Consider the following 144,179-nt stretch of genomic DNA (forward strand, 5'->3'; position numbering starts at 1 on the left):
CAGCTCAAGTGCTTGGGCATAAGTGTGGTTACGTTTATGCGTGCGTGTGTGTGTCTCGGTCATACTCGTATTTCCGGCACATGATCAGGGATGTTTGGCATTCTTGATTCGTCTAGCTAAGGGGATGTGTAGTTGTCTCTTCCTGGAGAACTCAGACATAACTACCTGTTTTATATGTTTCCTATAGCTATATGGTTACATACCGTAGTTACATATAGTATTGTGTTATATTATGCCTACATATAGGCCATATATTACATATATAATGTATATATAAACTTTATCTATAGCCAGACACCCTAATCCTGTAAGGGTTGGCCACAAACAAATCGCCTCCATGTCGCCCCGTCCCCTGCCATTTCACTGTCCTCCCTGCCTCCCCGCAGCCCACACCACCCTTTCTCATATACCTCTCCAAGCCATCCCTGTATCTCATCCTCTGTCACCCTTTCCGTCTCCTCCCCCCTCCACCTCATTCACATATACATTACTCCTTAGTCTCGCTCTTTGTCCTCTCCACATGGCCAAACCACGTCAATATACGTCTCCTAACGCTTTCTGTCACATCTACACTCCTTCACTTCCTCATTTGTCAGTCTGTCTCTCCATGTATCTTCACATATTCCTCTCAAAAAACTTATTTCCACTGGTCTCACTCTTGATTTGTGTCTTTCCAATCAGGTCCAGACTTCGTTTCGATACGTTAGAGTTGGTATCACAATACTATCATACAACGAATTTTTTACTTCCATGTTTACTTCCGTATTTAGTATCACTGCTTTCAAAGAACCAGTAACTTTTTTTCCCTATTGTTCCCTCTCAAGCACTTCATTCTCCAAACTTCCATCCTTGCTTATCACACTAGCCAAGTACTTAAATTCACTCACATTTGCCATTTCTTCATCATTCAACCTCACTGTGCAATCAGTGATTTAATTTTTCTCAAAGACCACAACTTTACTCTTCCCAACATTCTCCTTTAGATTCCGTTTCTTACACATTCTCCCAGACTCATTCACCAGGCCCTGCAGCTTCCCTTCGTCTTCACTTAACAATACAGTATCATCTACAATTAAGAGAACCGGAATTTCGAAACGCCGCCCTCTCTCATTAGGGTCGCTCCAACATCCACTGTCCTACCTTGTACCTCACTTATAACTCCATTGACATACAATCTGGACAACCACGGTGACTTGATACATTCTTTTTTCAATCCGACATTCAGACACAAATATCAACTTAGTTCACCATCTACACGTACTGCAACCTTAGCGCCCTTATAAATACTCTTCACGGAATTCAATAGTTACCCATTTACTCCAAACATTGGCCAGCTCATGCTGCCCTTATTGTTATTCGCGTTTTCTTGCTTAGTTTTATCCAGCTCATGCTGCCGTTATTGTTATGCCCGTTCTTGTTCAGTTTTTGCCAGTTCATGCTGCCCTTATTGTAATTCGCGTTTTCATGCTTGTTTTTTGGCAGCTCATGTTGACCTTATTGTTAGTCTCATTTTCTTGCTTGGTTTCTTGTTTTATTGTGGCAGGCACTTCTACGTCTACCATTCAGAATTAACCGATTCTGACTAAACTTAGACTGTGACCAGCCTATGACCCAGTTTTATCTGCAAGGTTTTGGTTGTTAGGCAACTATTCGTTGCCTAGGAACGGTCGAAAAACCCCTTTTTTCATATTTTTCACATTTTGAACTGTAGGATCATTACTAATGGGCGTAGAAAGCTCTGACTAATTTAGCCTTAATGTTGAGGTCATTTCTTATCAGAAGTGCGCCATGCATTTTCTTCTCTCTCATTTAGTTTTTGAGTGGCAAACCTGCAGAGATTTGCGTCAGTGTTCCTAATAACCAGTACCAGTTTTCAAAAATGTCCCCCCAAGCTCCCCAGTGGCTGAATGGAATGGAACGAAAGTTTGATTGCTTACAGACATTGACTAGTACTACAACTTTCTATTGTCCATCTATGTGCTACATTGGCCAGGTCGAGGGTCAAAGGTCATCAATGTGAAAGCAGTGAAAATAGCTAAAAGCACAACTATGCTCGTGCAAAATTTGAAGGCTCTGAAGTTTATTAACCCGCCGCGTCCCGACCGATTTTTCACCACTTAGCCCCCCCAATCCAGGCAGATTTTCGAATTTTTTGGGGGGCTAAAACCTCCGTTTTTTATGAGAAACGTTGGAAAATGCCCAGAAAGTGCTCACCTGAGCTTAGAAGTGGTCTAAATAGGTGACTCTTTAAACACCTGGTACACTGTTCTCTGGAGCTGCACTGGTGGTGTCGCATTTTCTATGTAATGGTAATTATTGCAAACCACTCAGACTAGGTGGATATTTGCTCATTTGGTACGAGTTTATATGTAGTACAAGAATATATTGGCTTTCACACAATAATATAGGCGATATAAGCATTGTTTCACTCACTGAACTCATCAACATATCGCACCTTCCTGGGCGATGTTACCTTATCATCACTTATGCTCATTTCTTCCTCAGGCCCCATGTAATCTTTGTCCTCCATATTGTCATTGATCGGGGAATCACTCTTGCCTTGAATTTTGTACCATGGTGCAACATGTCTTTACTGGGCAGGTCACTGGTAAAAGGTGAGTTGTCGACACAATGGTGTGCAGGGGGGGTGGGAGGTCATGTGGGGTATAGTGGCGGGTAGAGGAAGGTGTCCCGCGTATATGTACCAAAAATCACGCACGAAAAATGAGAAATGTGCAAATGACGGACCTCAGAATTGCAAAACTTATGAATTCGTCAGCGGGTGTCACTTCAACAAAATGTGGTGACCTATCCACACGTCAGTGGGATGTGACGGGTTAAGCCAGGGCCATGATTCTTGGGATATTGTATTGGAGGACGTCCATACAAGAATGGCAATTAATGTCAAAACTCACTTCCAGTCGCTGACAGTACCACCTAGAAATTGTGCCTCTGGTGGACCATTCTGTGAATTTTAAGCTCCCTTGCTCCACAGTCGGTGGATGGAATCAAATGAAACATTGGATATTTATAGATGTTAATAGATACTACAAGTGTGCTTCGTACATGCATGATCTATATCCTCTAGATCAGCGGTGAGAGGTCATCAAGTGCAGAAAATATGAAAAGCATTAAATTACAACCATGCTCGCAAGAAATGCGAATGCTCCGAAGATTATTAAGCCAGAGCTATGATTCTTGGCCGGATACTATTATAATATATTAAATTCTATTACCACCAGGACAGGCACAGAGTATATAAAATATATACAGATAGATAGATAGATAGACATAGGTAGACAGATAGATAGATAGAGATAGAGAGAGAGAGAGAGATACTGTATATTTATCTATTTACATATATATAGTGTAGATCAGATAATCATTCTACGATCTTTAGTGAAAAAGATTCTAGAGAAAGGAAAGAAGTTTTATGCAGCCTTCATGGATTTGAAAAAGGCATATAACAGAGTGGATAGACAATGAATGTGGAAAATATGAAGACCAAGCAGGAAGGCAACGATGGCCAGCTCTAAGCAGCCCAAGCTTCGTCAGTGACCGTGAGTTTCGACACTAGAAATCATTCCAATTTGGAGAGGCTTGAGTTCAACATTCCGGCCAAGAATCATAGCTCTGGCTTAATAATCTTCGGAGCATTCGCATATCTTGCGAGCATGGTTGTAATTTAATGCTTTTCATATTTTCTGCACTTGATGACCTCTCACCCATGACCTAGCGGATGTCGATCATGCATGTACGATGCACACTTGTGGTACCCATTAATGTCTATAAATATCCAAAGTTTCATTTGATTCCATCCACCGACTGTGGAGCAAGGGAGCTTAAAATTCGCAGAATGGTCCACCAGAGGCACAATTTCTAGGTGGTACTGTCAGCGACTGGAAGTGATATTTGACATTAATTGTCATTCTTGTGTGGATGTTCTCCAATGCAATATCCCAAGAATCATGGCCCTGGCTTAACCCGTCACATCCCACTGATGTGTGGATACATCGCCACATTTTGTTGCGGTGACACCTGATGACGTATTCATAAGTTTTGCAATTCTGAGGTCCGTCATTTGCACATTTTTCATTTTTCGTGCATGATTTTTAGTACATATAAGCGGGACACCTTCCTCTACCCGCCACTATACCCCACATGACCTCCCCCCCGGCACACCATTGTGTCGGCAACTCACCTTTTACCAGTGACCTGGCCAGTAAAGACATGTTGCACCATGGTACAAAATTCAAGGCAAGAGTGATTCCCCGATCAATGACAATATGGAGGACAAAGATTACATGGGGCCTGAGGAAGAAATGAGCATAAGTGATGATAAGGTAACGTCGCCAAGGAAGGTGCGATATGTTGATGAGTTCAGTGAGTGAAACAATGCTTATATCGCCTATATTATTGTGTGAAAGCCAATATATTCTTGTACTACATATAAACTCGTACCAAATGAGCAAATATCCTCCTAGTCTGAGTGGTTTGCAATAATTACCATTACATAGAAAATGCGACACCACCAGTGCAGCTCCAGAGAACAGTGTACCAGGTGTTTAAAGAGTCACCTATTTAGACCACTTCTAAGCTCAGGTGAGCACTTTCTGGGCATTTTCCAACTTTTCTCATAAAAAACGGAGGTTTTAGCCCCCCCAAAAATTCGAGAATCTGCCTGGATTGGGGGGGGGGGCTAAGTGGTGAAAAATTGGTCGGGACGCGGCGGGTTAATAAACTTCAGAGCCTTCAAATTTTGCACGAGCATAGTCGTGCTTTTAGCTATTTTCACTGCTTTCACATTGATGACCTTTGACCCTTGACCTGGCCAATGTAGCACATAGATGGACAATAGAAAGTTGTAGTACTAGTCAATGTCTGTAAGCATTCAAACTTTCGTTCCATTCCATTCAGCCACTGGGGAACTTGAGGGGACATTTTTGAAAACTGGTACTGGTTATTAGGAACACTGACGCAAATCTCTGCAGGTTTGCCACTCAAAAACTAAATGAGAGAGAAGAAAATGCATGGCGCACTTCTGATAAGAAATGACCTCAAGATTAAGGCTAAATTAGTCAGAGCTTTCTACGCCCATTAGTAATGATCCTACAGTTCAAAATGTGAAAAATATGAAAAAAGGGGTTTTTCGACCGTTCCTAGGCAACGAATAGTTGCCTAACAACCAAAACCTTGCAGATAAAACTGGGTCATAGGCTGGTCACAGTCTAAGTTTAGTCAGAATCGGTTAATTCTGAATGGTAGACGTAGAAGTGCCTGCCACAATAAAACAAGAAACCAAGCAAGAAAATGAGACTAACAATAAGGTCAACATGAGCTGCCAAAAACCAAGCATGAAAACGCGAATTACAATAAGGGCAGCATGAACTGGCAAAAACTGAACAAGAACGGGCATAACAATAACGGCAGCATGAGCTGGATAAAACTAAGCAAGAAAACGCGAATAACAATAAGGGCAGCATGAGCTGGCCAATGTTTGGAGTAAATGGGTAACTATTGAATTCCGTGAAGAGTATTTGTAAGGGCGCTAAGGTTGCAGTACGTGTAGATGGTGAACTAAGTTGATATTTGTGTCTGAATGTCGGATTGAAAAAAGAATGTATCAAGTCACCGTGGTTGTCCAGATTGTATGTCAATGGAGTTATAAGTGAGGTACAAGGTAGGACAGTGGATGTTGGAGCGACCCTAATGAGAGAGGGCGGCGTTTCGAAATTCCGGTTCTCTTATTTGTAGATGATACTGTATTGTTAAGTGAAGACGAAGGGAAGCTGCAGGGCCTGGTGAATGAGTCTGGGAGAATGTGTAAGAAACGGAATCTAAAGGAGAATGTTGGGAAGAGTAAAGTTGTGGTCTTTGAGAAAAATTAAATCACTGATTGCACAGTGAGGTTGAATGATGAAGAAATGGCAAATGTGAGTGAATTTAAGTACTTGGCTAGTGTGATAAGCAAGGATGGAAGTTTGGAGAATGAAGTGCTTGAGAGGGAACAATAGGGAAAAAAAGTTACTGGTTCTTTGAAAGCAGTGATACTAAATACGGAAGTAAACATGGAAGTAAAAAATTCGTTGTATGATAGTATTGTGATACCAACTCTAACGTATCGAAGCGAAGTCTGGACCTGATTGGAAAGACACAAATCAAGAGTGAGACCAGTGGAAATAAGTTTTTTGAGAGGAATATGTGAAGATACATGGAGAGACAGACTGACAAATGAGGAAGTGAAGGAGTGTAGATGTGACAGAAAGCGTTAGGAGAAGTATATTGACGTGGTTTGGCCATGTGGAGAGGACAAAGAGCGAGACTAAGGAGTAATGTATATGTGAATGAGGTGGAGGGGGGAGGAGACGGAAAGGGTGACAGAGGATGAGATACAGGGATGGCTTGGAGAGGTATATGAGAAAGGGAGGTGTGGGCTGCGGGAAGGCAGGGAGGACAGTGAAATGGCAGGGGACGGGGCGACATGAAGGCGATTTGTTTGTGGCCAACCCTTACAGGATTAGGGTGTCTGGCTATAGATATAGTTTATATATACATTATATATGTAATATATGGCCTATATTATATAATTTATCTATCTATCTATCTATAGCCCGACGCCCTAATTCCGCAAAGGGTGGTCACAGACAAAACGCCTCCAAGTCGCTCTGTCACCCACCATTTGACTACCCTCCCCCAACTCACCCCCCCTTCCTCATATACCTCTCAACTCCGTCCCTCCACCTCATCCTCGGTCTACCCCTCGCTCTCCCTCCCTCCACCTCACCTACATACACCCTCTTAGTCAGTCTTTCATTCTCCATTCTCTTCACATGTCCAAACCACCTCAGTGTATTTCTCCTAATCTCAACCACATCCACATCCACCCCACAACGTTCCTTCACTTCTTCATTCGTCAACCTGTCCCTCTACGTCACTCCACATGCTCCTTTCAAGTAACTGATTTCCACTGCTCTCACTCTTGACTTGTTCCCCTCTTGCAAAGTCCATGCCTCTCTTCCATACGTCAGGGTAGGGATCACAATACTATCATGCAGTGACTTCTTAACTTCCATACTCACCTCCTTATTTCTCATCACTGCTTTCAGTGTACTAACAACCTTCCTTCCCTGCTGTACCCTTTCACGCACTTCATCCCCCAAAGTTCCATCTTTTCTCATCACACTACCCAAGTACTTGAATGCACTCACATTCTCCATATCCTCACCATCCAAACTCACTGCACATTCTGTGACTTCATTCCTCTCAAACACCATAACTTTACTTTTGTTTACATTAACTTTCAGGGTCTTGTGGTACCGACTGCGTTATATGGGGCTGAAACATGGAATATGGGCGTAGCAGAGAGGAAAAGTTTGAATGTAATGGAGATGAGGTGTCTGAGGAGTATGTGTGGAGTGACGGGTATGGATCAAGTGCGAAATGATGAAGTGCAAAGGAGAACTGGAGTTGTTCGGGAGATGGCTGGTAGAGTTGAGCAGAGGGTGTTGCGATGGTTTGGGCATATGGAGAGAATGGATAATGAGCGATTGGTGAAAAAGATAACTAGATCTGATGTGAGAGGTGTAAGGCTGAGAGGGAGACCACGAATAGGATGGATGGACAGTGTGAAGAGAGTGCTGGATGCGAGAGGGATGTCTGTTGAGCAAGGAAGAGTGGCTGTGTGTGACAGAAAAAAATGGAGAGAAATTGTGAATGAATAAATGATGACGCAGCCCTGAGGGGATATACTCCCGCATTTGGTCTGATTAGCTAGTCAGGTCAGGTGCGAGTAAGGGGATGGGTCTATTATGATGTGGCAGGGGCAAACCAGCTCTGCTGTCAGGCCCTGCTGCGGATGTCACTGATTGCACGGCGTAGTTGACCCATGCGTGGTGTGGTGCGGTGAGGATCTGTCCCTTCTCCCCTTTGGGGCTAAGATGCGAATGAATGTGTTTGAATGGATGAGTAAATGGGGAGTGTCGTCCTGTCTCGGCTACCTCCCTTGCCATGGGGGAAGCAGCCTAGGTATATAGATATATAAAACTTTCAGATTCCTCCTCCTACACACTGTCCCAAATTCATTCACCAAACCTTGCAACTCCCATTCATCTTCACTCAACAATACTGTATCATCAGCAAACAGCAACACCAGAATCTTCCAAATCTCACCCTCATTCATTAGAGCCACCCCCACATCCACTGCCCTACCTTGCACCTCCTTTACAACCCCATCCATGTATATATTAAACAGCCATGGAGACATCAAACAACCCTGTTTCAGTCCCACAATGAGATCAAAGAACTCACTCAGCTCATCATCCACTCGCACCGTAGCCCTAGCTCCCTCGTACATACTCTTCACAGCACTCAACAATTTCCCCTCCACTCCATATATTCTTAATACCTTCCACATACCTTGCCTATCTATTCTGTCATAAGTTTTCTCCAAGTCGATGAAGGCAGCATACACTTTCCTTCCCTTCTCTAGATACTTCTCCACTAAACATCTTAGAACAAATATCTGATCTACACATCCTTTTCCCTTCCTAAATCCCCCTTGTTCTTCTCAAACTAGCTCCTCTGTCATATGTCTAACCCTAACAATGAGTATTCTACCATATATTTTACCAGTCACACTAAGAAGGCAAATACCCCTATGGTTGCCACATACTTCTCTCTCCCCTTTTCCTTTGTATAAAGGAACAATTATACATGATTTCCAGTCCTCTGGAACCCTTCCCTCTTCCCAAGCCAATCTACACAACTTCCATATCCACTCCACAACAATCTCACCCCCATACCTAAGCATTTCACCACACACTCCATCAATTCCCGGGGCCTTTCCCGACTTAATCTTCTTCATTGCTTCCACTACTTCCGTCCTACTGATCTCTTCCTCCCTCCTCTCATCTCTTCTTCTCCCAGCCATTCCCCAACCACTTATACTCGCACCGCTCTCACTCTCTACATTCAACAAATCTTCAAAGTGCTCCTTCCATCTCCTCAATTTCTCTCTCTTCTCCACCAACAATCTATTATTCCTATCTTTCACTCCCCTACTATTTCCCCTTTCACACTGCCTTACTTTCTTTACCTCCTTCCAAAACAATTTCTTACTCTCCCTCCATATCACACTCAGATTCCTCCCAAACTCTTCATCCACTTTCATCTTACTCTCCTTCACCAATCTCTTAACTTCCCTTCTCATGCTCACATATACCTCTCTCTTCTCTCTCTCATCTTCTCTCCTAGCTCTACTCGCTAACCATTCACTATATGCCTTCGTCTTTTCTTTCACAGCTCGTTTCACCTCATCATTCCACCATGGTGTCCCTTGCACACTCTTGCATCTCCTCCTCACTCCACAAACCGCCTCACAAACTGCGCCTATCTCTTCCACGAATATCTTACATACGTCTTCCACCCCTTCCATCTGCTCTAGCTCATACCTTCCCAATCTTTCTTCCACTATGCTCTTATACTCTGTCATTTTCTCACTATCTTGCAATTTCTCCACTCTTCTCACAGGAGCTGCTTCCTCCTGTCATCCCCTTCGTCTCCTCAACCACTTTCTTTGCAGCTCTACCTTGGCCATCACTAAGTGATGGTCCGAGACTCCATTCCCCCACCCTCTCCACACTCTTGCATCCAACACTTGTCTTCTCATTCGCTCATCCACACACACGTAGTCTATCATTGTCTTTCGTTCAACAAGTTCACTATCCATCCTCCTCATTACTCTCCATTTATACCGGTGGATCATCTTATGACGAAAGTAGGTGTTGGCTATTGCCAACCCCTTACCAGCACAGATGTCCACCAAAGCAATACCATTCCCATCTACGGTACTTCAGCTGGCACACCCCACTGACCAACCACTCCATCCACTCGTACATTCCCACCTTTGCCATTCATGTCTCCAATCAACAGCACTCTCTCGCTCCTTTCAAACTTGTCCATACATGCTTCTACTCTCTCCCAAAACTCATCTTTCACTCTTGCTACTCGGTCCTCTGTCGAGGCATACACATGTAGAATCGCCCACGCTTGTATACCTACTTTCATCCTCACCCATACAATCTTTGCACCCACTGTTCTATACTGCCTTATATTCTCCTTCCACTTCTTGCTTATCATCAGACATGCTCCCTCTCTTGCCCACTTATTCTCATTGACTCCCGCATATATATAGATATATATATATATATATATATATATATATATGACACTCACTATCCACTCACTCAATGTTGTGCTGCTCTCGGGTGCCTGCCCTGTCCTCTTCTCTATCCTTCTTTCCTTCCATCTTCTTCTGTCTTTCTTTCCTTCATTCTTTCCTCGTCTTTCTGCCTACTGGTGACCTTGCACTCCCTCTTCTGTCTTTCATTCCTTCATTCTTTCCTCTTCCTTCTGCCTGTGGATGATTCTACACTCAGTGACAAACCAAATGGTTTCCTGTACACCAGGAAACCATTTACTACGCTGCGTGGTAACCATATAACCAAATTTTGGCGCGTGGAGCTTTAGTGGGTAATTATTGTGCTCCAATCGGATTTAGGCAGTGAAGGTTTATATCCAAGAGGTGTTTGGAGTTTATTGCTCACGTAATGCCACTCAGGGATCAGTGAGGCTGGTCACTCTCATCTTAAATGTCAGGACTAACTGCCTAGCCCCGGGGTCATACGCTCCTCATGGGGCAACGTAGGATTGGATGACGGATATATATATATATATATATATATATATATATATATAGTCATTGGTACGACAGTGGGCGTGACCGAGCGATATGTAGGCATAATATAACACAATACTATATGTAACTACGGTATGTAACCATATAGCTATAGGAAACATATAAGCAGGTAGTTATGTCTGAGTTCTCCAGGGAGAGACAACTACACATCCCCTTAGCTAGACGAATCAAGAATGCCAAACATCCCTGATCATGTGCCGGAAATATGACCGACACACACACACGCACGCATAAACGTAACCACACTTATGCCCAAGCACTTGAGCTGGAAGCTAGAGGGGGATATAAGTCTGATATCACATGTAGGAAATTAGTAGGACAGGAGAGAACAAGACTTAGACATGGAGAGAGCGACAGGGAGTAGGATAGCGAGAGTAAAGTAGGAGGACTGCAACTAGCATAACCTGCTACTAACCATCGGCTGCACGGGTCACGCCAAGTTCTTAACTTTTATTCATATAACTGTCTCACAATAAACCCAATCGACCTAAATCTACCTATTTCATCATCCCACTTAAAATATGAAGAGGATAACGGAACAGAGGTCTACACTTACATCTACAACGCCTCACCATTACTCTCTCTCCTAGTGCCTCTTCCATCGATGCTTCAACCAGATAACCTTCCCTATAGAATTACACCTCTCGGCTACGTCTACTTACAGATATATATATATATATATATATATATATATATATATATATATATATATATATATATATATATATATATATATATATATATATTTTATATATATATATGTATATATATATATATATATATATATATATATATATATATATATATATATAGCTAGCCTCTGTGGTACAGTGGTAGAGTGTGCGTTTCGTACACGGGTGGACCAGGGTTTGTGCCCCGCCAGGGTTATAAACTTTGGGAGAGTTCACCCGGCCACGTACTGCATTGGCGGACACAAGGGTTGCTGTGGTTGAACCAGTGTCACTTACTGTAAAGTATGCTTGCACCAAGTCGGCTTGCGCGAGCCGATTACACTTGGTTCACGGACTACACACACATCCTAAGCCACTCCAACACTACAATTACACTTACAAGCACTTCTCACCCTACATACAATCTCTACTAGGCAGCCTAAGCCACTTGGTAGAGATACATTGGCTGTATCGTCTCGACTTCGGTCGGGATAGGCCGGTCCTGCAGCGGATACTCAAACGGCTGATGATTACATATATATATATATATATATATATATATATATATATATATATATATATATATATATATATATATATATATATATTTATATTACATATAGGAGGTGCGACCTAAAAGTTCCAGTAGTCTGAATATTGTAGGAAAATAAGTTACCTTCCCTCATACTTCCTACTTCTTACTGTCGCCTTCGAAGTAGTCCTCATGGGCATTTTTTTACAAGTCCATGCATCCGTGGAAGGCTTCAGGCGTGATGATCTTGAATACCTCCTGCTATTCTGTCAGTATCTCCTCAGTCGAGTCAAATCGACGTCCTTTCAGTCCTAATTTCATCTTGGGAAACAGGAAAAAGTCACAGGAGGCAAGGTCAGGTGAATAGGGTTGGTGGGGAATGACTACCGTGTTAGTGGAAGCCAGGAACTGCCGGACAACAATTGATGTGTGGGCGAGGACATTGTCATGATGCAGGACCCAGTCCTTGTTCTTCCACTATTCTGGACATTTGTGGCGGATGTTCTTCCTCAGATGCTGCAAACTTCACAGTAAAACTTTCAGCTAACAGATTGACTGGGTGGGACGAACTTGTGAACAATCCCTTGGCTATCGAAGAAAACGATCAACATCGACTTAACATTGCTGTGCCATTGGTCCACAATTGCAAAACCCTCAAATCACCTACACACCACATTACAATAGTAAGCGTAGCTCAACAACACGTCTGCTCACAGACACGACCGGGGCCACACTGACGCACAAGGGGTGCTGCTGGCTCCTCCTAGTGGCAAAAGGCAAAACTGCAAATGGTTGCCTCCCTCTGTTCAGAGTACTGGAACTTTTGGGTAGCACCTCTCATATATATATATATATATATATATATATATATATATATATATATATATATATATATATATATATATTTATATATATATATATATATATATATTTATATATATATATATATATATATATATATATATATATATATATATATATATATATATATATATATATATATATATATATATATATATATATATATATATATATATATATATATATATATATTTACCAGATGCCATATATATATATATATATATATATATATATATATATATATATATATATATATATATATTACCAGATGCCTTCATCCCGTAAGGGGTGACCGTAAACCAATCGCCTCCATGTCACTCTGTCATCCGCCATTTCACTGTCCTGCTCCCAGCTCACCCCTATCTATCATATACCTCTCCACTCCATCCCTCCATCTCATCCTTGGCCTCCCCTTCCATCTCTTCCCCTCCACCTCACTCACATACACTCTCCTTGTCAGTCTCTCACTCGTCATCCTCTCCACATGGCCAAACTACCTTTATGTGTTTCTCCTAACATCCACATCCACAATACAACACTCCTTCACTTCCTCATTTGTCAGTCTGATTCTCCAGGTGACTCCACATGCTCCTCTCAAATAACTCATTTCCACTGCTGTCACTCTTAACTTCTGTCCCTCCAACACGGTCCAAGCTTCACTTCCATACGTTAGAGTTGTTATCACAATATTGTCATGTAGTAGCTTTTTCACTTCCATGCTCACTTTCCTGTTTCTTATCACTACTTTCAAGGAACCAGCACCCTTTCTTCCCTGCTGCACCCTTTCAAGACTTCACCCTTTAAACTTCCATCCTTACTCATCACACTACCCAAGTACTTAAATGCACTCACATGCTCTATTTCCTCCCCATCCAATCTCAATGTACATTCACTGACTTCACTTCTCTCGAAGACCATCACTTTACTCTTCCCCACATTCTCCTTTAGATTTCGTTTCTCACACACACTCCCAGACTCATTTATCTAGCCTTGCAGCTTCCCTTCGTCTTCACTTAACAACACGTATCATCTGCAAACAACAGTACAGGGAGTTTCCAAACACTTCCCTCTCTAACTAGGGCCACTCCAACATCCACTGCCCTACCTTGTATTTCTTTTATAACCCCATCCATAAAAAGATTGAACAACCATGCATACATGACACACCCTTCTTTCAATCCAATCTTCAGATAGAAAAATTCACTCAGTTCACTATCCACATTCACTGCAGCCTTAAGGGGGTATCACACGGTACCTGAAATCACGGTTTGCCGAAGAAATCGTGGTAATGCCCACGAAACCGTGGTAGCTGCCAAGGATTTCGTCAGCAAAACTGGATTCGGTTCATATCCATTCCTGCTCACGAAATCAGGTTCAAAACTTTTTCTCTGACAGAAGAGCGAGGTGAATGGAAAGCTTGGAGGCTATACTGCAGTATTTTGTTTATTTTTTAAAAGTTATCATTCCCTCCTAGAGTGCCTATTACTTTCCATTATATATATTATTAATTATGAAAGCTTAAATAACGTTTTATATCGTGCACGGGTGATATAACGATGTTAAAATTCTGTTGTTTATATTGGGAAGCAGATACAGTACACCACGCTGGGTGAAGGAGTATTGTTTGCTGATTGTATGTATCTCGCCATTCATTCAACACTGCAGATATGATGGCATCTGGGCAGATAGTATGGAAAAGGGCTGCTGAAATTACCCTCATTGAAAAAATAAAATAATTCCCTTGTCATGAGAAGGCGGCGCCTCAGCCGCCTTCTCATGGTTTTGGCTGCGCCGCTTTTTTCTTCTCAAGTGCCACCACTGCAAGAGCCAATACTGCAATCATTTTCCCCTCAGCAATTCAAGAAAAGTCATATTGCGTCTGATACGTGTGACTCGTGCGAGACGGTGGGACAGACTCCAGTGTGCTTTGTTTACGTTTTTGCCGACCGTCAACTGCATTCAAGGAACGTGTGTGATAGGGTTTGTGCCTGATTCCAGCAAACCAGGAACGCGTTCCGTCGGCAAACCATGATTTCAGGTAACGTGTGATACCCCCTTTAGCACCCCCATACATACTCTTCACGGCCTTCAACAACTTCCCATCTACTCCATATATTCTTAATACTTTCCAAAATCCTTGTACATCCAAGTTGTCACATGCTTTCTCCAAATCTATGAAGGCTGCATACAACTTCTTTCCTTTCTCTGGAAACTTTTCCACTAAAGATCTAAGAATGAATATCTGATCTACACAACCTCTTCCCTTCCTAAAACCTCCCTGTTCCTCTCCAACTAATTCCTCTGTTATTTCCCTAACTCTGTCAATAAGTATCCTACCGTATACGTTTCCTATTACTCTAAGAAGACAAATGCGCCTATGATTACCACACATTTCTTTTTCCCCTTTTCCTTTGTATAGGGGAATAATTATACCTTTACTTCCAATCCTCCAGGACTCTACCTTCCTCCCAGGTCAATCAGCACATCTTCCACATCCATACTATTACTATCTCTCCCGCATGCTTCATCAATTCACCACACACTCCATCAATTCCTGGGGCTTTCCCCATTTTGACTTTCTTCGTTGCTCCCACAACTTCCATCCCACTGACTTGTTCCTATTGTGTGTGTGTGTGTGTGTGTTCTTACCTAATTGTTCTTACCTAATTGTATCTTTACAGGATTGAGTCAAGCTCGTACTGTTCCGTGTCTTAAACCATATTTATCGTACATATCCTTAAATTTGTGAATTGTTTTGGAATACACTATTTCATTCGGTAGTGCATTCCATTGATCAATTGCTCTGTTTGGGAAACTGAATTTCCTTACGTCTTCATCACCTCTCTTCTTATTCAGTTTTTTTGCAGTGTCCTCTTGCTGATGCTTCTCCATATGTTAAGTAATCATTTATGTCTATTTTCTTCTTCCCTGATATGCACTTATATAGCATTATCATGTCACCTCTTTTCCTTCTCTCCTTTAGTGTTGGTAGATTCAGTTTATTTAGTTTTTCTTCGTAGCTTAGGTCCCTTAAGCTTGGTATCCATCTTGTAGCGGCCCTTTGAACTTTTTCAATTTTGTCTATGTGTTTTTTGAGATGAGGACTCCACACTACTGATGCATATTCCAGGGTTGGTCTAATGAATGATGTTATTATCCTTCTTAGCATGTCTCCATTTATGTATGTGAATGCTATTCTCATATTTGCAAGCAGTGTATACATGTTCCCTACCTTCTCGCTGATGTGGTCAGACTGAGATAGTCTGTTATTGATAATCACACCCAGGTCTTTCTCTCTTTCTGATGTGTATAAGGTTTTATTTCCTAACTTACTTTCCCAATCAGGTCTTTTTCCACTTTTACCAAACTTGATTACATGACACTTGTCCACATTGAATTCCATTTGCCATGTACTACTCCATTCATGAAGTGTATTTAATTCTTTTTGTTGCTCTTTACAAGAGTCTGTGTTAGTAATTCTACTTTGTATTTTTGCATCATCTGCAAACATATTCAGATAGCTCTCATTTCCAGTGTTACTGTTTATATCATTTATATACACTAAAAACATGATTGGTGCCAGCATTGAACCCTGTGGTACTCCACTAGTCACTTCTTTCCATGATGAGTAGTTTCCTCTTAGTACTGTTCTCATTTCTCTTTTTATGAGGAAGTCTTGCATCCAACAAAACAGTTTGCCTCGAATTCCTTCTTGATGGTACAGTTTCCATAAAAGTCTTTGGTGTGGTACTGTGTCAAAAGCTTTCTTGAAATCTAAATAGATACTGTCCACCCATCCTTCCCTTTCCTGTATTGTGTTTGTTACTCTGTCATAGTAGCTCAACAGATTAGTAACATGATTTTCCTTTTCTGAAACCAAACTGTCTTTCTGTTATCATACTGTGTTCTTCTAGATGATTTACCCAAGCCTTTCTTATAAGCTTTTCTAATACCTTGCTTACAACACTGGTCAGTGATACTGGTCGGTAGTTGAGTGGATTTTGTCTATTTCCTTTCTTGAATAAGGGGACAATATTTGCTTTTTTCCAAATATCTGGTAGTTTACCTTGGCTCAAGGATTTCTTGAAAATCAAAAATAATGGTTTACTTAACTCCTTTGCACATTCTCGTAGTACCCAACATGAAATTTCATCAGGACCACTTGCTTTTCCTCTGTCTAATCTACTTAACTCCTCCTGTATTACTTTTTCTGATATTTGTATATCTGGTAGTATGTGTGGACATGCATGTTCCACATAGTCCCCGTCAAATTTTTTTTCTTCTGTAAAAACTAATTGGAAATTCTTATTTAGTGCTTCACAAATATCTTTCTCTTGTGTATAAGTGATTCCCTCGTCCGTAATGAATTGTATTATATCTTTTACTTTGGTTTTGCTTCTGATGTAGCTGTAAAACAGCTTTGGTTGATCACTACTTTTATTTACTATATCCTCCTCAAACTGTTTTTGGGCTTCCCTCCTTATTCTTGTATAATCGTTTCTTGCCTGTTTGTAATTATTATACGCCCTTTCACTATTGTGTCTTCTGTATCTATTCCACAACAAATCTCTTCTTTCTTTTGATTTTTTACATTCTGTATTGAACCATTTCTGTATTTTCTTATCTGCTTCTTTGTGCTGTGGGATGTACTTCTGGACTCCTATTTCATAAAATTCACAGAATTTTTTATATACAGCATTTAAATCTTGTCCTCTAAGCTCATTTTCCCAATCAACTTCTAAGAAATACTTCTTTAGGTCTTGATAATTTCCCTTTTTATAGTTTAGGCTCTTTTTGTAACTGTCATCGCTGTTAACTATGTCATATGCTATCCTGAAGTTATAATTTAGTACTGCATGATCGCTTTTGCCGAGTAGAGGGTGATATATTAAACTGTTAATATCATTTTCTTGCCTAGTAAATATTAGATCTAGCACTGAAGGTACATCAAGTCCTCTTTTTCTGGTGGTTTCCCTCACATGTTGCGTTAGGAAGAACTCTTGTACGAGATCCAGGAGCTTTTTGTCCCAACAGCTTTCTTGGCTAATTATAGCTAGAGTATTCCAATTTATATTTGTATTAAAATCCCCAGTTAGTATAATTCTTTCCGATTTCTCTTCCATTTTATGTAGTAATGATCTTAAACTCTGAATTGTACTCTCTGCCAGGTCCTCATATTCATCTCTTTCCCATGTGTTTGATCTGGGTGGCATGTACAAATTGGCTACAATTACTTTACCTTCAGATGTGTTGATCTCTACTGCAATCAGTTCTACTTGTGATGGTGTGTGTGTGTGTGTGTGTGTGTGTGTGTGTGTGTGTGTGTGTGTGTGTGTGTGTGTGTGTGTGTGTATGTGTGTGTGTGTGAGAGAGAGATGGAGGGATGGAATGGAGAGGTATATGAGAGAGGGGTGTGATGTGGGAAGAGGACAATGAGATGTCGGGGGACAGGGCGACATGGGGGCTATTTACTTGTGGCCATCTCATAACGGATTGAAGCGACTTATATATATATATATATATATATATTTTTAGTAGACTGTAGCACCAGTCGAGCAGGGCAGTACCCCCGAGGTGGATGGAAAGCTGATGACAGGGAGTGCTGGAGCTCCTGTTTCATCAGCCCTCAGGACTAGTTCCTGACCATCCCCCTTTGTTGAACTTTTTCAGTGTCTCAGTTACACAGAAAGTAGGCCAGCATGCTCTCCAGTACAAATTTCTCTATCTACACCAAACTACATGCACAGTACACACTACACTTCCTTTTCCAAAATTCAAAAATTATGGCGTCTCATCACCAAGCCTTGGAGTCCTCGGGGGGGGGGACCATAAATGCCCCCACCATCCGCCCCTCTCCCAGTGACGACTAGAGGTGCCTGGAACCACTGTCTGACTCTCTTCTTCTTCATTTCTGCAACATTCGCGGCCTTTCCTCTAACTTTGGCTCTGTTGACCACCACCTCTCCTCCTCTAAACCTCACCTTCTTTTCCTAACTGAGACTCAGCTGTCTGAGGCAACTGACAGCAAACCCTTTTCTGTATCCTCCTACTTTCTCTATACTCATTTCAAAGCCAAAGGTGGCTGTTGTGTATACATACGCAACGACTTATCTTGCTCTCGTGTTCCTGAACTCGATTCTTCTGAATTCTCTACACTCTGGCTTCGGCTTTCCTGTCATTCTCTGACTAGATATATCTGTGCTGTTTACTTATCCCCTAATTCTACTGACAATCAAAAATTCTTCGACTATCTTACTTCTACGATGGAACACATTCTATCCATTTCTCCTTTCTCTGAAATCTCCATTCTAGGAGATTTCAATGTTCACCACCACCTTTGGCTTTCCTCTCCTTTCACTGATCCACCACGTGAACAAGCCTACATCTTTTCTATCCTTAATGACCTAGAGCAGCTTGTACAGCACCCTACCTGTATCCCTGACCGCCTTGGAGAGAGCTCCAACATACTTGACCTCTTCCTCACAACTAATCCTTCTGCTTACTCTGTTAATCTTTTCTCTCCGTTGGGCTCCTCCGATCACAACCTTATCACCTTAACCTGTCCTATCACTCTGGTACGGCCTGTGGACCCTCCATGGAATCGTCGTCTGTGGCATTTTGGAGCCGCGGACTGGGAGGCCCTCAGGCAGTATTTCTTTGATTTTCCCTGGAATGATTATTGCTTCCATGGCCGGGAGCCATCTGAGTGTGCCTTGCGCATTACGGAGGTTATTTTCTCAGGCATGGAAGCATACATTCCTTTCTCATATCCTTTGACTAATGCAAGAAAGCCTTGGTTTAATCACGCTTGTTCTACTGATGTCCGCAACAAGGAGAGGGCCTACAAAAGGTACCGGAGCCAACCCACCCCTGAATCACATCATCTTTACGTTTCTGCCCGGAATCGTGCTAAGTCTGTTCTTCGCTCTGCTAAAAATAATTTCATCCATACTAAATGCTCCCAACTCTCCAACTCAAATTCTTCCCGCTCCTTCTGGCACCTTGCCAAAAACCTTTCTAACAACTTTACCTCATCATCCTTCCCTCCTCTTTTCTACTCTGATGGTTCTGTAGCTATTTCTTCTACTGAAAATGCAGATCTCTTCGCAGACTTTCTCCTCCAATTCCACCTTAGACGATTCTGGTACTGTTCCTCCATCACTTCCCCCCTCTGACTTCCTCATGGCTGACATTAAAATTTCTTCAGCTGATGCATTTTCTGCCATCACTGGCCTCAGTACTAACAAGGCATATGGGCCTGATGGGGTCCCTCCTGTTGTTCTCAAGAACTGTGCTTCTGTGCTTACACCCTGCCTAGGCAAACGCCTTTGTCTGTCAACTTGTACCTTTCCTTCTTGCTGGAAGTTTGCTCTCATTCAGCCAGTCCCAAAGAAGGGTGACCACTCCCAACCCTCCAACTATCGTCTACTTACTTTACGTCCTGTATTTCAAAAGTTTTCTAGTCAATTCTCAATAGAAAAATTTTAAGGCATCTTTCCTATCACAACCTTCTTTCCGATCGTCAGTACGGGTTCCGTCAGGGACGCTCCACTGGCGATCTTCTCATCTACCTTTCAGACTCCTGGTCATCCTCCTTTCGGGACTTTGGCGAAAGCTTTGCCATTGCACTTGACATCTCAAAGGCTTTCGATCGAGTCTGGCATAAATCTTTAATTTCCAAACTGCCCTCCTACGGTTTCTATCCTTCTATCTGTGCCTTCATCGCTAGCTTCCTTTCTGGTTGTTCTATAGCTGCTGTTGTAGACGGCCATCGTTCTTCTCCTAGATCTATCAACAGTGGTGTTCCTCAGGGCTCTGTCCTATCACCAACTCTCTTCCTTTTATTCATCAATGATCTAAGCTGTGCATCTAACCCTATCCACTCGCACGCTGATGACTCCACCCTTCACCTTTCCATTCGGTTCCCACAACTCCCATCTCAACAGTTACTTCAACAAACAAGGGATGAGGCTATGGCACACCTAATGTCTGACTTGGCTCGTATCTCTGACTGGGGTAAAAATAATATGGTTGTTTTTAATGCATCTAAGACTCAGTTCTTACACCTATCAACCCGACAAAATCTTCCACAGGTATACCCACTAATGTTTAATAATATTCAGCTTAATCCTGCATCATCCTTGAACATGCTTGGGGTTTCATTTACTCGGGACTTATCTTGGAAGGATCATATTACATATCTTGTAAAATCTGCTTCCCGACTCCACTCTTTCTTTACCCCTGCACAATTGTTGACTCTATATAGGGGTTTTATCCGCCCCTGTGTGGAGTACAACTCTCATGTGTGGGGAGGCTCCCCACATACAGCTCTTCTCAATAGGGTGGAGTCAAAGGCTTTTCGTCACATTAACTCTCCTCCTCTTATTGACTCCCTTCAACCTCTGTCTCTTCACCGCACTGTTGCATCTTTTTCTCTTTTCTATCGCTACTTTAATGGTCACTGCTCCTCTGAACTGTCTGTTTGCATTCCTCCACCTCTACGACGGGTGCGTAGCACCCGTCTGGCAGCAAACTCTCATCCCTTTTCTGTCCAAATCTCTAATGCAAGAGTTAACCGTTACTCCCAGTCTTTCATTTATGCAACAGGTCAACTCTGGAACTGTCTCCCTCTGTCTGTATTTCCTGCTGCCTATGATCTCCAGTCTTTCAAACGCAGTGTGTCCAGGCATCTCAAAATGATCGGATCTTGAATTTGGCTCTCTATTGTATTTTGTTTTTCTCTTGGAGAGAACTGTTACTGCGGGCTTATGGCCTTTGGTTCCTTCTTCCTCGGATAAATATATATATATATATATATATATATATATATATATATATATATATATATATATATATATATATAATATTCATTTATTTATTTATATATCTGTGCAGCACGTGAGATTGTGTGAGGTAAAGAAAAGATGGAAGGGGGTATAAGGAACAACATGGTGAAATAAAGAAGCGATACAAGCTGTAGCACAAATGAAGAAAGCATATAGTGAGTGGATAGGGAGCAAAGGCATGGAGAAAGTTGAGAGACGGAAGAGAGTTATATGTAGAGGAAGAGAGAGTTATATTAAAACGAAGAGAGAGGTGAAAAGATTAGTAAGAGAACGTAAGAAGAAACTAGATAAGGAATTTGGAAGGAATTTGAATGTAAAGTGGAGGGAATGTGGGAAAATATCCTGGAAGGAGATAAGGAGAGTTAGTCAGGGTGATCAAGAAGTTAGTCGGGGAGTGAAAGACCAACATGGTAGATTGATAGTGGAGAAGGATGAAAAAGTGAACAGATGGAGAGAACATTTTAAAGAACTGTTAAACATAGACAATGAAAGCATTGTTAGGATAAGTGGCTGGGGAATGGCTGGGAGGAGGGTGGTAAGAAGGGAGAACGAGATCAGTAGGATGGATGTAGTGGAAGCAATAAAGAAAATCAAAATGAGGAACTCCCCAGTAACTGATGGAGTACGTGGTGAAATGATTATGAATCGAGGAGAGATAGTAGTAATGTGGATGTGGATGATGTGCAAATTGGCCTGTAGTAATATGGATGTGGATGATGTGCAAGTTGGCCTGGGAGGAAGGTAGAGTCCCGGAGGATTGGAAGTCAGGTGAAATTATTCCCCTGTATAAAGGAAAAGGGGAAAAAGAAGTGTGTGGTAATCATAGAGGCAATTGTCTTCTAAGTGTAATAGTAAAAGCATGTGGTAGGATACTTATTAAGTAGAGTTGGAGAAATAACAGAGGAATTAGTTAGAGAAGAACAGGGAGGATTTAGGAAAAGGCTGTGTAAATCAAACATTTACCCTTAGGTCTTTAGTAGAAAAGTTCCTAGCGAAGGGAAAGAAGTTGTATATGGCCTTCATGGATTTGAAGAATACATATGACAGATTGGTTAGACAAGGAATCCGGAAAATATTAAAAACATATGAAGTAAATGGGAAGTTGTTAAATGCTATGAGGAGTATGTATGAGTGCTAAGGCTGCATTGATTTTTTTATTTAAATGTTGAGTCGCAACAGGGATGAGTCATGTCTCCATGGTTCTTGAATCTGTGTATGCACTGGGGTTATAAGAGAGATACTGTGTAAAGTGGAGCAGTGGATGCTGAAGCGGCCCTAATGAGACAGGGCAGCGTTTGGAAACTTTCAGTACTGTTGTCAGCGGATGATATTGTAATGTTAAGTGAACACGAAGGGGAGCTGCAAGGCTTGGTGAATGAGTTTGGGAAAGTGTGTAAGAAGTGGAAACTAAAGGCTAATGCAGGGAAAAGTAAAACTATGGTCTTCGAGAGAAAGTCACTGAACGTAAAGTGAGATTGTATGATGAAGATGTGGAAAATGTGAGGCATCTAAGTACTTGGGCAGTGTGATGAGTAAGGATAGAAGTTCGGAGGATAAACTACTAAAAGAGATACAACGAGGAAGAAAGGCTGCTGGTTCCTTGAAAGCAGTGATAAGAAATATAGCTGTGAGCTTGGAAGAAAAGAAGCCGCTGAATGGCAGTATTGTGATACCAACTGTAACGTGTGGCAGTGCAGCTTGAACCTTTTGGATGGACACAAGTCAAGAGTGAGAGCATTAGAAATTAGTTATTGAGAGGAGAATGTGGAGTTACACGGAGTGGCAGACTGACAAATGAGGAAATGAAGGAGTTTTGGGATTGGGATGTGGATGTAACAGGATGTGTTAGGAGAAATACAGTGAGGTGGTGTGGCCATATGGAGAGGGAGTGTGACAGACTAACGAGGAGAGTGTGTGCGAGTGAGGCGGAGGGGAGGAGAGGGAGGGGGAGGCTGAGGATGAAATGAAGAGATGGAGTGGAGAGGTATATGAGAAAGGGGTGTGTGAGCTGAAAGCAAGGCAGTAAAATGGCGTTGGACAGGGCGACATGAAGGCAATTTGTTTTGGCCACCCTTTATGGGATTGAGGCGTCTGCCAATAGATTTAAGTGACCAGATTTACTGGAGCTAAAAGCGGAACATTGTCACGCGTGTATATATATATATATATATATATATATATATATATATATATATATATATATATATATATATATATATATATATATATATATATATATATATATATATATATATATATATATATATATATATATATATATATATATATATATATATATATATATATATATATATATATATATATATATATATATATATATATATATATATATATATATATATATATATATATATATATATATATATATATATATATATATATATATATATATATATATATATATATATATATATATATATATATATATATATATATATATATATAATGAATTTCAATGAAGCCAGCATACATACCGCAGTATTAGGTATGGTAATTCCATGAATTATCTAATGCACAGGAAGAACACGCACATTTATATTAATTTTACGGAGGGTGTCCCATCCCCACTGATTCTTGGGGGATCAGCCCTCTACTAAAAAAAAAGAAAAAAAAAAGATAGAAACAGGAAAAAGATTTGAAAAAAACTTCCAAGGACAGTTCGTCTAGTTTCTCCGAAGGTCTTTCGTTATATGCAATTTTCCAACCATTATTTTCAGTGGAGGCAAACCCACTCACCAAATAAAAAATTCTCAGAAACAGTAAATGGAGGACAGATATGGCTTTGATATGTTAGTACATGTTGTACAATGGACTCTCATCCGTTATGTGACATGAAATAAATATAAAATGATCAGAAACAGAAGTATTAGAATGACTTCCCCAGGTGAGTTCGTTTGGTTACTGGGAATGTCTTCCATTGTACACAGTTATCCAGCAATGGTTTTTAGGGGGGGCTCAGCCCTCCTCATGAATAATAAAATACAAGAATTTGGGACAGGATTGCAGATGTGGCTTTGATATCTTAGTATATGCTGTACAGTGGACTCTCCTTTGTAGTACATTCGGGTAGCATGACCCTCACATTGGTTCTTCGGGGGTCAACCCTCCTCCCAAAAATTAAAAATGATATAACTGGGGAAAGTGAGTACATGGATTTCTACGAAATCGGCGTACATATCGCAGCACTGGGTATGCAGGTCCAGGTTTTCTCTCAATGCAGTGGAAGAAACTGCACATCTACTTTGTTATTATTAATATTATTATTATTATTATTATTATTATTATTATTATTAGTTACTGTTATTATTATTACTATTATTGTATTATTATTATTATTATTAGTTACTGTTATTATTATTACTATTATTGTATTATTATTATTATTATTATTACTATTATTATTATCATTATTTAATCATCATCATCATCACCACCACCATCTAATCCTGTGTTGCCCCATGGGGAGCTTAGGAGCCCGGGGCTAGGCAAGATGGTCCTGACATTTAAGATGAGAGTGACCAGCCTCACTCATCCCTGAGTGGCATTGCATGACCAATAAACCCCAACCACCCCTTGGATATAAACATACACAGGCTCAATCCGATTGGAGAGCCTTAATTACCCACTAAACCACCAGGTGCCATAATTTGGTTATATGGTTACCATCCGGCGAAGTAAATGGTTTCCTGGTCGTACAGGAAACCATTTGGCTTGTCACTCTGTGTAGAGTCGCCCACAGGCAGATGGAAGAGGAAAGAATGAAGGAACGAAAGAGGATGGAAGAAAGAGAGGAAAGGGCAGACACCCAAAGCAGCACTGCATCGAGTGAGTGGATTGTGGGCGTCCCCATCTACCACCTGTTTTAATTATTATTATTATTATTATTATTATTAGTTAAGGCTTTTGGTGGTTTAGTGGGTAATTAAGACGCTCCAATTGGATTGAGCTGTTTAGGTTTACAGTATATCCAAGGGATGGTTGGGGTTTATTGCCCGGGTAATGCCACTCAGAGATGAGTGAGGCTGGCCACTCTGATCTTAAATGTCAGGACCAACTTGCCTAGCCCCGGGCTCCTACGCTTCTCATGGGGCAACATAGGATTGGATGATGGATGGATGGATGGATTATTTATTTTTATTATTGCTACTGCGCTCGCAAATCAAGAGCGACTGTTGTGTGTGTGTGTGTGTGTGTGTGTGTGTGTGTGTGTGTGTGTGTGTGTGAACAAAGTAACTCAAAGCTTTAACTGAATTTTTCCAAGCTAAATGAAGGGGTTGACGGTGAGCCAAAGGGTTGACCCATTGATCTGGGAATACCTTCAAGCGTCAAGGTGACAGGGCTCGGCCAAAGTTAACCCAAATAAGGTTCACTTAAGCAAGGGTAACTTCAGCAATTTTTAACTAATTTAGACTACACTTAGTGGAAAGGTTGAGAAAATGGGACTTCAGTTTTGAGAATAGTTAGTCAAATATCTAGGTCACAGTTTAAGGTCAGCGTTGTACATGCTGTCAGTCTATGAAGAACAAAAATAGTTTGCTCTGATTTGAATAAAACTTGATGATAGGGTTGAGGATCAGCCAGCTAGTTAAACTATTGTTATTGAGTATGCAGCAAAGGGTAATGTCACTTGGTAAGGTCGACGTGAACAGTTTTATCCTATTTCGACCAAACTTTGTTGAAGTCTTCAAGGTCAGGTAAGGGTACAGGATTTGCTTTTGAAACCAACGGTCAAGGCCATAGGGCAAGGGTCGGCAGTTACGTTTGACAAATATCCCATGGCAAGATACCGGAGCACCGCCGCTACCCCTCCGGATCTGGAGTAGGCCGGCATCACCAGTAGTTCCAGTGGGTGACAGAATTCTGCTTTTACTTATAGGGTATACGATAGTTATATAGATAATACGATTTTTTGTGTGTTTGTGATACGATAATCCAAATAACAAAAGTTAACATCCCCATTTGTCTGGAAGGGAACAGGTGAAAGGCGTCCATCAGCCTGCCAAAATTGCCTGCTGTCATTTTCTAAACATACTAATGTAATCCGTATGGGTCTCTTTACCCCAGGAAAACTGAAAGTTATCCCCGAAGGGATAATTTACCCTTAACTGCCGACCCATGCCATAGGGAAAGTTCAAGGTCATAAGTCAATGTCATCTCAGTTTTCATCTTATTTTGATCAAACTTAAAGGGAGAGTTAAAGGTCGAGCAAGGATTAAATAATTTGATAATGAGAGATCGAAGGTCAGAGTCACAAGGTAACATCAAATATTCGGCCCAGAGACCAATTGATGGGCGTGGGGGTTGCATTCCCTGAATATTCCTTGTTGTTATTGTTGTTATTATTATTGTTATCATTATTATTATTATTATTATTATTATTATTATTATTTTTATTGTGGCGGATGGGGGCGCCCATCATCCACTCGCTCAGTGTAGCGATGCATATGATTCTCTACTCTGAGTGACGAGTCAAATGGTTCCCTGTACCCAGGAAACCATTTACTATGCTGGGTGGTAACCATATAACCGGGGTTTCTGGCAGGGTTGTCTCCCAGATTCTCCTATCCAAAATCACTTAATCATGGCAGTTGTTTCAGAGAGCCTCGGAGGGCCCAATACCTGCCCAGGGCCCCAACCAAATGGGCAGACTCGCGTGGGCATGTGGAATGTGAGAGGTGTGAATGAGGAGAGCAGGAGGGTGGAAGTGGTGAATGTGTTCGAGTGCGAGATATGCCGTGATGGCATTGTGTGAAACGAAGATGAAAGGGTGCGAAGTGGAGGAGTGGGAGGGTGTGAAATGTGTAAGGTTGGGAATGAATGGGCGAGGAAGATGCAAGGAAGGAGTTGCTTTGTTGATGAATGAGGTGTGGCAGGGTGGAATGAGAGACTACAAATGTGTAACCTCGAGGTGTATGTATGTCAAATTCAAGGCTGAGAAAGTGAAAGTGGCAGTGATTGTAGCATATGCTCCGTGTGAGGACAGGAGTGAGAGAGAGAAAGACAGGTATTGGGATGAGCTGGGTGAAGTAGTGGGAGAAATGCCCAGGAGCTATAAAGTGATCTTGATGGGGGATATGAATGGAAGAGTAGGCACTGGTCCTGAGGATGACATAATGGGTTGTTATGGAGTACCAGGAGAAAATGATAATGGGAAGCGATATGTGTCAGGAGAGGAAGTTGTGCATTTGTAACTCGAATTTCAAACACAAAGATGCACATAAATATACATGGTATAGAGGGAATGGGGATCGCGTTGAAAGAAGATTGATTACACACTCGTAGAGAGGTCGTTGATGGCAATGGTTGCCGATACAAGGGCCGTGAGAGGACGATGTGGAGGTCTGTCAGATCATATGATTGTGGTATGCAAGATCAAGCTGAGAGGAGTGAGGTGGATCAGGAGAGAGAGGAGCAGCTAGGGAGAAAGACTGAAAGTTGAGAAGCTGAGGATCAAAGAAATAGCAGACGATTACAGGACCACAGTAGAGGAGGAGTTCGAATCAGTGAATTGCAATGAAATGGATCTGGACAGCCTTTGGAATGCATATAGGGATTGCTTGGTTAGGAATGCTAAAGCGGTGTGTGGTGTGGCAAGAGTAACAACAAAAAAGAAAGGTACGGCATGTTGATATGAGGAGGTTAAGAGAGCAGTGGGGGAAAAGAGGAAGAAGTGGCTAAAGTGGTTACAGGACATGGGATCAATTGAAATAAGAAATGAATATACCGAGAGCAAGAAGCACGTAAGGAGACTAGTGAAGAGGAAAAAGAAGGAGGTAAATGATGATCTAGGAAGAAAAATGAATGCAAACTACTCTGAAAATGGGAAGTTATTCTGGAAAGAGGTGCGGAAGTGTAGAAGTGAATGCGGAAAGAAATGGGATGGTGTGAAGGATGTAGGTGGTAGATTATCAACCCATGGGGATGAAGTAAGGACCAGATGGAAAGAGTATTTTGAAAGCCTGATGAATGGGAATAGGGAGAGCAGAGCAGCTGTAAACATGATTGGTTTGAGGGATGTGCAGAGAAGGAATGCAGTGCCAGGAGACGTGACACTCGCACAGGTGAAGAGTGCTGTGAAGTGGCTGAAAAATAGGAAAGCAGCTGAAGTTTGATGAGGTGTATGCAGAGATGCTTAAGTGTAGTGGAGAGAGTGGAATGAAGTGCTTGTTGGAGATATGTAAGAAGGCATGGATGAGTAAAACTGTGCCTGCAGTGTGGAAAAAGGCTGTAATTGTACCCTTGTACAAAAATAAAGGTGAGCGAAGTGAGTGCAAGATTTATCGTCGCATAAGTTTATTGAGTGTGGTAGGGAGGGTATATGGAAGACTTATTATAGAGTAAGTAAGAGGGATATCAGAAGTCCTAGTGAGTGATGAACAGGGTGACTTTAGGAGTGGCAGAGGATGTGTGAATCAAATATTTGCAGTGAGACAGGTAGCAGAGAAGGCCTGAAAGAAGGACCATAAGGTGTTTATGGCATTCATGGATCTGGAAAAAGCATACGTCAAAGTGGACAGAGAAGGATTGTGGAAAGTTTTGCGCACGTACGGTGTAGATGGTCAGCTGCTAGGTGCCGTCAAGAGTTTGTATGGTGGTAGTGATGCATGTGTAAGGGTTAATGGTCATCTTAGTGAATGGTTCAGGATCGGTGTGGGTAAGCAGTAAGGCTGTGTGATGTCCCCATGGTTGTTCAATATATATATGGATGGGGTGATGAGAGAAGTAAAAACATGAGTAATTGAGAGAGGGATGGCGTTGGTAATGAATGGTGATGGATGGAATATCTCAAATTTGTTATATGCTGATGATGCAGTACTGCTTGCAAGTACCGGACAAGAACTTGGTATGTTAGTGTAGAGTTTTGCTGATGTCTGTGTGCGTCGTGCCTTGGCAGTAAATGTAGAAAAGAGTAAAGTGATGGTTATTGAAAGAAAAGGTGACTCCCAGTGCGATGTTACAGAGAAGAGAGAGAGACTGGAATTGGTGAGATAGTTCAAATACCTGGGTACAGTGATAGAAAAGAGAGGAAAATGTGGAAAAGAAGTTGAAAGTAGAGTGACACAAGGAAGAAAAGTAGCTGGTGTAATGAAGGCTTTGATAAGAAACAGAGGCTTGAGTGTTGCAGCTGCACGAGGTTTACATGAAGGAGTGTTAGTGCCAACTTTAACATATGGATATAAGACTATGATGTGGCATGAAAATGAAAAGTCAAGAGTAAAAGCAGTGGAGATGGGACTGCTGAGGAAGGTATGCGGAGTACAGAGGGTGAACAGGATACGAAAAAATGTGATTCGTGAAAGATGTGGAGTGAGGAAGTCGTTGGACACCAGAATCGAAGAGAGTTTTCTGAGATGGTATGGTCATGTGGAGAGAATGGATAATAGAGTGGTGAAAAATGTATGTCTGAGCGAATTTGAAGGGGGAAGGAGGCGAGGTAGGCCAAGGAGAAGGTGGAGAGATATGGTGGATGAGTGTGTGAGGAAGAGAGGTTTGGAAGTCGGTGAGGCTAGGCAGACAAGAGATCGAGCTGGCTGGATGAATGTTGTGAGATGTGCATGATCAGGGATATGGCACCCCTTTTTAATGTGGAAGCGTCCGGATGGACTCAGTCGGACACGTTTATGTGAAGCTACAGAACGTGGTGAATGTTTTTGGCGTATCCGATAGAGCCAGGATTCCGGGGGCTTGCATGATGAGTGAATGGAAGCGTGCCCCATTGGATTGGGCAAATTTTGGCTGTCTGGACATTGCTATTCCTCACCCTGCCCTAGGGTGGGAAAGGAGGTCCGGATGATGATGATGATGATGGTGATTATTATTATAATCATTATTATTATAGCAGCGTACATTGGTAATGTGTTTCATATTACACCTGACATCAATGACTGAAACACAAGCTGACAAAAGACTATCAAAAACAGTGAATGTTATTATTTTTCGTGAAATTATTTGTGTTTTTAATAGTAAATAATAGTAGTTTGAAATATTTATTAATGGAAATTACCTATAACTTCAACTTTACGAGCTAATGAAAACTGCGGAAAATTTTTGAACTGTGCAAAAAAAAAAAAAAAAAAAAATACCATGAACAGTACACTCTTGTACTTATATTTGTAATTGATGATTTCATTAATACCACCATGCTTACTCATTGGAACTAAGCACGCAGGTTCTAAAATAATCTGCCATTAGCCGAAACAGAATACTACAGTTATTTCGATCATGACAAAAAGTTAATAACAAAAACAAATAAAAGAAAAGCACTCGGGAGCCGAATGCTAGTCGTCCACCAGAATACCATGTCGGCCAAGTCCAAGATTTAGGCCATACCTTGACCACCTGAAGGTTTCATGTTGACAGCTCAAGCAGTTCATGAGATTATAATGGCGCTAAAGGCAGACGATAAAAACTAGTTGGCCTTTGGTAGCCATTTTGGTGACCTTGACCTTGACTCCGAGTACCCATTTTCTAACTCGGCCAAGATTTTGGCCATATCTTGATACCCTGAAGGTTTCACGTTGATAGCTCAAGCCTTTCATGAGATATAATGGGAACACACACACACACACACACACACACACACACACACACACAGGCAGGCAAAACATCATCGCTCCGCTTTCAAAAAGGGGGCGATAACAAGTCCCAGAGAGACAATATTTCACTTCGTTCATGGATTTGGAGAAAGCATATGACAGGGTGGATAGACAAGGATTGTGGAAAGTATTAAGAATATATGGAGTAGATGGAAAGTTGTTGAATGCTGTGAAGAGTATGTATGATGGTGCGAAGGTTGCAGTGCGTGTGGTAGGTGAACTAAGTGAATTTTTCTCTTTGGAGGTTGGGTTGAAACAGGGATGTGCCATGTCTCCATGGTTGTTGAATCTGTTCATGGATGGGGTAATAAAAGAGGCACAAGGTAGGGTAGTGGATGTTGGAGTGGCCCTTGTGAGAGAGGATAGTGTCTGGAAACTCCCTGTACTGTTGTTTGCAGATGATACTGTGTTGTTGAGTGAAGACGAAGGGGAGCTGCAAGGCTTGGTGGATGAGTTTGGGAGAGTGTGCAAGAAACGGAATCTAAAGGTGAATGTAGGGAAGAGTAAAGTGATGGTCTTTGAAAGAGGTGAAGTTAGTGAATGTACAGCGAGGTTGGATGGTGAGGAATTGGAAAATGTGAGTACGTTTAAGTACTTGGGTAGTGTGATGAGTAAGGATGGAGGTTTGGAGGGTGAAGTGCTTGAAAGGGTACAGCAGGGAAGAAAGGTTGCTGGTTCTTTGAAAGCAGTGATAAGAAACAGGGAAGTGAGCATGGAAGTGAAAAAGTTACTACATGACAGTATTGTGATACCAACTCTAACGTATGGAAGTGAAGCTTGGACATTGTTGGAAGGACACACGTCAAGAGTGAGAGCAGTGGAAATGAGTTATTTACTGTACTCAGACATCCTCTCATCATAATTTCCTCTTATCTCACCCATTCCTTTGTCTTCTACAACCATTTCGTTACAGATTAATATTTTAAATCCTGGTGAATGTCAGGGAATAAACTATCACTCTACTCAAACCACCAATTATTCAACAGCCATTTTAGGTGGGTAGCCTATGCTTTCCTGTTCAAGATCCGGAACCCAACAGATTATCAGTATTCCATCTCATCCTCTACTTTGTTCATAATTCCCATTCTCTTACTCCCCTCCCCCAACCTTCACTTGACAGTTTCATGGTGCGATGCAGATGACGCAGCCGGAGAACGTCCCTGTTTTTTGTATTGACTCCATCATCCCTGGGATGTTTCTATTACATAAAATGATCTGGCAGTAGCAAAGTAAAGAAAGCGTCCGAGGGCTAAATATATTACTGTAGAGTTTTAAACCTTTGCAGTAGTAAGCATCTCGTGTGGTCAATACCATCTTGCGTTAGAAAAAAAAAAAAAAAAAATAAAGTGTAACCCCCGTGGCCCCTAACTGCCACTCCCCTGTAACCTTCACCTCTACAGATTACTCTCCAAGTCAACTTAATTCATATTTGCCAAACTCTTAATCCATCCACTAACTTTGGTTCAATTTACATAAAATTTGTTTCAGTTGACTTTGCCCAGTGACACTGACCTTTAATTTTCACAGTGACCTTGTCTTCTGGCTGAGTGTTATCAAAATCGAGTCACTTCCTCCTTGTTTTAGTCTGAACCCCACCACAAAGTTTAGTCTACAGAGGATTAAAACAGTTAAAGGCGATCTAGCGATGTCACCATCACCTTTTACCTGTTGTTCTAAAAAAAATAAAAATATCAAACTCGTCGGTGACCCTCAACACGTTCACCTAATCTGATCCAAATCAGGTTAAAGCTGCTTTAGTTATTTTGTTCGCACACAGACACAAAAGTAAAAAACTTAGACTTTGTTCCTTGACCTTTGACCGATTGTTCTCTAAATTTAACAAGAAACGGTGGCACAGCAAACCCATCCCTGTCGATCATTTTAGTGCTGACGTATAAACACAACAGGATATCTAGTCAAAGATGTCACACATCAAATTTGGAGTAAATCGGGTGAAAATTTACGATTTTGTGCCCGTTAAAAATTTTAGGCCCGACCCAGCCGATATTGATCCCCCTACCGCTAACTGGGGGGTGACCCCCCCCCAGTGTAATGAAGCATGTTATAGGATGCTGATTTGAAAGATGCATCTTTGGGTTTTGGTTTCATGTTTATATGACGAATGTGAAAGGAATTATGACGGAAAAACAACTTTTACCTTTTTTTTTTTTTTTTTTGGGGGGGGGGGCTATAGCCTGGGTCTTGGCCCAATTTGACCCAAAATGTATTCAGGTGATCAGAAGGCCATAGCCCATCATCCCTGTAATTTTAATCAAAATCGCACTAGCAGTTTTCGCATAAAGTTGTTATCAGACAGACAGACAGAAAAACAAACAGAAAACCCGAGTGAAAACAGTAGCCGTCCCCGAGCCCCTCCGAGATGGGAACGGGTAATAACCTCATTCTTGCTGTACCCTGCATCATCAGTCTACGTTGGGTCTAAATTAGATAACTGTTCAGGTTATACTGGGTCAACATTTGACCTAGCCCTGTGACCTTTGACCTGTTTTTTTAAGCTTACTCAACCATCATCCCTCAACTCTTCCACTAAAGTAGGTTAAAATTGGATATAAACTGTTTAACTCATATTGTTACACACACACACACACACACACACACACACACACACACACACACACACACACACACACACGAACGTTGCTCGTAACATAAAGCCCATTCTTTGTCCGTAAGCACGGATGTAATGAAAAGCTGGGTACAAGATTCTCATGCATATGGATGCCTCTCTGAACTCGACATTTAAAACATATTACTAATTACATTGTTACTCTCCATAGTACCTAACAGTTTACACTTCTACGATATGAGATGTAGTTAATAAAATAAATTTAGGATAAAAGATAGAGGTGTGGACAGACAACATAATATGTTTTACCGTGGTGATCATCTTCAGTACCTGGGTCATCGAACCTTAGGCAAGCTTTTCACCCAATACCGTAAGATGCAAAGATACTGCATCAATTTAGTTACCTTTCGAATGTGTCACCGTAGTTGTTCATTGTATCTGCCAACCTACAAACGGTGCATAGTCACCCGAGTTGAATAGCACCAGCTGTCTACACCTGGATTCAAAGCCTGGCGTGAAATTTATACCGGCAGCTTCGTAACTAGCAACATTAGCCGCTGGATCACCGATGCCAGAACAAAGTTTATATATTGATCTGATGTAGCAGAAATTTGACGCATATAGCCTTACTTCTGTTCAGAGCTAGACTGGCACTGAAATATCCCTTCGTTTAATCGTACCTTCCCCATCCACCCTTCCACAAAGGGTGTGTCGATGCGTCACTTTGCGTCCGTCACAGACAGCCACAACCCCTCAGTCCATCCAGCACTGTCAGAACTCAGGAAAAGTTGATACTCACATGGGGCGAAAAAATAGTTTTCTTTGTTCTGAGGAGGAGAATGATGGGGCTGGCATGGATAAGAGGGTGTAATAAGATCAAAGGTACTATTTTCCAGGAACTTCTCACTTTCTAGAACCCTCCCCTCCCCTCTCCCCGTGGATTTCACCAACTCCATCCAACGTCAGTCCACCTGGAAAGTTTGGCACGTCCCCCAACCATTATAGTTACACACGCTGATTACTGTAAATGTCAATTTGAAGTTCACCTCAGTGCCATGCACTAACTTCGAATATGTTGGTTGAAGTGTGTGTGTTTTTAGCCACTTGGATGGAAAATAGGGCATCGTGTGACAGCATCAGGTATGTGTAATCTTAAAGTTTGCGTGGATGTATATATATATATATATATATATATATATATATATATATATAGAGAGAGAGAGAGAGAGAGAGAGAGAGAGAGAGAGAGAGAGAGAGACAGACAGACAGACAGACAGACAGACAGACAGACAGTCAGATAAACAGATGGATAGATAGACTGATATAGACAGATAGATAAATCGATGTAGGTATGCAAACGACGACAGGAATAATCCACGGCAAAAACTAGCATTAGTTGTTCCTTCGAAATATCACTGGTATAATTATAAATATTGACAAGTTTTGTGCTTCTTACCTAAAACGTGCTTAGATTTTTGGATTTTGTTATACTGGAAAATAAGATGACCAGGAAAAATTTCACATACGCATATATGTTTATGTGCATTAAATGAATAACTTGTATCATTTAACGTTCAACCCGGTGCCAATTTGCGTTTCTCTTATATTCAACTTACGGAACATCTCTTGTTGCTCTCCGATTGCTGTCTCCTAACACTGATGGGGTCCATTTTCCCTGGTAACGCAAAATGATTAATAAGATGTCTTGGTAAAAGCGTTCAATATGTTCACTGACTGCTTCATGGTCGCACGTGGTGGCGACCAACACTTGTAGTACCGGTACTGTTTACTTCTTCCTTCCCCCTTATCATTTTTTTCTGCGCCTGCTCTCCTCTTCTTCGTATTTCCCCCAACTTTCTTCTCACATTTTATTACTCTCCTTTGCACTTCAGGTGGCTGCATGCTGAGTGACGTGCCTAATGGTTTCTTGTAACGCAGGAAGCAATTTACAATGCTGATTGGTAACCATACACACAAATAACGAGGTGATGTGTAGCCTGGTATGGTCCTCCTGTTAACTGGGTGGAGAGACGTAAATGAGGCGTTCATCCAGGAACCAAACCTCCTATTCTTCCCCGCACCTCACTGTGGTGAGGAGTTGTTCACCGCTTGGCAACCTCGGCTCACATCACAAGTGGCCCTTGCCTGCGACTGATGGGTTTGCTTGGCCAGACATACCGAGGTTACTCAGCAACAACTGACAGCTTCGCAGTTGGTAAGGAAAAAAATTCTAGTGTGAGTAGGAAATAGCATTATGTCTTCAAAGACATACTGCAGATTATCTTTTGACATGACAGCGGTAGATTTTCCACCAAACCTCTGTAATTTTCAACTTTGATGTTTCCAAGAAAATTAGTTGCAGTTCCCCATAAAGCATTCCATGTCGTCTTTCCATACCACGCAGGATACAGTGAATTCTCTCACTTTTTGGAGGGTTGTGGTACGTGGATCAAGAAATCCACCCACTCTGATATTCGCTTCATTAACCTTTGGGAATCTGCCACCGAGGTACGTACAACACTTAACTGCTTCTCCTGTTTAATTCACAGCTTTAACGAAGTTCTTCATGAGTTCAACATTTGGTGCGTGGGGTTGGTATCAAAATATTCCTCGTTTCGACTTAACATTTTGTGCCTCAGCATGCAGTGTGTGTCTGTGTGGCCAGTCCCTTTTTAAGTAGTGGGAATTCGTATCCCAACTATTCCGTTTACGGAGGTAACAGCGGTACTTGGTACAGCCTGAATACTGGCCAATCGAGACAGAAATAACTTTAAATTGGTCACAAAGCTGCTACTGATGTTTCTCATTTTTATTTAACTATTTAACTATTTGTCTTATGCAGCTAAATTTCTTTTATGTTGTTTCCTTCATGCGGACTGACTAACCAAGTGGCATGGATGGAAAATCGCCAACATGGAACAAAACATTATAGGCTCGTCTTTGGTAAATCAGTGAACAGTGTCACATCGTCAGGCATGTGAGTAATGTCAAGGGGGTGGAATGAAAGTAAAATTTAGAAAAGCAATAATCACATTAATTGCTATAGAAGAGTGAGACAGATACTACACTAAAGCGAAGAGAAAGACACTGAGTGAGTTACGGAAGCTAATGAGATGAAAATCCTTTGATTCCACTAGCTTAGAAGTGCTGTATGTGACAGAAACCCCTCAACATTAGAGGTATACTCTGTGCATAGGTACGTAAGGACCTTGTACAAACTTAGCAACTGAGTGGTGTTGAAGAATGCAAGGACAACTCAGTCCAAACGACATCTGCAAAAGTGTTTTTCCCAGAGGATTAATGTGATTTCTCCAAGACACATCACTAGAAAGGATGCCCAAATTATATATTAACAGATGATGGAGGAATTATTTTTTGCTCTTAATGGTAACGATATAGGCCTGCGATTAATTATGCCAAATTGAGAGATGTACGAAGTAAATTTTAGAGGCATCAAATATCAGAAGTTTCTTTTTGATCAGTGAGAAATAAAAGAAAATCATAAGATAGATGTGCCAAAGCCGCATTCCGAGATGGTGGTAGTAACTGCTGTGATGGATCCTGTGATGCAGGAAGAAAACTGAAGGGCGGCGTAAATAGCATATGAGTGGATAGGAATATATGTACACTCTACAAGGTCTCTGATGAACAGGAGAAAGAGTGCATGTGAAAGGACAGAACCTTGATGAAAACCACTACTAAATTTTAAAAGAACAGTGGCCATCTACAACTGCAACTATGAAACGATTGAGGAAGGACTTTGAGTTAAGGACAGAAAGAAGGAAAGAAACCGTTGGAGGGCAGTTTGAAAATTATATACTTGTGGCAGGCTCCGCCAAAGCCTCGGTATGTCTGGGGATATATCAGAAGTATCATCGAGATCTCCAAGAATGTAATATCAACTGTGAGGCTGCCTAGTGAGAACCCATACTGGAGAACAGAAAGGTTAAGGAAAGGATACCCTAAGATACCTTGGGTGACATGGAATGAGAGGAGTCACCTTTCTTCAGGGCAGGTTCAGTGAGAGCAAGATTTCAGCGAAGAGGAAATGAGCAAAATGACAGAAAATGACTAAAGAATCTGCCAATACATAGTACCAGCATGGAAACAACTTTTATTGTCATCGACCACAGCATGCCCGTACACCGAAGCTAATATTGATAGTAAAATGTATAATGAAAAAGCTAAAAGTTAATAAAATTTCTCTCTGTTCAAGCCTCTTTAATCACGTCATATATGATGACTTTCTTTCACTGTTACTTACGTATGTAAATACATGATAAGGAAAATTATGTATTCAAAGATTCTTTAATATTTTCTAGGAATGACCGAATGTCCGATGTATTCAGTATGTGGTAAGGACAATAGTATAACTTTAAAGAACACTCAGACAATGCAGCACCGTGCCCAACAACTGGTCGAAGGGCCGAATGTTTGACTTTGCTCTGTGACCTTGATCTTCAGCAGATTTCTCTCTGAATCGGATTACAGTATCCTTAACCTGTTCACCAACTGTGGTTCAAATTAAATCCAAGCTGTCTGAGTTGACATTGCTAAGTGACCTAGACCTTTGACTGATTGTTCTCAAAATCGAATATCTTTATACTTGTTTTAGCCTGAAACCTTCCACAAACTTAACTCCTCGTCATATGGAAACTGCAAATTGATCTTGCCTTTTGACCATGACCCTAGACTATAGTATTGTTCTAAAAAACGACAGGTCAACGGGTAATCCTTGACTCATCCAACAAGCGTGAGGCAAATAAGATCAAAACTATTCTAGTTGATTTGTTCACACATTGCTTCATGGGTCGAAATTTTATCTTGTCCTGCGACCTTGGCATTTGAATAATTGCTTTCAGTATTGAAACTCTTCGTTCGTACCTGGCTTTTAACACTTCCACCAAGTTTGATTCAAATCAGATAAATATTGTTTGAGTTGACCTTGTCTTGTGATCTTGGCCTTTGGGTTTTCCTATGACCTTGACCTGGGACTGACTGTTCTCAACATGGATTTTTATTTTTATTTTTTTTTTATTCTGGCTTTATCCCCAATTGTTCCACGAAATTTTGTCGATATAGGAGATAATCACTATAAGCTGACTTTGTCTTGTGACCTTGACCTTGACTTAATATTCTTGCAAACCTTAGGTTTACTCCATGGCTGATAATCAACCCTTCAACCAAGTTTGGAAAAAGAGTGATAAGGTTTGAATGATTTTGTCATGAAGCACACACACACACACACACACACACACACACACACACACACACACACACAGGTCCACCGTTGACCGTGGCCTGTAATTTTGACCGTTTGCTTATTGTTCTCTCCGTGGGCTCCTCCGATCACTACCTTATGACATTAACCTGTCCTATCGTTCCAGTAAGGCCTGTAGACCCTCCTAAGAAGCGGCGACTGTGGCACTTTGGAGCAGCTGATTGGGAGGCCCCATGCAGTACTTCTTTGACATTCCCTGAAATGGTTATTGCTTCCATGTCCAAGAGCCATCTCAGTGTACCTCGCGCAGTACAGAGATTATTCTCTCGGGCGTGGAAGCATACCGTACATTCCTTTCTCTTATCCAGCGACTAAAGCAAAAAAAGAAAAAAAAATCTTGGTTTAATCACGCTCGTTTAAATGCTGCCCACAACAAGGAGATGGCCTACAAAAGATACCAGAGCCAACCTGTTCCCTGAATCTCATCTCTCTTCTGTTTCTGCTCGGAAATGTGCTAAGTCTCTTCTTTGCTCTGCTAAAAATAATTTCATTCCTACTAAATGCTCTGAACTCTTCGACTCAGATTCTTCCCGCTCCTTCTGGTAACTTGCCAGACACCTTTCTAGCAACTTTATTTTATCATCCTTTCCTTGCCTTTTCCACTCTGATGGCTCTATAGCTGTTTCTTTTACTGATAAAGCAGAACTCTTCGCTCAGACTTTCTCCTCCAATTGCACCTTAGACAACTTCGGTGTCATTTCTCCATCACTTCCCTCTCTCTGACTTCTTCATGGCTGACGTTATAATTTCTTCAACATGTGTTTTTTGTCATCATTGGTCTCAGTACTAATAAGGCATTTGGGTCTGATAGGATCCCTCCTGTTGAGCTCAAGAACTGTGTTTCTGTGCTTAAACCCTACCTAGGTAAACTTTTGCTTTCGCTTCTGTCATATTTTACCTTTCCTTCTTGCTTGAAGTTTGCTTTCATTCAGCCTGTCCCAAAGAAGGGTGACCATTCCCATTCCTCTAACTATCGCCAAATTGCTTTAACATTCTGTATTTAAAGAGTTTTTAAATCTGTTCTTAACAAAAAAAAAAAAAAAATGAAAGCACCTTTCCTATTACAGCTTTCTTTCCGATCGTCAGTATGGGTTCCGCCATGAACGCTCCTCTGAAAGTCTGTTCACCTTCATCTCAGACTGCTGGTCTTTCTCTTTTAGGGACTTTGGCGAAAACTTTGCCATTGCACTTGACATCTCAAATCGAGTGTGGCATAAATCTTCCAACTCCGAACTTCCCTCTTACAGAGCCTTTCATTCTAACTGTGCCTTCATCTCTCGCTTCTTTCTGGTCGTTCTATAGCTGCTGTTGTAGACTGCCACCGTTCTTCTCCTAGAGCTGTCATTTGTGATGTTCCTCTTGGCTTTTTCCTCTCACCAACTCTCTTCCTTCTATTCATCAATGACCTTTTAAGCTGTACATCTAACCCTGTCCATTCACAAGATGATGAATTCACCCTTCACTGTTTTATCCTCTTCTCGCAGCATCCATCTCAGCAGTTATTTCAACAAACAAGGGATTAGGTTATGGCACACCTAATGTCTGACTTGGCTCATATCTCTGATTGGAGTAAAAGTAATCTTGTTGATTTAAATGCGACTAAAGCTCAGTTCTTACTTCTTTCATCCCATTGTAATCTTCCACGGGAATCATGTGCGCTGTCCGCTGGAATATCGTTCATTCTTGTGGAGTGGATGTGGGGAGGTTGTGCTGCAGCAACTAGATAAAATTCAGAACAAAGCTGTTAAAATGATTACTAACCCTGATAATACAAATAAACTACCTCCTCTACAGGTGAGAAGCAATGTTGCCTCCCTTGCATTATTTTACAGATACTTTCATGGCAAATGCTCAGACGAAGTTGCATTCATTGTGCAACCTATCTACTCCTTCCCCTGCGCTCATGACTGGAATGTCACCCTGCCATATTGCAGAACTTCCGCCTATCAGAAATGTTTTATTCCTCGAACTGCATCTCTTTGGAACATGCTTCCCCTGAGTTGTTTCCCCATAAACGTCAACCCACATTTGTTCAAGTCCAACTGTTACAGATTTTTTACGAATTAAGGACAGTAGTAATCTGGTGTATAGATTACTTTTTTATTCATTTGTTTGTCCTTCCTCTGTTCTGTTATTTAAAAAAAAAAAAAAATCCTCTAATTTTTTACAATATCCAACTCAGGTGTCATTCTCTTGGGATTTATCTTGGAAAGATCGTATGATCTATCTTGTAAAATCTGCTTGCAAGAGATTAGGTACGCTAAGCCTTCTCCATGCCTTCTTTAACCCTGCACAGTTGTTGACTTTGTACACGGGTTTTATTCTCCCCTGTGTAGAGTACAACTCTCATGTGAGGGGAGGCTCCCCACACACAGCTCTTCTCAACAAGGTGGAATCAAAGGCATTCCGTCTCATTAACTCTCCTTCTCTGCTGGCTCCCTTCAACCAGTCTCTTCTTCTCACTGTTGCATCTTTACCTCATTTCTATTGCTACTTCAGTGCTCACTGCTCCTTTGAACTGTCTGCTTACATCCCTCCACCACTACGGCGGGCACTTGCACCCTTCTGGCAACAAACTCTCATTCCTCTTCTGTCCACCTCTCCAATGCAAGAGTTAACCATTACTCCCAGTCCTTCATGTATGCAACAGGTCAACTCTGGAACTGTCTTCCTTTGTATTTCCTACTGTCTGTGATCGTCAATGATCTCCCGTCTTTCAAACGAAGTGTGTACAGGCATCTCGAAATGTACAGATCTTGAATTTGGCTCTCTGTTATCTTATTTTTATTTTATTTATTTATTTTTTTTTGTGGAGGGAACAATTTGCTGGCTCGGGGCCTTTGGTTCCTTCTTCCTTGAATAAAAAAAAAAAAAAGTCATTTTCAGCCCCAGCAATGGGCTTCTCTCTGTGGTACTGGTCGATGATTTTTTAATGTCCGCTGACGCTGCTGTGAAAACTGGTTATGATCATCATCACTGTTTGATGAAAGGATTACATTAAACGCTGGTGTAAAATCTTTGCTTGTAGATGGTTGAGAAACTTGAGATGCATCTGAATGTTTTTATTATATATATATATATATATATATATATATATATATATATATATATATATATATATATATATATATATATATATATATAGGTGTGCAGTACGTAGGAGGACTACTGGGCCTTGAAAGCAGGCTGTGCAGCCTATGCCCGGAGTCGGTTACATAAAAAAAGAAAAAAAAAAAAAAAAAATATATATATATATATAAATATATATATATATATATATATATATATATATATATATATATATATATATATATATATACTTGGTTTCATTTCCTCCTGAAAACTCGACCGAAGTTCTTCAAGCCAACGGGCGACGTTATTCTTCACTCTGTAACAAATGGGGATAAAAAAAATATAATCGTCATATCTTGGGTCCAACAATGTGGCTGCAGCATACCTGTCATTACTTTCTGGCTCTACTGAATCAAATCTCTTCGATAATTCTTCCATTATTTTTTTCTCTCTTGTTCTTTATGCCAGGGCTTTCATCGGTGAGTGACTTGATCACCATTTTGAGTGTGATTACAAGAGGTATTACTTCAGATATTGATGATGAGGCGCAGCTGATTTTCTTGGTAGTATCCTCAAACGGCTGGAGAACAATGATGCAGTTTGTCACAAGGGACTCATCTTCAGCAGTAAATGACCTGGTTTTAGAGTTTTCTCTCGTATACATGGAAAATGGCTCCAGAAATTCTTTCATTCCAACCATCATCTGTAGTGTGCTGTTAAATCGAGTGGAAACGTCATGTATCTCTGATAAGTGAGACGCATTTATTCTGAGTTGAATATTCTTTAATTCTTCTTGTGCCATGGTTGAGTGACTGAAGTGAGTGACTATAGACCTGCGTTTAGGGAGGTCTGTAAATGATTTTTGTGAAGATAAGCCGCGCTTGACTGTGAGATGCAGTTGATAGGAAGTACAGTTTGTGCTGTTGATGGCAGAAAGAAACAGGACTTTTTTAATATTAGCACCGGCATCTCTCATGACACAGTGTTTGAGGAAATGCTCCATTTTTCAAGACTCGAGTTGAATACTTCAATATTCTCCGGTGTGGCGTTCATGGAGTGGCTGTACATCTAAAATGTATTTTTGACGCTTAAACTCCTTATTAATGCAATGACGTCAGTGTGAAATGAGAAACACCAGATTCAGTACCTGACTACTCATCAGTTGTAAATGTTAATTTGGTAGACTCTTTCAATGTCTTGATGGAATCAGAAACTTTAATTTCAACAAGATTATATATATCATCACAAATTAGGGTAATCATTTGGCTTGTTAGCCAAATGATTACCTGTAAACTAGAAAATCATTTCATACGCTAAGTGGTAACCTTATAACCAACCAACAAATGTTCCCTGCATGCAAACATGTGGGTTGGCGGAGAGTTATTGTGCTCCTCCCTGGAAAACAACTAACTAAAAATACTAACAAGAATCTACGGATATGGACTGATAACAGGTGACGACCAAGGACAGGACAAAGGACATGGTATGGATTCTAGCATGGAATGTTAGGGGTGCAAATGATGAGGTGAATGAGAGAGAGATCGTCAAGGGGCTTCAGGGTGCAAATGTGGACACTTGTGGAATAACTGAGACTAAATGGAGAGGTGAAGGTGAGAGTATGAGAGAGTGAGAGAATGGGTGGGGTATATGTGCGGGAGTAGGTGACAACGAGAGGGCAAAAGAAAGTGTTTGTATTGTTGTGTAAGAGATGGAAGGAGAACGTAAAAAAAATATGGATCAGTTGGTTCCAGGTTTGTGAGGGTAAGATTGGAAGTGGGAATAAAAACGTGGGCGATTATGTGTGTCTGTCCGCCAACGCAAGATCGTCTAAGCAAAGTGAAAGAAGAGTTCTGGGCCAATGTGGAAGCGTGCATGGAAAAGTCTGACATGAATGAGAGAATGTTTTTGATTGGAGACAATGTGAAGGTGGATGGAGTAGTTGGTGGGTGGGGTGTGCTTGCAGAAGTGAAGAAGAATGGCAGTGCTCTTGTGGACATTTGTGCAGGGAGAGGGTTGGTGATAGCAATGTCTCTTTAGACACAAAATGATCCACAGGTATAAGTGGCAAGTGATGAGAAATGTGGGTGATGAACTCAATGAATGAAAGGCATTGATTGATTATGTGTGTGTGGATGACAATGAATGGTATGTAATGGATGCAAGGGCATACAAATTTTGGGGGAGTGGACTTTCTGACCACCACGTGGTGAGATTCAAGGTTCAAATGCAAAGGAGGATCAGGAGAGAAAGACCGGATGAAGCAGTCCATACAAGGAGGGTAGAAAAGTTGCAAAAGGATGGAAAAAAGGCAGAATATAAGAGGGAAGTAGTGGAGCAATTGAGCAAATATGGATTGGAGCAGATGGGGGACGTGGAAGATGTGTGCCAGATTTTCACAGAAGAAATCTGTGGAGCATGTGTGATGGTGTGTGGGGTGAAGAGAAGACGAGAAGGGGCGCAAGGAACAGCATGGTGGAATGAAGAGGTGAGGGAAGCTGTGGTACAAAAGAAGAATGCTTATAGTAAGTGGATGGGAAGATGAGGCATGGAGGAAGTTGAGAGACGGAAGAGTGAGATATACAAAGAAAGGAAGGGAGAGGTGAAAATATTAGTCTATCTATCTATTTACTTAGGCTGCTTCCCCCAAAGAAAAGGAGGTAGCCGAAACAGGAAGACACAATCCCAATTTACTCATCCACATACACACATTCATTCGCATGAAGTTGGAAGGAATTTGTTGAATTTGGAAGGAATTTGAGTGTAAATTGGAGGGAATGTAAGAAAATGTTCTGCAAGGAGGTAAAGAGAGTTAGACAGAGTGACAGAAAAGTACGTAGATGAGCGAAAATAAAAATGGTAGATTGTGGAGAAGGGGAAAAAAGTGCGCAGATGGAAAGAACACTTTAAGGAATTGCTAAACATAAAGAATGAAAGTAATGAAAGAATACATGACTGGGGAATGGTTGGGAGAAGGAGGGAGGTGAGATGGGAGGAAGAGATACGTAGGATGGAAGTACTGGAAGCAATGAAGAAAGTCAAAATGGGGAAAGTCCCAGGAATTAATGGAGTGTGTGGTGAAATGCTGAAGCATGAAGGAGAGATAGTAGTAAAATGGATATGGAAAATGGGCAGATTGACGTGGGAGGAAGGTAGGGTCCCGGAGGATTGGATGGCAGGTATAATTATTACCCTGCACGAAAGGAAAAGGGAAACAGAAGTGCGTGGTAATCATAAGGGGATTTGCCTTAGTGCAATAGGCAAAGTATATGTTATGATACTTATTGACAGATTTAGGGAAATAACAGGTTTTAGCTGCAGAAGAGCAGGGAGGTTTTTAGGAAGGGAAGAAGTTGTGCAGATTAGATATTCATCCTTAGGTCTGTAGTGAAAGAGTTTCTAGACAAGGGAAAGAAGTTGTATGCGGCCTTCATAGACTTGAAGAAAGCATATGACAATGTGGACAGACAAGGAAAGTGGAAAATATATAGAATATATAAAGCCTTGCATTACTCTTGAAGCTTCTAGTTTACTCTAGCACCTAGAGTTACCAAATTAAAGACATCCAAAACATCCAGAGTTTTCTTACACTGCATAACTCTAATTATTTAGCATACAGACTGAGATAAAAGTACATAATTTAACAAACGATCCCATAAATAAAACATTGTAGAGAAAAATAGCACAAAAATTAATGTACAACTTACAAAATACCTCCGATCACAAATAGCTGGCTAACATGTAGCGAAAAGGAAAAATAGAGAAACGTCGGGAATACTCCAGCACTATCTAACTAGCAAATCCAGCTTCCCAGCAATCTTATTTCCTGATGCTTACCTGCATTCCAAGACAAGGTAACTGAAAGAACTGTGCGCGTCTCTTGATGCTGAAATAAACTCTAAAATCATTTGTCACACTCAAACCGTTAATCCTACAGCATACATTGCCAAAGATTCAGCCCATTTTGTCGTCTCCCCATGCCGTCTTCTCTGCCCTCTGATGTTATCACACTTGGTGGGCAATTTGAAATAAGATTTCACTATTCACACCGGTAAATTCTCAACACCCATTCAAGAGGGTATGCTTTGCTGCTAAAACGTCACCACATGCCAAGTTTCCATTTCATCTCATCCATTGCTTTGTTCATAACGTCAATTTCTTTACTCCCCATCACCCCACTTTTTTTTTTTATGCTGAGAAGAAAGAACCAAAGGCCACGAGCCCCCAATAACTGTTCCGTCCAAGAGAAAAACAAAATACAAGAGAGAGCCAAATTCAAGATCCAATCATTTCGAGATGCCTGGACACACTACATTTGAAAGACTGGAGATCATAGCTAGCAGGAAATACAGACAGAGGGAAACAGTTCCAAAGTTGACCTGTTGCATAAATGAACGACTGGGAGTAAAGGTTAACGCTTTCATTAGTGAGCTGGACAGAAAAGGGATGAGAGTTTGCTGCACGACGGGTGCTACGCGCCCCTCGTAGAGGTGGAGGAATGCAAGCAGACAGTTCAGAGGAGCAGTGACCAGTGACGTAGCGATAGAAAAGAGATAAAGATGCAACAGTGCGGCGAAGAGACAGAGGTTGAAGGGAGCCAGCAAGAGGAGGGGAGTTAATGAGACAAAAAGCCTTTGACTCCACCCTATTGAGATGAGCTGTATGTGGGGAGCCTCCCCACACATGAAAGTTGTACTCCACACAGGGGCGAATAAAAACCGTGTATAGAGTCAACAATTGTGCAGGGGTAAAGAAAGAGCGGAGTTTATGGCGCAACGCAGGTTACACAGTCGACAAACACCCTTGTTTAGTGTATTCTGGTGATGCCTCGCTATAGCAAAGAAAATAATCTGGCAGTAGCAAGAAAATAAGTAAATACTATCATGGCTTTCCTACATTGAATAACATCTTGTGCTAGTGAGGAAAAGAACGACTTTCTTGAATTAAAGAATTTCTCAACTGAATATATGCCTTCCTGGACATTAATATTTGGACATATTATAAGTTATATTAATCCTTTCCTCAGTACTGAATAGTCAGAGGCTGCTTATAATCCTGCCATTTGAGATATCAATTATACAGTGAAGAGAACCATCTTCTGGGGTAAAGTGAAATATTCAGGCAGACGACATGAAGTGCTCAGTCGCTATTTTCATCCGTCTAACTTGGACCTTTGAGCCTGCAAAGGGTCATTTACCCATTAGCCTGGAATACAAGGCCACTGTATCATCCAGGTTACCACAATTATCTCACCTAGCTGTTACCTTCGTTACTCATTACTCTATCAAACCAGAAAGGGTTGACATACACTTGATTGACATCAGGTGCCCGCAATAGGATTCAAATCCTGTAACTAAGAGGCCAGCAGTTTCGTAGCTTGGAACACTGCCCTTTCGACTACGGCGGCCATAACAAAAATAAGATATCGATGTGAAGCGGCAGATATTTTATTCACGAGTATATAACCAAACAATATGGAAGATCATATCTTCCTACTGTATGTTAAATTCCTACTAAACTGTATGGATTATTAGTTTCTATTAGATGCTGAGGACTACTACAAAGACACTTCTTTTATCCTCCCCATCTCCCAGATCCACGAAAAGTGTGTAGATGCATCACTCCAAGTCCGCCAATCCCAATTACAACCCTCATTCGTCCCGGCGCTTGTCAGAATTCGAGAAAAGTTGATATACACAGAGGGGTTAAGAAATTATCACCACTCTTTGTTCAGAGGAAGAGAATGTTGGGACGGAAAGGGTAAGTGAGAATAATAAGAGGAAGGGTACAATACTCAGGCACATTTCGCTTTCCAGAACCCACCCCCATCTGGCGGATCACAAAATATAGCCACGGTCAGTCAATCTGGACAGTTTGGCTTGTTCCCCCAACTGTAATGGCTAGACACATCGACTGTTCGAAATATCACTACTCTGGACTTCACCTTTCCACCTTGCATTGAATTTCCGAAAAGTCGGTAAAAATGTAATATTTGTTTTCAGTGACAAGGAAGGAAAAGAAAGAGTTTGTGTGACAGCGTGATCTCTGCCTAAGTCTGTTGCGTCTTTGTAAAGGCCGGATTTTTTTTTTTCCCCCCTTCAGAAAAGAAAGGACTTGCGGCTCAGAGCCTGCAGTCTTGTTTCTTCCAAATACAAATGAACAAAAATGAAAGCCAAGATCAAGAGTTCCTCCTTCCATCATTCTTACACATCGCATTTAAGAGACTGGAGATTATAGTAAGCGTGATAGGCATGGGCACCCACCAGTCAGTTACCTGATGTATGGCTGTCTTCAGGTGACTCTGTACTGAATGACTAGTCTGATGCATTAGTGTAACTACGCTTTACTACGTTTACTACGCTGTTTGGTAGCCTTATAACCAAATGATGCCTTGGGGTCTAGTGTTTAAGGCACTTCAACTGAATGGGGCTTGTGAGGTTTCCGTCTGATAGGTGCCTGGTGCATCTTGCTCACATAATATGTTAGGGATGAATAAGCCTGGTCACCCTCGCCTTAAATATCGGGAGTGAGTAGCTTAGCCCCAGACTATTATGCTACTGAAAAGGCAAAAATGATTGTACAATAGACAGGAAGATGAAATGGAAGACAAATGGAGACATGTAGAGATGGCCAGTTAGACAGAGAGTGCGGGTTAACTCGTGCATTTTTAAACCTTGGGCAGAAAAGGAGTGAGAGTGTAATTAGAAGCATACTTGTGACCGCTTTAACGAGGAGGGAATGTAAGCAGACTTTAGAAGAACAAGGAACCAAAATAGTAGCAACACAAGAGAAACTGGTGGGATATTGCAGCGAAGATACGATATATATATATATATATATATATATATATATATATATATATATATATATATATATATATATATATATATATATATACACACACACACACACACACACACACACACACACACACACACACACACCCTGGGGGTAGTTTTTTTATTTTATTAAGAATACTCCCCCAGTATCCCTGCTTGTCATACAAGGCGACTAAAAAGGTTGGCGGAGGGTTAGTGCCCCTCCCCGGAAAACAACTAACTAAAAAGACGAACAAGAAGCCTCGGACAAGGATTGACCAAAAGATGACGACCAAGGACCGGACAAAGGACATGGTAACTGCAGTTGCAACATGGAATGTAAGAGGTGCTAATGATGAGGTGAAAGAGAGAGAGATTGTCCAGGTGCTTGAGGGTGCGAAAGTGGATGTATGTGGAGTAACTGAAACTAAATAGGTAGGTGAGAGTGTGAGAGATTGGGAGTATGGATGGGGTATATATGCAGGAGTAGGTGTGAATGAGAGGGCAAAAGAAGGAGTATGTATAGTTGTGAGTAAAAGATGGAAGAAGAACATAAGAGAGTATGGATCATTTGGGTCAAGGATTGTGTGGGTAAGATTGAAAACTGGAATACAAATGTGGGCGATTGTGTGCGTGAATGTGCCAAACCAAGATCGTGCAAGCAGAGTGAGAGAAGAGTTCTGGACAAATGTGGAAGTGTGCATGGAAAAGTTTGGAAGGAATGAGAGAGTGTTTTTGATCGGTGATATGAATGGTAAAGTTGGGAATGTGAAGGCGGATGGAATAGTTGGTGAGTGGGGTGTGCCTGCTGAGATAGATGAGAATGGCAGTGCGTTAGTGGACATTTGTGCTGGGAGGGGGTTGGTGACAGCCAATACCCTCTTCAGGCATAAAATGATCCACAGGTATACATGGCGAGTGATGAGAAGGGTGGGTGGTGAACTGAATGAAAGGAAGGCAATGATTGATTATGTGTGTGTGGATGAAAGGATGTGAAGATGTGTAATGGATGCAAGAGCTTATAGAGGCTGGGGGAGTGGACTTTCTGATCATTGCTTGGTGGTGGCCAGAATCAAGATCCAAATAAGATGGAGAAACGGAAGAAAGGAAGGACGGGAAGAAGGAGTATTTGCAGGGAGAGTGGAAAGGTTACAAGAGGATGAGAAAAAGGCAGAATATAAGAGAGAAGTGGAGGAACGATTGGGCAAATATGAATTGGAGCAGATGGGGGACGAGGAAGGTGTGCGCAGGATATTCACATAAGAAATATGTGCAGCATGTGATGTGGTGTGTGGAAGGAAGAGAAGACGGAGGGGGGTGCAAGGAACAGCGTGCTAGAATGAAGAGGTGAGACAGGCTGTGGCACAAAAGAAGAAAGCATACAATGAATGGATGAGAAATAGGGGTGTGGAAGAAGTTGACAGGTGTAAGAGAGAGTTATATGTAGAGAGAAAGAAAGAGGTGACACGATTAGTAAGAGAGAGTAAGAAGAGAGTGGATGAGGAATTTGGAAGGAATTTGAGTGTAAAGTGGAGGGACTGTAAGAAAATGTTCTGGAAAGAGGTGAAGAGAGTAAGACAGGGCGGAAGCGATGTTAGCAGGGGAGTGAAAGATAAAAATGGTAGATTACTAGTAGAAGGAAGAAAATGTGAGCAGATGGAGAGAACACTTTAAGGAATTACTGAACATAGAGGATGGATGTAATCCGATTATAAGTGACTGGGGAATGGCTGGGAGAAGGAGGGAGGTGAGAAGCCAGGAAGAAATCAGTAGGATAGAAGCTGTGGAAACAATAAATAAAGTTAAATTGGGGAAAGCCCCAAGAATTGATGGAGTGTGTGGTGAAATGCTGAAGCATGGGGGAGAGACAGTAGTAGAATGGATGTGGAAGACGTGCAGATTGGCCTGGGAGGAAGGTAGAGTCCCGGAGGATTAGAAGTCAGATATAATTATTCCCTTGAACAAGGGAAAAGGGGAAAAAGAAGTGTGTGGTAATCATAGGGGCATTTGTCTTCTTAGTATAATAGGAAAAGTGTATGGTAGAATACTTATGGACAGAGTTAGAGAAAGAATAGAGGAATTAGTTGGAGAAGAACAGGGAGGCTTTAGGAAGGGAAGAGGTTGTGTAGATCAGATATTCGTTCTTAGATCTTCAGTGGAAAAGTTTCTAGAGAGTGAAAGACGTTGTATGCGGCTTTCATGGATTTGGAGAAAGCATATGACAAAGTGGATAGACAAGGAATGTGGAAAATATTAAGAATATATGGAGTAGATGGGAAGTTGTTGAATGCAGTGAAGTGCGTGGATGGGGAACTGGTGAATTTTTCTCTTTGAATGTTGGGTTGAAACATGGATGTGTCATGTCTCCATGGTTATTCAATCTGTACATGAATGGGGTAATAAAAGAGGTACAAGGTAGGGTAGTGGATGTTGGAGTGGCCTTGGTGAGAGAGGGTAGTGTTTGGAAACTCCCTGCACTGTTGTTTGCAGATGATACAGTGTTACTGAGTGAAGACGAAGGGGAGCTGCAGGGCTTGGTGGATGAGTTTGGGAGAGTGTGTAAGAAACGGAATCTAAATGTGAATGTAAGGAAGAGTAAAGTGATGGTCTTTGAGAGAGGTGAAGTCAGTGAATGTATAGCGAGGTTGGATGGTGAGGAATTAGAAAATGTGAGTATATTTAAGTACTTCGGTGGTGTGATGAGTAAGGATGGAGGTTTGGAGGGTGAAGTGCTTGAAAGGGTACAGCAGGGAAGAAAGGTTGCTGGTTCTTTGAAAGCAGTGATAAGAAACAGGGAAGTGAGCATGGAAGTGAAAAAGTACCTACATGACAATATTGTGATATCAACTCTAACGTATGGAAGTGAAGCTTGGACGTTGTTGGAAGGACACAAGTCAAGAGTGATAGCAGTGGAAATGAGTTATTTAAGAGGAGCCTATGGAGTCACATGGAGAGACAGACTGACAAATGAGAGAGAGAGGGGTGTGAGTTGGGAGCAGGGCAGTGAAATGGCAAGGGACAGGGCGACGTGGAAGCGATTTGTTTGTGCCCACCTCGAACGGGATTGAGGCGTCTGGTAATATATATATATATATATATATATATATATATATATATATATATTGGCAGTTGTTTAAGAGTGCTGTGGTGGGGCATGCAGAAGAGGTGTGTGGTGTGAGACGTGTGGGTGGTGGTGTAAGAAAAGGAAGTGAATGGTGGTCCGAGGAAATAAGTATGGCTGTGGCTGAGAAAAGACGTGCATGTGAAGTGTGGCTGCAGAGGAAGGATGAGATGTCATATGAAAGGTATAAGGAAAAGAGGAATAGAGCGAGAAGGGCTGTGCGTGATGCTAAAGTGGCAGCAGATGAGAGGTGGGGTAGGCGGCTGACAGAGAATTTTCAAGAGAATAAGAAAATAATTTGCATGGAGGTGAAAAGGGTGCGAAAGGGAGAGTCTGGGAAGGAAGAACGAGTAAAAGCAGAGGATGGAAGGATGTTAACTGAGATGGATGCAGTAAGGAAGAGATAGGCAGAGTATTTTGAAAGATTGTTAAATGTACAGTAGAGGAGGAAAGAGTGGCTGAGATTGTGGCAGATGGAAGGGTGCAAGGAATAAATGTGTTGGGAGAGTTGAATGATTCTTTGATCACGAAGGAGGAAGTGGAGAAGGCAGTTAAGGAGATGAAAACAGGGAAAGCTGCAGGTATGGATGGGTGTGCTTTGGAATGCCTGAAGGGTGGTGGAGTGACTATTGTTGACTGGTTAGTAAGATTGTTGAATGTGTGCTTTGAGAAAGGTATGGTGCCAATTGACTGGGCAAGTGCTTGTGTGGTCCCGTTGTATAAAGGCAAGGGTGATAAGTATGAATGTACTAGCTTTAGGGGTATAAGTCTGTTGAGTGTTGTAGGTAAGGTGTATGGTAGAGTGTTAATTATGAGAGTTAGAGAGGGTACAGAGGGAGTGATTGGTGATGAGCAGTGTGGCTTTAGGAGAGGGAGGGGATGCGTTGATCAGGTGTTTGCTGTGAGACAAGTGTGTGAAAAGTATTTAGCGAAAGGCAAGGATGTGTTTTGGGCATTTATGGATTTAGAGAAAGCGTATGATAGAATTGATAGGGAGGCTTTGTGGACTGTTTTAAGATTGTATGGACTTGATGGTAGGTTACTAAAAGGGGTTAAAAGTTTTTATGTAAATAGTAGAGCGTGTGTAAGAGTGGGAAATGCTGTGAGTGATTGGTTTCCCTTGAGAGTGGGACTGCGACAGGGATGTGTGATGTCGCCTTGGTTGTTTAATATTTACATGGATGGTGTTGTAAGGGAGGTGAATGCAGGAGTTTTAGGTGGAGGTCTGACTCTGGTGAATGTTGATGGTGGAGAGTGGAATCTAAAGCAGCTGCTGTTTGCAGATGATACTGCACTGGTGACTGATTCAGAGGAGAGATTGAGACAGTTGGTAGAGGAGTTTGGAAGGGTGTGTGAAAGGAGGAAATTGAAAGTAAATGAGAATAAAAGTAAAGTGATGAAGTGTACGAGGTATGAATATAGTTTTGAATGGTGAGTTGCTTGAGGAGGTAGATTGTTTTAAATATCTAGGGTCACATGTTGCTGTGGATGGAAGAATAGATGCAGAAGTGAAGTTTAGAATAAATGAAGTAGGAAAGGTGCTGGGAGGAATGAAAAAAGTGTTTAAATGTCGTTCGCTTAGAATGGATGTAAAGAGAAGGCTGTATGAGGGTGTTGTGGTACCGACTACGTTATATGGGGCTGAAACATGGAATATGGGTGTAGCAGAGAGGAAAAGTTTGAATGTAATGGAGATGAGGTGCCTGAGGAGTATGTGTGGAGTGACGCGTATGGATTGGGTGAGTAATGATGAAGTGCGAAGGAGAACTAGAGTTTTCGGGAGATGGCTGGTAGAGTTGAGCAGAGGGTGTTGCGATGGTTTGGGCATATGGAGAGAATGGATAATGAGGGATTGGTGAAAAAGATAACTAGATCTGATGTGAGAGGTGTAAGGCTGAGAGGAAGACCACGAATAGGATGGATGGACAGTGTGAAGAGAGCGCTGGATGCGAGAGAGATATCTGTTGAGCAAGGAAGAGTGACTGTGCGTGACAGAAATAAATGGAGAGAAATTGTGAATGCATAAGTGATGACGCAGCCCTGAGGGAATATTCTCCCGCATTTGGTTTGATCAGCTAGTCAGGTCAGGTGCGGGTAAGGGGATGGGTCTGTTATGATGTGGCAGGGGTAAACCAGTTCTGCTGTTGGGCCCTGCTGCGGATGTCACTGATTGCATTGCGCAGTTGACCCTTGTGCGGTGTGGTGCAGTGAGGATCTGTCCGTTCTCCCCTTTGGGACTAAGATGCGAATGAATGTGTTTGAATGAATGAGTAAATGGGGAGTGTGTCGTCCTTTCTCGGCTACCTCCCTTTCTTTGGGGAAGCAGCCTAAGTATATATATATATATATATATATATATATATATATATAGTATACACAAGTACTTGTGGGTCCTTCGGGCCCCTCGCACTTGCTCCTGCGGAGGGCTCTCATGTTTATGTGATGTTCTAGTGTAACTTTGTCACTTGGATTTTTTGTAGCTAACCAATTGATCGTGCTATTTGCAGCTTCGGGACTGGAATTCAAGTTGTCCAAACGCAAGTCCAAAATACTTTCGTTATAGCTGTGGGCAAAAAATTCTACAGAGATCCTATGCCGGGCTTCAGGAGCAGAGTTCTTTTGGTCAAATTGTGGTCGCGCATTAAATATAGTAAAAGTTTTTGAATCGTGATGGGACCAAGTTTTTTCACATCAGCGAATTTTTTGCAGTTTTTGTGCCAATTTTGGTGCGATTTGAATGTGCAGTTTTAGCTGCCCAAAATACACACACACACACACACACAGAGGCAGTCCGACATCGGCGCTCCGTACCGAACCAAAACGGCCAGTGGCATTACCTAAATTAGTATCTTAGTATGAGTCAAGCTCTGTACCAGGTTAGACTAAATGATTTTTCATTATTAAAAGGAAAAAAATAATAAGTTTAAACAAGACTTGTTCAAACAGAAAAAAGAATCACGAGGAAAAAAATGCGCTGAGTCAGCTGGGTTTGTTTAGACTACAGCAACACGGGGAAAGTGTACATACTCTGTAAGTACATACTCTGTTCTTTTAGTATTGCAAAATGGATACATACTTCAGTAAAACAACCTTGGAAAAGAAAAGGGATAAAAGTAAAAAGCAAAATGATGATTTCTACCAAGAACTGGTTGAAGTGGAGACTCACAATAGACTGGATGAACGTGCACACAAACTAGAAATGGCTTTCAAAAATGAAATTGATGAAATAAAGAAGCAAATGCACTTGCAAAAGGAAGAGATAGAAAAACTAGGAAGGGAGGCCAATAAGAAAGACACAACCATCAGTGAACTAACAGTGGAACTGAGTACACTTAGGAAGAAAGTGAGTGAAATGGCAAGCACAGTAGTCAATCACGAGAGTGTTATGGAAGAGTTCAAAAATGACACAGAGACAATTAGGCAAGCAAGCAGTCTTATGGACCAGAGCAGTGATATCGAGGAGAAGATAACACAGGTGAATGAAGCTGTGCAAAGCTACAAAAATGATGTAGAAACCACGTATGCTGAAATGGTGAAAGTAAAGAAAGACTTAGAAACAAGGGTGGAGGAAAAAAGCATTAAAAAGGAAGTGAAAAGAATAATCCAAAACAATCCAAAGTTAGTCAGAGATTCAGTAGAGATAAATAAATCAATAGTAATCACTGGTATAGAAGAGGAAGAAGTAAAAAACAAGATCACAAGAGACAAAAAGGAGATGGCAAATGTAATGAGCTTACTGAAAGAAGTATCAGAGGAAATCTGTAGTAAAGACATAGAGGAACACAAAAGGTTAGGGAAATACGAGAAAAGCAAGACAAGACCTCTAAAGGTGACTTTCCAGAGTGTAAACACTGTGGAAGAGATACTAAAAAATGCAAAGAATCTTATGGAAAAAGAGGAGTTCAAAAATGTATGGATAAAAAGATGCCTAACACAAGAGGAACTGGAATTACTGAAAGAGAAAAGGGAGGAAGCAAAAACAAAAAGTGAGGGAAGATCAGAAGAGGAGAAGAAGAAATTTTTTTTAACACAAGAGGAACTGGAATTACTGAAAGAGAAAAGGGAGGAAGCAAAAACAAAAAGTGAGGGAAGATCAGAAGAGGAGAAGAAGAATTTTTTTTACAAAGTAATAGGATTGCAGGTACGAAAATGGTACACAAACAGGATGGAAGAAAAAGGAGGAAGTTAGTAGAACCATGTCATGACAAGTATATAAACAAAATGATAAAGTTGATGTACTCAAATGTGGATGGAATGGTATCTAAATTACTAGAGATGAATGATTATGTCAGAGAAAATGAACCACAAATAATATGCCTAACTGAAACAAAATTAACACCAAGGATATCCAATGACATACTAAACTTAGAGGAATACAATATATGGAGAAGAGACCGAAATTTAAAAAAAGGAGGAGGAATTATAATATTAACTAAGAAAAATCTAAAAGTCAAGGAAATAAACCTAGATATACCATCACAAGTAGAACTGATTGCAGTAGAGATCAACACATCTGAAGGTAAAGTAATTGTAGCCAATTTGTACATGCCACCCAGATCAAACACATGGGAAAGAGACGAATATGAGGACCTGGCAGAGAGTACAATTCAAAGTATAAGATCATTAGTACGTAAAATGGAAGAGAAATCGGAAAGAATTATACTAACTGGGGATTTCAATACAAATATAAATTGGAATACTCTAGATATAATTAGCCAAGAAAGCTGTTGGGACCAAAAGCTCCTGGATCTAGTACAAGAGTTTTTCGTAACGCAACATGTGAGGGAAACCACCAGAAAAAGAGGACTTGATGTACCTTCAGTGCTAGATCTAATATTTACTAGGCAAGAAAATGATATTGACAGTTTAAGATATCACCCTCCACTCGGCAAAAGCGATCATGCAGTACTAAATTATAATTTCAGGATAGCATATGACATAGTAAACAGCAATGACAGTTACAAAAAGAGCCTAAACTATAAAAAGGGAAATTATCAAGACCTAAAGAAGTATTTCTTAAAAGTTGATTGGGAAAATGAGCTTAGAGGACAAGATTTAAATGCTGTATATAAAAAATTCTGTGAATTTTATGAAATAGGAGTCCAGAAGTACATCCCACAGCACAAAGAAGCAGATAAGAAAATACAGAAATGGTTCAATACAGAATGTAAAAAATCAAAAGAAAGAAGAGATTTGTTGTGGAATAGATACAGAAGACACAATAGTGAAAGGGCGTATAATAATTACAAACAGGCAAGAAACGACTATACAAGAATAAGGAGGGAAGCCCAAAAACAGTTTGAGGAGGATATGATAAATAAAAGTAGTGATCAACCAAAGCTGTTTTACAGCTATATCAGAAGCAAAACCAAAGTAAAAGATATAATACAATCCATTACGGACGAAGGAATCACTTATACACAAGAGAAAGATATTTGTGAAGCACTAAACAAGAATTTCCAATTAGTTTTTACAGAAGAAAAAAATTTTGAGAGGGACTATGTGGAACACGCATGTCCACACATACTACCAGATATACAAATAGCAGAAAAAGTAATACAGGAGGAGTTAAGTAGATTAGACAGAGGAAAAGCAAGTGGTCCTGATGAAATCTCATGTTGGGTATTACGAGAATGTGCAAAAGAGTTAAGTAAACCATTATTTTTAATTTTCAAGAAATCCTTGAGTCAAGGTAAACTACCTGATATTTGGAAAAAAGCAAATATTGTCCCCTTATTCAAGAAAGGAAATAGACAAAATCCACTCAACTACCGACCAGTATCACTGACCAGTGTTGTAAGCAAGGTATTAGAAAAACTTATAAGAAAAGCTTGGGTAAATCATCGGGAAGAACACAGTATGATAACAGAAAGATAGTTTGGTTTCAGAAAAGGAAAATCATGTGTTACTAATCTGTTGAGCTACTATGACAGAGTAACAAACACAATACAGGAAAGGGAAGGATGGGTGGACAGTATCTATTTAGATTTCAAGAAAGCTTTTGACACAGTACCACACCAAAGACTTTTATGGAAACTGTACCATCAAGAAGGAATTCGAGGCAAACTGTTTTGTTGGATGCAACACTTTCTCATAAAAAGATAAATGAGGACAGTACTAAGAGGGAACTACTCATGGAAAGAAGTGACTAGTGGAGTACCACAGGGTTCAGTGCTGGCACTAATCATGTTTTTAGTGTATATAAATGATATAAACAGTAACACTGGAAATGAGAGCTATCTGAATATGTTTGCAGATGATGCAAAAAATACAAAGGAGAATTACTAGCACAGACTCTTGTAGGGAGCTACAAGAAGAATTAAATAAACTTCATGAATGGAGTGGTACATGGCAAATGGAATTCAATGTGGACAAGTGTAATGTAATCAAGTTTGGTAAAAGTGGAAAAAGACCTGATTGGGATTATAAGTTAGGAAATAAAACCCTATACACATCAGAAAGAGAGAAAGACCTAGGTGTGATTATCAATAACAGACTATCTCCGGCTGACCACATCAGCGAGAAGGTACGGAACATGTATACACTGCTTGCAAATATGAGAATAGCATTCACATACATAAATGGAAACATGCTAAGAAGGATAATAACATCATTCATTAGACCAACCCTGGAATATGCATCAGTAGTCTGGAGTCGTCATCTCAAAAAGCATATAGACAAGATTGAAAAAGTTCAAAGGGCCGCTACAAGATGGATACCAAGCTTAAGGGACCTAAGCTACGAAGAAAGACTAAATAAACTGAATCTACCAACACTACAGGAGAGAAGGAAAAGAGGTGACATGATAATGCTATATAAGTGCATATCAGGGAAGGAGAAAATAGACATAAATGATTACTTAACATATGGAGAAGCATCAGCAAGAGGACACTGCAAAAAACTGCATAAGAAGAGAGGTGATAAAGACGTAAGAAAATTCAGTTTCCCAAACAGAGCAATTGATCAGTGGAATGCACTACCGAATGAAATAGTGTGTGCCAAAACAATTCACAAATTTAAGGATATGTACGATAAATATGGTTTAAGACACGGGACAGTACGAGCTTGACTCATTCCTGTAAAGATACAGTTAGGTAAGAACAATTAGGTAAGGTAAGAACACACACACGGCTAGTGCTATAGTATATGAGATGTGTGTGTGTGTGTGTGTGTGTGTGTGTGTGTGTGTGTGTGTGTGTGTGTAATAAACCTGTTTATATATGTATTTTTAAGAAGCGAATTTTCCAGCTGGGTAGTCTCGAAGCTTCTTGCCGATTCCTAATGTTTCCGGTAGCTAATTCCGGTATGAGTGAGTTGCCACTTTGCCTGCTGTTTGTGAGTGTAGTTATTTCATAGGTTATGCTTTAATTTTTTTGCTCTTTTTCTTTATAATGTTTTATTCATGTGACTGCTTGTTAAATTATGTAATTTAATTTAAGTTTGGATGCTAAATAATTTACAGTGTTATGTAATGTAAGAATACTTTTGCATGTTTTGAGTTCTCTCCGAGTAGGTAACTGTGCTTTCTCTGGAATACTCCAGAACTGTGAAGCAGATCATTTTCGAGCATTCCAAGCTTATATAAAGATGGGGAAGAGACTAGAGTAGGTTTAGTCGGTTTTCAGTTCAGTCTGAGTGTAGTTCAGTGTCAGTGCAGTAAAGTTTGATTTTCGGTACTTGTGAGAGCAGTGGTGTTGGCAAACAGTGAAGTGTTACTGAAGTTTGTGTATCATTGGTACCCATGAAAATAGTGAAGTGTTGTCTAGCATTGAGTGCAATTGCAGTTAGTAAAGTTTGTATAGCTCCAGTGCTTGTAAGAATAGTGAAGTGAAGTAGGAAATCTTCAAGTGAAATTATTTGGAAAATACAGTGACCTTAATTAGCCAGTGTTTATTTTCGTCTCAGCTGACCTTTGGTACTGTACACCTAAAGGCTGACCATAGGAAGAACAACTCACCAGACAACGTCCTTCCAATACTGTATTACTGCTGTTGGAGCCTGTGGCAGTGTGGGATGGGGATGTAACACTGGTATCAGGAGTGTGGATAATTTAAGTGCTGCAGTGAGTTTAAGCTTTGATATAGAGGCAAAAGGTGTCCAGACAAGAGGCCAAGCTAGGCAGGAAGAGGCATCACTGGGTGCAATTATGAAGCTATTACAAGCACAACTACAGGCACAAAACGAAGGACAGAAAGAAATCAAAGAACAATTACAAATACAAAGTGTTCAACTACAAGCGCAGAATGAAGGACAGAAAGAACTCAAGGAGCATTTACAGGCACAGAATGAAGGACAGAAAGAAGTCAAGGAACAATTACACGCACAGAATGAAAGACATAAAGAACTCAAGGAGCAATTACAGGCACAAATGAAGGACAGAAGGAACTCAAGGAACAACTACAGGCATAAAATGAAGAAATCAAAGAACAATTGCATGCACAGAAGGAACAGCTTCAAGAGGCATTACAGGCAATACAGTACAGGGAATTGCAAATGAGGAAGCAAGGACAGCTAGATGCTTTCATGAGGGAAATGAAGGAAGAACAGGAACAATTAAAGAAGGAGGTATACGCTGAGCTGTGGTAGCAAAAGTATGAGGTAAGCAATTATGTAACCGAGTGCAAACAGCATGTAGACGACCAGTTGAAGTCAATTAGTGAGGAAATAATGACGGAGTGCAAAAAGCATGTGGACAACCAACTGAAGATTAGTGAGGGAATAGTGATGGAGTGCAGACATCATGTAAACAACCAGTTGAAGCATGTAGTTAACCATCTGAAGATAATTAATGAGAAAATTGGGGCTGTAGAGAAATATTACATTGCTGAGCCTCAGGTTGGTGTACAGGGAGCATATGAAAGGAATGGACAGTGTATGGTGAATCTTGATGGATCCCAGGCATCTAAAGGTAGCATTACAGGACTGATTAATCAGAATGCATAAGTTTTAAGTCCTGGCCTTGATTATGATGCCCCAATTTTTAGGCCCCAAACCAGTGAAGTGCATGCCTATAATGGAGGTCCAATTAAAATGAAACCTTAGGAATTTGATGGTAATCTTGGGAAGCTTACCGTGCACAGTTTGAGTTACTTGCGGATCGGAATGGTTGGGATGACAGGCAGAGGGCAATGGAGCTTGCTACTAGCCTTAAGGATGCCACTGTGGAAATTCTGGGCCAGATGTCAGTAATGGAGAGGAACAGTTATCAGTCCCTTGTAGAACTGCTAGAGTGCTGATATGGAACCATGTACCAGACTGAGGTTTACAGAGCATGATTCCGGAGCTGTGTACAGGCTCGAGGAGAATCCCTACAGCAGCTTGCTCATGACCTGGAAAGTATGGCACACAAGACATACCCTAGAGCAGCACCTAACCCATTTGCTATTCTACTGAGGGACCGGTTCATCGCTGCTCTTGATAGTGCAGAGTTAAAAGTGCAAGTGAAGCAGGCACAACCAAGAAGCATGCAAGAAGACTAGCCAGGGCTCTAGAATTCGAGTCCTACATCAGGTCCAGCATACCCACTTTTCAGGCAGGTCGTAGTGCAGGATTCAGGGCAAGAAAACGGCAGGTTTGTGAAATGGAAACATTTGAAGGAAGTTGCTGGTACTCTGAAAAGCCAGGACACAGAAAAGAGGACTGCTACAAATGGAAGAGGGAACAGAAGAAGACCGGTGGAGGTTGCTGGTTCTGCAGGAAACCAGGACACAAAAAGGAGGATTGTCACATATGGAAGAAAGAGCAAGAACAGAGCAGTGCAAGGAAATCTTCAGCTGTAACAAAAGCCTATTGGTCATGTAGTGAGGTGGGACACTCTAGTTCTGAGAGTCCGAAGAAGAAAAAGGATGATAAGAAGAAGGCTGCAGAAGACCAGAAAGAAGCAGAAAACTAGTGGAGGCTGGTGATAAGGGGCAGCCACTAGCCAGCTTTTCCCAAGTAGCCCCGCCACCAGCGGGGTATCGAGGGAGGGGGCCATGCGGCCATGGCCCCCCCTCCTTTTGCACACACACACACACACATTAATATATATATATATATATATATATATATATATATATATATATATATATATAATCCACTTATTGCTCTGAGAACTGCTTATCAGCTTCATCTGTTCTAAATGAATTATCAGCAAGAAAATTATGTTGCATATGTTTTGTCTTTAACTGCTTGTAATTGAGACTAATACAGTGATGAAACTATCATAATTATTTAATGTTATTATTATTAGTTTATTACAGTTGTAAAGTTGTTTGATCAAAATGTGAGCATTTGAATTTTAGTAGTATAAGGTTATTGGGGAGACTGAATCATAATTCAGTGGCACAGACTTAAAAATTACTTTAGAATATGCTATATTTATGTCGTATACCCATTCCATATGGCCTCAAAATGATCATAAAATTCACCAAAATGGAAAATTTTCTCGGGAGGGGGGGAGCTTACAGCGCCCCTCCGAACCCCCCAGCTGTACGGGCTCGCTGTGCTAGGCAAAGTCATGGGCTGCACAGTTAAAAAGATAAAAAAAAAAAAAAAAGGCCCCCCCTTTTCAACTTTCTGGGTATGCCACAGCCCACCACCGAGAAAATGCAAGAGGATGGCAATCGACGGCGTGCAGACTGAAGAATAGACGGAAAGAAGTGTTCACTGGTGATTAATTTGGCTTCAGAGCAGACTTCTGTGAGGCCTGATGTGTTACATCATCAGTATCTGCCCGAGTCATCAGAATAACTGTGTGGCGTAACTGGGCACTGCGCAGAACTGAGGGGATCCCTGGATGTCTGGACTGAAGTGGCAGGGCAAGAGGCTACTCTCCCAATCAGTCTACACGGCCGGCATGGAAGATCCTTGTCTTCTGGGTCTGGACTGTCTGATTTCCATGGGATGTGAGCTGGACTTCTGCTCCATGAAGCTGAAGGTTCGAGGAAGGTCAGTTCCCATCACGGCAGTGAAACGTACCAGTTTTGGTGGCGAGGTGAGGGTGCTACGCACTACAGTGATACCCCCAAAATCAGAACTGCTGCTTCAGCATAAGGTTAGTGGCTCTTTTGACAGCTGTCTAGGGGTGGTGGAGCCTGATGTACAGTGCAAGACATAGGCCAGAGTGATGGTGAGGAGAACTCTGGTGGAAACAGGTGCAGATGAAGTGCCAGTTGTGGTGGCCAATTTCTTCTGTGAGCCACAGAAGATCAACAAGGGAGAAATTCTGGGCCTGTGCCATGCGGTGGTTCCTGAGTGGCATCAGAGGAAGGCCTGTAAAAGAAGCGTAGTCAAAGAAGATGGGTCCCTGCCAGACCACGTATGAGACCTATTTTAAAAGAGTTGCCAGTGCCTGGACGGCTCACAAGTGCTGAAGCTGAGGCAGCTGCTGACGAAGTTTCCTGATGTCTTCTCCATCGGAGACCTAGACCTGAGGTGCACTGACCTGGTGGAGCATAGTATAGACACTAGGGATCACCGCTCGATTAAACAGCCAGCACAGAGGATGGCGCCAACCCAGCGGCAAGAAATGGAGAAGGAAATGGAGAATCTCCAAAGTCAAGGGGTAATAGAAAAGTCCAGTAGTCCTTGGGCATCAGCAGTGGTTCTAGTAAGGAAGAAAGATGGCTCAGTAAGGTGCTGCATAGATTATCGAGCCCTGAATGATGTGACAATGAAGGACGCATATCCCTTGGCAAGAATTGATGACACCCTGTATGCTCTGTCAGGTGCTAAGTGGTTCTCCACCACAGACATAAAAGCAAGATATCAAGAGGCCAAGAATGCAGAGAAGGACAAAGAGAAGACAGCCTTTTCATACGGGCGGGGTTTATGGCAGTTTAAGGTGATGTCTTTTGGCCAATGAAATGCCCCAGCTACTTTTAAGCATCTAATGGATCGCATACTGGAAGGCCTGCACTGGCGGGCGGCTTTCATCTATCTAGACAATGTAATTGTGTTTGGATGGACTTTCAACCAGGAACTGGAGAGGCTGTCAGAGGTGTTGGACAGGATCCATGCAGTGCACCTCAAGCTGAACCTCAAGAAGTGCTACTTGTTTCAGAAGGAAGTATCTTGGACACATTGTAGGTGACAGCGGCGTCCATACTGACCCAGAGAAGGTAGCAGCTGTGGAAAACTGGCCAGTTCCAACTTGTGTGAGAGAGCTACGGAGTTTCCTGGGCATGTGCACCTACTATCACCGTTTTGTCAAAGACTTTGCAACGATGGCTGCACCTCTTTACAAGCTGTTGGGGAAAAGGCAGAAGTTTGCATGGACAACAGAGACTCAGAAAGCCTTTGACGAATTCAAGCAAGCATTGGCAAGCTCTCCAGTATTGCCATACCCAGACTAGAATTAGCCATTTATCTTGGACTGTGATGCTAGTGACCATGGTATTGGTGGAGTCCTGTCGCAGAAGAAGGATGACAAGAGTATGTGGTGGCGTATTACAGCAAGAAGCTCAGCCCACCAGCGTGGAACTACTGTGTGACCTGTAAGGAGCTCTTGGCAGTGATGAAGAGCCTTGATTTCTTCCATCCCTACTTGTACGGGTCAAACTTCATCATCAGGACGGAACATGCAGCACTCAAGTGGCTGAAAATGCTAAAGAATCTTGAAGGATGAGTGGCACACTGGCTCAGGAAGCTAAACCAGCACAATTATGAGGTGCAGCACCGTCCTGGACGGGTACATGGCAATGCTGACAGCCTGAGTCATCAGCCTTGTGATCCGGAGTGCTGGCAGTGTAGTAAAAAGAAACATCATAGTAAGAAATGCAGCTGTACTGCAATGACAGGGCCAGCGTCAGATGAAGACCTGGAGAGGATGCACATGGAGCATGCAGATTTACAACCAGTGCTAGAGTGGCTGCAGCAGAGTACAGTGACCATCTTGGGAAGAAGTTTCCAGGTTAAGCCCTGCAACCAAGCGTTACTGGAGTCAGTGGGACCTTCTTCATTTGACCAATGGACTACTGGAGCATCAGTGGGAGACACCCAATGGCCTCAGCATGTATTGGCAACTAATAGTTCTGAGGAAAATGAGGTCTAAGATCTTGGATGAGTCCCATAACAAGATCACAATTGGGCACATGGGAGTGAAGAAAACCCTAAGCCGGCTGTAACAGAGGTTCTACTGGATTGGCATGCATCAGGATGTTTTTTTTTTTTTTTATGCGAGGAAGAAGGAACCAAATGCCATGGCCCGCAGTAACAGTTCCCTCCAAGAGAAAAACAAAATACAATAGAGAGCCAAATTCAAGATCCGATCATTTTGAGATGCCTGGACACACTGCGTTTGAAAGACTGGAGATCATAGGCAGCAGGAAATACAGACAGAGGGAGACAGTTCCAGAGCTGACCTGTTGCATAAATGAAAGACTGGGAGTAACGGTTAACTCTTGCATTAGAGAGTTGGACAGAAAAGGGATGAGAGTTTGCTGCCAGACGGGTGCTACGCGCCCATCGTAGAGGTGGAGGAATGCAAGCAGACAGTTCAGAGGAGCAGTGACCATTAAAGTAGCGATAGAAAAGAGATAAAGATGCAACAGTGCGGCGAAGAGACAGAGGTTGAAGGGAGTCAGTAAGAGGAGGAGAGTTAATGAGACGAAAAGCCTTTGACTCCACCCTATTGAGAAGAGCTGTATGTGGGGAGCCTCCCCACACATGAGAGTTGTACTCCATACAGGGGCGGATAAAACCTCTGTATAGAGTCAACAATTGTGCAGGGGTAAAGAAAGAGCGGAGTCGGCTTAGCACACCCAATCTCTTAGAAGCAGATTTTACAAGAGATGTAATATGATCTTTCCAAGATAAGTCTTGAGTAAATGAAACCCCAAGCATGTTCAAGGATGATGCAGGAGTGGTGTCGGGCCTGTGATGGATGCTGTGCCAAGAAGTGACCCAAGATACGTGGTTGCGCCCCTCTTCAGTTGTACAAGTCAGTGCACCAATGGAAAGAGCCACAGTGGACATTGCTGGACCTCTGCCACTGACTGAAAGAGGAAACCGGTATATATGTGTCACCAAGGACTTCTTCACAAGGTGGCCACAAGCTTATGCCATCCCAGATCAAGAGGCTATGACTGTTGCACAGGTGTTGGTTGACCAGTTTTTATGTCGTTTTGGGATGTCATAAGAGATATATTCAGACTAGGGTAGAAACTTCAAGTCTGGTGTGTTCCGTGAGTGCTGCAAGTCATTGGGGATCAAGAAGACTAGGATGACCCCCCTAAAGCCACAGTCAGATGGGATGGTGGAGAATATCAACTGAACCCTAGGACAAGAACTAGCCAAGTACTGTGTAGAGGGACAAAAGGAATGAGACCAGAAATTACCTGCATTGCTGGTGGCATATCAGTCTGCATCCCATGAGTCTACCGCCTACACCACCGCAAAACTGACGTTGGGCCACGAGTTATGATTACCCATTGACTTGTTAATAGGAAGACCACCTGGTGAAGACCTAAATACAGACACCACCGGCTATGCGAAATACCTTCAGGAAAGGATGGCTGAGTACTATACATCATCAGGTGTGAGGAGCCCTCAGGTTTTCAGAAGGGATGAAGTGCAAGTATGATGCCAAGGCAAGTGAGGTGAGCTTCAAGGACGGTGATCAAGTCTGGTTATACAATCCTCAGCAAAAGAAAGGACAGTCACCGAAGCTGCAGAGCCCATGGGACGGGCCTTACACTGTGTTGGACTGCCATATCGGATTCGGGGAGGCAGGAAGTCTCGCCAAAGGTGGTACACGTGAAACGTCTGTGGCAGTACCATGGGCCGGGACAGTACAGCTGGGATGTCTCCGAGGAATCGTGCTCTCCCGTAGCCAAGGATGTTCAGGAGGACCAAGGAGCTGAAGTGCAAGAGGATGGTGACAGTTGCCCAAGAGAAGATGTGAATCATGAAGAGGACCAAGACCTTCCTGGAGGGGTGGACTGTTTGGAGGAGCAAGGACATCGTCGGAAGCAGCATAGAAGAACACCTGATAAGTTGAAGGATTATTTTGTGTATAGTTAGATGTTCCATTAAAATTAAGGTTTATGTTTGTATATATTGTGTAGTTTTGTCGGGATGACAAAGGACTAGGGAAAGGGAAGTGTTAAGAAGCGGGATTTGCCAGTTAGGTAGTCTCGAAGCTTCTCGCTGATTCCCGATGTTTACGGTAGCTAGTTCTGGTATGAGTGAGTTGCCACTTTGCCTTCTGTTTGTGAGCTTAGTTATTTCATGCATTAATTTTTGTGTTCTTTTTCTCTATACTGTTTCATTTATGTGATTGCTTGTTAAATTATGTAATTCAATTTAAGTTTGGATGCTAAATAATTTACAGTGTTAGGTAAGTAAACTCTTGCACGTTTTGGGTTGTCTCCGAGTTGGTAACTGTGCTCTCTCTCTGGAATACACCAGAACTGTGGGGAAGTAGAACATTCTTGAACAATGCAAGCTTGTATAAAGGTGGGGAAGAGACTAGAGTAGGTTTAGTCGGTTTTCAGTTCGGTTTGAGTGTAGTGCAGTGTCAGTGCAATGAAGTTTGTATATTTTCGGTACTTGTGAGAACAGTGGTGTTGGCAAACGGTGAAGTGTTACTGAAGTTAGTATATCATTGGTATCCGTGAAAATAGTGAAGTGCCGTCAAGCATTAGGTGTAACTGCAGTTAGTAAAGTTTGTATAGCTCCAGTGCTTGTGAGAATAGTGAAGTGAAGTTGGAAAGCATTAAGTGGAATTATCTGAAAAATACAGTGAACTTTAAGAAGCCAGTGCTTATTTTCGCCTCAACTGACCTTTGATACTGTACACCTAGAGGCTGACCATAGGAAGAACAGCTCACTGGGCAACATCCTTCCAATCCTGTACTACTGCTGTTGGAGCCTGTGGCATTGTGGAACGGGGACTATATATATATATATATATATATATATATATATATATATATATATATATATATATATATATATATATATATATATATATATATATATATATATGTAACTTGCAATACTTTGGTGATAGAAACTCCGTGTACAAACAGCTAGATAAGGAGTTTATTACGAGCTCACAGTATAATAGTCTGCCCGTCTTGGCTGCCTGCTATGAACTGATGCAATAACGCCTTCGTTCAGGCGTGGGGCCCTGGGAAAGCGTGCTAGGTCAGCAAGTTTAGTGGGGGCATGTATGCATTGAGGGGGGACATATATACATCGGGGGATAGACATATTGTGGAGGGGGTACACTACTCCCCCGGGTAGCCGAGATGGTGTCTCCTGACACCAGGAGTTAAATGGTGTTTGATTATAGTATTAAGGGTAGGTCAGGGAGGTTTGTACAAGGGATAAGTATGATACAGGGGCAGTAGGGGAGACATGGCCATGGTGAGGGGAGGGAATTAGAAGGATATATACATATAAGATATACAAGGGTTAATAGGTACGAGTCCAGTAAGGGTCGAAGGTATACATAAACATAATGGGAATTACACAATAATAGTTTGATACATGATAAACAAGGAGTAGATATGAGAGTTCTATTGTTGTTCTTCGTTCATTTTTTTTTTTTTTGTATTTTCTGTAGGATACACTGTCACTCAGTAATGCATTAAAGAAATACCATCATTTTCTAGTAGGCAGAGTTCTGTTCACAGTTTGGTTAAGTGTCAGATGGCATTGGTAGTCACTGAATGTGAGGGCACTAAGTACGGGGAGTTTCTACGTCGTGTGTAGGGCATACTATGCCTGTAGCAACTCTGCTTTCCTGAAGTCGATGTTCCATTTTTCTGACACAATAATGCACTGCACATATGATGAGTAGAAAACCTATGAAAGCGATAACCACAGGGGGAAACACAACTGTTGGATGAACCCATGAACGGCTGAAGGCCAGAGAAAATTGATCCATAATGAAATCACTGTCATTAAGGAAGGTTAGCATGCGCAAGTTAGGGGAGGTGATGGTAATGTTGGCAGATGGTAGGGTTGAAGGCATGTCAATTGGTTGAAAGATGTCATAGGAGTGTATATGGACAGCTTGGTGATAGCGAGTGGCGTAAGTGATGACGGACTCTGATTTGACGGTACAATAGTCTGGTGCTTTGTAGAGACCACTAGCGGGGACGGATCGAACCGAAGAACCAGGACATAGGATTGTGACAGAGATGGGAACAGCAAAGAAGAAGTACTGGACATGGTTGATGTGAGCATGGTGGACCGGGAGGTCAGGAGCTGGGACAAAAGAACAGGCCGAGTAGATGGAATGGTTGCGAACTAAAGCAGACTCACAGGGTGTAGCACTATTAGGGAAGATAGCAAAAAGGTGGGCAGCACAGAGACGAGAGGTCGGAGTAAGGGAGGAACATTTCTGGAGGTCTGTGGAAGAAAGGAAGGCAACTGAAAGATGATCATGGGAGAGAAGGAAATATTCTGAAGGGACAGATACTTGTAACAAGGAGTTGTTGAGGCGGAAAGGGAAGGGAATGATGTGGAAAAGGTTAAAGGTTATGGCAGAACGGAGAGGAATATGGACAACGACGTATGTGGTGAGAAGAGTGGCTTCGAGAACAGGATAATAATATTCAAGGGAGGAGTAGGAGAGGACTGGGGAGAGACCGAAGGTGGAGTGAGCCCATTCCAGGACAGAACGGAGAGCTGAGACAGGTACTAAGTCGGCAGTGACACGTCCATTGATAGCATCGACCAGGATACGACCCAAGGTAGAGACTTGAGACAGGAGAGAGTCAATGGCCAGTTGGAGATTATCCATGTTGAGTTTGAGGTAGAAGAACTGAGAGATAACATTGAGATCTGAAAGGTGGCGTTGTAAGATATCGGTGAAATTGTTTAGAGTGGACGTGACTTCACTTAGGTGGGTTGTGAGCTTCTGGAACATAGTGTGTCGGATTTTAATGACTCGGCGTTGGGATTCTAGAGCTGAAGCTAAATGAGTGAGATCAGATTTGAAGCCAGAAATGTCACGGGCCGTAGCAACGCCAAACAAGCCACTCAGAATCTCACCGCCGAAGTCGAAGAGACCTCGTTTCACACGAGAACGACCAACGGGTGTCTGAATGGAAAATGTGTCATTGAGTTCAGTGAATCTGTTACTTATGTATTGCAATTGCCAGGAGAGTGGTAGGAAAAGGGTATAGAGATACTCATTTGGGTTGTGTGTCCCCATGATGGCCGTGAGATGGTTCCTGATTCCGTGGAGCTGGTCCGCGTAGGCAGGTAGGGCAATGGCTATGTCAGCCAGGGGCGCAAGATCGTAGCGCAGGGAGACCTCACCTCCTGAGCCGACCAAGGCCCCGGGACGTACTCCACCATCGTCCTGACCTGACCCAGACCCCAGGAGGGTCCGCACTGCCAGCAGGGACATCGCTAACATCATACCTAGAAAATCAGGGTAGAGTTAATGGGAGAGGTCTTGAAGAGGTTGATGGGCAGAGCGCAGTTTGGACCGATATTGATTGGGTGATGAATGAGCAGGTGGAGGTGGAGAGGAAGGAGACTGAGGGATAGGTGGAGACAAAGTAGACTGAGGGATGTGTGGAGGGGAAGAGGGGGCAGGAGGTTGTGTAAGTGACTCTTCCAACACGAGGCCACGGGGTGCTCGCTTTAAGTCATCGACGTGGACCCATCTGGTGTCCTTAGTGGACAGGTCCTGGAGGTGAAATTTGTTGCCTTGTTGAGTGAGGATGCGGTGGGGCCCTGTAAATTTGTCATCCAACTTAGAGGAACGCGTATGGGAATAAGCAAAGACAAGATCGCCTACATTGATGGTGATAGGAGAGGCGGATTTATGTTGGCGCTGCAGCATGTCCTCCTGAGAGGAAGCCAGAGTAGATTGGACATACTGGTGGATTGTCTGGAAGTTGGCCACTTTGAGTTTAACATCATCCATGTTGTAGATGAGTTCTGGCTTTGAGGATAAGAGAGAGTATGGGAGGTCCTTGTCAAAACCAAAGAGGACGAAGAAGGGAGATTCAGCAATGGATGCATTGATGGAGCTATTAATTGAGGACGCCACTTGGGGAATCCAGTCATCCCAGGATGAACTATGGGAGCCTAGATGTCTGAGGCACTCTAAGATTTTTCGGTTGTGGCGTTCTACAAGGCCATTGGAAGCCGGATGGTTAGGCACGACATTGCACTTACTGATATGAAAGTGGCGACAGATCTCATCGAGAAGGCTATTGTTGAACTCTGTACCGTTGTCAGTAAGAATGGTATGAGGGGTACTGAACAGGCAAATTACGTGATCTACAAAGGCACGTGCAACGCTCTTCGCGGTCTTGTCGGAGAGGGGTACGAGGACACAGTAGCGGGAGAAGTGGTCGACCACTACGAACAAGTACTCAGCGCCAGATTCTGTGAGAGGTAGTTTTAAGAGATCGATTGAGACAGTTTCCCATGGTCGTGACGGGATTGGGTATTGTAAGAGAGGTGCTGGTAAGCCGGTTGATCCTTTGTGGCGGTGGCAGGAGAGGCAAGAGTCACAGTGGGCATTGATATCGCGGCGCATGGTTGGCCAATAGTATTTGAGACGTGCTTGGCGCAAGCATTGGTCTTTACCTGGATGGGAAACTTGAGGAGTATTATGAACAATATGAAGAACCTTTGGTATCAGGGCAGTGGGGACAACAAGTTGGCGTACTTCGCGATTGGGCATATCTTTGCCTGTTAGCAGTGTTTTCCTGTACAAGAGATCATCATCTAGCATGAACTCATCTAGTGATACTGGCAGAGTAGGTAAGGTCGAGACATCGCCAGAGTCTAAGAAATAAATGACTTTGGACCACATGGGGTCTCGGCGCTGAAAGTTTCGAACAACTTCTGACGTTAGTGCAGTGTTTTCAGTTACTTCGGGCTGCAGTGATGTTATAGCTGCTGCTACGTGACGTGAGAGTGCGTCTGCGACTACATTCAACTTGCCTGGTACATATTGAAAAGTGGGATTAAAGTCCAGGATGATGAGAGACCATCTAGCTAGCCTACCTGTTAGGTTGCGATTCTTGAACAAATCACATAGTGGAAGGTGGTCTGTTTGGATATGCACTGGATAACCATAGACTATATCTCTGAAATGTTTCAAGGACCAGACTACCGCTAGCGCTTCGAGATCTGTGACACTGTAGTTACGTTCAGCGGTTGTAAGGGTGCGACTAGCATACGCTATTACGCGCTTCCTTGATGCTTCATCGAGTTGCATCAAAACAGCACCAAGTCCAGTGCCTGAGGCGTCTGTGCAGAGAAGGAAGGGTGTGGTATAATCAGGGAATGCTAGAACAGGGGCATTTACAAGAGCTGTCTTTAGCTTTTGAAAGGCCTGTGACTGGTCGTTAGTCCAAACAAAGGGCACATTCTGCTTGAGTAAGTGGGTCAGAGGAGCGGCGATCTTTGCATAATCCTGTATGAATCGACGATAATAGCCACTGAGGCCCAGGAAACTTCGTACAGCTTCGGTAGTGGTAGGTTCTGGGAAGTTAATAATCGCCTTAGTTTTATCCTCATTAGTATGAATGCCTTGTGCATCTACGACATGGCCTAGGAATTTGATTTTCTTTCACAGGAAGTCACATTTACTGAGATTGATTTTCAGGCCTGCGAGCTGGAGACGTTCAAAGACTTGCTGGAGTTTGGTAAAATGATCAGGGATGGATTAACTCACAACAATGTCAAGATGTAAGCAAAAAGAGAGTGTCCCATCATACTGCTGAAGACTGAATGGATAAGTCGCATGAACAGGGAAGGAGCATTTCTCAGACCAAAAGGGAGTCTCTTAAACTGAAAATATCCGGAAGGGGTGCTAAAGGCTGTAACTGGGCGAGAGGACTCTTCCATTTGGACCTGCCAGTACCCGCTGAGGAGGTCTAAAGATGAAAAGACTACGTTATTTTCATCAAGGGATTCTAGCAAATCAGTGAGGACGGGTAACAGGAAACGGTCTGGAACGGTGACAGAATTGACCTTACGATAGTCGACTACTGGTCTAAAGTTGCCGTCCTTCTTTGGTACTAAGAAAAGTGGGCTATTCCATGGACTGATGGAGGGTTCAATAATGTCCTGGTCTAACATGTTCTGTACCATTTGATCTGTCTGCTTTCTCTGGCTGTGAGGAAATCGATGCGCTGGTATGTAAATCGGCTGAGTTCCTGGTAGTAGTTCAATCGTATGTTTGACAAGGTCTGTTCTACCCATTGGTTCACCAGGTAAGGCAACCACGTTTCTGTACGAGGTCAGAAGGTCGAGGAGTTGAGGCGTATTTTCTGGGAAATCTGTGCAAGTGAGATGTGAAAGCATATCGGGTGAATATGTCGGTGCAGATCCCGTAGAGTTAATAGTACATACACCGATTGGCGTACTATCATCAATCTGAATAGTAGGAATTGAGGAATCCTGGCACACCTTTACGGCCGCTGGGTATACTAGGAAGTCTCCAATCTTTACACCACTTTTAAGTTTTAGTGGAGCATTTGTGACATTGAGCAAGTACAGGTAGCATAAACTGCCCTCTAAGACTGTACACCACGCTGACTCATAAGTCAAGCCATTCACACAACACGTCTCAGGTAGTGTTGGTACATCCACTCCTCCTTTCGCACCGGCAACACAAACAGAGACTTTGTTGAACTCATGCGGTAACAAAATTGTGCACGTATTCGTTACTGCACGTTTCATCTCTGTGTGTTGGAGATCATGCACACTGTGTGAGGTAGGTAACTGAGACATGTCTGAGTCAGCGATAGTGTTGTCGGAAGAGGAGGTAAGAGCCATGTCTGAAGGCTGAGATGATGTATCAGTAGACATTGAGGAATTTATTCCTTGCTCGCAGTCAGTAAAGTAATGATCTCTGTATTCGCAGAGGATGATAGTGGTGATCTGGGCTGGATTGGACGTTTTGGTAGTGATAGGGACAAAGGTAATTGAAGGACTGATTTGATCGTAAGAACAGGACGGGGACATTCCATAGTATAAACCGAGAATCCAGAAATGTCTATACTACCACAAGCAGGTAATAATGCAATGGAGTGTTGTGCCATGGTGGAGAAACCAATAAGAGCATCTGCGGGATACTGCAAGTCATTAGTGAAATGAAATTCAATAGGGATAGGGGGCAAATCTCTGTGGAGTTTGACTTCAAGGGTGGCTCTTCCCTTAACCTTAAACTCTGAGACTTCGACACCACATAGGCGAATGTCTGGTGGTTCTAGGAAACTGACGTGGTTGTGATGTCGATGAATAATTTGTAAGGAATTGTCGGAGATGAGATTTACTATAGATCCTGTGTCCAAGAAGAATGACGTTGGTATGTCATGACTGCATCCGAGCATGACTAAACCCGAGGATGTTATGGGACCTACATGGCGGATGGGGAGTTGGGTGTCTGGTTCTATGTGATACTGGGCCGATACGGGCGCGGTGCTTCCCCTGACTGTTGGCGGTTGAGGTAATGACATTCCTCAGTGGTGTGAGTCGTGCTTGATTTGTGGTATTTGCAGTGTGGACGACGTGAGCGGGAAGGTGTACGCTGTCTGGTTTGGGAATGAGGACGTCTGTATGTACGGTCGCAACTGGATGCTCGATGTCCAGGATGACCACAGTGCCAGCAAAGAATCGAAGATTGTCTGTTCCGTCGGGCGCTAGATTGATCACGACCTGCGGTAGGAGAACGATGTGTGGCAGGTCTGCCGCGTGTGGTGGGACGGGAGCGAGATTGGTCTCGGGTAGTGGAGGTGTGACTGACTGAGGAGGCCAAGGGTTGGGTGGTGCCCTGACGCGTGTAGTTCGAACCTGTTCTTTCATGAATGGCTTTAGTGACCTGAATAATTTTATCTCCTGGATTGAAACCGATTTCCAAGGCTAGCTCTCGCTGTTTAGGAGTAAGCCAGTGAAGGAATCTCAGGTAACCAATTAAGTCAGCAAAGTTGGTGAGTGAAAGCATTGGAACGCCATTCTTGTCTTCTAACCATTTCGTGCCTACCAGTAATTGGAGCATCTTGCTACTAGTTGCTTTCATGGCGGCGGCAGCTTCGCGGAGCTTGGCATATTGCGCTGGGACTCGCAAGTCCTCATCTAGTTGGTTTAGGAGATTAATGAATCCCATGAGAGATGCGGTATTTGAATGCTGGCAACAAAGGCTGATGAGTTCCATACGAAAATCAGCAAAGGTACGAATGCTATCGAATTGTCCTGCACGGATCGCGGATCTGATGTCCGATTTGCCGTGGTGCAAGCGACCCATGAGGTAGGCTACTTTAAGCGATTCATCGGTGATCTGTGTATTGTGGATTTCTGTTTTGACCTCTCTGAGGAAATCATAGACAGACCAAGTTGGGTCCTGGCTGGTAAATTTGGGACGATTGGCATCGTCGAGATAGATAGACTGTGGAGGGTTGGCCATGGCTGGAAGTGCAGAAGTGGCGGCAGGAGAGGTGTGGGAGAGAGAGAAGGTAGTGGCAGTTAACAGCGAGCAAGACAGGGTATGAAGGGAGGCAGGAGAAGGAACGACAGGGGAAGGAGTAGAGGAAGAAGAACGGAGTGTAGAGGCAGGAGTAGAGGAGGAGGTATCTGGATTTACGAGTGTAGGATGGGTAGTAAGTGATTCTGCGGGAAGTGAAACGGGAGTCTCAGGTACAGGGCGGTGGTACTCTTTGCCACTTTGTAAATGAGTGATTGTGTTAGAGTCGGCAGACGGTGTATGATCAGGTGATGTTTTCGGGTCGAGAGGGCTGGTGTTAAGTGGTTGACGTGGAAAGTATGGCATTTAATGCGGCAATGGAAGATGAAAGGATGAAGATGGATACGTAGGTGGAAATGTATAATATAACAATGAGAGAATGGAATACACGAGTAGGTGTGAAAATGAATGAAGGTGCGGGGATGGATGGTTTAAATAAAAGGTGAAGGATGAGATGGATTATAAATAACGTAGGTGAAGATGAAAACGGATAATGGAAATGAGATGGAATATTTACAATATCCAATCTGTTGAGAACATTGAGGATAATCTCTATAGAAAGGTAAGGGATACTATATTTACACAGTAGAGACGGGATTGTCTAGATGTATGACATGCAGGGGTGGCTGGGCGTAGCTGAGCTGGGGCGTGGCGGGGCGTGGCGGGGCGGGGCGGGGCGGCGGTGGAGAGACAGCTGGGCGAAGAGGAGAAGAGATGCCGCGATGAGTCACCGGCAGGGAGGGGCGGTCTTAGGAGGCTCAGGTAATGCAGACCAGATGTGGCGGTGGCGGGGCTGGTGGTGGGTTGTGAGGGCAGATGTTGGTTCAAGGCAGGTGTAGAGCTGTTGAGTTGCAAATGCAGAGAATGGTGGTGGGCAGGCAGTGGGCAGACAGTGATAAGTGGCACCGTGGGGGCAGGAGTAATGATGAGTTCGGAACAGGTGTTGGGAACAGGTGCAACAGGTGCGTAGGTCGGCGACGGTGACACTTGCGGTCAGGAACAAGGTGTGTGGGTGGGGTTGTTTGAGAGGTGAGCACTGGTGAGAGAAATTGTACACTCGGAAAGCACAGCCAGGTATTACACCACAAGAGGCACTGAGGAGGGGCGAGGCTGGGAGATGCGAGACGTCGTGTATCTTGTGGTGTCACTAAAAATCGGAGGAGGCGGTCAGAATCTGATGGTTCAAAACACCGCTGCTACCAAATGTAACTTGCAATACTTTGGTGATAGAAACTCCGTGTACAAACAGCTAGATAAGGAGTTTATTACGAGCTCACAGTATAATAGTCTGCCCGTCTTGGCTGCCTGCTATGAACTGATGCAATAACGCCTTCGTTCAGGCGTGGGGCCCTGGGAAAGCGTGCTAGGTCAGCAAGTTTAGTGGGGGCATGTATGCATTGGGGGGGGACATATATACATAGGGGGTAGACATATTGTGGAGGGGGTGCATATATATATATATATATATATATATATATATATATATATATATATATATATTGATATATATATATATATATATATATATATATATATAGATATATATATATATATATATATATATATATATATATATATATATTGTTACATAGCCTATGATTTCATCATCCTTTGTGTAATTCTAACGTACAGTATGCTGCATGTTTGATCACGAGCGTGTTCTACCTCACTCCCCCCCACCCCCCTTATAGTAAAGTAAGTCGTTCTTTCTGTTGTTCAGAGCAGGATTGTCAACTCTTTGTCCCCATGGCTTCATTTGCGCGTCCTTCTTACAAGTTGTATCAAGCTCTGCCGGCCCCTATATAATGAGCTCAGTCTCTGCATTAATGGCCACTTAGATCTACTCCTCATTTTGTTCACATCTCTGTCCTCCCCTGTACAGTTATTATTGTGAGTGCTCAGGAAGTCTTCAACCATCTAGCAGCTGTGTAATTTGAGTATAAGTGTTATTGCATTTTGTTTTTGTACTGTATAGCATAAGGTGTTAATTCGTAGGCCTAGTGAGGTTTTTGTAATTCATGTAAGGTTCTTGTTGTCAACCATCATTAATAATATTTTGTATCTGTAATAATATATCTTGTGTTAACTGAGCATTATCCAGTGTATTCTCATTTTATCAGGGCTGACTTAGATAAATTTACTCTTGCTAATTTCGTGTTAATAGAGGCTATTGCAGTTAACCATATATTTAACCTGTTTTTGCCATTACATTATCCTTATGAGTTCTGACTGTTTTGTTGTTAGTTTGAGCATTAAACTTTAACTTGTAATTTTACCTAACTCTTTTGTTTTGAACCTGGAACTTTACGGGACAGTAGTGATTTTTAGTATTCTCACTCAAAGTGTACATTATCTTTCTCTGTTCCGTAACATAAATTTGGCGACCTCTTATCAGGATATTCAGGATATTATCATAAGGATATTGCTTGATATTTTGTGACTGTGATTTATTCATGATGTCTACTATTACTACGCTTGATGAAACCAAAGATTTTTTGTCAAATGTGCAAACAGTGTGTGATGTAGAAAACAGAACAAAGAATGAACTTAAGCTTGTTGCTCAACAATTGGGAATTGTTGTTCGCTCTCATCATTCTAAAGATCAAATTGTCGACATGATTAATGAAAGCTTGTTTAATGTAACTCCTCCAAATGAGCAAACGCAGATTGAATTAGCTAAGTTACAGCTAGCCCTGCAGGAGGCTCGTGTTAAGGAGGCTGAGTTTCACGCACAAGTTGAACTTGCTAGGATTCAGGCAGACCATGAGTATCGCATGAAACAAGGTGGAACTGGATCATCTAGCTCTGATGATTTTGATGTGGCTAAAAATGTTAAACTTGTCCCTCCTTTTAATGAATCTGATTTAACAAAGTATTTTCATTTGTTTGAGAGGGTAGCTACAGGTTTTAATTGGCCCAAAAAGTATTGGCCAGTACTCCTTCAAACTGTTCTCACCGGTAAAGCTCAAGTAACTTATGCATCTTTGCCTCAGGATCAATGTGATAATTATGATGTAGTTAAGAGCTTGATTTTTAAGGCCTATGAGCTTGTTCCTGAAGCCTATAGAGTAAAATTTAGGACAACTTATAAGCAAGATAAGCAATCCCATGTTGAGTATGCAAAAATCAAAGAAGATCTGTTAGAGCAGTGGTTAAATTCTAAGAATGTGGATTCTGATTTTGACAAATTTAAGCAGATGATTTTGCTGGAGGACTTCAAAAGGTGTATTAGTAAAGATATAAGCCTATATCTTGATGAGAAAAGAATAGATAATTTGTCTGATGCTGCAGTTTTAGCTGATGAATATGTTCTCACTCACAAGAGATATTCTAGAGAAAAAAAGAAAGCTGAGAGTAAGTACGTTGCCTCTACTCAGAGTACAGGTAACAGGAAAGAGAATAAAGATGATGTTTCTCAGGAAGTAAATACCAGCTTCACCTCTAGATTTCAGAAAAGTAAATGTACTTATTGTAGTAAGTTTGGTCATACTAAGGAGAAATGTTTCAGGAGACAGCGTGATGTGAACAAAAAGGAGTCTTTAAATATTCAGTCAATTGGTCTAGTGTCCACCCTTGAGAGTTCCCAGAATTCTTTAACTGAGTTAACTGAACCTGCTTTGAGGGGTAACTTAAATTTTCATGATGGAGCTCCTCTTTTGAGCAGTAACGTGGGTGACACTCTCAAGAGTTCATGTGCTAATTTCCTGTCTGATGGTTTTGTCAGTCCTCTGGACAGTAATGACAGGAAATCAGTTAAAATATATCGTGATACAGGTGCTTGCCAATCCCTTATGCTGACCAGTGTTCTAGGCTCTAATGTTAATTCCTCTGATGAAACTGTAATCCTACAAGGTGTAGGGAATAATTACTTCTCTGTCCCTCTGTGCAGAGTGAATTTAGAGTCTGGTTTTGTTAATGGTTCCGTTATGGTTGGGTTGGTTGAGACACTCCCAATGTCAGGTGTAACTTTCTTACTTGGAAATGATATTGGTGGAAGTCAAGTGTGTCCAGCTCCTCAGTTGTCTAGTGAGCCAGTGGCTGCGACCCAGGATTGTGATGTCCCTGATGTGTTCCCTGCATGTGCTGTCACTAGGGCTAAGTCTAAAGTTACTGGTGATTTAGAGGATAATGATGATGATGATGTTATCCTAGCTGACACTTTTCTTGCTAATTTGGACCACTCACCAGATGAGGCAGTACCGCGTAGTGTTGATAATTTGTCTCGTCAAGAGTTGGTTGAGTTGCAGGTTGCTGACCCTGAGTTGAAAGGTCTAGCTAACTCTGCTTGCAGTGAGGAAGAGTCAGCCGGTGCTTCTACTTGTTATTATATAAAGTCAGGAGTACTTATGAGGAAGTGGAGACCCCCAACAGCATCAGCCGACTGTGAATGGGAGGTTGTACATCAAGTTGTCATCCCTCGTGTTTGTAGGCAGGATATCATTAGAGTGGCTCATGATTCCAGTTTGGCAGGACACCTTGGAGTGAGGAAGACTGTGGCACGCATTTTGAAACACTTCTACTGGCCAGGTATCTTCAGCGATGTTTCCTGGTATTGTAAGTCTTGTCACACCTGTCAAGTTGTGGTTAAGTGTAATCAGACCGAAAAGGTTGCACCTCTAGTTCCCATTCCTCCTTTTGAGGCGCCATTCACCCGTGTGTTGGTGAATATTGTGGGCCCTCTTCCTAAGACTTCTTCAGGATTTTCTTATGTGTTGACCCTGATTGATATAGCTACTCGTTATCCTGAAGCCATTCCACTTAGAAATATCTCAGCAAAGAACGTGGTTAAGGAAATGCTAGGGTTCTTCACAAAGTTTCGTCTGCCCAAGGAGGTACAGTCAGACCGGGGAAGTAATTTCATGTCAAATGTTTTCAAGCAGTCTCTGAAAGAGTTGGGCATCACCCAGATCACGTCTTTAGCTTACCATCCCCAGACCCAAGGAGCGTTGGAGAGATATCATCAAACACTCAAATCGATGCTCAGGAAATACTGTTTGGAACATCAGAAAGACTGGGATAAAGGTCTTCCATTCGTTGTATTTGCCGCAAGAGAATCTCCAATTGAATCACTGGGCTTCTCACGATTTGAACTACTGTTTGGCCATGAAGTAAGAGGACCCCTTAAGTTACTCAAGGAATGCTGGCTGTCGGAGGAAGATGACGTCAACCTGGTGGAGTATGTGATGAAGTTCAAAGAACAGCTGTCCACTGCTTTACAGCTGGCAAGAGAGAATTTAGGAGCTGCTCAGGAGAAGATGAAGACTTGGTATGATAAGAAGTCCAGGTTACGCCACTTTCAGCCAGGAGATCAGGTTTTGATTCTGCTACCGGTGCATGGGCAACCTCTTCAAGCCAAGTTTAGTGGTCCTTATTTCGTGGAGAAGAAACTCAGTGATGTCAACTATGTCATCGCCACACCAGATCGTAGAAAGAACAAGCAACTTTGTCACATCAACATGCTAAAGTTATATCACAGGCGGGACGAAAATGATCCAGTCTGCACTATAGCTGTTCCACCCGAGTCTGCAAGTGAAGCTCTCCCATGCAGCATGAGCCTGAGTGATAGTTTGGGGAAGAATCCTGATATCATGAATGATCTCCAGACTAAGCTTTCTCATCTACCTCCCGAGGAAAGGCAGGAGTTTTCGGCATTACTGCAGGAGTACCCTGCAAGTGTTCCGTGCTACTCCAGGAAGAACCACTATGTTGATGCATGATGTCAGTTTTTTTTTTTTTTTTTTATGCGAGGCAGAAGGAACCAAAGGCCATGAGCCCGCAGTAACAGTTCCCTCCAAGAGAAAAACAAAATACAATAGAGAGCCAAATTCAAGATCCGATCATTTTGAGATGCCTGGACACACTGCGTTTGAAAGACTGGAGATCATAGGCAGCAGGAAATACAGATAGAGGGAGACAGTTCCAGAGCTGACCTGTTGCATAAATGAAAGACTGGGAGTAACGGTTAACTCTTGCATTAGAGAGTTGGACAGAAAAGGGATGAGAGTTTGCTGCCAGACGGGTGCTACGCGCTTGTCGTAGAGGTGGAGGAATGCAAGCAGATAGTTCAGAGGAGCAGTGACTATTAAAGTAACGATAGAAAAGAGATAAAGATGCAACAGTGCGGCGGAGAGACAGAGGTTGAAGGGAGTTAGTAAGAGGAGGAGAGTTAATGAGATGAAAAGCCTTTGACTCCACCCTATTGAGAAGAGCTGTATGTGGGGAGCCTCCCCACACATGAGAGTTGTACTCCACACAGGGGCGGATAAAGCCCCTGTATAGAGTCAACAATTGTGCAGGGGTAAAGAAAGAGTGGAGTCGGCTTAGCACACCCAATCTCTTGGAAGCAGACTTTACAAGAGATGTAATATGATCTTTCCAAGATAAGTCCCGAGTAAATGAAACCCCAAGCATGTTCAAGGATGATGCAGGATTAAGCTGAATATTATTAAACATTAATGGGTATACATGTGGAAGATTTTGTCGGGTTGATAGGTGTAAGAACTGAGTCTTAGATGCATTAAAGACAACCATATTATTTTTACCCCAGTCAGAGATACGAGCCAAGTCAGACATTAGGTGTGCCATAGCCTAATCTCTTGTTTCTTGAAGTAACTGTTGAGATGGGCGTTGCGGGAACCGAATGGAAAGGTGAAGGGTGGAGTCATCAGCGTATGAGTGGATAGGGTTAGATGTACAGCTTAGAAGATCATTGATGAATAAAAGGAAGAGAGTTGGTGATAGGACAGAGCCCTGAGGAACACCACTGTTGATAGATCTAGGAGAAGAACGATGGCCGTCTACAACAGCGGCTATAGAACGACCAGAAAGGAAGCTAAGATGAAGGCACAGATAGAAGGATAGAAACCGTAAGAGGGCAGTTTGGAAATCAAAGATTTATGCCAGACTCGATCGAAAGCCTTTGAGATGTCAAGTGCAATGGCAAAGCTTTCACCAAAGTCCCAAAAGGAGGATGACCAGGAGTCTGAAAGGTAGATGAGAAGATCGCCAGTGGAGCGTCCCTGACGGAACCCATACTGACGATCGGAAAGAAGGTTGTGATAGGAAACATGCCTTAAAATTTTTCTATTAAGAATTGACTCGAAAACTTTTGAAATACAGGACGTTAAAGCAATTGGACGATAGTTGGAGGGTTGGGAGTGGTCACCCTTCTTTGGGACTGGCTGAATGAGAGCAAACTTCCAGCAAGAAGGAAAGGTACAAGTTGACAGACAAAGGCGAAAGAGTTTGCCTAGGCAGGGTGTAAGCACAGAAGCACAGTTCTTGAGAACAACAGGAGGGACTCCATCAGGCCCATATGCCTTGTTAGTACTGAGGCCAGTGATGGCAGAAAATACACCAACTGAAGAAATTTTAATGTCAGCCATGAGGAAGTCAGAGGGGAGAAGTGATGGAGGAACAGCACCGGAATCATCTAAGGTGGAATTGGAGGAGAAAGCCTGTGCGAAGAGATCTGCTTTATCAGTAGAAGAAATAGCTACAGAACCATCAGAGTAGAAAAGAGGAGGGAAGGATGATGAGGTAAAGTTGTTAGAAAGATTTTTGGCAAGGTGCCAGAAGGAGGGGGAAGAATTCGAGTTGGAGAGTTGAGAGCATTTAGTATGGATGAAATTATTTTTAGTAGAGCGAAGAACAGACTTAGCACGATTCCGGGCAGAAACTTAAAGATGATGTGATTCAGGGATGGGTTGGCTCCAGTACCTTTTGTAGGCCTTCTCCTTGTTGCGGACAGCATTAGAACAAGCGTGATTAAACCAAGGCTTTCTTGCGTTAGTCAAAGGATATGAGAAAGGAATGTATGCTTCCATGGCTGAGAGAATAACCTCTGTAATGCGCAAGGCACACTCAGATGGCTCCCGCCCATGGAAGCAATAATCATTCCAGGGAAAATCAAAGAAGTACTGCCTGAGGGCCTCCCAGTTCGCGGCTCCAAAATGCCACAGACGACGTTTCCCTGGAGGGTCAACAGGCCGTACCGGAGTGATAGGACAGGTTAAGGTAATAAGGTTGTGATCGGAGGAGCCCAACGGAGAGAAAAGATTAACAGAGTAAGCAGAAGGATTAGTTGTGAGGAAGAGGTCAAGTATGTTGGAGCTCTCTCCAAGGCGGTCAGGGATACGAGTAGGGTGCTGTACAAGCTGCTCTAGGTCATTAAGGATAGAAAAGATGTAGGCTTGTTCACCAGGTGGATCTGTGAAAGGAGAGGAGAGCCAAAGGTGGTGGTGAACATTGAAATCTCCAAGAATGGAGATTTCAGAGAAAGGAGAAATGGACAGAATGTGTTCCATCGTAGAAGTAAGATAGTCAAAGAATTTTTGATAGTCAGTAGAATTAGGGGATAAGTAAACAGCACAGATATATTTAGTCAGAGAATGACAGGAAAGCCGAAGCCAGAGTGTGGAGATTTCAGAAGAATCAAGTTCAGGAACACGAGAGCAAGATAAGTCATTGCGTATGTATACACAACAGCCACCTTTGGCTTTGAAATGAGTATAGAGAAAGTAGGAGGATACAGAAATGGGTTTGCTGTCGGTTGCCTCAGACAGCTGAGTCTCCGTCATAAAAAGAAGGTGAGGTTTAGAGGAGGAGAGGTGGTGCTCAACAGAGCGAAAGTTAGATGAAAGGCCGCGAATGTTGCAGAAATGAAGAAGAAGAGAGTCAGACAGTGGTTCCAGGCACCTCGAGTCGTCACCGGGAGAGGGGCAGATGGCGGGGGCATTTATGGTCCCCCCCCCTGGGGACTGCGAGGCTTGATTAATCGACGCCATTTTTGTTGAATTTTGAATAGGAAGTGTAGTGTGTACTGTGCATGTAGTTTGGTGAAGATAGAGAAATTTGTACTGGAGAGCATGCTGGCCTACTCTCTGTGTAACTGAGACACTGAAAATGTTCAGCAAAGGGGGATGGTCAGGAACTAGTCCTGAGGGCTGATGAAACAGGAGCTCCAGCACTCCCTGTCATCAGCTTTCCATCCACCTCGGGAGTACTACCCTGCCCGACTGGTGCTACAGTCTACTCCTCAGGAGACGCAAAGCCAATTAAATTGCCTCCTTACTGTGTGAACCCAGTGAAAGTTCCTCTCATGCAGAAGAAGCTTGGCTACCTGTTGGACCACAAGATGATTGAGCCCTGTCAGAGCGAGTGGAGTTCTCCTGTCACTCTGGTCCCTAAGCCAGGGGGGTCACAGCGGCTTTGCATTGACTACAGACGTGTTAATCAGATAACCAAAACAGACACTTACCCTCTCCCTCGTGTGGAAGATTGCACAGACAAGATCGGAAAGGCTAGGTACATAAGTAAGTTTGATTTGCTAAAGGGATACTGGCAAGTACCTATGACTGAACGTGCTAGGGAGATCTCATGTTTTGTAACACTAGGAAAGACTTTTGCATGTTCTGTAATGCCATATGGTATGAAGAATGCACCAGCCACATTTCAGAAGCTCATGAATGTTGTAACAGAGGGTTTGGCAGGGTGTGTTGTTTATATTGATGATGTATTAATCTTCAGTGACAACTGGAAAGATCACCTATGCCATGTCAGTAAATTTCTTGAGCGTTTGGTTCAGGCTAATCTTGTAGCTAATTTATCAAAGTGTGAGTTTGGTCAAGCTAAAGTTCAGTACCTTGGGTACGTAATTGGTGATGGACATGTTGCACCACCAGGAGCTAAGGTTCAGGTTATAAATGATCTTCCCAGACCTAAAAGTAGGAAAGAGCTACAAAGATTTTGGGAATGGTAGGTTATTACAGGAGATTTGTTGTTAACTTTTCAATTCTTGTATCAATACTTACAGACCTACTGAAAAAGGGAGTTAAATTTGTCTGGACCAATAACTGTGAATCTTCTTTCACCAAACTTAAAGCTATCCTATTAAGTCAGCCAGTGCTCGCTACTCCAAATTTTGCTAAGCCTTTTAAGATGGCTGTTGATGCAAGTGATACAGGAGCTGGGGCTGTTTTGCTGCAAGAGGATGATCAGGGTATTGAACACCCTGTATCTTATTACAGTAAGAAGTTCACTCCACCTCAAAAGAACTACTCAACTATTGAGAAAGAGCTTTTGGCCTTGATTTTGGGTTTACAGCATTTTTCATCTTATTTGTGTTCTGGTTTTGACCCCATAGTCATTTATACCGATCAAAACCCACTGAAATTCCTTAGTAAGTTTAAAGATAAAAATCAGAGATTGACAAGGTGGAGTCTACTTCTTCAGGAGTATTCATTAGACATACATGTCAAGGGGAAAGCAAATGTTATTGCAGATTGCTTATCTAGACTTTAGACAGATTGTTTTAGAGTAATAAATTTCCTTTGTAAATTTCTTTTTATTTGTGGGGAGGTGTTACATAGCCTATGATTTCATCATCCTTTGTGTAATTCTATCGTACAGTATGCTGCATGTTTGATCACGAGCGGTTTCTACCTCACTCCCCCCCTCTTCCCTTATAGTAAAGAAAGTCGTTCTTTCTGTTGTTCAGAGCAGGATTGTCAACTCTTTGTCCCCATGGCTTCATTTGCGCGTCCTTCTTACAAGTTTTATCAAGCTCTGCCGGCCCCTATATAATGAGCTCAGTCTCTGCATTAATGGCCACTTTGATCTACTCCTCATTTTGTTCACATCTCTGTCCTCCCCTGTACAGTTATTATTGTGAGTGCTCAGGAAGTCTCCAACCATCTAGCAGCTGTGTAATTTGAGTATAAGTGTTATTGCATTTTGTTTTTGTACTGTATAGCATAAGGTGTTAATTCGTAGGCCTAGTGAGGTTTTTGTAATTCATGTAAGGTTCTTGTAGTCAGCCATCATTAATAATATTTTGTATCTGTAATAATATATCTTGTGTTAACTGAGCACTATCCAGTGTATTCTCATTTTGTCAGGGCTGACTTAGATAAATTTACTCTTGCTAATTTCGTGTTAATAGAGGTTATAACCATATATTTAACCTGTTTTTGCCATTACATTATCCTTATGAGTCCTGAATGTTTTGTTGTTAGTTTGAGCATTAACCCTCCCAGGCACAGTCACGCGATTCGCGTGACATCGGCCTGGACTCTGCCAGGCACAGTCACGCGAATCGCCTGGTTTAGGCACAAAAATATTCGTCAGAAAAAAACTTATAGGCCGATTTGCGTGATTTTTGGGCGCGTCATAGGGTAGCCAAGGCTTTCTTGAGGTAAGTCATTGGCAACGCTGCTTTGCCTTATCTGCCTCAGCCGGCTCCCTCCAACCTCAGTGTTTGTTGAGCAGTCAGGCGGTGGTGTTTGACAGCTCGTGGTTCCCTTTAAATCGTCCATAATTCTCCCCCTCTTGCCCAAGGCAAAGACCCTATTGACTCAGTGAGATAATACATTGTATGTGATTATAGAGCCAGCAAGCGTTATGTGTGGCATGAAACAGTGTTGTGAAGGGGCAAACCTGAAGTTGGGAGGGGAGAATTACCGGTGTTTTAGGGCTAGAATTATTGTGATTCTGATAGTGTAAATGCGTATGGAATTGTATGAAATATACGTCAAACAAGCTGCGAGTTTCCGTGAACGAGTGTGGTGTGTGCTAAAAATAGCGTTGCCTCATACTCTCAGGGAGAAGCTGACTCACACACACACTACATAACTCCTCATCTTCAAATCCGTGGTCTAACTGGATCAACACCCCTGGAGGAAGTGAGTTCTTCAAATTTTGTTGATATATGTAATAATCTATTACCATTACCTCTCACACTTTCAGACAAATAACCATTTTCTCCTACAGATTACACATATGAAAGTAAATCTCCACAGCAGTAACTATAGAAGAGTTATGTTTATGTGTAGTAGGTTATAACAATAGAAAAACATCCATGGAAGATGTAACAGTCTGTACAGATAGGGGGAAAAGAAAGTTAGTAGCATAGTCTTCAGGCCGGTGTGCGAGGAAGAAACAGTGTGTGTAAAAGTTGGTAGCGATCGGAAGAGTAACCTCACTTTGTCGGCCAATTACTCGAAAACTATTAGACTTATCGATTTCCTGTTACAACCATCATCAATACCACTAAATTCTACGTAAGATCAATACCAGAATGTAAGCCTTTGGTAGCGTTTTGGGGGGTAAAAGGCGAGAGAAATGTTTTTGTTCCTAGCGGTTGTTGTGTGACATGACAAGCGCTCGGAGTAATAACATCATTTTGTCGGCCAGTTACTCGAAAACTATTAGACTTATCGATTTTCTGTTACAACCATCATCAATACCACTAAATTCTAGGTATGATCAATACCAAAATGTAAGCCTTTTGTAACGTTTTGGGGGATAAAAGGCGAGGGAAATGTTTTTTTTTTTCCCTCGCGTTTGTTATCAGTGACATTCGCTCGGAGTAATAACCTCACTTTGTCGGCCAATTACTCGAAAACTATTAGACATCGATTTTCTGTTACAACCATCATCAATACCACTAAATTCTACGTGTAATCAATACCAGAATGTAAGCCTTTGGTAGCGTTTTGGGGGGTAAAAGGCGAGGGAAATGTTTTTCCTCGCATTTGTTATCAGTGACATTCGCTCTGAGTAATAACCTCACTTTGTCGGCCAATTACTCGAAAACTATTAGACTTATCGATTTTCTGTAACAACCATGATCTATACCACTAAATTCTACGTATGATCAATACCAAAATGTAAGCATTATTTTACGTTTTGTGCGAGAAAAGGCGGTGGAAATGAGTGTCTCTTCCCGGCTGTTACCATTGAAAAATGCTCGTAGTAATACTCTCTGTTTCTCTGCCAATTACTCGGAAACTATTGGACGTATCGATTTCACGTTTGAACCTTGATGAAGAGCAGGAAATTCTACATGTGTACAATACATAAATATGTAATATTTCTGATAAGAATTCGTTGTTACGTAGACGGGAACATTGCGTACGCCTTGCGCGCATCACGAAAGTCAATCACGCACGGAGTGCCTAGTACTTTTTTTCGATTTACTCGAGAACTATGAGGCGTATGGGGTTTTCCCGTCACAGTGGGAAAGCTGGATAATTGGGGCATATTACTATGTAATAAAAACATAAGATGCCTGGGAAAACTTTGCTCTCAGAGGTCAGTGAAATTTTTCCAAAAATGGCTCTCAGTTTTTGGCCATTTTCTCGAAAAGTATACATCGTATCTCAACCGGATTGGTTTCGTTAGAAAGCTGATGAAATTCTCTATAAAAACTTATTAGATCATTTTCCTGTATGATGGAAAACCTTCAAACGGCGATGTTGGGAAGTGAAAAAAGTTTACTAGACCATGCTTCCAGGGCTAATAACTTTTTTTGCTGGTGTTTTCCTGTGTTTTGGTCATGTTTATCAGATAGAACAAACATCCATGCATACCTGGAGATAGGTGTCATGGGAATACATGGATTTTTGGGTGGCGAAAATAAGGCAAGAATGTGTTTCATTCGCTCAAATTTGCCGCGCGCGCGCGCTCCCCGGCCGGGCGGCTTCCTATAGTCGGATTCCCGCCTGTTTGCGGCGGGGGTGTGGCCTGCACTTGTGGGCAATGGTGCCACGTTTCCCCAACTTGCGATGTGAAACGGAAGCTATTTATGTACAAGGCATCACAAATTCGATAAATTCAGATGAATAAAACTTACACTTGTGTATTTTGATGGATGAATCAACAGTAATCTTATTATGCATAAAATATTTATACAGTACCACAGAAACATGGCACAAATATTGTACAGTGTTGCTAAAAGATATTGTAGTCACTTTTAATGGTTTTTAGCGTAGTTTTAGGGTGGGTAATAATATCACAGTTATGGATATAAGATAATGAGCCTGAAAAAAGAAGAAATATGCCAATATCCAAAGTAAAAGAAATAATTCATATAATTCTTGTGAGTGGCAATACACATCCATCTGGCCTAAAATAAATGTCCCAAGGGAGAATGAGGAGATTCAATGTCCCAAGAGAGAGAGAGAGAGAGGGAGAGGGAGAGGGAGAGAGGCATGCATTGAATGCATTGTCGGCATCACTTAATATAACAAAACCAAATTAACAAATGAAAGCACAATTATAAATAACTTATAAAAGAATCAAAAGTACTCAGGGTGGCTCACATTTCCCGCCAGGAGAGAGAGAGAGAGAGAGAGAGAGAGAGAGAGAGGGGGAGGGAGGAGAGAGAGAGAGAGAGGTCTGTCACTGCCTTCTTTGTATTCATTTGTTCCTTTGTACATACTGCACACACTGATATACATTGTTCCTATTGATGCACATATATCTATACACGTAATTTCTCTCTCTCTCTCTCTCTCTCTCTCTCTCTCTCTTCTAATACTGACCACGTGGTAGGTGAATCCAGCCCCCCCTTCCCCTCTCCTCCCTTCTTAATCCCTCCTGGGTGTCTCAGGTCAAATCCCCCTTCACACTTCCCCTCCCCCCTGGACCACTACGTCGGGGTGTATGAATCAGTAACGTAACAAACCTCTCAGCAGACAGTAACTTTGACACTCCATCTACTACTAAATATGACAAAACCAAATTAACAAATGAAAGCACAATTATAAATAACTTATAAAAGAATCAAAAGTACTCAGGGTGGCTCACATTTCCCGCCAGGAGAGAGAGAGAGAGAGACAACGGTATAGAAAACGTGGCAACACTGTACACAGGTGCCGGCCGCGCCACGGCCGCGAGCGTGCGCGAGTCCTACTATAGTGAAAATTCCTGCACCAGAAAACTTACTGAAACTTACCGTGCGAGAAAGGGTTAAACTTTAACTTGTAATTTTACCTAACTCTTTTGTTTTGAACCTGGAACTTTACGGGACAGTAGTGATTTTTAGTATTCTCACTTAAAGTGTACATTATCTTTCTCTGTTCCGTAACAATATATATATATATATATATATATATATATATATATATATATATATATACACACACACACACACAGAAAGAGAGGGGGGACAAAAGGGAGTTAGTAAAGAGAAGAGAAGCGATTAAAAAAAAAAAAAAAAAAAAAGCCTTTGATTGCGCTTATTTTGAAGTGCTGTACGGTATTTAGTGAGGCCTCCCCCTCCCCTCCCCGATTTAGAAGAGACCCACTCTATATCTGGGTAATATGGCTCATTGTACAAAGCCATAAAATGCTCGAGGATAATGAAAGCACGGACTTGTTTCAACACACCCAACCTGTGCGAAGTTGTTCTTGCCCGATAATTAATATGATCTTTCTCAGGCAGACAACTAGAAAAGAAGACACGAGGAACTTTAGGATATGATGAAGGACTTAGTTGTGTGTTATTGATGGTAAGGGGATCGTCATTTGAGAGATTTGCCGAGTTGAGAGATGTACGAATTGAGTATTAAATACTTCAGTGATCAGTTCTCTTTCTTCCAAGCAGAAGTATGAGATAAATCAGAGCTAAGTGTGCCCAAGTAGCTCTCCGTGATTGTTGTAGCGATACTCCGTGACGGCTTATGTGAGAAGTGGACGGAAAAGTGATGGATGGAGTCATCATTGTATGAGTGGATAGAGATACCTAAACAACTGAAAGGATCATATATGAATGGGTATGTGTACCATGCTCCGTCAAATGCCATTGATATGTCTGCCAAAAAAGCAAAGATTTCATCAAAATCGCCAAAGCACGACTGGAATTCTCGAAAACCATTAGTAAAACGTCTCTGACAGAACCCATTCTGGCGGTGAAAAGGATTATGAAAAAAAAAAAAAGTCATAAAATCTTTTTGTTGATGGTTGATTTAAAGGCATTAAAAACAAAATATTTACAAATAATTACGTGATAGAGGGATAACAACAGTCAGCTTCCTTCACGAGGGACGGAATGAAAACAAGTTTTCAGGGAGGAAGGGAGCAAGTTGAATGTCAGTGGTAAAAGAGTTTGACTAGACGATGCAGCACGGAAACAAATACTCTGAGAACAGAATGAACTCCATCAGGACCATATGCCTATTAATATCGTTGGTTAAATATGTAACGTGGCCGTTAATCAAGTCAGTACCTTTATATTTTCACTGAAGCCACCCATATTATACATTAAGGTGTTGGAGAGTTATTTGGTAACTAACATTTGATCGTAAGACGGCGGCTGCTGATGGTTCTGTGGGAGGAAGTGCTCCAGTCGAGCATAGCGTAAAAACTAGGAGGCATGTGGAGAAGATGGGGGAAGACAATTGGGTGCAGGAAGTGTGAACGTTGGGGATAAGGCTGCGAAAGGGAACCGAAAAAGACCTAGAACAAGTTCATTGAGTGTGGCTTCATGGATTTGGGACTGAATGGGTAGGCTGCCAGAGATGAGCAGCATGGAGAGCAGCAATTAGTTGACCAAGTCTGACGCATGCAAGCATGTTGGAGGCTTGACGAAAGAACGAACAAACGAAACCGAACAAACGAACAACAGAAAAAGCACTGATACAGACACATTATAATGTTCAAAATAATACTAAAGCTGGTCGTCTTGACATGTTTACCGCACATGAATATGTGAATGTTTTGTAGGTGTGCCTATGAAAGTGAATGTATTTGTCTCGGTTTTTATGTGCGTGTGTGTGTGTGTGTGTGTGTGTGTGTGTGTGTGTGTGTGTATATATATATATATATATATATATATATATATATATATATTATATATATATTATATATATATATATATATATATTATATATATATTATATATATATATATATATATATATATATATATATATATATATATATATATATATATATATATATATATATATTATATATATATTATATATATATATATATATATATTATATATATATATATATATATATATATTATATATATATATATATATATATTATATATATATATATATATATATATATATATATATATATATATATATATATATATATGTACTGCATATATAGATATAGATAGATAGATAGATGGATAGATAATATAGACGATTTACATGTACTGTATGTCAATTCCAGCTTGCTGTTTTACACATATACAGTATGACAAGTCTACTTACCTTGAGGGATGCCCCGGTGAACTTTGATGGGGTGTTCACCAAATAGTGGTAGAGATCGCCATACCTGATATCTGGTGTCGGTCCCCAATCCTTGAAACTGGTCAATTTCTCCCTAGATATCGTGTAAGGATCCAACCCCAAACACGTTATCTTGTTCCTGTACAGATCTTGGTGGCTTTGATTCAGATTTCTGCATATATCTGACAGTTCCATCTCTGCCAGCCCTGTCTGGACATCCACTACTGCGAGGAGTTTGCCGTCCAATATGTGGTCGTAAACAAAACCATGTGATTTGTGGTGTGACTGGAAAAGGTCTTTATGGAGAAAAACACCACGTGGAGAGAAGCTACACGTTTTATTCAACGTTTCGTTAAGCAGGCCTCTCCAGGAATGACAGAAAATGGTAGCAACAAGTGACTTAAATAGTCCAGACCTGGGGCACCAGTGACAAAGATTAACAATAACAGTATTTTACTGACTGAAAATACCCTCCCTACTTTGTCCTCGGACTGAGGTGAAAAGCTACAGAAATAAACTAGAAAACAGAATGTTTGGTAAAGTTGAACAAAAAATTGCACAAAACAACTCAGTGAAACAATGTTTCTCGCATAATATATAGAACAGGAACAGAAGTAGTGACGACGACCTCTACCACGACTGGGGCCTGGTAATGCGTCGTGGAGCTTAAGGTGGGAGTTTATACTGTACCATGTAAAGACAACCATCATAACAGAGAAACATTTCAAGGAACAGCAAAAGTAAGTGAGTATAAGGAAAACTCAGTCTAAATAATAAAGTTGTTCAACACAGGTTGGATACTGACAATGTAATAAACTGGGAAGAAGCTTAATTCACTATATGAAAATGATGAACGCAGAAGAAGCTGCCTACAATTTGCTTCTGTTGAGGAGCTTTATCATTTTAACCAAAACAAGTGATTTTTATGCTACCACTAAGGGGGAAACCAGACTAATTTAATTACATAGTTTCATAAGAATTGAAATTGTTTATCTTTGTCCTTGGTGCCCCTAGTCTGGACCATGTAAGTCGCTTGTTGGTAATATCGTGTGTTTTTCCTGGAGATGCCTCCTTGTTGAAACGTTAAGTAAAATTGGTTCCTTCTTGGTGTTGTCCTACATATTTTTGTCACTCACCCGGCATCATGATATATGGCATTTATCTTGTTTATGATTATACGAGTACTTTCACATACCTGTCCATGGACATGGCAAGAACCTTTGCACCGATTTCGATCGCATTTCTCTATGTACAAAGGTACAGTCAAAGACTTCTTCCACTGGCAACCTGCTGAAGGGGGGGCGGTCACCTTGACATGGTGGCGGGGCTTCAAGCATGGGCCGGTAGTGCCACCTACTCTGGAGATCTGCCTTCCTTTGTAGGGATCGGCATCTGTTGTCCTCAAGGACCAGGTACACCCCTGCACCACTGATGGAGGAGGCTTGCCAATGATGTTTGTCCCAGCCCATTCTCCATCTTGGGGAGGGGTTTTGTCTCCCCACATCCTTGCCGTGTGTGGCGTCCTGAAATGCTGGGAAACGGGAGTCCTGGGGTTTGCGTGATGCTGCACAGTGCCCCCTGCAGCTAGCAAGACACCCCTTTGGTCCTCTGTTCTGGCTAGATGGGCGGGCCGGCTGGGTCTGACCAGGTCAACCGACTGCTCACTGGTGGCTAGGGTCAGGTGTGTACTGGGGGGCTTGGTGGCTCCTACTGTCCTGGAGTCACACTTGACTGGGTACCCCAGTGGTTACGTCCATATACTCTCTCACTACCTCTGCAGTTGCCAGTGGCGTTATCCCGGGCACATGGTCTCCCCTTGTTGGGCTCCATGGTGGGTGGAGGGGTAGGGGAGCGAAGTTGATTTATGATGAATACTCGCGATACAAAGAAAGTATCTAGGTCTTGTCGATGCCATGGCCAGGAAACCAAGAGTGGTCTGGTGTTCGGACATAGGTGTAAACCCCCTCCTCTCCTCCCACCTCCATCGATTCCCAACTACAATCACCTTCTTTGATCTCGTGATCGAGAGGTGGCTCAAATTTTGTTTCGTGGTATGAAGCAAACACACACACACACACACACACACACGCACACGCACACACACACACGCACGCACACACACACACGCACGCACGCACACACACACACACACACACACACACACACACACACACACACACATACACAGAAATGTGTAACAAAATAAGGAAAGAAGACAGGTCATTATAAGCTTGACTCAGTCCTGTTAAAAATAACACCCGCTCTATCTTCGACAGCGTGGGTGCAATTAATGTAATTCAGTAAGTATAGACATCTGTGTAACGAGTGAGGCGTGTTCTGCACTAAGCATAATAAAATTATCAGCCAGTAGCAAGATTAAAATAGTTACTTCATGAATGAACAATCTGGAAAGTGTTTGTCTGTCATTCATTATGTCTTCACAATGCTTTATGTATTCCTGTCTGGGATTGTTGTATTTTCACTTCAACTGATTAAAATCATCTGGCGGTAACAATATTACAATACCAATTAACCCTTTCATGTTTACCGGTGAGGTGCAAATTTTAACCACTCGTTACCATTTGCCACAGGCTGCATCTGTGCACATTTCAACTTCTCATTATCATTTGACGCTGGTTGCACTGAACAAAATGGCCCCTGTTTTTTTGGTTATGGAATTATTTCTCGGCAAGAACAAAGAACTACTTGCATCCCCGTGTATTCCTCTGCTGCGCTGAACCCACTCTGCACCCAGCATCGCCACACTGCCCCAGTCAGTAGAGTTGCCAGGTGCGCGCGTTTCGCGCCAGATTGGGCGACTTTGGAAGATGATTTGCGCTTAAATCTGAACGGCTGTGTGTTGCGCTTTTTTGGGCAATTTTGAAAATGACTGGGAACGCATTGGGCGATTATGTGTTATGGATAGAACGTTCAGTTAAAAAAACAGTAAAAATACATGGCGTATGCCTGGCGTGCGAATATGACTCAGCAATCCTTACCCTACCACTCCCCTCACGCACTGTGAAGCCTCAGCACCTTTACCTCACCTGACTTTCCATGATCCCAAGTGTGTGTGTGTGTGTGTGTGTGTGTGTGTGTGTGTGTGTGTGTTCACCTCTTGTTTTAATCCTCAAGTCCTCGAGGCTCAAGACTATGCCTTTCTAGTGGGTGCAAATTTTTAAATCGTTTTAGTCTGTCTTCATATGAAAGGTTCCCGACATCATGTATTATTTTTGTCATTCTTCTCTGTACATTTTCTAACGAATTTATATCCATTCTATAGTAAGGACACCAAAACTGCACTGCATAGTCTCATAAGGGCTTACTAAGTGTGAATGTTGCGTAAATGTTGCCAGTACAGTACTAATGTCCATCACAGTTTGCACCAGTCATAATGACCACCCTGCACCTCCCCCACATTCATCTCTTTGTCTGAAGCCCTCACACCCTTTACCAAGCCTGCCAAGCACAATCCTGATCCCATAATTAATAACGGTGCATACCCCATCTCCCTTCCACTACATGCCTTCCGTACTATTCTCTCTCTCTCTCTCTCTCTCTCTCTCTCTCTCTCTCTCTCTCTCTCACGAATGTACTTGGGCTAGTGACAGTTTGTGCTCTTTTTGGACGCGTTTTCGGGAAGGATTGGGCGCCAACAGCACCCATCGACCTGACAACACTGCGTAATATGAGCCTTGCTCAAGTGTAAGATAATTTCCTATCGCATTCCGTAAAATCGGCCTTAATTTACCTACAGTATTTCTTTCTACACTAAAATGTAGCCAAATAAATTCCCTATAACTTTTTCTCAATAACACATACCATAAAAATTATATTTCTATGAGAAAAAAACAAACAAAAACCGAAGTAAAAAGAAATAAATCAAGGCATAATTTACATCCGGCTGATCTTTACACCATCAGCAGGTACATGTATTCAAGATTACGGTGAGAAAATTACGATTATCGAAGCATAAATAGGGGTGTGAGGATAAATTGTTTATGAACTATCGAGTGTGCGGGAATAGCCGAGGAATAGCGTGGTGGTGGTGGTGGTTGGGGGGGGGGGGGCCTCAGTGTGTGGCCTTGGGCGCCGAGCCACGGCCTTCTCAAACACCCGCCTCTAGAGAACACTCTCGCAGTAGGACGCAGCCTGCGCCGAATGGTACCGAGAGGATTAATGTGAAATGATAATTCCAATTAACGTGAACTGATAATTCGGAAACTGTCTGCCTCTATTTCGTTCTACTTATTTAACCTGCTTCTCTGTCTTTCACATCTTCAGCTATAGAAAGAGTTTATTCTCACTTATGCTACATAAAATGCCTGTTTTTAGCGGGAGTGAAGCAGCAATCAATGTAAAATTATGATTGAGAGATTGTCTTTCTCCTTTTCTGTCTGCCCTCTTGCCTGTCAGGTTTTCCTCTACAAGAAAGGTCTGTTATCACTTAATCTGAATAATGTCATCCGGTGAAATCAAGAATATATAAGTCAACGTGCTTCGATAATCCAGAATCTGTGTCTGTCTGCTTGTCAGTCTTTCTGTCTGTCTTATTTAGGAGGGATTTCTTACCGAAGATGCATGTAATCGCTTGTCTTTCGCATGAATAAAATAACAATTATTTGTAATCTCAAATCGTGTGTTTGTGTCTATTTCTTTGCGTGAAAAGTTTATATTCAGTCTACTTTACTAAATGTGTTTGTTGATATTAAGAAACAAATAACAACACTGACGAATCTCTAAGGCATATGTCTGTCTTTTCGTCAGTTTCTTTGTTTCTCTGAGGATAACTTGTATTCAACAACATGATTGTCTGTCAGACAGAAGTTCAAGCAAGCTTGGTTTAATAATATCCTGCTCAATCCTGCATCATCCTTAAACATACTTCGGGTTTCATTCTCTCGGGACTTGAAAAGATCATGTTACATCTCTTGTAAAATCTGCTTCCAAAAGATTAGGTGTGTTTAGCCGACTCCGTAACTTCTTTACCTCTGCACAGTTATTGATTTATTACACGGGTTTTATTCGCCCCTGTGTAGAGTACAACTCTCGTGTGGGGAGGCTTCCCACATACAGCTCCTCTCAATAGGGTGGAGTCAAAGGTTTTTCATCTCATTAACTTTCCTTCTCTTACTGGCTCCCTTCAACCCCTGTCTCTTTGCTGCATTGTTGCATCAAAAGCCTTTGACTCCATCCTATTGAGAAGAGTTGTATGTGGGGAGCCTCCCCACATATGAGAGTTGTACTCCACACAGGGGCAGATAAAACCCCTGTATAGAGTCAACAATTGTGCAGGGGTAAAGAAGGAACGGAGTCGGCTTAGCACACCCAATCTCTTGGAAGGAGATTTTACAAGAGATGTAATATGATCTTTCCAAGACAAGTCCCAAGTAAATGAAACCCTATGCATGTTCAAGGATGATGCAGGATTAAGCTGAATATTATTAAACATTAGTGGGTATACCTGTGGAAGATTTTGTCGGGTTGATAGGTGTAAAAACTGAGTCTTTGATGCATTAAAAACAACCAGATTATTTTTACCCCAGTCAGAGATACGAGCCAAGTCACACATTAGGTGTGCCATAGCTTCATCCTTTGTTTGTTGAAGTAACTGCTGAGATGGACGTTGTTGGAACCGAATGGAAAGGTGAAGAGTGGAGTCATCAGCATAAGAGTGGATATGGTTAGATGTACATCTTAGGTCATTAATGAATAAAAGAAAGAGAGTTGGTGATAGGACAGAGCCCTGAGGAATACCACTGTTGATAGATCTAGGAGAAGAACGATGGCCGTCTACAACAGCAGCTATAGAACGACCAGAAAGGAAGCTAGAGATGAAGGCACAGATAGAAGGATAGAAACCGTAAGAGGGCAGTTTGGAAATTAAAGATTTATGCCAGATTCGATCGAAAGCCTTAGAGATGTCAAGTGCAATGGCAAAGCTTTCACCAAAGTCCCGAAAGGAGGATGACCAGGAGTCTGAAAGGTAGGTGAGAAGATCGCTGGTGGAGCGTCCCTGACGGAACCCATACTGGCGATCAGAAAGAAGGTTGTGACAGGAAAGATGCTTTAAAATTTTTCTATTAAGAATTGACTCAAAAACTTTTGCAATAGAGGATGTTAAAGCAATTGGACGATAGTTAGAGGGTTGGGAATTGTCACCCTTCTTTGGGACTGGCTGAATGAGAGCAAGCTTCCACCAAGAAGGAAAGGTACAAGTTGATAGACAAAGGCGAAAGAGCTTGCCTAGGCAGGGTGTAAGCACAGAAGCACAGTTCTTGAGAACAACAGGAGGGACTCCATCAGGCCCATATGCCTTATTAGTATTGAGGCCAGCAATGGCAGAAAATACACCAACTGAAGAAATTTTAATGTCAGCCATGAGGAAGTCAGAGGGGAGAAGTGATGGAGGAACAGCACCGGAATCGTCTAAGGTGGAATTGGAGGAGAAAGCCTGTGCGAAGAGATCTGCTTTATCAGTAGATGAAATAGCTACAGAGCCATCATAGTAGAAAAGAGGAGGGAAGGATGATGAGGTAAAGTTGTTAGAAAGGTTTTTGGCAAGGTGCCAGAAGGAGTGGGAAGAATTCGAGTTGGAGAGTTGAGAGCATTTAGTATGGATGAAATTATTTTTAGCAGAGCGAAGAACAGACTTAGCACGATTCCGGGGAATTAATTTATAAAAGATGTGATTCAGGGGTGGGTTGGCTCCGGTACCTTTTATAGGCCCTCTCCTTGTTGCGGACAGCATTAGAACAAGCGTGATTAAACCAAGGCTTTCTTGCGTTAGTCAGAGGATATGAGAAAGGAATGCATGCTTCCATGCCCGAGAGAATAACCTCCGTAATGCGCAAGGCACACTCAGATGGCTCCCGGCCATGGAAGCAATAATCATTCCAGGGAATATCAAAGAAGTACTACCTGAGAACCTCCCAATCCACAGCTCCAAAATGCCACAGACGACGTTTCTTTGGAGGGTCCATAGGCCGTACCAGAGTGATAGGACAGGTTAAGGTGATAAGGTTTTGATCGTAGGAGCCCAACGGAGAGAAAAGATTAACAGAGTAAGCAGAAGGATTAGTAGTAAGGAAGAGGTCAAGTATGTTGGAGCTCTCTCCAAGGCGGTCAGGGATACGGGTAGGGTGCTGTACAATCTGCTCTAGGTCATTAAGGGTAGAAAAAGAGGTGTAGGCTAGTTCACCAGGTGAATCAGTGAAAGGAGAGGAGAGCCAATGGTGGTGGTGGACTTTGAAATCTCCTAGAATGGAGATTTCGGAGAAAGGAGAAATGGATAATATGTGTTCCATCGTAAAAGTAAGGTAGTCAAGGAATTTTTGATAGTCAGTAGAATTAGGAGATAAGTAAACAGCGCAGATATATTTAGTCAGAGAATGACAGGAAAGCCGAAGCCAGAGTGTAGACAAATCAGAAGAATAGAGTTCAGGAACACGAGAACAAGATAGGTCGTTGCGTACATATACGGAACATCCACCTTTGGCTTTGAAATGAGTATAGATGAAGTAGGAGGATACAGAAAAAGGTTTGCTGTCAGTAGCCTCAGACAGCTGAGTCTCAGTTAGAAAAAGAAGGTGAGGTTTAGAGAACGAGAGGTGGTGCTCAACAGAGTGAAAGTTAGAGGAAAGACCGCGAATGTTGCAGAAATGAAGAGGAAGAGAGTCAGACAGTGATTCCAGTCAGCTGAAGTCGTCACCGGGAGAGGGGTGGAAGATGGGGACATTTATGGTCCCTCCCTCCCTGGGGACTCAGAGGCTTGGTTAAACGACGCCATTTTGGTTGAATTTTGAATATGAAGTGTAGTGTGTACTGTGCATGTAGTTTGGTGTTGATAGAGAAACTTGTATTGGAGAGCATGCTGGCCTACTCTCTGTGTTACTGAGACACTGACAAAGTTTAGCAAAGGGGGATGGTCCGGACCTAGTCCCGAGGGCTGATGAAACGGGAGCTTCAGCTCTCCCTGTCATTAGCTTTCCATCCACCTTGGGAGTACTGCCCTGCTCGACTGATGCTACAGTCCACTCCTCAGTGGGAGTAGCTGTGTGTTGGGAGGGATGGGAGTGGGGGTAGCGGAGTGTTGGGGAGAGGCTTAGTAGCCATTTAATGTCGTAACATAATTTGCTTTGATTTTAAATGAATGTGTTTTTATGATAAGGGAACATATGAAGTAGCAACAAGCTGTAAAGTGATGGTTCATGACATGATGAAAAATGGTCAGTTCAGTGATCATGCATGGCTGATATAAACACACAGACATCACCAACACGTAACCTTATATAATGACTCGCCCCCCTTCGGTATCTATAACATCCCTATTGTAACACAGACTAATATCAGACGTTTACCTCTGATACGTCTCAGAAAAATTGCTCATACATTCTTAATTGTAACGTAAATATGTAGTGTATGGAAAATAAAATATGTATAATATTCTACATTTTCGTTGTATCAGTCAACCATTAGTATTTTTTTACCCCAAAAGGCATTGAAGTATGTTAGATCTTAAGACAAATGCATCTTTGTTAGCTGTCAGTGTGAATGTGATATATTTCCTAAATCGTGAGCACATGCTGGCTGCTTGTCACAAACTAATTCAACCATAAACCAAACCTAGACCTTTTCAGGTCAATCAATAGCGTCTGCGTGTTTGTGTGTTGTGCAGTGTATAATACTGGGTCTCTCGCTGTCTAACTCTCTCAGTTTATCTCACAGAGTCTCATAAGTAGGCTTAGGATAATCATGCATTTGCATATGTGCATATGCAAATGCATATTCTAGCCATTTATGAGCGTAAGGTTACTTATTTTTTTTTTATACGGCATATTCTTTGAAATTTCCTGGGTATTATAACATCTTCCACCTCTGATAATATTAAAGTCATAATATCCATCAGATCATAGTGAATTATATACTGCTTAACTGGCTGTGTTTGGGAAGGCCGTGACTTGATGGTCAGTAGACAGCAGCTGAATGAGATGGATTCGTGTATCACCACTTGACTCACCAGAGTCTGAGACGCATGCATGGCCTGTGACTAACATATATATATATATATATATATATATATATATATATATATATATATATATGGTCTCTGTGGTACAGTGGTAAAGTGTGCGTGGTCGTACACTGAAGGACGAGGGTTCGCGCCCCGCCAAGGTAATAAACTTTGGGAGCATTCTTCAGGCCAAGTACTGCATTGGCGGACACAAGGGGTGCTGTGGTTGAACCAGTGTCGCATACTGTAAAGTATGTTTGCACCCAGTCGGCTTGTGCGGGCACTACAACACTACAGTTACACTTACAGGCACTTCTCACCCTACATACAATCTCTACCAGACAGCCTAAGGCACTTAGTAGAGATACATCGGCTGTATCGTCCCAACTTCGGTCGGGATAGGCCGGTACTGAAATGGACACTCAAACGGCTGATGAGATGATATATATATATATATATATATATATATATATATATAGAGAGAGAGAGAGAGAGAGAGAGAGTGACTGACCCCACCAGGGACTCAGGCACCGATATATATATATATATATATATATATATATATAGAGAGAGAGAGAGAGAGAGAGAGAGAGAGAGATAATCGTTGCCTTTGTTCCTGGAGGAGTCGGCCACGCTTATACTGGGTGACCCCCCCAAAAATCCCACATTTCGAAAGGCTGTAGCACTGGCAGTAATGAGGCAGGAGGGGCTGGGCTAGGGTCTGTTGGTAGCCCAACCCCAACCATCCTCAGTCGCCAACATGGCGTGGTCGGGAGCACAGCGTGCGTTCGCTGTCAAAGGGTTCTTCACAAACAACTGTTCCGTGATCGCCGTGCAGAGGGCCTTTTGAAGATGTTTCAGTATTCCACGGAACCAAAACGTTCCAGATTGGAAAACCATCTTGCAGTGGGTTGAGAATTTCAGGGCAACAGGCTTAGCTTTAAAAAGAAAATCATCTGGTTGACCTATAGGAGCGCTCGTAAGCATGAGAATATTGAAGCATTAAGGCAATCTGATGTGCAGTCTCCGAGACATTCTGTGCGGTAGCATGCTTTAGCTGTAGGGATATCCCGGGAATCTGCAAGGAGAATCTTACACAAAGACCTTCACTTCCATCCATACAAAATGATAGTTGTGCAAGAACCCAATGCGAGAGACTGGATAAGCCGCAGGGAGTTATGTGAGAACATTCTGCAATGTGTTCCGGAAGATGCTGTTCTTTTGTGCAGTGACGAAGTCATATTCATTTGAGTGGCTCTGTAAACAACATTTTCACTATTGGTCTGAAGACAACCCTCGCATGCTACACGAAAGACGCACTCCAATCGAGTGACTGTGTGGTGCACTGTTGCCGATGTTGACATCGTGGGTCCTTATTTCTTTGAAGAGGGTAGTGTAACTGTTACTGTAACTTCTGACCGTTACACTGATATTCTCGAAAACTTTCTAAGGCCACAACTCGAACACCTTGCTTGAAGAACTCGATGTGTGGTTTCAGCAAGATGGAGCTATGGCACACACAGCTCGAAGATCATGGCAAGTGCTGAGGGAAATGTTTCCGGATCAAATGATCTCGTTGCGTGGCGATGTTGGGTGACTGGCCCGTTCCCTTGACCTCGCCCCTTGTGATTTTTTTCTGTGAGGCTACCTTAAATCATGAGTGTATTCATAGCGACCTCAAACTCTTGAAGCCCTTAAGGTTGCTCTTCAGCAGGAGATAGCTGCTGTTCCACCTGACATCACCCGTCGAGCCATGGCAGCCTTCAGAAATCGCCTCCAAGCGTGCATAGACAATGACGGCCACCATGTGGAGGATGTCATCTTTAAATCATAATGAATAAAAACTGTATTGAATGAAGTTTCATGTGTGTAAATAATATTTTGATTATCTTTAACCATTTTTTGTTCATTTACCTTTGAAATGTGGGAGGTTTTCCTGGGTCACCCTGTATGTTGTCGTCAGTAACTTTTGTCCACTGCATCCTTTTCCTCCAGGCCTAACTGCTCCATTTCTTTCTCGATTCCTTCTCTTTCCCGAATCCTTTGTCTTCCCTCCATCCTCCTTCACAGGATCAACTTCCTCCATCCTCTCTTGCCTTCTCCACAACTGACACAACTCCTGCCTCTACTCTGATGTTATCATTCCTCCTCCTCTCTCTGTGACACTCCCATCAGCCATTGCAGCATCCTCATCTTTGTCCTCACCAGCTGATTCTCTTCATTCTTCCTCAACGCCCAGGCTTCTGCGCCGTACAGCAATATAATAGGAACTTTTGGAAGATGGCTTCAGGTCATTCTTCCATCCACCTCACACGCCCCAAAGCGGGGGCGCATTCCCCAGTTTGGAAAGCACTGGTTTACAAGAACATTGACAACCGAGTGCTAACCCAACATAATCATTGGTACTGACACATTCCATCAGTGACTCTTTTGCCTTTGGTTCAGTTAATAATGTTTGTTTATCAAGACAAATGTTAGAAAGCGTAGTACTAGCTTGATGCATGAAGTTTATCACAAACTCAGTAGAACAGAATAGTTGAGAAACACTTCTTGTTTAAATGTAATGGGACAAATAAGTCCTTCCTTCGACCTAATTCCCAGAAAGAATTATTATTCAGCTATATTCTCCTCAACTGTGAGTTGTATGAGACAATAAGTATGTGATATTATCTCTTAGTGTGTGTGGAAGGAGTGGGAGGAGAGGGGAAATGTCTGCCAAAATTTAATGCATTTGGGTGAGTGTGTGTAATTCATCGGATCGATCAGGATAACGTGATTGGCGTGATCGTCTGCTCATTACCCTCCAGGAAGAGAGTTGAGAGCTCATGTAGTCCGATCTAGGGCAAGGCTGTGACCTTCACACACGCACACAACCATTCCCTCCCTGAAGAGGAAGAGTAATCTCCCACATCGTTCGTGAAACTTTTCGCACCTGATCCAGCGCGAACCCCCGTCTTATAGATGGCCGGCGAAAGCATTACCACTACGCCAGTTGTGTGTGTGTGTGTGTGTGTGTGTGTGTGTGTGTGTGTGTGGAGGCTGGTTAGAACAATTGTGTGGACGGGGCGACCGTTACTGCTACCACATTTGTAGATATTACATTACGAAAATTTCGTAAAACGTTAGGTGCATGCGCAAGTTTTAGCAATGCAAGTCTTACATAATGCTGGTAATTTTGTGTGTGTCGTGTGTATTTTGTCAGATATATCACCATCTTTAATAGCGACATTAAGTCCGTATTCACTTTAGATGACGACTGAAAAATAGACTGATTGTACCTTATTCCTGCCAACCGGAAGGTTACCAGTGTGACTATGTAATCTACTGCGTGTGTCAGAGAGAGAGAGAGAGAGAGAGAGAGAGAGAGATTATGCACGTTTCACACTCGTATAATTACCCACGTATGCACATAAGCACAGTTGTACAGGCCTATTAAGATATGAGGGATTGGCCATAACAAAGTGTTGACCAGAGTTTGCTTAAATTTATAGTCTGGTATGAAGGCCAGGCTCATCCATCAGTAAGCCGGGTAGGTGCCTATACGACTATGAAAAGATAACAAATTTACGCCGTCAGTCTAAAGGATGTATTTTCCTTATTCTACCAGCGTTCGGTCGTAAGTTAACAGTAGTTGACTCATACAAATATAAACTGGACTATTACAGGATGTTAGATTCGGTATTCAATACAAGTTGCAATGAAAGTTACAGTATCTTTGTTAAGCAACTTGCATGAGAAGCAGTTGAAATCAGTTCTACATATTTGTAAATTGTCGGTCAACAATAGAAAGCTTTCCGATGAGGGGACGGAATGACGGGGGCGAAGGATAAGGTTACGTATTGGCGATACGTGTTTACTTAGGTACTGAACTTATTCCATCAAATATTGACCCATCATTAGCAGCTTGTTGCCACTACCTTTTATTATTAATAGAAAAGTCGTACTGGAATGATTATCTACGGTGAGTTTGTTGACACAGTTAATGGCTACTTTACCTCTCCCTAACACTCACCTACCCCACCTACCCCCACCACCACCCCTCCTCTCCCCCATCACACACCTATCCCGCAACTCCCATCCCCTGCCTCACCGCCAGCACTGTTACCAGATCATTTCTGTCTGTTACTGCTGCTGCCATCTACACGGTGTCCCGCGCGGAAATTTCTCCAATTGTACATGTAGAAGACCATGCTTGGTGATGCTGTTCTTCCAGGTCCTTCTAGTTGCCATGTTTTATTTTTCTGATCCAGTTCCAGGCCTAGGTCGTCATGGATCATCATGATGTTCCATACGCTCATCTGAACCTTTCCACTCACCTGCAAGCAATTGCTGTTCATATTTTTCCACATTGTCAATATATGATTTGCAGTCTTTATCTTCCTCTTAGTGCTTCTGTTGAAAGGGTGGATCTGGAAGACCTTCGTAGCTTCCTTCCCCTTTTCTTTTACTGAGCGATTTGAATGATCGTCACCCAGTGCGTGGTGGCAGTGAGGCCAATCCTCGGGTGCTATGCGGACTTCCTTAGTGGAGGATGAGAAGCTGGGTGTTTTGAAACCCAGTGAGATAGCGTACTGCCATAGCCAAACTGGGACTCTTACTGCTTTTGATTTATCCCACTGCTCGGCTGATGCAGTATTAATTGGGGTGTGTTGCCAGACCTGTATGGCAGCAGCCATTTCCCATTACTTTTAACAGCTGCTGAGGGTGAACCTTAACCTTGTCTTCCTCACTGGCGCCTGGATAGGGTAAATTAGCCACTTTTGACAGAAATAAGTTCCACTGACCGTTCTGTGAATGATTTTGGTTGTGTTAATGAGGGAGCATCTTATTTTGTTGATATGTTGGACTCAGTGGCCCTGATATCTATTCTAAAAACAAAAGGCCCGTTTCCTAAACGTCCTGTTTCTTGGTGGACCCCTGACTGCAGTTCCGCAGTGAGAGCTAAACAAGTCGCCTTCTCTCAGCTTTCTCGCCTCCGTGGGGATCCTCAGTATTTGATGGCGATTTGGAGGGCGTAAACTCAAGTGTGGTGGGTTTTAAAGGAGGCCAGACGTTCATCCTGGAAGGGTTATGCCTCCTCCATCAAAACGAGGACTTCCCTCACTCGGATGTGGAACTGGTTGGAGAACATTTCAGAAAAATTTACCATTCCCTACCCTTGCGCTTTATCTGCAGCAGGTGGGAAAGTGGCTGATCCTTTTGCTGTTGTTGAGTTGCCTGTAGATCATTTTGCTAGTGTGTCACAGAAGGATACGGATTCGCCTTCAGTATGCCAGCATCAGTGTTTAGAGTCTTATGGTCTCTGTTTTGCCTCGTCTGGGGGAGAGTCTTATAAAGTCACGTTTTCTATCTCTGAACTTCAAGCAGCTTTTTCGCAGTGCCATGATTCCTCTTCTGGCTGTGATGATATTTCTAATGGCTTTTTACGTCATCTGTCCGAAGAGTTCATTTTGGTTTTGCTGTCATTTTGGATAAGATCTGGTGTACTAGTGGGTTTTTGGATTGTTGTGGTGTTGCTGTTGTTATTCCCCATCCCCAAGCCAAGTGTTTATCTACAGGCGACAAATTATCGGCCCATTTCTCTTACTTCTCTTGTGTGTAAGGTCTTGCAAAAAATGGTGAATGGTCGGCTTGTGTGGTTTTTAGAAAGATGTGACTTCTTATCCCATGTAATTTTTTTTTTTTTTTTCGTAAAATGCGATCTACCTCTGATGCACTACTGTCCTTGGAATCTTCTGTCTGTGAGGCTTTCTCCACTAACCAACACCAGGTCACGGTCTTCTTCGATCTGGAGAAGGCATATGACACTGTTTGGTGTCATGGCAATTTCTTTTCCCTTCATGAGTTTGGTCTTCATGGACGCTTGCCTGTTTTTATGCAGCAGTTTTTATCTGACTATTTTTTAAGGGCCAGAGTTGGTGGTTGGAGTTGGGGGGGGGGGGCTTTCTAATGCCTTCGCACTTCAAGATGAAGTGCCGCAGAGAAGTATTCTTGGTGTTGCTCTCTTTGTTGCCGCCAAGAACACTGAATCATTGTACTCCCAGATGGTGTACATGGCCCACTATATGTCGATGAGCTTTAGATTTCCGTCGCTGCATCTCGAATGTATGTGGTTGAGGGAAAGTTGCTGCTGTCTCTTAATAGTTTCCCATTGAAGTGAGTCTCGTGGTTTCCGTTTTTCCTCTACAAAGACTGTGGCAAGGATTTTTGTCGTCTTCATGGGATTCACTCAGACCAAGACCTGTATCTCTATGATCGCAGAATTTCCTGTGTCAAGAGACCTTGGCTCTGTGTATTGTATTTGATAAACAACTGACCTGGTTTCCTCATATTCAATATATTAAGGCAACTTATATTAAGACCTTGAGTCTTCTGAGAGTTTTGTTCATAACTTCTGGGGTGCTGAACATCAGACTAAACTTGAATATGGGTGTGAAGCCTGTAGCCGCGCCCACGATCACCGTTCATCTGCGGTCCCATCAGGGAGTTGAGCCTCTGTAACAGCCAGTTGCCATACCAACGGGAAAGAGACGGCCGGTAGCCGCCCTCCTCCCATTGCCCAAGGAACCTCGGTGATGGCCAGTAGCCGCTCCAGGGAGGGATGCCCCAAAAGTCCCTCGCCCCGTGACTCCACGACCAGAGGGCGAACCTTGGTCGAGCAGCCCTATCGGTGGTAAGACAGGCCCCACCCCTATCTCCCCAGCTCAAGGCAGCCTCCAGGAGGAGAACATCCCATTCATGGACTGCTGGAGAGGACCTGTATTAACCCTGGGGCTGCACTTCATCCAGCCGGCACCAGTGGGTGACCAGCAACTGTCAGACTCCTGTCGCTAGCAACGCCACAGCCCTACCCTGACGGCAAAGCAGCAGGAGCGAGACCACAGCAGACAGGCTCTCCACACCGCCCCTAGTACCCCAGGGTGTGACCTCTCCAGTTCTGACGAGAAGCGACGCCCTCTCTGCACAGGGCACCTGCAGGAGCTGCTACAAGAGCTTTTTGGCCTCAGTCCCGAGGGCCGAATCCCTATATCCAGTCCTCCTAGTGTGGAGCCCTTCACCACACCTGATCGAAGGCCACTCTGGAGGACAACACCCCTATGAGTAGTCCGTGCCCCATAGACAAGAAGGCATCTGAGGGGACTCAGCCGACCCTCGGCTGACACCTGTGAGCTGCCGAGTGGCCACTTCCTTGCCCCACACCCCTGTCATGACTGTGACTTCCATTCCCATGAGGTGAAAGTGAAAGTGACAATTGGAGCATAGTGACAGAGGTTAACTATTCCAATTCCACCAAGTGTAAGCCAAGACAGTAATATTATGCTGCTATCCTGCTCCACTCAGTGAACACGGGACATGTGTGTAATCATTATAAAGTATATAGAGCCCAGTAATTAAGTATCCCAACTTCACTTAAGTGCAATGTCTGTCTGCTTATTCTCGAGACGAACGGTATCTGGCGTGATACCTACAATATCTGCCAGTCCGAGCTTTGTCTTTGTAAAGAGTCTTGTGGAACATCTAGCTGTTTGGTATTAGTAATTTGGTATTATACATGTAAGGTTGTTGCCCTGTATTTTTATGTCCTGTTCCTCTCACACTGTGTCTTGACTCTGGTCTAGGAAAGGGAACCCAGCTATACTCTAGGTGTTGCTAGGACGGGATGCCAGCCCAAAAACACCTGGCACAACAAGAGATTATGTAACCATCTGCCTCCTCCATCAAGCTGGCCAGTGACATGGGCTACCATTCCCTCAGTTATATCTGGAAAGGTTTACTGTAGGTTTGGATGAGCTGTTCTGAAATAAATAAATCTGTTAAATCATCATACCTCTCATCAAATTCCAGCTGTTCCAGCCAACATTTCGGCAAGTTTCGCAAAAGTTTAATAAAATGACCATCTCTCCTTTGAGGTTTACAGTTTCGAAATTTTCGCCGAAACCCCTCCATATACTCGTGCCTGTTCGTCAGTACTTTCTTAAATGCTTGATAATTATTTCTGCTGAAAATCGAGAGTACACATATGAAGCAACTTGGTCAACCAACCATCTGAGAAAGCTTCAAGTCGCCTTAAATAAGTATCCAGGTCGTCGTTACTTTCGTCAGACATTGTTAAACTGACCATTTAACTTATAAACCCCACATCTTCGATTTCTCTGTCCCACCAGATCGGCCTCTCGGAGTTACTTCCAGCTGTGCTGGCTGGACTTCATGGGTTCTTTCATTCTCCAATTCCTGAAGCTCTTTCGTTTATTCCTCCCATTCCGAGGTTTGTTCCAACTTAACGAATGCCCATAGTTTCTCCCCTTCGTACCCTAGTTCGCGGCCTAAAGCTATAAAGACTCTCCAGGGTGAACATGATTATGTTATATATTAGTTACACTGGATAATATCGTGTTAATGAGAAAGTCAGAATTAGGTTACAGTTGTCAACTGTGTTAAATCCGAAACTGAAGTCCACTTTCCTCTATCACATATTATTTTCTGGTAATATCCATCCAAAGTTTCTTAATCATAAGCAATAAAAAATATTTTTTTCAGCGGATAAAACTGTCCAAACATTGCTACCATTCTACATTTGTATAAGCAGCAGATGAGTAACTACGTAATTAATACAAGGTAACGTCATTACTTGTATTTCGTTTATTGTTTGTGAACCCCCCCTGTGGCGGGGGGGACTCAATCTGGCTGCACTTTGGGGTGGTACTACTGTCTCCGGCCAGGTTGTGTTAGGAAAATTCTGCCACCGTATTCCTTTCGTGTCATAAAAGGCGACTAAAAGGGGCGGGGTGAAGGGACTAGGGACCTCCTCTGTTTTTAGTTCCTATAAAGAGACAGGCCATGGAAAGGGATGGGGGACTGAATTATCCCCGTACCCTGAAGATTGGGTCTAGGAATGTGCGTGGATGTAGTACGATTGAGGAGAAAAGGGAGGAGATTGGGAGAATGTTTGTGAGAAGAAAGTTAGATGTGTTAACTTTGAGTGACACACAGATGAAAGGGAAAAGCGAGTCTAAGTTTGGATGTGTGAATGGAAGAATGTCAGGTGTTGACAAAGAAAGGGCAAGAGAAGATGTGGCCTTGTTAGTGAACCCAGAGGTACAGCAATGTGTGATTGAATGGAAGGAGGTGTCATCGAGACTGATGTGGGTGAAAGCAAAATTTGAACGTGAGCTGTGGGTACTTGTGAGTGCCTATGGGCCTGGTAGTGAAAGTGATGAAGAAGAGAGGAAGTCTTTCTGGATTGATGTTGATGAGTGTCTGCAGAGTTCTGGAGCGAATGTGAATGTGGTAATGACGGAAGATCTGAATGCTCGAGTGGGAAATGTAGCAGTTGAAGGTGTAGTTGGTATACATGGTGTGCCTGGAAGAAATGAAAATGGTGAACGAATGATAGGGATGTGCGTTGAGCAAAAGATGGTGATTGGAAATACCTTGTTTGAGAAGAAAGATGTTTATAAGTATACATGGGTGAGACAGGAGGGTGGAAGGGTTGTCGATAGAGCATTGATAGACTATGTGGCTGGGTCCAGGAATGTAATAGGAAGATTGTTGGATGTGAGAGTTTTGAGAGGGGAGGGTGGAGGTATGTCTGACCACTACCTGGTGGAGGGAAGGTTGAGAGTAGGTAAGAGATGGGTGAGAGCTAGGAGAGTTAGGTGTAGCAGGGAGGTTTTGAAAGTGAGTTGGATAAAAGAGAGAAAATTATAGAGTATCAGGAGAAATCGAAAGATGAGTGGAATGCAGTGAATGATCAGGAGAATGGCAATGTGGAGGAGGAATGGCAGTTGTTTAAGAGTGCTGTGGTGGGGTATGCAGAAGAGGTGTTGTGGTGTGAGACGAGTGGGTGGTGGTGTAAGAAAGGGAAGTGAATGGTGGTGCGAGGAAGTAAGTATGGCTGTGGCTGGGAAGAGACGTGCATATGAAGTGTGGCTGCAGAGGAAGGATGAGGTGTCATATAAGAGATATAAGAAATAGAGGAATAGAGCGAGAAGGGCTGTGCTTGATGCTAAAGTGGCAGCAGATGAGAGGTGGGGTAGGCGGTTGACTAAGAATTTTCAACAGAATAAGAAAATGTTTTAGAAGGAGGTGAAAAGGGTGCGAAGGGGAGAGTCTTGGAAAGAAGAGCGAGTAAAAGCAGAGGATGGAAGGATGTTAATTGAGATGGATGCAGTAAGGAAGAGATGGGTGGAGTATTTTGAAAGATTGTTAAATGTAGAGGAGGAAAGGGAGGCTGAGACTGTGGCAGATGGAAGGGTGCAAGGAATAAATGTGTTTGGAGAGTTGACTGATTCTTTGATCACGATGGAGGCAGTAAAGGAGATGAAAATAGGGAAAGCTGCAGGTATGGATGGGTGTGCCTGAAGGGTGGTGGAGCGACTATCGTTGACTGGTTAGTAGGATTGTTGGATGTGTGCTTTGTGAAAGGTATGGTGCCAATTGACTGGGCAAGTGCTTGTGTGGTCCCGTTGTATAAAGATAAGGATGATAAGTATGAATGTACTAGCTTTAGGGGTACAAGTCTGTTGAGTGTCGTAGGTAAGGTGTATGGTAGAGTGTTAATTAAGAGAGTTAGAGAGGGTACAGAAGGAGTGATTGGTGATGAGCAGTGTGGCTTTAGGAGAGGGAAGGGATGCGTGGATAAGGTGTTTGCTGTGAGACAAGTGTGTTCCAAGTATTTAGCAAAAGGTAAGGATATGTTTTGGGCGTTCATGGATTTAGAGAAAGCGTATGATAGAATTGATGGGGAGGCTTTATGGACTGTTTTAAGATTGTATGGACTTGACGGTTGGTTACTAATAGGAGTTAAAAGTTTTTATGTAAACAGTGGAACGTGTGTAAGAGTGGGAAATATTGTACTGTGAGTAATTGGTTTCCCGTGAGAGTAGGGCTGCGGCAGGGATGTGTGATGTTGCCTTGGTTGTTTAATATTTATATGAATGGTGTTGTAAGGGATGTGAATGCAAGAGTGTTAGGTGGAGGGCTGAGTCTGGTAAATTTTGATGAGGGAGAGTGGAATCTGAAGCAGCTGCTCTTTCCAGATGATACTGCACTGGTGGCTGATTCAGAGAGATTGAGACAGTTGGTAGAGGAGTTTGGAAAGGTGTGTGAAAGGAGGAAAATGAAAGTAAATGGGAATAAGAGTAAAGTGATGAAGTGTACAAGGTTGGTGGATGGTACGAGGGTGAATATAGTTTTGAATGGTGAGTTGCTTGAGGAGGTAGAGTGTTTTAAGAATTTAGGGTCACATGTTGCTGTGGATGGAAGAATATATGCAGAATTGAAGTTTAGAAGGAATGAGGTAGGAAAGGTGCTGGGAGGAATGAAAAAAGTGTTTAGATGTCGTTCACTTAGAAGGGACGTAAAGAGAAGGCTGTATAAGGGTGTTGTGGTACCGACTGCGTTATATGGGGCTGAAACATGGAATATGGGTGTAGCAGAGAGGAAAAGTTTGAATGTAATGGAGATGAGGTGTCTTAGGAGTATGTGTGGAGTGACGCGTATGGATCGAGTGAGAAATGATGAAGTGCGAAGGAGAACTGGAGTTGTTTGGGAGATGGCTGGTAGAGTTGAGCAGAGGGTATTGCGATGGTTTGGGCATATGGAGAGAATGGATAATGAGCGATTGGTGAAAAAGATAACTAGATCTGATGTGAGAGGTGTAAGGCTGAGAGGAAGACCACGAATAGGATGGATGGACAGCGTGGAGAGAGCGTTAGATGTGAGAGGGATGTCTGTTGAGCAAGGAAGAGTGGCTGTGTGTGATAGAAATGAATGGAGAGAAACTGTGAATGAATAAATGATGATGCTGCCCTGAGGGGATATTCTCCTGCATTTTGTCTGATCAGCTGATCAGGTTAGGTGTGGGTAAGGGGATGGGTCCATTACGATGTGGCAAGGGTAAACCAGCTCTGCTTCGGGCCCTGCTGCAGATGTCACTGATTGCACTGCGCAGTTGACCCTCGTGCAACGTGGTGCGGTGAGGATCTGTCCCTTATCCCCTTTGGAGCTAAGTTGCGAATGAATGTGTTTTGAATGGATGAGTAAATTGGGAATGTGTTGTCCTGTCTCGGCTACCTCCCTTTTCTTGGGGGAAGCAGCCTAGGTATATAGATACATACATTGTTTGTGAGATATTTGTGGATCATCACGCTTTAGATTCCTACAGAAATCAGCTACTGTATCACTGCAGGGTCCCATTTTCCTCTGTAATGACTCTATCTTTACTATTATTATGTCCCTGTTCCACACTGCCACAGGCCTCAACAGCAGTAGTTCAGTATAGGAAGGACGTTGCCCAGTGAGTTGTTCTTATGATCAGACTTTTGGTGTGCAACAACGAGACCAGCTCAGGCACTGCAAATAAACACTAGATTCTTAAGTTTCCTGACTTTATTTTCCAAGTAATTACACTTAATGCTTGCCAACTTCACTTTACTGTTTTCACAAGTACCGGAGCTATACAATCTGCACTGACACTGAAGTAAACTCAAACTGAACTGAGCTCCTCTAGTCCCTTCCCTATTCTCATATAGGCTTTCTAAATACTAGAATTATCTACTTCATTCTCGGAGAAGCAAGTTACCAACTCTAAGACATCCTAAATATCCAGAGTTTTCTTATATTACCTAACACTCTGAATACTTTAGCATACAAATGGAAATAAAATTACATAATTTAACAATCACATAAATATAAACAAAACAGAGAAAAACAGTATAAAATTTAATGCAAAGCTTTACAAAATACTTATGCTCACAAATAGCAGGCTCACTGACAATTCTCACTTGTAACTGAAAAATACGAGAAATACTGAGAACCTTCCAGTACTACCAAACTAGCAAATCCCACTTCTCAACACTACCCCCTCCCTAGTCCTGTGCCATCCTGACAAAACTACCCAATGTATACAAACATAATCCTTAATCCAAACCAAACATTTAATTATACTCAAAATAATCCTTCAACTTATCAGGTCTTCTCCTATGCTGCATCCGATGATGTCCCTGCTCTTCCACACAGTCCACTCCTCCTGGAATGTCTTGGTCCTCTTTCTGATTCACTTCTTCCCTTGGGAAACTGTCACCATCCTCTTATACCTCAGCTCCGTGGTCCTCAACATCCTCGGCTGCAAGAGAGCACAATTCCTCAGAGACGTCCCAGCTGTACTGTTCTGGCCCATGGTACTGCCACAGATGATTCACGTGTACCACCTTTTGACGACACTTCCTGCCTCCCCGAATCTGGTACGTTACGTCTGATAGCTGGTCCAACACAGTGTAATGTTCCACGGGCTCTGCAGCTTTGATGACTGTCCCTTCTTCCACTGAGGATTGTATAACCAAACTTTGTCACCATCCTTGAAGCTCACCTCACTTGCCTTGGCATCATACTTGCACTTCATCACTTCATCTGAAAACTTTAGAGCATCTCGGACTTGATGATGTACCTCAGCCAGATTTTTCTGAAGATGTTTCGCATAGCTGGAGGTGTCTGTAGGCAACTCTTCACCAGGTGGTCTTCCCAATAATAAGTCAACGGGAAAGGCAACTCTTGACCCAGAATCAGTTTTGCAGGGGTGTAGCCGGTAGACTCAGGGGATGCAGACCGATATCCCATCGGCAAATGCAGGTAATTTCTGGTCTTATTCTGTTTGACCCTCTATGCAGTACTTGGCCAGTTCTTGTCTCCACCATCCCATCCGACTGTGGCCTTAGTGGGGTCGTCAGGGTCTTCTTGATCCTCAATAACTTGCAGCACTCACGGAACACAGCAGACTCGAAGTTTCTACCCTGGTCTGAATGTAGTTCTTGTGGCATCCCAAAACGACAAAAAACTAATCATCCAACACCTGATCAACAGTCGTGGCCTCCTAAACGGAGCTTCTGGCCACTTTGTGAAGTAGTCCATGGTAACATATATACCGGTTTCCTCTTTCAGTGAGTGGCAGAGGTCCGGCAGTGTGCACCACAACTTTTTACATCGGTGCACCCACCTGGTACAGCTGAAGAGGGATGCAACCATGTTTCCTGAGTCCCTTCTTGGCAAAGCATACGCCAGAGGCTTGACACCACGCTTCAGTGTCCTGGCGCATGCCATTCTAGTAGAATATCTGTCACTGCCAACTTGGAGTTCTCTTCACTTCCAGGTGCCCACTAGTGATCTGGTTATGGGACTCATCCTAGATCTCGCACCTCATATTCTTCGGAACCGCCAATTGCCAATACTTGCTGAGGCCACTGGGTGTCTCCCATTGATGTTCTAGTAGTCCTTTGTTGAAGCAAAGAAGGTCCCATTGACTCCAGTAGCTCTTAGTCGCAGGGCTGAACCAGGAAACCTCTTACCAAGATGGTCGCACTGTACTCTGCTGCAGCCACTCTAGCACTGGTTATACATTTGTATCCTCAATCTGCATCCTCTTCAGGTCTTCTTCAGCTGACACTAGCCCTATCACAACTGTACGGGAGCATTTCTTGCTAAGATTCCCATTCCTACTACACTGCATGCCGTTCGTTCTTCTATCTTCTCGCACACTATCAATCATAGTTTTCTTGCATTTTCTCGGTGGTGGACCTACTCAGGAAAAGCTGGCTGGAGGTTGCCTGTTGTCACCAGCCTTTACTAACTTACCCTCATCCTTCTCGTCTTCTGCAGCCTTCTTGCCGTCCTTCTCATTTGGAAAATCATTGCTGGAGTGTCTCACCTCACCACATGTCCAAGCCCCGCTTGCTGCAATCGTGTGTTTCCTTGTACTGTTCTGTTCTTGCTCCTTTTTCCATTTGTAACAATCTTCCTTCTTGTGTCCCAGCTTCTCACAGACCCAGCAACCTCCGGTCTTCTCCTGTTCCCTCTTCCACTAGTAGCAGTCCTCTTTCCTATGTCCTGGCTTTTCACAGCACCAGCAACTTCCATCAAATTTTTCCACTTCACGTACCTGTGGAGTGGAGAGGTATATGAGAGAGGAGGGTGTTAGTTGGGAGCAGGGCAGTGAAATGGCGGGAGACAGGGCGACGTGGAGGCGATTTGTTTGTGGCCACCCCGTACGGGATTGAGGTGTCTGGCAATAGATAGATAGATATACGTACGTGTCCCTTTCTTGCCTTGAATCCTTTCACTACGACCTGCCTGAAAAGTGGATGTACTGGACAGATGTAGGACTCAAATTCTAGATGCCTGGCTAGTGCTTCTTGCATGCCTCTTGGTTGTGCCTACTTCATTTGCACTTTCAACTCTGCACTATCAAGAGCAACAATGAACTGGTCCCTCAGAAGAATAGCTAACTGGTTAGGTGCTACTCCAGGGCATGCCTTGTATGCCATACTCTCCAGGTCATGGGCAAACTGCTGTAGGGATTCCCCTCAAGCCCGTACACGGCCCCAGAATCTTACTCTGTAAACCTCATTCTGGTTCATGGTCCCATGTCTGTGCTCCAGTACTTCTACTAAGGACTGATAACTGTTCCTCTCCTCTACTGACATCTGACAAAGAATCTCCATTGCTGCACCTTTAACTCCTGCTGCTCTAATTCTTATAAACCCGATTACCTTTCCCGAGTCTCTTTTTTTTTATTATTTTTATTTTAATATTAAGTTACTTTTTTGTTATCAGATCAAGTGTTTCTGAGCTAGAACTCTTCATCACCCTCGTCTTTTTGTAATTTACGCCTCTTGTGTGGGTGTGAGGGCGGTGATAAGTCGCAAGCACTGTGGGAGGTAGACGGGCGTGAATCCACTTTTGCTGGGCTACAAATGAGAACTGAATTACTGAAAATGCCATATTTGGCAACTGCGGTATGGCAGGGTTTGGCAACAGCTCTAATGGTGTACCGGGAGACTCACCGTTCCCATGGAAACTACTGATGCTTCCTCGTGCTTGAAACTACTGTATTGCGTCGAGACCCACCGCCTCATATGAGGCAATCAGTGTGGCCAGGGGTGGCCTGCATATCTGAATTACTAAATATTTGGTATTTGGCAACTGAGGTATGGCAGGGTTTGGCAACAGCTCTGATGGTGAAGAGTGAGACTCAATAACTCCTCAAAACCACTGACTCCTCCTCATGCTTGAAATTATGACGCCGAGACCCATCGCCCCACATGAGGTGATCAGTGCAGCCAAGGGTGGCCTGCATATCGCCTCATATGAGGCGATGAGCACAGGTGGGGTTAAGGCTAGTAGCAAGCTGCATTCCCCTCTGCCTATCATCCCAACCATTCTGATCAGCAAGTAACTCAAACTGCACACGGTAAGCTTCCCAAGATACTTTGCCATCAAATTCCTGGGGTTTCTTTTTAAATTGGACCCCCATTATAGCCATGCACTTCACTGGTTTGGGGCCTAAACACGGGCATCATGATTAAGGCCAGGACTTAACACTCCTGCAGTCTGATTATTCAACCCTGAAATGCTACCTTTAGATGCTTGGGATCCGTCATGATTCACCATACACTGTCCATTCATTTCGTATGCTCCCCGTACATTAATCTGAGGCTCAGCAGTGCAATATTTCTCAACAGCCTCAATTCTCTCACTATCTTCAAATGGTCATCTTCATGCTTCAACTGGTCATCTACATGCATCAACTGGTCGCCTACATGCTATCTGCACTCATTCACATTATTGCTTACTTCATACTACTGCTGCCGTAGTTCATACACTTCCTCCTTCAACTGTTCTTGTTCTTCCTTAACTTCCCCCATGAAATTTTCTAGCTGTCCTTGCCTCCTCAGCTGTTGCTCCTGTAATACCTCTTTAAATCCAGCTGCACGCTCACCCCTCCTGTAGCCAAGCGGGATGTTCCTCCGCCCCTCTCCACAAGGCAGCCCCCAGGAGGAACCTTCCTGTCTGGAGCAAGTGTGGCAAGATCCTGTGCAGTCCCTGGGAGTGTGTGCCACCCAGTTAGCACCTGTGGGAGGTGACCAACTGACAGACTCCTGCTGGAGGTGATGCCACAGTCCGACCCTGATGGCAGCCTGACAGAAGGGAAACTGCAGACCCCAGACTCCCCGAGGAACCCCTACAACCCTGCGGCGCAATCTCTCCAGCCTCAGACGATGGCGACCTTCTCGCCAGGGTAGGCACAGACAAGCATGCCTACTCGCACTGTTTGGCCCAAGCCCCAAGGACCAGACTACCCTGCCAGGCCCCACGAGTAGAGGGCCTCCCACCTCGCCTGACTGCAGCTCCCAGCAGACAACGTCACCTTTGAGGGTTATCCCGTGACCCTTGAGAGAAAGGACACCAGACGGGATCCCTCCAGCACCTGGCTGACACCTGGAGACAACTTGGCCCCTGCAGCCTAGCCGGAGTCCCCTCATCTGCCCAGTGTAATAGTGACTGCCCAGACCTACAGTGACTAATATGCTCATGATATATATGTACAGTGTCGAACTAGTGGCTAAGTAGTATGCCTATGTGTCTATGTGTGTATACTGTATTGTACTAATGCTTTTTTTCCACTATGTGATATATGGTGAGATGCTTATATTTAGATCGATATCAGAGCTGTCACGAATCAAGTTCGCGACATTTCCCTTTTGTGAGAAGCCACGAACTATTAGTGGAAAACTCACTGTTTATCGTTCAGTTAACCGCTCATTCGGACGGAAGCTTTGTCAAATCAATTTTGCATTGTCATATGTGATCGTCTTTGTATGAGACATTAGAGCTTCCGCTGAGCGATTTGTTTTGGGCGCGTGTCGTTCACTCGACCATTAAAAAATGCGGCCTATTGCTCCCCTTTTTTTCCCACGACTTACTCAGTCCAGTGTTTGTTGTGACGGAGAGAGGTCCTGTGCTCCAGAAGTGTGAGAGGTCAGCTAGCACCCAAGCTCCACTGAGTACAGTTAATCCAAGCTCCCACCCCCTGGTGATACACAGCATTCATCGATCAGTATTTCCTTTTTGTATTTTCGTAGTCTTAAGAGTTTAATTAAGGTGTTTTCCTAGGCGTAAGTATTTAGCTTTTGTGTGAGTGAGTGAGTGCGATCTCATTAATTTGATTTTGAATTGTAACGTTAAATTTATTTTGTAATCAATAAATTTAACAGTTCTTTTGCTTGAACTTAATGTAATGTAAACTCTTGTTTCATTTCTCCGCAGTTAAGCTTATTTCTCTTATAGCTCCTAGCTTGCATAAACGTTTGCATTCATAACTGGTACTTAGACCAGTTTTGTATTAAACTTAAAATCCGTTGTGCCTTCTAGGAGTTAAGCATCAGCAAGAACCTGATGTTAGTATTAGTTATTTATTGTCAGGGGTGAAGTAACTTTCTCCAGAGGCTACAGTACTAATGAACAGCAATTGAGTGATTAGTCTCTGCTGTGTACTGTCGAGAAAGTTTATAAATTCTCGTTCTTAGAGAATCATTGCTTGATTTAGCAAGACAATCATTGTCCCTGCTCTTTAATATCAATTAAATAACATTTAAGCATTTATTTTAAAAACCCCGTGATATATTATAAAAACCCCGTGACAATTGGCGACCTCATTCCAGGATATTAACTCCTAGCTCTAAAGCTATTCACGAGATAGTGCTCACTCATTCATATTTAGATATTTATAATTAAAGTTTATAGGCACAAGTTTACTGGTGTTTACCGTTAATTTAGCAAGTGAATTTTTGCTTTATTAATCCATAGAGTACTTAACTCTATTTAGTTCTTTATTTTTGGTAACGCCAGACGATTTTATTCGCTTCTGGGTAGCCGCCGTACCCATTGTGTTAATTATTGAGTCTTCTCAGTTATTTGCATTTTTGCTTTATTCTTTTCGAGTTAACTAGATAAGACTGGTCACCACTAGCTTGTGTCTGTGTTCTTTACTTGTGTTTATTAGTATTCGTCACTAAGCAGTCAGTACTCAGTTTCGGTTACTTAGTAAATTGAGCTAGCATCATGGCAGCCAGTGCTTATGTACAGGAAGCCAAAGATATGGGTCTCACAGACCCAGAGAAAATACAGAGTTACGTTCTCTCACGGTTTAATTACGAGCAAGAACGTGAGAAAGATGCTCGTGAACGTGAGCGAGAACAGCGAGAATACGAGCGAGAACAGCGCGAACACGAGCAAAAACAACGTGAGCTCGAGTTAGAAAAAGAGCGACAACAGCGCGAACACGAGCTAGTACAAGAGCGAGAACAGCGCGAATACGAGCGTGAACAACGAGACAGAGAACGAGAACACGAACGTGCTGAGCGAGAAGCGCGCAAAAAACATGAACTTGAAGTGCTGAAGCTCAAGCGAGATTCCTTGGCTTCAGATACGTCTGGTGCAGTTGATCCAAGCTCCACGAGCGTTTCCCCTGCACATGTCCTGGCGACCCCACACATCAAGCTTCCTTCATACAAGGAAAGCGAGCGAATCGAGCCGTACATAGCTCATTTTGAGGCCATGGCAGACATGTATCAACTGGATGAGGCAGCTAAGCGGATCCAATTTCTTAGTTTATTTGAGGGCCCTGCCCTCGATATTCTCCACAGAATTCGTGGAGACAATCTCACATATGAGATGATGAAAGCTGCACTCATTAAGGCGTATGGTCTCACAGTAGACGACGCCAAAGTTCAGTTCATGCGAGCTCGTCTCCAAGACAAGGAGACAGCTGTTCAGTTCCTCGATCGTCTCACTGCTTACTTAAATGAGTGGATGGAGAAAGATGAAACTCCTTCCACGCGTGAGGGGATAATTGACCTTATGCTGCGTACACAGCTAGAGAGGTCGTGGCCTGCTGAGCTCATAGCACAGCTTAAGATCTGCCAGGTGAAAGATGCCAGCCAAATGGCAGAAAAAGCTGACGCATTCTTTACTGCATACGGGTATCAAACTCGTAAGCAAAACACGTGGAGCAGAAAAGATACTGCCAAGTCTGGGAAGCCGTCTCAGACTGAATCCCAGCACCAAGGCCGTTCTCAGAGTAATGGCCAAGGTTCAAGCAAACTGCAGAAGGACCAGGGGCAAAATACACAGCAGCCTGCTTGAAAGCGGTACAACAAGCACCCCAACCAGCAGCAGTTCCCCAAGCAGCAGCAGCAGCAATACAAGGACAAGCCACGTAACCCTCAGTCAGGTCAATTAGTGTATCAGAGGCAGGAGGCAAATGCAGCCTCCATTCCACAAGTACCCGGTGGTGCCATCTCTACCAGTACAGGTACTTCCCAGCAGTTCACAAGTCCCCCTCCGACCATGAACTCTCCTCAGACACCTAGTTCCCAGGGCGCCACGTTTGCTGCATCGGTTGTTCCGCAGTCTCATGAATGACTGGCTGCTACCTCCTCAGACCCTTCCACCAGCAACACTGCCTTTCTTGTTCAGCCAGGGTCTGTGGGAGGTGTTTCTGTAAATGTCCTGAGGGACAATGGTTCCTCAGGTTGCTCTGTTAAGCAGAGTTTAGTTCGGCCTGATGAGTATACAGGTTGACAGATCCAAGTTAGACTTATTGATGGATCAGTGAGATTGTTCCCTGAGGCACGTATCCAGGTGGCGTCTCCATTTTTCACTGGCCTGACAGCTGCAGTTGTCATGCCAGAACCTTTATTTGACCTCATATTAGGCAACATACCTGGCATCAAAAATAGTTGCGCCGTAGATGTTGCTACTCAGACTTCAGCTGCTGCGGTAACACGAGCCATGGCCAAGGCCCCAAATCGCGTCACTCCGTTGACCGTCGCAATGCCGCAAGATCTGATTCATAGTCAAGATGTTGTCCAAGAGCAACAGACTGACTCGACACTTGCCTCAGTGTGCAAGAAGCTGGAGGGTAAAGTGATCAAGTATTCACGGGGAGGACAAGCCAGGTTCCTTTGTAAGCGAGGACGGCTGTACCGTGAGTCACAGACACCCCAGGGTGAGGTTCGACTGCAGTTTGTCATTCCTGCAAAGTATCGCCGAGCAGTGTTTGAATTAGGTCACTGTTCAGCGATGGGAGGTCACATGGGTCAAAAGAAGACCTCTGACCACATCCATGCTGACTTTTTCTGGCCAGGAATGGGACGGGAAATAACGAGGCTCGTACGTTCCTGTGATGTGTGTCAGCGTACCACTGACCGGGGACGTGTCCGTCCTGCGCCATTGAAGCCAATGCCCATAATCTCTGAACCGTTTGAGAGAGTAGCAGTTGACATAGTTGGGCCAATCTTCCCTAGGGCTAGTGATGGATCAAAGTATATCCTCACTATTGTTGATTTCAGCACACGGTGGCCTGAAGCCGTGGCCCTTAAGAATATAGAGGCCGTCACTGTTGCTGAGGCATTAACTGAAGTGTTCTGTCGTGTAGGTATCTCTAAGGAGGTCTTAAGTGACCGGGGTTCGCAGTTCACTTCAGCAATGATGAACGAAGCGTTCAGGTTGCTGTCCATCCGAGGCTTATGACCTACGCCGTATCATCCTATGTGTAACGGGTTGTGTGAGAGGTTCAATGGAACTCTCAAGAAGATGTTGAGGAGCATGACCGCTGAACAGCCAAAGGAATGGCCGTGGTTCATTGCTCCTCCTCTATTTGCCTATTGAGAAGCCCCACAGCATTCATTGAAATTCTCACCCTTTGAACTGGTGTATGGGAGGTCGGTCCAGGGCCCACTTCAAGTCCTTCGTGAGTTATGGGACGATGAAGAACCCGACCCTGAAGTCAAGACCACCTACACCTATGTCCTTGATTTGGCTGACCGCCTCCAGTTGACGTGTGAGTTAGCTAAGGAAGAACTGATCAAGGCGCGTGAAGTTCAAAAGGCTTATTACGATAAGAAGGCAAAGCTTTGGAAGTTTAGTCCAGGCGATAAATGCTTGGTATTACTCCCCACTGCCCAGAACAAGTTGTTGGCGCAGTGGAAGGGTCCATTCGATGTAGTAGAGCGCATTTCAGACCTCAACTACATAATACAGATGGGGAATCTTCGTAAAAGGTTCCACATTAACATGTTGAAGGCTTATCATGAGTCAGACCCCGAGGAGACTGGCCTACGAGTAGCTGATGATAGTGACCAGCCACTGGAAGAAACCGGGGCAGCTGCGGTGATCCCAGCTGATGACCATGATGGCGAGCCCTTAACCGCTCAGTTCCATCAGGAAGAGACTGTCGGAGATGTTTTACTTAACCCTGACTTTGCAGTAGGGGACCAAAATGGCTTATGGTCACTGCTCTGTCAGTATGCTGATGTCTTCTCAGACCAACCTAGACTTGCAAAGGTTGCGTGTCATAAAATTGAGTTGACCAGCAATGCTCCTATAAAGGTTAAGCCATATCCGATTCCCATGCGACTACAGGGTGCTGTAGATAAGGAAATTGCTGACATGGAGACTGCAGGCATTATCGAAAAGTCCTCATCTCCTTACTGTAGTCCGATGGTAGTAGTCCGCAAGAAAGATGGTGGAGTCAGGATATGTGGCGACTATAGAAGGCTCAATGCAATCACCAAAGTGGATGCTGAGCCAATGGGTGACCATATTGCCATCTTCTCCAAGCTGGCAGGGTCACGATATTTCACGAAGCTCGACCTAGCGAAGGGATTCTTCCAGATTCCCCTTCATCCTGAGAGTCGTCAGTTCACTGCCTTTGCTACTCCTAGGGGGTTGTACCAGTATAAAGTCCTCCCATTTGGACTTACCAATTCCCCAGCAGTATTCAATCGTGCCATGAGACAAGTGCTCCATGGTATTGTAGGAGTAGAGATGTTCGTTGACGATGTCCTCGTTCATTCCGCCACATTGGAGGAGCACCTCAGACTCTTGGATATTGTCTTCAGTAGACTCCAGAGTTTCAACATGACTGTGAAGCCTAGCAAATGCAAGATTGTTCACAGTGAGGTGGAGTTCCTCGGTCATATTGTTGGCAACAATCACTGCAGGTGTCAGGGTGACAAGATCAGGAAGGTTAGAGAAGCCCCGAGACCCGTGACCAAGAAACAGGTTAGGGCATTTCTTGGCCTAGTGGGATATTATAGGAGTTTTATCCCCAACTTTGCTCTCATTGCCTAACCGTTGTACGAAGTGCTACGGAAATATGCTCCAAACACCATTGAATGGGGAGAAGCGCAAGAGAGATCTTTTGCCACCCTCAAGAATATGTTGTGCAAGGAGCCTATTTTGCAGTTGCCTGATTCCAGCAAACCTTTCATACTGCGCACTGATGCTTCACAAGATGGAGTAGGTGCCGTATTGATGCAGGAATCGGAAGGTGGAATCTTCCCAGTGGCATACCACAGCCGTAGGCTAAAACCCGCCGAGAGGAATTACAGTACTGTTGAGAAGGAACTCTTGGCTGTGGTTGATGGTGTTAAAAATATTATTATTATTTATTTGGGGCATCATTTGTTCTGGAAACTGACCATATGCCACTCACTAGTCTTAGCACGACCAAGACGGCTAATGCAAGATTGACACGCTCGACACTGTATTTACAGCAGTTTAACCTTGTTGTGAGATACATCAAGGGAAGTGATAACGTAGGTGCAGACCTGATGTCTCGCCTGCTAACTGCTGACTAACATGAGCAGTTGTTGTATGCTGGGTTCCGTGATAGGCATCCTCAGAGATTTGAGTAATCCAAGGACCAGCCTGGTTCCCAGTCAGAAGTGTAGACCTGACGTCTCACTTGTTGGCCCCACAGGACACAGTATGTCCAGGGCCTGTACATATACGTGTACTGTAGGTTAAGGGGGAAGTGAGAACTCTGCAGAGGCGACTCGAGGCTATGGAAGACCCGAGTTTGCACAAGGATTCTCAGCTCCCCGATACTAATATAAGTACTGTAGGTTAAGGGAGAAGTTCGAGAGAGAACTCCGCAGAGGCAACTCGAGGCTATGGAAGACCCGAGTTTGCACAAGGATTCTCAGCTCTCCGATACTAATATAAGTACTGTAGGTTAAGGCACAGGTTGAGAACCCGTGTGCAGTTCGAGGCTATGGAAGACCCGAGTTTGCACAAGGATTCTCAACTTGCCGACACTAATCGTGTGCTATAATTAATGGCGACCTCGAATGTACGAAGCTTAGGCTGTCACTTGTATTTTTCGGCCAGAGCGTATTTTTCGTAGCATGTACTGATTGCTAGGCAGAGAGAGTAATTGTAACTTAATAAGAATTTTGTATCACTGACACTTTTGATGCTCCACCTTAATTGGTTTTGCATGTACAGCAATGGGTGTAGCAGTTTTGCTGTGCGGGCCAGCTGATCGTCTGCCGCATGCTGCCGCCTCTTCTCTGCCTTCGTCGTTGCCATGTTATTATTTACTATGTCATTTTACACTTAGGTACAGTTACACTACAACTGTCACACCTACACCGTGTATTACATACATCACGCTACACAACAATTAGTTGTCAGTGTAAATGTAGCGACTTTTCACTCAGTTTGACCTGAGTACAGGATTTTCACCGTCGTCACGGAGTTTTTCCCTCAAGCTTGCTTCTACTAACGTAAATACGAGGTTTTTTCGCTCACTGGCGACTGCGACTTTCTCCTGTAGCAGGATAGCACACACACCACAGTGTGAATCTTGTGTGACTGGTTAGGATGTGTACATATATATATATATCCACAAATTTTTTCCCATAAGGAAAAAATTTAATTTTGTAGGGGCGTAATGTCACGAATCAAGTTCGCGACATTTCCCTTTTGTGAGAAGCCACGAACTATTAGTGGAAAACTCACTGTTTATCGTTCAGTTAACCGCTCATTCGGACGGAAGCTTTGTCAAATCAATTTTGCATTGTCATATGTGATCGTCTTTGTATGAGACATTAGAGCTTCCGCTGAGCGATTTGTTTTGGGCGCGTGTCGTTCACTCGACCGTTAAAAAATGCGACCTATTGCTCCCCCTTTTTTCCCACGACTTACTCAGTCCAGTGTTTGTTGTGATGGAGAGAGGTCCTGTGCTCCAGAAGTGTGAGAGGTCAGCTAGCACCCAAGCTCCACTGAGTACAGTTAATCCAAGCTCCCATCCCCTGGGTGATACACAGCATTCATCAATCAGTATTTCCTTTTTGTATTTTCGTAGTCTTAAGAGTTTAATTAAGGTGTTTTCCTAGGCGTAAGTATTTAGCTTTTGTGTGAGTGAGTGCGATCTCATTAATTTGATTTTGAATTGTGACGTTAAATTTATTTTGTAATCAATAAATTTAACAGTTCTTTTGCTTGAACTTAATGTAATGTAAACTCGTTTCATTTCTCCGCAGTTAAGCTTATTTCTCTTATAGCTCCTAGCTTGCATAAACGTTTGCATTCATAACTGGTACTTAGACCAGTCTTTTATTAAACTTAAAATCCGTTGTGCCTTCTAGGAGTTAAGCATCAGCAAGAACCTGATGTTAGTATTAGTTATTTATTGTCAGGGGTGAAGTAACTTTCTCCAGAGACTACAGTACTAATGAACAGCAATTGAGTGATTAGTCTCTGCTGTGTACTGTTGAGAAAGTTTATAAATTCTCGTTCTTAGAGAATCGCTGCTTGATTTAGCAAGACAATCATTGTCCCTGCTCTTTAATATCAATTAAATAATATTTAGCAATTACTTCAAAAATACCGTGATATTATAAAAACCCCGTGACAAGAGCACAAGTAACAAACTGATCGAAATCTAATATCCTTCATTGTGCAGTGTCCGTCCAGCGTCCTTCTGACTGGCTAGTATCCTGAGTGATAACCACAAACCAGTCGAGACCCTCTAGTCTGTCCAGCACAGTTGGTAGTAAATAGTACGTCATGTACAACCCATTCATAGTGTGCGAAGGTTGTAATTTGGATAATACATGTGTAAGATTGTTGTCCAGAGTTTTTAATCCCTGCTCTTCTCGTTGTGTGTTCTAGCTCCGGTCTCGAAAGAGGACCCTAGCTCTATCGCTGGTGTTTCTAGGACGAGAAGTCGTCCTTAAAACACCTAGCACAACAGTGGTGGCCAGTGGTGGTTCTTGACCCAGACAGAATACAGGGAGGAGCAAACAGGGGCAACAGCAAAAATGGCAACAAAACCTCACGTACAGTTACCTAAATTGGACCAGGAACAATATGACATACACACATGCCCATCTATAATCAAACTGCTGCTGGACATAGAGTTCAAGAATGACAGACAAAAAATAGCAGTCACCCTACTCCTCTTGGGCAAAGCAGCAGCCAGCATCACACGCAAAGTCGTCCCGGAGCTAACATGGGTGAACTTTACCAAAACAATGATCCAGGCCATCACGCCATCACTAGGAAGAGTTGTGGCACTCTGACAACTTGACAGTTTAACCTATGACGGAAACCTGGATGACACACTCATCCAGGCCAGGCGATTCATCACCGCTGCATACCCAGAAACAGATGTATTAACCCGAGAACAACACACATTCAACACGCTGCTAAGAGTTCTCCCCAGTATGGTCAAAGAACATTTTACAATACACGACCCTAAGGGAGACCTAGATCAAGACGTCCAGCTCATATGATGCCTCCTAACCTCCAGCTCCACCCTGCAACAGATCAATGTCATCAGTAAATTCCGCACACAAAGACCAGTGCCACAAACAAACCTTGGCTGCACTCAACCCACACCAACCCCATGCCAACACCCAGTCTACCCAGGGAGCACCCCACCAATAAGCGCCCCAGCCCTAAGGAGAATCAGAATTTAATTTCCATTAACCTGTGGGAATTTACCGCTTGCAGCCACCAATGTCCACTCCACGACATCAGAGAACAATTAAAGGCTGCCAGGCATAGACCAGCCACTCAGGGATGACAAAAAGTGTCCTCCCTCGATAACGACCCCGAGGATGATGATGCACCCACTGGGAACACCGACCGCGGGGAAATGGAGCCAGGGGAAGATGAGATCCCGCAGCAGCTGGATTTTTAGGCCTGACCCCGCACCTCCCCACGATGGCAAGGGCCACCTCTCAGAAATACTGCCCCCCAGTCTATGACAGGATGAGACTGAAAGGGGTAAAAGCGAGGTTAATGGTCGACATGGGAGCAGCCGCATCCTGCCTCTACAGTCATTTTTACTTCCATAGTAAGTTGGCTTTTGGCCTGCTTTCACCTATGTCAGCTCAACTCGTGGACCAGGGAAACCCGGTCCCTATGCACCAACACCCACCAACAAGTCTTCACTCAACACAATTTTATTGTGTTTGACTCGATCTGCTGTGCATGTGATGGATATCTGGGATTGGACCTTGTGCAGAAGTTATGTGCGAACATCGACTGCCACAAGCAGCAGCTCCAATTCCGGAAACCTCCAAACCCCCCTCCCACTTCCCCCTAGCCCAGGTGCACGTGCAGGCCCCCCTCCCCTCTGCCTCCTCTTTCCCCCGTTTCCCCCTCAGCACCTCCCCCAGCCCACCCCCCACACCCCTCCTTCCCAGCAACTATTGCATCCGCCCTAACGATCCCTCCCCACCACGAGGTTTGCTTACGTCTAAATAGACCTACTGGTGCCTCCATCCTGTTTTCCCCTGACCTACCGCCCGGGACCCTCTCGGCATGTCTGCTGTCCCCCTCCTTCCTCCGCCCCCCCACATTGCAACAGTCAGAATAGCCAACATCACCACCCTCATGCTACCTAGGGGATTGGTAGTACGAGAGATGGAGGAGGCCGAGCCTTGTGCCACCCCCCCACTCCCCCCACTGCCCTACCTCCCATACCTGAACATCTCTAACCCCACCAGGCAGATAGCCTTTGCCGCCTTCCCCTGGACTTCCAAGACCTCTTTGCATCAGGCCCTACCGACATGGGGCACACCACCTACCTAATGCAAGAAATACATGGCACAGAACCACCCACTTGCCAACCATCCCAGAAAAAAAACAACAACAATGGGCTGAGGATGACCAGCAGGTCCAGGGAATCTTTGATGCCAGCATCGTATCACCCTCCACCAGCCCATGGTCCTCCCCTGTTGCCCTCATCAAGAACAAAGACAGCACCATGCATTTTTGCGTGGACTGCCGCCGATTGAACGACATAACCACCAAGGATGCCAAGCCCCTTCCCAGGATAGACGACTCCCTCAACTCTATGTATGGCTCCCCTTGGTTCTCGACCCTAGACCTCCAATCGGGATATTGGCAAGTCCCTGTACACCCCGAGGACGGGAAGAACTGTTTTCCACTAGCAATGGTAAACACTATGAGTTCAACGTTCTACCCTTCGGACTCTGCTACACCCCTTCCACATTTTCCAGGTTAATGGAGTCTGTCCTCAGTGGCCTCACCTGGGAAATCTGCCTGGCCTACCTGGACGACGTAATTATTTTCAGCAAAACATGGGCCGATCACCTCCAGTGTCTCAGGAAAGTCTTTCTGTGTATCCACCAGGCCAGCCTCAAGTTCAGGCCCTCCAAGTGCATCCTGGCAGCACGAACCATCGCCTTCCAGGGGCACGTCATCTCTAAAGATGGAATCTCACCCAACCCCGACAAGCTGCATGCTATCGCAGATCTCCCTCTACCACGAGACATTTGTGAAGTCTGCGCCTTCCTGGGCTTCACATAGTACTATCAGCGCTTCGTGAAAGGGTTCGCCGATATCACCAAACCCCTCCATGCTTTGACCAAAAAGGGTGAGCCTTTTACCTGGGCTGACGAACGGAGAGCTGCTTTACAAGAACAAAAGAGCAAACTCGTCACTGCCCCGATTGTCGCCTTCCCCAACTACACCCTGCCCTTCCGTTTATATACGGATGTATCATTGACAGCGATTGGCACTGTCCTTGCTCACGTACAGCAAGGGCGAGAACATATCATCGCCTGTGCCAGCTGCACCCTCAACCAAGCTGAGAAAAATTACGCCGCTACAAAAAAAGAATACCTGGGCATTGTCTGGATGCTAGAACACTTCCAGGCCTACCTGTCAGGTATGAACGTTGCCATCACCACAGACCACCAATCACTCCAGTGGCTTTGGCAATCTGACACTCACAATGCCCAGCTTATTAGATGGAGGGAAACACTAGAAGAATTCAGCTACGAGATTCCCTACTGCCCCAGCAAACTACACACCAACGCCGACGCCCTATCCTGACTGCCCATCAACTCGATCCACAGCAAATCTGAACTCCTACAACAGTGGCGCAACAAAGACCGCCCCCAATGGTTGCCGCCACACCTATTCTCTAAACTCCACCAGCAGGGCGACAACCTATTTACCCAGTCAGAACATATGGTGCTCGACCTGAAGACCACCTTGGACACCATGACACACCTCCACGCTGACAACAGGATTCACCTGAGCATCAAAAAACTGCTACAGGTATTTAATGTGCCTACTGGACCCCTAACTCCTCCAACCTAGCCAGGCAAGTCACCCAGTCTTGGCGGGCCTGTGCACTAGGCAAAGATACCACCAGCACACCAGGCCCATTGGGGAGCATCACCGCTCACAAACCCTGGCAATTACTATCTGTAATTACCCCTATCACCCAAATCTTGCTACAGGTATATCATCTCCCATTTTGTGGACACCTACTCATAATTCCTTATCGCCTGCCCAGCCAAGGAACACCACGCCATACCCGTGGCCAACGCCCTCATCTGTCACGTCTTCCCTTATTTCTGGATTCCCCAGGCATTGCACTCAGATAATGCCCCCGAGTTCACCAGCCCCATGTGGCAAGAGCTCGCAAATATCTTTGGTTACTGCCTCTCATGCTCCTCCCCATGCTGGCCTCAATGAAACAGCATATGTGAGAGGAACCATTGCACCCTCATGAACCAGGCGCGAACCCGAATAGAGGAAACAAAAAACGACGACTGGCTGGCCCACATCAAAATTGTTCAGTGGGGGATCAACTCCTGCCCCCAAGACAACGGTATATCTTCCCACAAAAGGGTACTCAGGGAGGCCCCCCCTCTTCCTGCCCCTACAACAACACCTGCAGCCTCCCACTACGTCCCCCACGTCCGACCCTTTCTACCACCTCAAGAGGCGATTGCACCACCTACAGTAAAACCTAGATCTCCAGCCAGACACCATCCCCTCCAGCCCTTACAAGCCGGGCAACTCAGTAGTAGCGGCAAAGCTACCCACACCTAGTAAAATCTCTGCACGTTTCATGGGTCCATATACCATCACTCACGTCCTGAACCTCTACCAGGTCATCATAGACTATCATAACACACCGCGCACGTATTGCAAGCGCCACGTGCTCCCGTTTTGGACCACCACCACCCCACACCACGATCCAGCTCCCCCCCGTCACCTGCACTGCCTCACCACTACCCACCACCCCAGATCCTCCATCCAACTCATACAGTTGCTACATCACACCCTCCTCCTCCCTGCCCTCATCCCCCACTCCTTCCCCACCAACTCACTCCCCCGCTACACCTCACACCTCCTCGGCCGCCACCTCCACCCACCCAACCCAGGAACCCTAAATTCACCCCCTCCATAGCACACCCACAGCCCTACCTGCAACCCACTGCTGCCCCCACCCCTGCACCATCCCCCCCATCCACCACTCCTCGCTCACCACCCACAATCCATCCCACACCTCAGACACTGCCCGCCACCACCATCCACACCACCCCATTACCAAACACCCAGAAACCATGCTCACCCCTGACACCGCGTGGCCACACTTCCTCACCACCACCTACACCCTCACCTCACACTTGAATAGCACACCCGACCCCGGCACCACGAGGCCGCACTCCCACTTCACCACCCACACCCACCCCAAAGCCACCAACACTCGCTCCGGCCGCCTTTCACGCCCACCAGCCAGATACTCCACTACACCTTCCCCTATTCCCCCCATCTCACCCCCACCACAAGATCAAATCACCCCAACCCCTCACACCCCCAACACCACCCCATAACACTCAGGCTATACCAAGTCCAGTGGAAACCTCCATCTGCCCCTATCCCCAGGGAAAACAGCCGCACCTACCCTCAGCGACTGCATAAAACCTCCACCACCTCACTGGTCGCCAGCATTCATCCGAGGTTCACCAGACACCAGCCACCACCAACCATGAAGGTACAGCTTATCACCTGGGTCCCAACCTATGGAAGGAAGCAATGCGTTCGTGGGCCCCACCATCTTCTGCGACTCCTCCACACAACGCATCAAGCCTCCACCCTCTACATCACCTACGCCCAGCAGTAGGACCCCAACATACCTCACATTGGACCACCCTCCTCCAGCACCTGACACCCGCCTACAGCACCACCACCACCGAGACCTACTTCCTCCAGCCACGGAGACGTGACATTTCGCCCCCAGACGGTGGTGAAATATTGACCGTGGCAACTGAGCACCACTGGGACAGAGTGACACCCCCCTAGGAGGTGACCACAGACGGGCTCTAATGGCGTACGTGATGTCAAGACAGTGTGGACATATGTCCCCAACTATCTTGCACCCCTATTCCCTGGAACAGACCCAGCAGGAGTGCTGCAGTCTGCGTGCATTACCATCCGACCGGACTAGCCTTCGACAGGTTCAGGGTGGGGCTGAAAAGACAGTGCTAGTGATATATATGTACCGTGTCGAACTAGTGGCCATGTAGTATGCCTATATGTCTATGTGTGTATATTGTGTTGCACTAGTGCTTTTGCCACTGTGTGATACATGGTGAGATGCTTATATTCAGATCGAGCCCAAGTAACTGTGCGACATTTAATATCCTTCATTGTGCAGTGTCCGTCCAGCGTCCTTCTGACTGGCTAGTATCCTGAGTCATAACCACAAACCAATCGAGACCCTCTAGTCTGTCCAGCACAGTTGATAGTAAATAGTATGGTGCATACAACTCTCATTCATATTGTACGAAGGTTGTACTTTGGATAATACACGTGTAAGGTTGTTGTCCAGAGTTTTTATGCCCTGCTCTTCTCGTGTGTTCTAGCTCCGGTCTCGAAAGAGGACCCCGGATCTATCACTGGTGTTTCTAGGACGAGAAGTCGCCCTTCAAACACCTCGCACAAGTTTTTTTTTTTTTACACGATTGTTTGTTAAATTATGTAATTGGAATTAAGCTTGTATGGTAAATAATTTACAGTGTTATGTAACGTAAGAAAACTCTTGCATGTTTTTGTTGCCTCCGAGTTGGTAATTGTGCTCACTCTCTGGAATACACCAGAAATGTGGAGAAATAGATCATTCTAGTAATGCAAGCTTATTTAAGGATGGATAAGAGACTAGAACAAGTTTAGTTGGTTTTCAGTTCAGTGTGAGTGTAGTGCAGTGTCAGTGCAATGAAGATTGTATATTTTCGGTACTTATGAAAACAGTGGCAAACCGTGACGTGTTACTGAAGTTTGTATATCATCGGTACTTGTGAAAAACTGAAGTGTTGTCAAGCATTAAGTGTAACTGCAGTTAGTAAAGTTTGTATGGCTCCATTGCTTGTGAAAATAGTGAAGTCGGAAAGCATTAAGTGTAACTATTTGGAAAATAAATACAGTGAACATTAAGAATCCAGTGTTTATTTCCGACACCTCAGCTGATCCTGTGTACTGTACACCTAAAGGCTGACAATAGGAAGAACAACTCACTGGGCAACGTCCTTCCTATACTGTACTACTGCTGTTGGAGCCTGTGGCAGTGTGGGGTGCGGACGTAACAGTGGTGTCAGGAGTAGGATTTTTAGAAAATGCTGCAGTGAGTCTAATCTTTGAAATGGAGTAAGGTGGTGTGCAGACAAGATCCCGAGCTCGGCAGGAGGAGGAGGTGTCATTGGCAGCAATTATGAAGTTATTACAAGTTTCAAAGAAAGAACTCCAAACACAATTACTGGCCCAAAGTGAAGAACAGAAAGAGCTCAAAAATGAACTCAAAGAACAATTACAGGCACAAAAGAAAGAACTTAAAGAACAATTACAAGCACAAAGTATCCAATTACAAGCACTGAATGAAGGACAAAAAGAACTCTAAGAACTGGTACAGGCACGAGGTGTACTACTGAAGGCAAGTAGGGGACAACTATAGGCACAACATGAAGAACAAAAAGAACGATCTGTGCAACTTCAAGAGGCATCAGAGGAGCAACAGAGGGAATCACAACTGAGGATGCAAAGACAGCTAGATGCTTTCATGAGGAAATGAAGGAAGAACAGCAACAGCTTAAGGAGGACGTAGATGCCAAGCTAGAGCAGCAGAAATATGAGAGGGCAGTGCAGCTTGCTACTAGCCACAAGGGTGCTGCAATGAAATTTGTGGACCAGATGTCAGTAAAGGAGAGGATGCAGATGGAGGATGCAAATTTACAACCAGTGCTAGAGCAGCTGCAGCAGAGTATGGAGCAACCATCTTGTGAGGAGGTTTCTAGATTCAGCCCTGCAACCAGGAGCTACTGGAGTCAGTGGGACCTTCTTCGTTTGAACAACGGACTACTGGAGCGTCAGTCGGAGACAGCCGATGGCCACAGCAAGTATTGGCAACTGGTGGTTCTGAAGATGAGGTCCTAGATCTTGGATGAGTCCCATGACCAGATCACTAATGGGCACCTGGGAGTGAAGAAAACCCTAAGCCGGCTGTAACAGGAGTTTTACTGGATTGGCATGTGTCAGGATGTTGAAGAACAGTGCTGAGCCTGTGATGTGTGTTGTGCCAAGAAGGGACCCAAGAAATGTGGTTGCGCCCCTCTCCAGCTGTACCAAGTGGGTGCATCGATGGAAAAGGTCACAGTGGACATTGCTTAACCTCTACCACTCACTGAAAGAGGAAACTGGTATATATGTGTCGCCATGGACTACTTCACAAAGTGGCCAGAAGCCTGTGCCATCCCTGATCAAGAGGCTGCAACTGTTGCTCAGGTGTTGGTTGACCAGTTCTTCTGATGCTTTGGGATGCCACAAGAGATACATTCAGACCAGGGTAGAAACTTCGAGTCTGTTATGTTCCGTGAGTGCTGCAAGTTACTGGGGATCAAGATGACCAGGACGACCCCACTAAAGCCACAGTCAGATGGGATAGCGGGGAAATTCAACTGGACCCTGGAACAAGAACTAGCCAATTACTGCAAAGAGGGACAAAATGAATGGGACCAGAAATTATGTGCGTTGTTGATAGCATATCGGTCTGCATCCCATGAGTCTACCAGCTACACTCCTGCAAAATTGATATTGGGCCACGAGTTATGATTACCCGTTGACTTGTTAATGGGAAGACCACCTGGTGAGGAGCTGCCTACAGACACCACTGGCTTTGCAAAGCATCTTCAGGAAAGGATGGCTGAGGTACATCAAGTGCGAGAAGCCCTAAAGTTTTCAGGACAAGTGATAAAGTCTAAGTATGATGCCAAGGCAAGTGAGATGAGCTTCAAGGATGGTGACCAGGTTTGGTTACACAGTCCTCAGCGGAAGAAGGGATAGTCACTAAAGCTGCAGAGCCCATGGGACAGGCCTTACGCTGCATTGAACTGCTTATCAGACGTAACGTATCAGATTCGGGGAGGCAGGAAGTCTCGCCCAAAGGCGGTTTCACGTGAATCATCTGTGGCAGTACCATGGGCCAGGACAGTACAGCTGGGACGTCTCCGAGGAATCGTGCTGTCCCGCAGCCGAGGATGTTGAGGAGGACCAAGGAGCTGAAGTGCAAGAGGATGGTGACAGTTCCCCAAGAGAAGAAGTGAATCATAAAGAGGACCAAGACCTTTCTGGATGAGTGGACTGTGTGGAGGAGCAAGGACGCCGTCAGAAGCGGAATAGAAGAAGACATAAGTTGAAGGATTATTTTGTGTATAGTTAAATGTTTCATTAGAATTAAGGTTTATGTTTGTATATATTGTGTACTTTTGTCAGGATGACAAAGAACTCGGGAGGGGATAGTGTTAAGAAGCAGGATTTGTCAGTTAGGTGCTCGAGAAGCTTCTCGGCATTTCCCGTACCGTAGGTTTCGGCACGAGTCAGAGTTGCCAGTTTGCCTGCTGTTTGTGAGCGTTGTTATTTCGTAAGTTATGTATTAATTTTTAAGCTCTTTTTCCCAATCATTTAAGTGACTGTTTATTAAAATATGTAATTGAAATTAAGCTTGTATGGTAAATAATTTACAGTGTTATGTAATGCAAGAAAACTTGCGTATTTTGCTTGTCTCCGAGTTAGTAACTGTGCTCACTCTCTGGAATACACCAGAAATGTGGAGATCATTCTTGTAATGCAAGCTTATTTAAAGATGGATAAGAGACTAGAACAAGTTTAGTTTGTTTTCAGTTCAATATGAGTGTAGTGCAGTGCCAGTGCAGTGAAGATTGTATATTTTCGGTACTTGTGAAAACAGTGGCAAACCGTGACGTGTTACTGAAGTTTGTATATCATCAGTACTTGTGAAAAACTGTGAAGTGTTGTCAAGCATTAAGTGTAATTGCAGTTAGTAAAGTTTATATAGCTCCAATGCTTGTGAAAATAGGAAAGTTGGAATGCATTAAGTGTAACTATTTGGAAAATAAAGACAGTGAACTTTAAGAAGCCAGTGCTTTTTATGACGCCTCAGCTGATCCTATGTACTGTACACCTAAAGGCTGACCAAAGGTAGAGCAACTCACTGGGCAACGTCCTTCCTATACTGTACTACTGCTTTTAGAACCTGAGGTAGTGTGGGGTGCGTACGTAATAATATCCCAATCATCCTTCTCTCCGAAAGCACGTAATCGAATATAGTACCTTGAAACACTTCCTTCAGTCACTATACCACATAGATTTGTTGTTTCCTTACACATACTTATGAATCACTAATGCAAAACCTTCTTTCCCGAAATATGTTCATCTCTTGCCATCCAGAAATTTCTACCCTGGTACTCCATAACAAGCCCATATATCATTTTCAGAACCAGTGTCAGTGCTTCCATTCACTCCTCCCATCATAAAAATAAATTCACCTAACTTCATTTACTGGATCCCCGCAAGTCTCTCTCTTCCTCACTCCCATCATTACAGGGTGCATACACACTTTTCTCCTCCACTTTCACCATCTTCAACTGGAATCTGACGAACACAAACCTCGAAGTCATCCATTTCTAGTATTTTATTCCTCTCTGCCTTTCATCATTCTCACCAAAGCAACTTGTTGACATCGTCCATGTACATTCGTACCTAACGTTACATAATTCACACTTTCTCACTGCCCTATTATTCTTTGGCCCTGGGGTCTACATGATCCAGGTCTAAGGTTCTTTGAGCCATTGTAAATGATACTTAAAGCGCGAGGGGGAAAGTTACTCCTTGCCACCCTCTACCTTTGCCTACAAAGAAAATGGGATCGATATATTGATTTCCTCTATCCCTTGGATTGGTTATAATGTTGCCATCAGGGCCAAGGAAAAGGGGGGTGGGGCAACTGGGGAAAATCCCAGGGGTTCGGCCCCGAGGGGGTTCCGCACCCTCCAAGACAGTGTCAAGACGGAGGAAAATGTAGCATAGTTCATTCTGTAATAACACATTGAATTTCTAAAGAAAATATGTAGCAGGAAGTAGGAATACCGTGTAACGTTAGGATTTTTATCCCACCGTTGTTCATCCGTGTAACGATGAGAATTTTATCCCATCATTATTTATCAGGTTTGTTCTATTTAACTTGTTGATAATACAAAGGGTACTCAACTTAGTCTCCCCTCAATGACTGATAAAGTATTCACCAAAGAAAAAAACGAAGGGGGGGTGGAGTAACTTCGACTTTGAATGACAAAGGTAAATTGCATAAAGGATAATTTTGGTAGGGTTTGTATTTTTGGCCGAGTTGAGAATAAGTTAGTACCACGTGTGTTAGTCGTTCCCAAAGCGGAGGAATCTTGAACTGGAAGGGGAGTGAGTCATGCGTGAGAGGACAAAATTCCCTTGGTTGGATATCAAAATTGCATATACTTTACTCTGCTTTAGTAAATCTATACTTGTTAAACAACAGACATTTTTTTAATTACAAGACCTTTAATAATATGAAAAGAGTTGTAAATTAAGTACTAGTTTGGGCGATAGTATTACAGTACTGTTACCAAGCGAAACAATTTGAATATTTAACAATGACTCCTGAGTTCATCACATTTCATTCTCGATTATCAGTTATTCTTGGGCTCGTCAATAGCCTCAAGACTGGGACATTCAATGACATGGACTGTCTTTTCGGGCTGGCATAGCCTCGAACCAAAAATATTCACTCATGTACTATTACGTCGGGCCAGTCTAAACTCATCACACAATTCACTAATATTTCATAATCACTTGGGCTTGCTTAGCCTCGAGGAACAATTCGAAATTACATATCCTTACAACCACTAAATTCACCTCAACACTCCCAATATTTCTAACCTATTAATAAAAGAAGAGAGAAAAAAAAAAGGTTGATGAGTTAAATTCGCTTTTCCGTTACTGATCACATTAACTTTCAAAATTCTGTACATTATCTACTATAAAAAAAAAAAAAGGTTCACCTGATTGATTCATAATTCAATTGCTACTACATTCAGTTATAAATCTATTTGGGGGTAGTGTAAGTGTGTGTGTACAACAAGTCTATGGGCAATATCACATGATGGCCTCGTGAAACCCCAAAGTCACGGTGTCTGTGGACTGAAACAACGTCTGTTACCCACAACGTCTGGTTAGCCAATCTCTACGTTAAGCTTTTAACAACATTACTTCATATTGTTCACGACAAGCAAGAATTAAAACAAGCAAGGGGGAAGAAAGGAGGAATGTGTACAGCTCACCTGAAACAACGTCTGTTATCCGTAACGTCTGGTTAGCCAATGCGGCTTAGCTAGGCACGTAGGGACGCCACTGCTAGTCAAATGAGACTGTGTTTTTGCGATATGGTGGGTTTTAATTCTCTTCACTATTTATATAGTAGAGTACACATGACGTTAGGACTTTTGATTGAACTGGGGAAAATTTGGGATTCATTCCTTACTACAGTTAAATACTGAATTTACCGCCATCCCCCCCTGAGTCTGGGGTAGCTTATGCCATCTAGTGACAGCTAAGGCAAGCGGAACTACTTGATCCTCACAAATTACATTATCTTTGCCTTTTCTGACTATTAATTTCACATATTTGGATTCTAGCAGCTTCATTAGTAAGCATTTCACAACAATGATACGGAAAGAATTGCATACCCATTATTATTCTGTTTAAGGTTTAAACTTGGCGCCCGGCAATGACGCACCACAAGCAAGGGGATGTTGCCCACATCTGTTATTCGTTACCTACCAGATGGGTGAACTCCCATAGCTCAACACTCCCAGTTACACTACCTATGCATAGATACAGAGATATATACATATAAAAATAAAGTTGTCCCTATATCGATCATTAACACTAGATGGAGGATTCGATTTTGGAGTGGTTCGGTGTTAAGCACATTGGTCTAACTATATTCAGCAGCTGTATATGGAAGAACTCTCCCTCCCCCTCAAGAGAATTGGTTCCATTGGTTGACGTGCAGCCACTCACAGCCGTTCTGCCATTTGACGATGCTGTGCCTTTTGTAGATGGCGTAAAGTAGGCAGTGGCTTAGCCGAAATGTGGTAGGGCAGTTGGTGTTTGTGGCATCCCTGCAGAACTAATCAAACCTAGTGCCGAAGCCATAATTTGGGGATTACATGCAGCCCTGTAAGCCCGTTGGCGTACTGATATTATTGCAAGTGACTGTACAAGAGGTTTGGTCATCCCTATCTGAAAACAGAAATGAGTCCAATGTGACTGCAGTAGTTGCCATGGTATTACAGTACTCACTGTGCCAGGCAAGGTTCTTCCCCACACGTCCTTGAAAGGTATTCAGGGCCATAAAGGTATAAAGGCCTGAGCAATCCGGATTCACACCCGAAAAATCTACATTTGACAGGATCCTAGCACTTCGAGTTCATGTTTAACGATATCGTGATTTCCGGCAAGGACTGCTTGCAACCTAAGTTGATGTCAAGAAGGAGCCTGACTTTTTAAAGCAAGAGCAACAATGGGAACCCTTGCAACTGCAGGGATCCCCACAGGGATTATGCGGTAGGTACTCGTATGGATTGGGAGCTGGGTCTCGATGTGGGCAGGAGTTTCTTTTGGCAAGAGTTGGAGACCCTACCATTTATCCATTATCATGCATAATTACAAATACAAATGCTTGTCTGAAAATCTTCATTACATTTAAAAATACAGATATAATTACAGTGTTCACTTACATTACAGTTACAGTTTGAAAATTAAATGTTCAATTACAGTTGCAATTACAGTAACAAGTTGTTGGATGTTAGGGCATGCTTTGAAACGAAAACCGTCATGTTGTCTGGATATAAGAGTTAAACATATGTTGTGGGTAGCTAGACACCGCTCAGGACGAAAAACAAGACCTGTCAAAGAGCAGGTGAGCTACACAAACCATCAACCATCTAGCAGGGTGAATGGAGCTCGTTAACCTTGGTTGGCATTCTATGAGGGAGAAGGAAAACTGAATCAAACCTGGATCGTCCTCGTCAGGGATCCCATGCCCCTGCCCATAGGGTAGTGGTGAGTTCTCTCCTGACTTAAGAAGCTGAGGTGGGGTTTGCGTCCCTCCCCTGTAAAAACTTACATCTCCAGTGGCTTAAGAAGAGGAAGAGGGATCATGGTCACTGTGTATTGCCGGACCCTTACTCAGTTTTGTTGGGGGTTCCCCCCTCAGGTTCCCGCCTGACAGGGATTTTTTTTGGTCCTGTCATGCTGGCACCAATCTTGAAGGTTGCTACATAAAGCTTACGGGACCGCAGCAGCAGGATGATGGGGGGGGGGGACCCTCTAGCCCCAATCCTGTTTTTATCTCACGTTGTGGTAGCACAGCGGATACACGAATCCGTAGAACCATGTGCGGGTTTAACCTTCGGAGGGCATTCCGTGTGGGGGCTTGGAACGTTCTAAACCTTTCGAAGGATGATAGACTGCCCCTTTTGTCGCTAGAGTTAGGGCAATTGTGAGTTGGCATAGTTGCACTGTGTGAAGTGAGGCAGCCCTGGAGTGGTGAAATCAGTAACAGTGGTTAATCATACTACCAGTTTGGATGTGACGATAGTGCAGAGCTTAGAGGTATTGCTGTAGCAGTTGCTGCTCATTTTGTCTATTGTCTCAACATGGTTACCCTGGCTGATAAGCGCATAATTCTGGTGAGGCTGAAGAACCCTGTGGAACTTCATTCCCTTATTTCAGTGTATCCTTTGACTGAGAAGAGTGATTTTGAAGAGAAAGAGTTGTTCTTTGCCAAGCTTCACTCAGCTGTGGTGCCCCTTGTTGGATATACTCTTGACTTAGGGTGACTTCAGTGTGGTTACTGGCACTCGCAAGGAAGGGTTTGGGGGATTGTGTAGGTCCCTGTTGCTTAACAACCAGGAATTCCAATAATTACTGTCTTCTGGATTTAGTATTCCAGTGCCGGAGGGGTTGGAAAGGAGATTGACCACATCCTTGTTGGTACTCGCAGGATGATCCTCCAGAACTGAAGAATTTTCAGGAGTGCAGAGTTCTTTGCTACCGATCGCAGACTTGCTGTTGCTACTCCAAGGCTACAAATCAAAACTGGGAGAAGCTGAAGATGCTATCAAAAATAGTTACGTCTTGAGAAATTCAGTAATGAGGAGTATGCTTATAAGTGGTAGTCTTAAACTAGTTTGTAGTGCTCAGAACTGTTGAGGACCCTGATGAACAATATTTCTTTACGTGTGCTATGCAAGCAGTAGCTGATGAGAGCATTTGAGAGCGCTCAGGATCAAGGAGGGGCTTTGTCTGGCTGGGGACACTGGCAACAGTTGAGGAGTGCCGTGCTGCCAGGAAGGCTTGGGATCGGCAGTAGCAAAGTCTTCTGCCTCAATGGGCATGAGTTCTGCTGAGAAGAGATAGGAAGAAGTATGCCTGATTTAATCGCTGAGGATGTGGAAGGTCACTTTCTTGCAAATGACCTTCAACCTTTTTATCAAGCCCTGAAGAAGCTCCACTCCTGACCCACCTCTCAATTTAACTGTTCACACAGCAGATGGACGACTCGTGTTAGGGGTGAGTGAGTATAGGGCTAATTGGGCTGAGTACTTCAAGCAGCTATACGAGTATATTGTTGAACCACCCAATGGAGACCTTTTGTTGGCTGATTTACAACCACTGATTGCTTTCTCACCATCTGATGATACCGTGCCTTCTCAAGAAGACAGTGGATGGAGTGAAAAGTCATAGAGCAGCTGGTGTTTGTGGTATCCCAGTGGAACTGATCAAAGCTGGGGTGAAGTCATGATCAGGGCAATTACTTGCAATCACAGAAGCCATGTGGCGGACTGATATCATTCCTTCTGACTGGACAAGGCGTTTGGTCACCCTTGTTTGAAAAGGGAAAGGAGACTGGCGTGACTGTAGTAACTACCGTGGTATTACACTGCTTAGTGTGCCAGGCAAGGTTCTTGCTCATATTCTCTTGATGCGTGTCGGGAGCATCTGGTAATGTTTCAGAAGTCTGAACAATCTGGATTCACACCCAGGAAGTCCACAGTTGACCAAATCGTAGCTCCTTGACTTCTTGTGGAATGCCATCTTGACTGTTTTAAAGGTCATCTTGCAGCCTATGTGGATCTCAAGAAGGCATTTGATTCAGTAAATAGGCAAGTACTCTGAGAACCCCTGCTACTCTGTGGGATCCCTGCAGAGATAATCCGACCAAGTGCTGGCCTGTATTCAAGATACTGAGAGTGGTGTAACGTGCATATGAAGAACATCTGACTTCTTCCCGGTAAGTGCTGGTGTAAGAACGGGACGTGTCCTTGCTCCCACACTTTTCAACACTTGCATGGGTCGTGAACATGGTCGGGCTGTGAGTCAAAGTCACTGTGGAGTATCAAGTGGAAAATTCAGGGTGACTGACCTTAACTTTAATGATAATGCAGTTATCCTAGCTGAGTCACTGATAATAGTACAGAATGCTGTCGAGGATTTTCACGAGAATGTGAACCCATTGGAATTACATGTGTCTTGGGCCAAGACCAAGGTCCAGGCATTTGGTGGCCTATTGGATGAAGCAGTTTCATCTGTCCAGGCATGTGGTGAGAACGTTGTAGCCTTGGAGAGATTAATTTATTTTGGAAGTGTGCCCCATAACAATAGTAGGTCAGACAATGTGATTTCTCTTTGCACGCATCGTCCTGGCCTACAGGGTTATGAATTCACTCCCCTTGGGTGTTTTGCGTTGTTGTTATTTGTGTAGGACAAAACTCCCAGCTTTAAGGCATCGATGTTTCCTTTCTTACTCAATGGTGGTGAGACATGGACACTAAATAGTGACGTGAAGTGGCAAATTGACTCCTTTGCTAGTAAGTGCCTTCACATGAACATGGGAAATCGTTGTGCGACCAAGTACGTAACGAGTGACTACTAAGTGAGACTGAATCAAGGCCTGTTACCCACATAATACGTCAGTACCAAATGAACTCCAGTATACAGACACGTGGCCCAGTTTCCCAAAGTTAGTCCTGCTCACTAGGTGATTTCTGAGAGAATTAACCAGGGGTGGAGAAGACCAAGGGGAAGGCCACAGAACTCACGACTGGAGCAGGTTAACTGTGTCTGTCGAGAGACGCTTGGAGGGGGATGAGTTGCTGCCTGAAGGGTTGCACAAACGGACCCTTCGCGGATGGAGTTGA

Source organism: Coenobita brevimanus, chromosome 66 (genome assembly GCF_032717465.1).
Source record: "Coenobita brevimanus isolate Jiangsu-jjx chromosome 66, ASM3271746v2, whole genome shotgun sequence".
Lineage (NCBI taxonomy): Eukaryota > Metazoa > Arthropoda > Malacostraca > Decapoda > Coenobitidae > Coenobita > Coenobita brevimanus.